This window comes from Oncorhynchus mykiss, chromosome 1, assembly GCF_057628025.1.
Source record: "Oncorhynchus mykiss isolate SJ-2025 chromosome 1, ASM5762802v1, whole genome shotgun sequence".
NCBI lineage: Eukaryota > Metazoa > Chordata > Actinopteri > Salmoniformes > Salmonidae > Oncorhynchus > Oncorhynchus mykiss.
Window position 1 is genome coordinate 36,174,219 of NC_143022.1, and position 144,179 is coordinate 36,318,397.

The 144,179-nt window shown below is 42.4% G+C and overlaps 1 protein-coding gene and 1 long non-coding RNA gene across 2 annotated transcripts; both read left to right on the forward strand.

Annotated features, from left to right (window-relative positions):
- Positions 1 to 2,004: 2,004 nt before the first annotated feature.
- On the forward strand, positions 2,005 to 6,338 carry LOC149985483 (uncharacterized). Its single transcript, XR_016494805.1, has 3 exons — positions 2,005 to 3,022; positions 3,948 to 4,743; positions 5,020 to 6,338. It is a non-coding gene; the product is annotated as an uncharacterized LOC149985483 (long non-coding RNA).
- Positions 6,339 to 75,346: 69,008 nt separating this feature from the next.
- Positions 75,347 to 119,982, forward strand: LOC110521947 (C-Jun-amino-terminal kinase-interacting protein 2). Its single transcript, XM_021599925.3, has 13 exons — positions 75,347 to 76,040; positions 96,676 to 96,781; positions 104,858 to 105,164; positions 105,361 to 105,462; positions 105,902 to 108,209; positions 108,451 to 108,659; positions 109,333 to 109,408; positions 110,084 to 110,256; positions 110,444 to 110,553; positions 110,671 to 110,793; positions 111,260 to 111,330; positions 111,443 to 111,541; positions 113,320 to 119,982. The coding sequence occupies exons 1-13, from the start codon at positions 75,976 to 75,978 to the stop codon at positions 113,390 to 113,392; spliced, it is 3,822 nt and encodes a 1,273-aa protein (XP_021455600.3). The 5' UTR covers positions 75,347 to 75,975; the 3' UTR covers positions 113,393 to 119,982.
- The last annotated feature ends 24,197 nt before the right edge of the window (positions 119,983 to 144,179 follow it).

A 144,179-nucleotide genomic window follows, 5' to 3' on the forward strand; every position in this document is an offset into this window, starting at 1 on the left:
TTGAAAAATAAAACAATCATTCTGTACATCTATTCAACTCCCTGAGTCAATACATGTTAGAATCACCTTTGGCAGTGGTTACAGCTGTGATTTTTTCTTCTTCTGGGTAAGTCTCGAAGAGCTTTCCACACCTGGACTGTGCAATATTTGCCCATTATTCTTTTCAAAATTATTAAAGCTCCGTCAAATTGGTTGTTGATCTTGCCATAGATTGTTAAGCAGATTCAGGTCAAAACTGTAACTCAGCCTCTCAGGAACATTCACCGTCTTCTTGGTAAGCAACTCCAGTGTCGATTTGGCCTTGTGTTTTAGGTTATTGTCCTGCTGACATAGTTGTCTTACAGGGCGACCATGTCTGTCGGTGGGATGTTGTTATAATCCAATTACCCTGAATTTAAATTCCTTATCTTCTTTCAACTCAAGCCAAACTCAACCCAACTACCTCAACTCATGGCAGATTCCAAAGACAAACTTAAAACCTCTCAACAAACTAAGAGCGGTAAACCTTAATGTCCACTGAATTCTGAAAACGTTCAGGAATTTGGGGAATTAGCTTAACATGTAAAATATATAATATAATACAATAAGATGCTTTACAAATTAAAACATACAATCATAAAGATGTAAATATAACGCATTCAATTAGTGAAAATCATAGAAAAGTAAAATTGTGTTTATATGAACAGCATGAAATAAGGCTGAAATTGCTAAATACTCTATTCCACTTTCCCCCAATTGGTTTGGAACATTGTGGGGATCTTAGCTCCATGCTCTAAAAACAATCACCAAAACAACCTTTTTATGAGATTTGGAAACACCTAAAACACATTTGCTACTCTTTTTTAATATTCAAACAAAACCTTGTATGTAACATGCCCTTTATGTAAGTTACACAGAATTTTGTCAGTTGCTTAAGATTATAGGAATGAGTGGATCGTAAAGACAGATCGTCCAGAGCCGTGGTTATGGGGGCAACACTCCCACCAACAAGCAAATGTGTGCTTTCCCACTGAAGACCAGTGTTCAATTGCCATCTCCACCTTTAATGTCATGTGTCTGTCTAAATAAAGCAAAAAATACTAAAGGTAGAGTGAAATTCCACTCTCCATAAAAGAAATGCGACCTTTACTAATTCAGGATTTAAATTAACACCCAGCAATGTTTAAAAAACATTGGCCTTGATAGCCTGCGTGTGATCATGTAATTTGTCTATGTAGTAAAACATTGACACTCAAAACCACATATTTCCCAGCATGCTTTATTGCAGGTTGATATTTTTTTTCAATATCTGTGTTTTTACATACACATTGATTGATTAATTGATCTTAGGCTATACAAAGATAAATAGCATACATTTTTCTAAACTAATCCAATCTGTTAGTAGTTGGATTTATTGCACCCATTAATGAGATGGTTGTTCTCGTTTAAATGGTTTAGGTTGTCTCCTTTAACCAGCTTTTCCTTATATGGTAGTCATTGTAAATGCATTTTGCGGGTGATTAAAAGGGCCAATTGCTGGATATCTTGACTTTGGCTTAAATATCACTTTTCAAGCCAACATAACGTGGCATGCAAACCAGGAGTTTCAGACCACAGTCTTATGGTAATACTAGGCTTTTGAGGTATTGCTTTAAGGATGACATTGTAAGCACTCACTTGGTGAAGGATTAATACATATTGAATGCAACAATCATGTCTCTGTCACAAGGAAACACAGCTATGGATGGTCAATTCCAACATTTATAACAGGCACTCTGAGATATATGCATATATTTGCTGACATTTGCCTATATCACAGTGTGCCTTTAGAGTCAATGTTGGAATTACCACCCATGACTGTGTTTGTTAGTGACACAGAGTTAGTCATTGTATTCACCTGCATGTTAAGTGCTGATCAAGGGCTGCAGTAAAATATATGTTGTTATGGGTGTGGTCAAATACCAGAAGGTACACCTTTTTCAGTTTTTTTTTTCTGTTTACTATAGCGTTGCACCTTCAACCTTTAACCTTTAACTTTCTCCAGGACCCTCCACTTCCATGCCACAAGGTAAGATTAAAAACAACATGAATTATACTTAACCAGAGCCAAGTTGTTTCCCAAAAGTATAATTTAAATAGCAACTGCTAACTTGTGGCTATCAAAAGTTGCTGCTTAGCTTATCTGCCTGGCAAGCTAGCATGGTAATGGTACAGTAAACTTACAGTAGCTCTAGCATTCATTTTCATAGGTAAGAACACTGTCAAAGTTGATGAGACCTCAAATACAATGCAATCTGCTAACGTTACCAAGGTTAAGTTATTGCCCATTTTAGTAAACACTGTTTAGCTATTTCAGCTAGCTAAGTTTGTTAGTTATCTAAACAGCTTACAGTACAGTCACACATGTCATTTGGTAAAGTGACAGTAGCATTCACTTTCAATGGGGGGAGCTGTCAGAGTTCGTGTAACCAGATTTTCTTTTGACTTTTTTTGCTAGGTAGCTATATTATTATGCCAGCTAATTTAGATAATGCTTTGATATCCATGGGATAAAATGTGAAACTAGGTGTATGTCATCAGTCACGACATCACAGGAGAGCCGTTTGAACGTAAAAAATATATTTTGGGCAGAAATGCCTCCTCGAACATGTGAACTTCATGTGCCTTAATATCAAACTTGTATGCCATCTGTAAATATGAATACAATTGTTAAACTATGAGCCTAGTTGGTTTAGCCACAGAAAAAGTAGCAGCCTTCTCTTTGGCCATGATTGGCTGAGATAATGAGTGGGCTGGACATGCCAAGAGATGAGTTTGGATTGGTCTGCCATATAGCACACATCTGTCTATTGGAGGAGGTCAGTATGTTTAGGTAATTGTGTCGAACACGCTTTTTTAGAAATGTATCGCTTTGTAAAACTGCATAAACCTAATGTCAAGTTAAAGTGTACTGTTAGCTAGCTAACGTTAGCTGGTTACATCTTCAAAATAAGGGCAACCATGCATGGCATCAGACAGGAGACGTGTCCAACCATGATAACAGGTAAGATAGTCAAGCTAGCTACATTTTCATATATTACACGTTTCTAATTTTGACAGAAAGTGGTTTCATTTCAAGTGTACTGTTAGTTAGCTAACATTAGCTGGCTGGGTCGCTAGCTAACGTTATGTGTATGATCTTGTTCTTCGCATCTCACACATTTGCTTGACTAGTTGTAGCCATAGAACCTGGTTGGTTAGCTACCTGCAGATACATGCAGGGTAGTAATGTCATGAGTTGTGATTATGGTCCATTGTTTTGCTAGTTAGCTAGCTACATGTCTTAACAAAAGACTCCACTATGCAAGTATCCATTTCAATAGAATGTCTAACTATTGATAGACGCACAAGCTGGTAAATTTGCTCTGGCTATCTACTCCGATTTCAGACCACATGTAAGATATTCTCTAGCTAGCTACATTTTCCGATTCTAATTTTGACAAAGTATTTTAATTGAAAGACGGTTTTCTCAAAAGTGAGTTTACAAGTTGATCAACTTTCAAAGCAGAATTACTTTCCCATTGTTCCTCAAATGCAGTGTATGATATACCGTTTGGTAGCTCTGAGTCTCTACATTTATGCAATGTAAAAAACAGAAATTCAAATGTTGCTACATGAGACAGAATCCAGGTGGTGAGTCACAAATGTGTTATAAACATCTAGCCATAGCGAACATGACCTATATACCTATTTATTTGTTAATGAATTAAAATCAGTCAGTCCATGATATAGCCTATATAGCTGATATAGCCTAAATTGATATATTTGCCATTATGCTTGATTAGCATACTTGCTTGAATACTGACACATTTCCCAATAACATCATGTATTCTTGTAGCCTGACTCTATTAGCCAAGTTTACATTAGGTTTTCTATGCATTTCTAAATGTTATTGTGGTCGTGTGATACATTCATCTTGTTTGTTTCAGATGTCTAAAAAGCCCCATAAGCCCCATAAGGGAGTGCGTACATTTGCCACCACAGTGGTTTGGCCTGCCGATGCGGGCAACAGGCCAGCTCCGAGGTGGTATGTCCTTTCATATTATGACAAGAGATAATGGCAAAACATGCATAGGCCTATGACATTTGAACTTTGTGTTCCTCTAGAAAACATACTGTACTACTAGAAATACCTGTCAGTAAATGTAGGCCTTTACTACTAATGAACAGCAACTTTATTATAATAATTGGCCATCAAATTGTCATTGCAACAAAAAGACAGTGTCAAAGTCCCAAGCTGTGGTCTTGTCAACCAATCACAACAGGTTAAGGGAAGTTCCAGAGCGAGCTAGACTTCATCAACCTTTGACACTGTGGGGGATGGATAGTGGGGTTAGCTGCTTGAAAGAGCTGTGAGATGGTGAACTCACCAGCAGGGGACTTCCTAACACAGGCTTCCTTATTTATTGTTACAGATAGAGAATTGTCAAATGCAGGTCCGTGGACAACTCTCCTCGGGGGGCTTCAGAGATGATGTGTTTGTGGATTTCACCCCCAGAAGTTAGGAGTTAAAATTAATAAAGTTAACAGGCTAAAACAACATGTATACTCTTTTCTGATTTACTGAAATTAGATACCGTGCTGTAGTGTTGTCTCTGTATTTTCCCCCTATATTTTAAGCAGGTCTCTACCAGTGGACCTACTGGACCAGTACCTACAGCTCCCCCAGCGCCTGTGTCTGCTGTTCAGGCTCCTTCATTGAGGACTGCATTGAATTTATCAATGGTAAATATGTTTGTTTTTTTGTCACATTATGAACTACTATGGCTCTGCTGCCATGATAGAACACTGACTCAATTGATCCTTTTGACTTGGTTTCCTCCTCGGTTCATCGGGACTTAGGTTTTACTCTCTCTTTTGCGGTTCAATAAGCAAATGTTTTGGGGGTTCATATGTCTGCAGCAACAGGCTAATCTGTCAAAAGATTGGTTTGTATTGATCATCTGTTTCTATAACAGTATAACTTTAAATAATCTTAACGCAACTACATATTTGTTACAGACACAACATGTCCGTAGCCCGGCCAAGTTGTCTACAGCCTTAGTGAGTGCTCCCACCCTTCCACCGGCCTCTGTGAGGGCCTCAACCCTTTTCTGGCCTCTGGGAGGGCCCCCATCCCCACTCAGCATCTGCGAGTGCCCCAATCCCCGCAATGCTGTCAAGAAGTGACATTTTACCTACTACATCATTCACCGTTGTCATTTTAGAACTACAGTGCCTTCCGAAAGTATTCACACCCCTAGACTTTTTCCACATTTTGCTGTGTTACAGCCTGAATTTAAAATTGATAAAATGTAGATTTTGTGTCACTAATCTACACACAATACCCCGACACAACAGTGGTAGGCCTGATCACCGACAACGACGAGACAGCCTATAGGGAGGAGGTCAGAGACCTGGCCGGGTGGTGCCAGAATAACAACCTATCCCTCAACGTAACCAAGACTAAGGAGATGATTGTGGACTACAGGAAAAGGAGGACAGAGCACGCCCCCATTCTCATCGACGGGGCTGTAGTGGAGCAGCTTGAGAGCTTCAAGTTCCTTGGTGTCCACATCAACAACAAACTAGAATGGTCCAAACACACCAAGACAGTCGTGATAAGGGCACGACAAAGCCTATTCCCCCTCAGGAAACTAAAAAGATTTGGCATGGGTCCTGAGATCCTCAAAAGGTTCTACAGCTGCAACATCGACAGCCTGGTTGCATCACTGCCTGGTACGGCAATTGCCCGGCCTCTGACCACAAGGCATTACAGAGGGTAGTGCGTACGGCCCAGTACATCACTGGGGCTAAGCTGTCTGTCATCCAGGACCTCTACACCAGGCGGTGTCAGAGGAAGGCCCTAAAAATTGTCAAAGACCCCAGCCACCCCAGCCATAGACTGTTTTCTCTACTACCACATGGCAAGCGGTATCAGAGTGCCAAATCTAGGACAAAAAGGCTTCTTAACAGTTTTTACCCCCAAGCCATAAGACTCCTGAACAGGTATTCAAATGGCTACCCGGACTATTTGCATTGTGTGCCTCCCCAACCCCTATTTTTACGCTGCTGCTACTCTCTGTTTATCATTTATGCATAGTCACTTTAACTATACATTCATGTACATACTACCTCAATCAGCCTGACTAACCGGTGTCTGTATGTAGCCTCGCTACTGTATATAGCCTGTCTTTTTACTGTTGTTTTATTTCTTTACTTACCTATTGTTCACCTAATACATTTTTTGCACTATTGGTTAGAGCCTGTAAGTAAGCATTTCACTGTAAGGTGTTGTATTTGGCACACATGACAAATAAACTTTGATTTGAATGTCAAAAGGGAATTGCTGTATGTTTTTAGACATTTTTTTAAATTAACAAAACATTAAAAGCTGAAACGCCTTGAGTCAATAAGTATACAACCCTTTTGTAATGCAAGCCCAAATAACTTTGAGTAAAAATTAGCTTAACAAGTCAGATAATACGTTTATTGGACTAACTCTTTGTGCATTTAATGGTGTTTAACATAATTTTTTTATGACTACCCCATCTCTGTACCCCACACATGCAATGATCTGTAAGGTCCCTCAGTCGAGCAGTGGATTTCAAGCACAGATTCAACAGATTCAACGAAGGGAAGTTGTCCAATAACTCGCAAAGAAGGGCACCTATTGATAGATGGGTAAAAAAAAGCAGAAATATAATATCCCTTTGAGGATGGTGAAGTTAATAATTATACTCTGGATGGTGTGTCAATGCACCCAGTCATTACAAAGACACAGGAGTCCTTCCTAACTCAGTTGACAGAGAGGAAGGAAACCACTCAGGGATTTCACCATTATTTAACTAGGCAAGTCAATTAAGAACAAATTCTTATTTTCAATGATAACCCACTGTTCCTAGGCTAACTGCCTTGTTCAGTGGCAGAATGACAGATTTTTACCTTGTCAGCTTGGGGATTCAATCTTGCAACTTTTTGTCCAGAATGCAAAGCGTTATGTTTGGGGCAAATCCAACACAACACATCACTGAGTACCATTCTTCATATTTTTAAGCATGGTGGTGACTGCATCATGTTATGGGTATGTTTGTCATCGGAAAGGACTAGGGAGTTTTTCAGCATAAAAAGAAAAGGAATAGAGCTAAGTACAGACACCTGGTGCAGTCTCCTTTCCAAAAGTGGAATGCAAATCCACCAGCAGGACAATAAACTAAAATGCCAAATATACAATGGAGTTACTAACCAAGACGACACTGAATATTCCTGTTACAGTTTTGACTTAAGTTGGCTTGTAAATCTTTAAAATCTATGGCAAGACTTGAAAATGGTTGTCTGCCAATGATCAACAACCATCTCGACAGGGCTTGAATAATTATTTGATTCAATATGCACAGCATGTCATGTACTGTCATGTTGTGTCTTGTCTCTGTCCTTTCCCTTCACCCTGTCTCCCTCTGCTGGTCGTTGTTAGGTTACCTTTTCTCCCCCTCTTTCCCCCAGCTGTGCCTTGTCTCCTCCTAACCACCTCGTCACCCCTTTTCCCACCTGTTCCCTTTTTCCCTCTGATTAGTCCCCTATATCTCTCTCTGTTTTTGTTCCTGTCCTTGTCGGATTCTTGTTTGTTGTGTTTCATGCCTGAACCAGACTGTCGTCATGTTTGCTGTAACCGTGTCTTGTCCTGTCGGAATCTGCCGGTCCGTCTGAGCCTACCTATGTTTGGTAATTAAAGAAGCTCTGTTTAAGTTAATTCGCTTTTGGGTCCTCATTCACGCACCGTAACAGAAGAATCCGACCAAGAATGGACCCAGCGACTTCGGATCCTCTCCACTCAGCCGTCGGGATCCAGGGAGCGATGCTAGGCAGACACGAGCAGGAAGTGTCTGCTGCTCGACATGCCGTTGAGACCCTGGCCACCCAAGTCTCCAACCTCACAGAACAGGTTCACCATCTCCGCCTCGATCCACCGGCCACTTCCAGGGCTTTCGAATCTCCGGAGCCCAGAATCAATAACCCGCCGTGTTACTCTGGGGAGCCCACTGAATGCCGCTCGTTCCTCACCCAGTGTGATATTGTGTTTTCTCTCCAGCCCAACACTTACTCCAGGAGCACTGCTCGTGTCGCCTACGTCATATCTCTCCTTATTGGACGGGCTCGTGAGTGGGGCACGGCAATCTGGGAGGCAAGGGCTGAGTGTACTAACCAGTATCAGGACTTTAAGGAGGAGATGATACGGGTTTTTGATCGATCTGTTTTTGGGGAGGAGGCTTCCAGGGCCCTGTCTTCCCTATGTCAAGGCAATCGATCCATAACAGACTACTCTATTGAGTTTCGCACTCTTGCTGTCTCCAGTGGCTGGAACGAGCCGGCCTTGCTCGCTCGTCTTCTGGAGGGTCTCCGCGCAGAGGTAAAGGATGAGATTCTCTCCCGGGAGGTTCCTTCCAGCGTGGATTCCTTGATTGAACTCGCTATTCGCATTGAGCGACGGGTTGATCTTCGTCACCGAGCTCGTGGAAAGGAGCTCGCGCTCTCCGTCGCCCCCTTCTCCGCATCACTACCATCTTCCTCTGCCGGCTCGGGTGCTGAGCCCATGCAGCTGGGAGGTATCCGCATCTCGACTAAGGAGAGGGAACGGAGAATCACCAACCGCCTCTGTCTCTATTGCGGTTCCGCTGGTCATTTTGTCACTTCATGTCCAGTAAAAGGCCAGAGCTCGTCAGTAAGCGGAGGGCTACTGGTGAGCGCTACTACTCCTGTCTCTCCTTCAAGATCCTGCACTACCTTGTCGGTCCATCTACGCTGGACCGGTTCGTCAGCTTCCTGCAGTGCCTTAATAGACTCTGGGGCGGAGGGCTGTTTTATGGACGAGACCTGGGCTCGGGAACATGACATTCCTCTCAGACAGTTAAAGGAGCCCACGGCCTTGTTCGCCCTGGATGGTAGTCCTCTCCCCAGGATTCAGCGTGAGACGCTACCTTTAACCCTCACTGTTTCTGGTAATCATAGTGAAACCATTTCTTTTTTAATTTTTCGTTCACCTTTTACACCTGTTGTTTTGGGCCATCCCTGGCTAGTTTGTCATAATCCTTCCATTAATTGGTCTAGTAATTCTATCCTCTCCTGGAACGTCTCTTGTCATGTGAAATGTTTAATGTCTGCTATCCCTCCTGTTTCCTCTGTCTCTTCTTCACAGGAGGAGCCTGGTGATTTGACAGGGGTGCCGGAGGAATATCACGATCTGCGCACGGTGTTCAGTCGGTCCAGGGCCACCTCTCTTCCTCCACACCGGTCGTATGATTGTAGTATTGATCTCCTTCCGGGAACCACCCCCCCCCCCGGGGTAGACTATACTCTCTGTCGGCTCCCGAACGTAAGGCTCTCGAAGATTATTTGTCTGTAGCTCTTGACGCCGGTACCATAGTCCCCTCCTCCTCTCCCGCCGGAGCGGGGTTTTTTTTTGTCAAGAAGAAGGACGGGTCTCTGCGCCCCTGCATAGATTATCGAGGGCTGAATGACATAACAGTGAAGAATCGTTATCCGCTTCCTCTTATGTCTTCAGCCTTCGAGATCCTGCAGGGAGCCAGGTTTTTCACTAAGTTGGACCTTCGTAACGCTTACCATCTCGTGCGCATCAGGGAGGGGGACGAGTGGAAGACGGCGTTTAACACTCCGTTAGGGCACTTTGAATACCGGGTTCTTCCTTTCGGCCTCGCTAACGCTCCAGCTGTCTTTCAGGCATTAGTCAATGATGTCCTGAGAGACATGCTGAACATCTTTGTTTTCGTTTACCTTGACGATATCCTGATTTTTTCACCGTCACTCCAGATTCATGTTCAGCACGTTCGACGTGTTCTCCAGCGCCTTTTAGAGAATTGTCTTTTTGTGAAGGCTGAGAAGTGCACTTCTCATGCCTCCTCCGTCACATTTCTCGGTTCTGTTATTTCCGCTGAAGGCATTAAGATGGATCCCGCTAAGGTCCAAGCTGTCATTGATTGGCCCGCCCCTAAGTCACGCGTCGAGCTGCAGCGCTTTCTCGGCTTCGCGAACTTCTATCGTCGTTTCATCCGTAATTTCGGTCAGGTGGCAGCTCCTCTCACAGCCCTTACTTCTGTCAAGACGTGCTTTAAGTGGTCCGTTTCCGCCCAGGGAGCTTTTGATCTCCTCAAGAATCGTTTTACATCCGCTCCTATCCTTGTTACACCTGACGTCTCTAGACAGTTCGTTGTCGAGGTTAACGCGTCAGAGGTGGGCGTGGGAGCCATTCTTTCTCAGCGCTCCCTCTCTGACGACAAGGTCCACCCATGCGCGTATTTTTCTCATCGCCTGTCGCCGTCGGAACGTAACTATGATGTGGGTAACCGCGAACTGCTCGCCATCCGGTTAGCCCTAGGCGAATGGCGACAGTGGTTGGAGGGGGCGACCGTTCCTTTTGTTGTTTGGACTGACCATAGGAACCTTGAGTACATCCGTTCTGCCAAACAACTTAATGCGCGTCAGGCGCGTTGGGCGCTGTTTTTCGCTCGTTTCGAGTTCGTGATTTCTTATCGTCCGGGCTCTAAGAACACCAAGCCTGATGCTTTGTCTCGTCTCTTCAGTTCTTCAGTAGCCTCCACTGACCCCGAGGGGATTCTCCCTGAGGGGCGTGTTGTCGGGTTGACTGTCTGGGGAATTGAGAGGCAGGTAAAACAAGCGCTCACTCACACTCCGTCGCCGCGCGCTTGTCCTAGGAACCTTCTTTTCGTTCCCGTTCCTACTCGTCTGGCCGTTCTTCAGTGGGCTCACTCTGCCAAGTTAGCCGGCCACCCTGGCGTTCGGGGTACGCTTGCTTCCATTCGCCAGCGTTTTTGGTGGCCCACCCGGGAGCATGACACGCGTCGTTTCGTGGCTGCTTGTTCGGTCTGCGCGCAGACTAAGTCCGGTAACTCTCCTCCTGCCGGCCGTCTCAGGCCGCTTCCTATTCCCTCTCGACCGTGGTCTCACATCGCCTTAGATTTTGTCACCGGACTGCCTTCGTCAGCGGGGAAGACTGTTATTCTTACGGTTGTCGATAGGTTCTCTAAGGCGGCTCATTTCATTCCCCTTGCTAAGCTTCCTTCTGCTAAAGAGACGGCACAAATCATCATCGAGAATGTTTTCAGAATTCATGGCCTTCCGTCAGACGTCGTTTCGGACAGAGGTCCGCAATTCACGTCTCAATTTTGGAGGGAGTTTTGCCATTTGATTGGGGCTTCCGTCAGTCTCTCTTCCGGCTTTCACCCCCAGTCTAACGGTCAAGCAGAACGGGCCAATCAGACTATTGGTCGCATCTTACGCAGTCTTTCTTTTCGCAACCCTGCGTCTTGGTCAGAACAGCTCCCCTGGGCAGAATACGCCCACAACTCGCTTCCTTCGTCTGCGACCGGGCTATCTCCTTTTCAGAGTAGCCTCGGGTACCAGCCTCCGCTGTTCTCATCTCAGTTCGCCGAGTCCAGCGTCCCCTCCGCTCAGGCTTTTGTCCAACGTTGCGAGCGCACCTGGAAGAGGGTCAGGTCTGCACTTTGCCGTTATAGGACGCAGACTGTGAGGGCTGCTAATAAGCGTAGAACTAAGAGTCCTAGATATTGTCGCGGTCAGAGAGTTTGGCTCTCCACTCAGAACCTTCCCCTTAAGACGGCTTCTCGCAAGTTGACCCCGCGGTTCATTGGTCCGTTCCGTATTTCTCGGGTCATTAATCCTGTCGCAGTTCGACTTCTTCTTCCGCGATACCTTCGTCGCGTCCACCCGGTCTTCCATGTCTCCTGCATCAAGCCCGTCCTTCGCGCCCCCGCTCGTCTTCCCCCCCCCCCCCCCCATCCTTGTCGAGGGCGCACCAATCTACAGGGTCCGTAGAATTTTGGACATGCGTCCTCGGGGCCGTGGTCACCAGTACCTCGTAGATTGGGAGGGGTACGGTCCTGAGGAGAGGAGTTGGGTTCCCTCTCGGGACGTGCTGGACCGTGCGCTGATCGAGGATTTCCTCCGTTGCCGCCAGGTTTCCTCCTCGAGTGCGCCAGGAGGCGCTCGGTGAGTGGGGGGGTACTGTCATGTACTGTCATGTTGTGTCTTGTCTCTGTCCTTTCCCTTCACCCTGTCTCCCTCTGCAGGTCGTTATGAGGTTACCTTTTCTCCCCCTCTTTCCCCCAGCTGTGCCTTGTCTCCTCCTAACCACCTCGTCACCCCTTTTCCCACCTGTTCCCTTTTTCCCTCTGATTAGTCCCCTATATCTCTCTCTGTTTTTGTTCCTGTCCTTGTCGGATTCTTGTTTGTTGTGTTTCATGCCTGAACCAGACTGTCGTCATGTTTGCTGTAACCGTGTCTTGTCCTGTCGGAATCTGCCGGTCCGTCTGAGCCTACCTATGTTTGGTAATTAAAGAAGCTCTGTTTAAGTTAATTCGCTTTTGGGTCCTCATTCACGCACCGTAACACAGCACTTCATAATTTTCTGAAATTGAATAAACTGTGCCTGATACTGATTCCAATGAATTGCCCGAAATCTCAACAGAGGGCATGAAATTATATTGATTTAGATGTTTCAGGAACCAATTTACACGGGGCATGACATGAAAAATGCGTGTGTCTACATGTGCTGGACCATCAAGCACATCATAAGACAACAACTGTGTTACTATGCCTGGTGTTAGCTTTACTTCTTTGAATGTGTTACGGATACAAGTATCCTGTGGTTATCCTGTGTGTGTGTTTCTTTTCTCTCCTTCTCCCCTCACAGGTGAAAATCATCACTCCCCAATCAGTCACCAATCATCAATCAGAAGACACACTTCCTCCTGTGTCCTACCCAATCACCGTTCCTTTCCCTTTGTTTAAAAACCCTGTCAGTAGTTTGCTGTAGAGCTTAATCTCTCTGTAAATGCCATTTCTGTAGATCTCTCTGTTTCACTCTCTATGTATTGAGCTATATTTTATTTGAGCACCTCCATATCACTTTGTCCTCACCTGTGAGTATTGTTTTTGGTTATGGTGTTTGTTTGCTGGTGGGAAAAGGGGGAACCAAGACAAGTCGCCCATGGGCATACACTACCCGTAAGTAAACTTTGTTAAATACCCTAGTTAGAACTGGGCGGACCACCCACTGTATTTTTGGTTAGTTAGTTAGCTATTGTTGAAATAGGCTAGTCTAGCTTAGGGGTGTTTTTGAATAATTATTATTTCTTTCCTTGGGTCCAGCTCAGCCCCTTTTCCTGCTCCCCCCATTACCGTGTGTTTTCCAATAAACCCCGAGTTTGACGGTAGATTTCAGTAGTCGTGGTTATTTCGTTCTCACTTTTACTTTGTCACTATTATAAATTGCATGAGTTATGTTACGGGTCTCATTACCATCCCCTCTAGACTGTCGGACCAAAAGGGATTCGTAACAGAATGTGTGGTAGACCCCTCTGTCTGTCAGTGGCAAACCACTTTGCAAGTACACATGAGCAAAAACTTCTACTTTGATCAGTGGTTATAACCTCTCCCTGCATGTCTACCTTACCATGTTGTTCTGTCAGGAACCAGAGTATGAAAAGGAGATAAATACAATTCTGGCATTTGATTGCAAAATGCGGTGGGAGACGAAAAGAGAAGACAGAAGGCTGTTGTATAAAACACCTGTCTCCGGATTACATCTTCAAATTAAGGCCAACCATGGCATCCGTGACAGAGAGGGAGAAAGATATGATGATTCTTACAGCATTGCACACAGTCAGTTTGAATCAGAGTGACTTAACACAACAATCCAAGCAAACTGTACAAACAAAACGGACACGACACAGGAGGTCTTATTTAATGAAAGGGGTTGCAGTCTGCCGTAAAGCATTTGGGTAAGAGTCAAGCTACATTTTCAAATATTATACGTTACAAATTTTGTCAAAGTTGTTTTCATTGCAAGTTAAAGTGACTGTTAGATAGCTTGCTCACCTGTTAATGTATGATCTGTATGGTAATATTATTTGTATCTCAGAAATTAATTTGCATTGCTAGTTTTAGCCTAATGTTAGTTAGCTAACTAACATTGAACCTAGTTGGTTAGCTTTAGCTAGCTAGCTATGCCAATCAATTTGTTTTGCTATTACTCTATGGGTTGGGATTATAGTTCATTGTTTAGCTAACATGTCTAAATAAAAGACTCCACTTCGCAAGATGATTACATGACCCATCAAGTTAACCAGTTGTGTCTGGCGGTGATCTATTGTATAATAATAATGTTAATATATTTGTATCTGGAATTAGTCTTTCAGCATTAGTAGAAAACGTCTGACTCCTCCACCAGTCATACAAGGAGAATGGTCTAATGCCTCCCATTAAAAAGAGAGCAGGCACAAGCAATCACAGGTTACACCTGAAGCATAAGGACTTGCAGCGAATTGTGAACTTCATGAACAACTATACAGAGGATAATGCAATAGTATTACCAGGACACCACCCAGGACACAAACACATGTGGAAAGCTGCTGCCATCCCATGTGACAAAAGCAGCAGTGTGGTGTCTCTATAAGGACTCGATGACAACACTTGAGTAAAACGGAAACACCACATCTTTTGATTATTTCATTTTCCTCCAACATGATTGGCACTACTTTTACTGATCTCACAATGTTTGTGTATTTTTCATAGTTACGTGTAGTCGGCTGTCTTCCTTCAGGAACCTGTAGAGAAAATTGCTGCCCTAAATCCCAAGCACTAAGCCAGAGGAACAACTATCAAATCAAATAAATTGTATTTGCCACATGCGCAGAATACAACAGGTGTAGACCCTCCCGTGAAATTCTTACTTACAATCCGGTAACCAACAATGTCGTTTTAAGAAAATAAGGTTAAGAAAATATTGAGTATTTTTTTTTTTTTAAAGATCACAATATCTGGTCTTCAGATTTGCCAATCTGCCAGAAGCTGTTAATTCTTGATGCACCCATCCCATTAGAGGGATCATTTTCATCAACATCCGCTGAATTGCAGCGCGCCAAATTTAAATTAAATTACTAAAAATATTTAATTTTCATGAAATCACAAATGCAATAAAGCAAAACACAGCATAGCTTGTTGTTAATCTGCCTGGCGTGTCAGATTTCAATAATGCTTTTCGCCGAAAGCATACCAAGTGTTTATGTAAGCACATCTCTCTCAGTAGACAAAAAATTACAAACAGCTAGCAGCCAAGTAGATTGGTCACGAAAGTCAGAAAAGCAATAAATTAAATTGCTTACCTTTGATGATCTTCGGATGTTTGCACTCACGAGACTCCCAGTTACACAATAAATGTTCCTTTTGTTCCATAACGATTATTTTTATATCCAAAATACCTCCATTTGTTTGGCACGTTATGTTCAGAAATCCACAGACTCGAGAGGTCACGACATCGCAGACGAAAATTCCAAATAGTATCCGTAAAGTGCGTAGAATGATGTCAATGTTTTTTATAATCAATCCTCAGGTTGTTTTTACAATATATAATCGATAATATATCAACCGGGACTGTAGCTTATTCAATAGGAGAGAGAGAGAAATGGCTGTTACAAGCTGTTGCGCATATAAAACGCTGCTGGCACCCTGCCATCCACTGACGCAATGGGTTCTTTCTTGCTCATTTTTCAAAATAAAAGCCTGAAACTATGTCTAAAGACTGTTCACACCTTGAGGAAGCCATAGGAAAAGGAATCTGGTTGATATCCCTTTAAATGGAGGCAATGCATGCAACGGAATAGAGCTTTCAGGAAAAACAGCACTTCCTTATTGGATTTTCCTCAGGTTTTTGCCTGCAATATCAGTTATGTTATACTCACAGACAATATTTTGACAGTTTTGGAAACTTTAGAGTTTTCTATCCTAATCTGACAATTATATGCATATTCTAGTTTCTGGGCCTGTGAAATAGGCCGTTTCAAATGGGTATGTTTTTCAGCCAAAAACGAAAATACTGCCCCCTACACTCAACAAGTTAAGTCAGCCAAGCTGAAGAAGCAAGAGCAGCATATCCTGCTTGTTCAAAGTGAGCAGTCTGTCTACCCGAAGATGGTTGCTGACTGCAAGATCATTTGTAAATACCTGCAGTTGTCTTTGGGGGGCCCTATTGAACCAACTAGCAAAGACATCAGGATGCATTACAGCTTTGATTTTGCTGAACAAGTAAGCAACATTTCCTCCTTTATACTGATTGAGGACTTTATTACTGATGAATGTGTTTGTTTTTTATGACCATGTTTTCTTTCTGCTTGTATTTTGTACTTATTAATGTGTGTGTCTTCTGTAATTTATGTAATTCATGGCTCAACTGTAAAAGAGAACAGGGTCTCAGTATGACTCCCTGATAAAAAAAATATTGATCAATTAAAACGATTTAATCAATTTCAGAATAAGGCTGTAACATAACAAAATGTGGAAAAAGTAAAGGGGTCTGAATACTTTCCGAATGCACTGTAAGTGTGAGCCAGACTAGTAATTAACTAGTAATTAGCACAAGTATTCTAAAATCGAATGATTTCTCTAACAGGTTGGGACCAACATGGTTGAGTACCTGCACCAGGCGGAGGTGACCAGACCCTACCCATTTGTGTTGGCTCTTGGGGACTGCTCATAGGTGTTTACAGTTATTAGTGGACCGGCATTGGAGCAACGTACACTGCTTGGGGAACAGGATGTGTGCTTCAAGGCCTATTATGTGTTTATCAACTTTCCCACTGTGCCTCAGCTTGGGAATTCCTACAGACCACGGTGTATGGAAGAGAGTCCCCCGCAGTAAGACTGTTGCGAGCATGTCTTTTTTTTACACTGAACAATTGTGGATAGGTATCTCCTCTTGTATGTAGTATGAAAGGTGTCAGAAGGAAGCACGGCTGATGTGTTCCTGTGAATTACAGTTTTTTTCCTGAATGCTTAATTATGGCTGGGGGCAGTATTGAGTAGCTTGGATGAATAAGGTCCCCAGAGTAAACTGCCTGCTACTCAGGCCCAGTTGCAATATATGCATATTATTAGTAGATTTGGATATAAATCACTCTGAAGTTTCTAAAACTGTTTGAATGATGTCTGGGAGTATAACAGAACTCATATGTCAGGAAAAAACCTGAGAAAAAATCCAACCAGGAAGGGGGAAATCTGAGATTTGTAGTTTTTCAACTCTTTGCCTATCTAATATACAGTGTCTATGGGGTCAAATTGCACTTCCTAAGGCTTCCACTAAATGTCAACCGTCTTTAGAACCTTGGGGGCGAATGAGAGGGTATTGAGTCAGAGGTCTGCCAGAGAGGCATGAGCTGGTCATGCGCGTTCATATGAGAGTTAGCTTGAGTTTCATTGCATTTCTGAAGACAAAGGATTTCTCCGGTTGGAACATTATTGAAGATTTCTGATAAAAAAAATCCTAAAGATTGATTCTATACATTGTTTGACATGTTTCTACGAACTTTAATAGAACTTTTTGGACTTTTCGTCTGAACTAAGCGATCGCGCATTGAGCATTTGGATTACTGAGCTAAACACGCAAACAAAAAGGAGGTATTTGGACATAAATTATGGACTTTATCGAACAAATCAAACATTTATTGTGGAACTGGGATTCCTGGGAGTGCATTCTGATGAAGATAATCAAAGGAAAGTGAATATTTATAATGTTATTTCTGACTTCTGTTGACTCCACAACATGGCGGATATCTGTATGGCTTGATTTATTGTCTGAGTGCTGTACTCAGATTATTGCATGGTGTGCGTTTTTTATGTAGTGGTTGCATTAAGGAGAAGTGTAACTATAATTCCATGCATAATAGTTGTATCTTTTAGCAATGTTTATGACTATTTCTGTAAATTGATGTGGCTCTCTGCAAAAAAAACGGATGTTTTGGAACTACTGAACGTAACGCGCCAATGTAAACTGAGATTTTTGTATATAAATATGAACTTTATCGAACAAAACACATGTATTGTGTAACATGAAGTTCTATGAGTGTCATCCGATGAAGATCAAAGGTTAATGATTCATTTTATCTCTATTTCTTGACTCCTCTTTTTGTCTGGAAAAATGGCTGTGTTTTTCTGTGACTAGGTACAGACCTAACATATTCATTTGGTGTGCTTTCATCTTAAAGCCTTTTTGAAATCGGACACTGTGATGGGATTAACAACAATTTTATCTTTAAAATGGTGTAAAATACTTCTGTTTGAGGAATTTTAATTATGAGATTTCTGTTTAGAATTTGGTGCCCTGCACTTTCACTGGCTGTTGTCATATCAACCCGTTAGCGGGATTCAAGCCATAAGAAGTTTTTAAACACTAACAGTGATTCTTGAAGCATTATCTCTGAAACCATAAACATGTCTAGCCAATGCATTTATCCAAGTGTGACAAACTGAATGCACGTTCTCTCCTTTACACTGAGTTTGTAATTTTATAACAAACTTTTTGCTAAACTGTAAACACAACTCACTGCTTTACACTCAGTTTGCAATTTTAACAACACACTTCTAGCAAAACTGTAAACATTGGTTGCTACATTGCAACACTATTTTGCCTTTTCTTGTTTGAGGAGTGTTAGAACATTTTGAGAATGAAACAAACAACTTTTTCCCTTATTTGTATTGATAGTGTGTGATGTTTGGAATACACATCCATACTTTACACATTTGGAAATGTGTGTGTGTTTACTACATGTATGACACAACTTTATTGCTAACTGCTATGCCCTGCACACAGAAAGAAAAAGCCACAAGTGTTTTTCATTTATACTGTCAGTGTGTAGTTGGTGCTTCGTGTGCTTATTCAAATGATGGTTTATGTGTACTGTATTGACGCAAAAACACAGTTTTTAAAAAAAGAGTTTCAAGAGTTTTGCAAGAGTTGTTTGCTTTTGTAAGAGGTGTATAATGTTTTGCTGGTTTGGTGTAAGGTTGTGGTTAGTGTGTCGAGTTTTGCAAAAATAGCCTATAGTGTCAGGACCCGGTTACGAACTCGGGTCTCCGGTGTGAGAAACAGTCACTTAGTAAACTGAGCCACTAATAGTCAACAGAACCCAGAAGATGAGGCAGACACAGCAGTACTAGAGATGGCGATTTAATAAAGAAAAAATGTATATCCAAGATACAAGGAAAATCCACAAAGTGGTAAGAACAGCAGGGAAAAAAACAAACCTCAAAAGAATAATCAAAAATAAACAAGAACAAAACCAGAGTACCTCAATGTAACAGATGTGAAACGGCTAGCTTAGTTAGCGTGGGCGCTAAATAGCGTTTCAATCAGTGACGTCACTTGCTCTGAGACCTTGAAGTAGTAGTTCTCCTTGCTCTGCAAGAGCCGCGGCTTTTGTGGAGCGATGGGTAACGATGCTTCGAGGGTGACTGTTGATGTGTGCAGAAGGTCCCTAGTTCGCGCCCGGGTATGGGCGAGGGGACGGTCTAAATTTGTACTGTTACATTGGTGCCGTGACCCAGATTACTGGTTGCTGCGGAAAAAGAGGAGGAAGGTCAAAAGGGGGTGTGTGTAACGGATGTGAAACGGCTAGCTTAGTTAGCGTGGGCGCTAAATAGCGTTTCAATCGGTGACGTCACTTGCTCTGAGACCTTGAAGTAGTAGTTCCCCTTGCTCTGCAAGGGCCGCGGCTTTTGTGGCGCGATGGGTAACGATGCTTCGTGGGTGACTGTTGATGTGTGCAGAAGGTCCCTAGTTCGCGCCCGGGTATGGGCGAGGGGACGGTCTAAATTTGTACTGTTACATTGATGCTGTTGACCCGGATTACTGGTTGCTGCGGAAAAAAGGAGGAAGGTCAAAAGGGGGGTGAGTGTAACAGATGTGAAACGGCTAGCTTAGTTAGCGTGGGCGCTAAATAGCGTTTCAATCAGTGACGTCACTTGCTCTGAGACCTTGAAGTAGTAGTTCCCCTTGCTCTGCAAGAGCCGCGGCTTTTGTGGAGCGATGGGTAACGATGCTTCGAGGGTGACTGTTGATGTGTGCAGAAGGTCCCTAGTTCGCGCCCGGGTATGGGCGAGGGGACGGTCTAAATTTGTACTGTTACATCAAGAAAATCCAACTAGAGAAACAAGAGTTCACAACATGGCTGGGGCTGGGTGCTAACATACAAACACAGAACAAAGAACTGAGGAAAACTAACAATCAAGGGAAAAGAGGCACAGGTGCAAATAATAACTGGGAACAAGGGAAAACAAAAGGGTCAAAAAGCACAATGGGGGCATCTAGTGACCAAAACCGGAACAACCCTGGCCAAATCCTGACAGAATCCCCCCCTAGGAACGGCTTCTGACGTTCCTACCTGCTTTCTCGGGGTGGATGGCCCTGAACTGTCGAATGAGGTCAGGGTCAAGTATGTCTTTGGCAGGAACCCAGGAGTGCTCCACGGGACCGTAGCCTTCCCAGTCCATCAGATACTGCCAGGACCGCTGCACCCGGCGGGAATCCAGTATCCGATGGATGGTATAAGCCGGCTGGCCTCTTATGACACGGGGCGGAGGGGGAGGTCTGTCTGCCGGGACAAGGGGAGAAAAAACAACAGGTTTTAACCTCTTGGATTTAGGGGGCACTATTTTAATTTTGGATGAAAAACGTTCTCGTTTTAAACAATATATTTTGTCAGGAAAAAATGCTCGACTATGCATATAATTGACAGCTTTGGAAAGAAGACCCCCTGACGTTTCCAAAACAGCAAAGACATTGTCTGTGAGTGCCACAGAACTGATGTTACAGGCGAAACCCAGATGAAAATCCAACCAGGAAGTGCCGCATTTTTTTAAACTGCCTCATGCCAATGACTCCTTATATGGCTGTGAATGAGCTAGAAATGAGCTTACGTTTTCCACGTATTCCCCAAGGTGTCTACAGCATTGTCTTTTTAGGCATTTCCATTGAAGAATGGCTGTAAGGGACCATATATAGCGTGTGGTCACATGGTGTCTCCAGCAGAAAATCTTGCGTAAAATAGTGAGGTAGCCATTTTTCCAATCGCTTCTTATGAGAAACCAATTGCCTCAACGGATATATTATCGAATATATATGTTAAAAACAACTTGAGGATGGATCCTAAACAACGTTTGCCGTGTTTCTGTCGATATTATGGAGTTAATTTTGAAAAAAGTTTGGCGTTGTAATGGTAGGATTTTCCGGTCGATTTCTCAGCCAAGCATGATGAACAAACGGGAGCAATTTCACCTACAAAAATTATATTTTTGGAAAAAAGGAACATTTGCTATCTAACTGGGAGTCTCCTGAGTGAAAGCATCTGAAGTTCTTCAAAGGTAAATTATTTAATTTGGTTGCTTTTCTTATTTTCGTGAAAATGTTGCCTGCTGCCAGCAGAGCCTAGCATAGCATTATGCCATGATAAACTTACACAAATGCTTGTCTAGTGTTGGCTGTAATGCATATTTTGAAAATCTGAGATGACAGTGTTGTTAACAAAAGGCTAAGCTTATGTTTGAATATATTTATTTCATTTCATTCGCGATTTTCATGAATAGGAAAAGTTTCTAGGGGTATTTATGTCCGTTGCGTTATGCTAATGCGTTTGAGGCTATGATTACGCTCCCGGATACGGGTTTGCTCGTCGCAAGAGGTTAATAAGGAAATGTGAAACGTGGGATTAATCTTAAGGGATCTGGGTAAGTGTAGGCGATACGTAACGGGGTTCACTCTCCTGGCAACCTTAAAGGGACCGATGTATTTCTGGGACAGCTTGCGAGACTCCACCCGTAGCGGTAATTCTTTTGTGGAGAGCCAGACTCTCTGGCCAGGGCGGGGCGCAGGGTAGGCCCGGGACTGCGACGTCTGTTGGCTTGTTGTTGGTATCGCTGTGGGGAATGCAGAAGATTAAGACGGGTCTTCCTCCATGTAAGCCGACAGCGTCTGACGAACTTCAAGGCTGAAGGCACTCCAACTTCTGCCTCCTGGTCCGGGAACAATGGAGGGGCATAGCCAAACTGACTCTCGTGCGGGGACATACCAGTGGAGGAGGAGCGCAAGCTGTTGTGCGCATATTCAGCCCAAACAATGAAGGACGACCATACCTCCTGAGGGCGGTTTCCAGCTCTTGATTCATCCTCTCTGTTTGGCCATTGGACTCCGGGTGGTACCCTGAAGATAGACTGGCAGTGGCCCCTATGAGTTGGCAGAAGGCCTTCCAAAACCTTGAGGCAAACTGGGGACCTATGTCGGAAACCATATCTTGAGGAATGCCGAAGTCCAACGAGATATGGGACCAGGGTCGGTTGGGAACAGGTAAAGGGTGAAGGAGTCCTTGAGGGCGGAGGTGAGAAGATTTGCCGTGGCAGCACACGGGGCAGGCTTTGACGAAAGTGGCAACGTCTTCTTTTATGGTGGGCCACCAGAACTTTCGCTGGATGAACTCCAAGGTGCAACCTACGCACGGGTGACAGGTGAGGCAAGAGGAGTGCCCCCACAGAAGGACCTGGGTCCTCGCTGCCTTGGGGACAAACAACCGATTGGCAGGACCTCCTTTCGGACCCGGTTCGATAGCTTGAGCTCGTCTCACGGTATCCTCAACTTGCCAAGAGATCGGGGCCACGATCTTAGCAGCAGGAAGGACAGGCATGTCAGTGTCGTCTCGAATGGCAGGAGCATAGACTCGGGACAAGGCGTCCGGTTTGAGATTCTTCGACCCGGGCCGATAGGTGAGGATAAACTGGAATCGATTGAAGAAAAGAGACCATTGAGCTTGTCTGGAGTTCAACCGCTTCGCCTGCTGGATAAACTCCAGATTTTTTGTGGTCCGTAAGCACTTGAAACGGGTGAGAAGCCCCCTCGAGCCAGTGTCTCCATTCCTTCAATGCCATCTTAACCGCTAGGAGTTCACGATCCCCCACATCGTAGTTCCTCTCGGCCGGGGTAAGCCGGTGTGAGAAGAAAGTGCAAGGGTGGAGCTTCTTGTCTTCACCCCTCTGAGACAGGACAGCTCCAACACCAACCTCTGATGCGTCTACCTCCACCACAAAAGGTTCATCCGCAGTCGGTAGTGTCAGGATGGGAGCAGAGAGGATGCGCTGCTTGAGTCCTTGGAAGGCCGTCTCAGCTTCTTTTCCCCACAAAAACCTTGTGTTTCCACCTTTGGTTAAAGCTGAGAGAGGGGCTGCCACCAAGCTGAAGTTCTTGATGAACTTGCGGTAAAAGTTTGTGAAGCCCAGGAAACGCTGAACTTCCTTAACGGACTTGGGGGTGGGCCAATTCGCTACCGCCCCTACCTTCCTGGAGTCCATTTGGACTCGACCGGGTTCCACTACAAATCCCAGGAATTGTACTCGGGAGGAATGGAATTCACACATTTCCGGCTTAACGTACAAATGGCTGTCTAGGAGGCGTTTGAGTACTTGTCTGACATGCTTTGTGTGTTCTTGAAGGGAGCTCAAAAAGATGAGGATGTCATCCAAGTAAACGAACACGAAGATGTTAAGCATATCCCTAAGCACATCGTTTATGAGCGCTTGGAACACAGGCCGAAGGGCATCACCAAGTATTCGTAGTGACCTGTAGGCGTGTTGAAAGCGGTCTTCCACTCGTCACCGGGTCTGATCCGCACAAGATGGTATGCGTTCTGCAGGTCAAGCTTTTTTTATTTTTTAACTTTTAACTTTACCTTTATTTAACTAGGCAAGTCAGTTAAGAACAAATTCTTATTTTCAATGACGGCCTAGGAACAGTGGGTTAACTGCCTGTTCAGGGGCAGAACGACAGATTTGTACCTTGTCAGCTCGGGGGTTTGAACTTGCAACCTTCCGGTTACTAGTCAAACACTAAAACCACTAGATTACCCTGCCGCCCCAGCTTAGTGAAGACAACTGCTTCCTGGAGCAGCTCAAAGGCTGTGGCCATAAGGGGTAGCGGGTAGCGGTTACAGACGGTTATGGCATTGAGTCCCCGGTAGTCGATGCAAGGACGTAATCCACTGTTTTTTTGACCAGAAAGAAAAACCCTGCTCCCGCCGGTGAGGTGGATGGACGCATGAGGCCTGCTGCCAGAGCGTCCTTGATGTAGGTATCCATAGCGGCTCGTTCGGGAGGAGATAGGGAAAATATCCAACCCGTGGGGGGGGGGGGGGGGGGGGCAGGTGCCCGGAAACAGGTTGATGGGGCAATCGTAAGGTCTATGGGGTGGTAGCATGGTGGCCCTCTGTTTGCTAAATACTCGGGAACTCGGGACAGGTCGATGGATTCTAGAGACTCGAGATGAGAACTCGGGGAACTCGGGAAGATACAATGTATGTATGTAGGCATGTAGGACCCCACTGCTTGATAGTGCCCACAGACCAGTCGATGTGAGGGTTATGGCTGTGAAGCCAGGGGTATCCAAGGACGAGAGGGAACTTGGAACAGGAGATCAGATGAAAGTTCATCACTTCCTGGTGTTGGGAAACTGAAAGTCGCATGGGGGTAGTGACACGAGTGACAAGTCCAGATCCCAAAGAGCTTCCATCCAACGTAGTAACCCTCATGGGGTCACTGGCGTTCCCTCTGAACCTCTAATTCTCCTTTGCCCCGACACCATCCATGAAGTTACCTGCGGCTCCAGAGTCTACCAAGGCTTGAAGGGGAAGCTCGTGGTTGTCCCAGGAAAGGGTGACTGGAATGAGCAGGCGGGAGTTGGATGGATGGGAGGAGGTTATGTTTCCCGTTACAGTCCTCCCAGGACTGCACGGGACAGTGCGTTTCCCTGGAGCCCGGGACACGTGGAGCGGAAATGGCCCGGTTTGCCGCAATATAGACAGCATCGCTCCCTCATCCGGCGGTCGCTTACAGCCTGGGAGATATGTCCAACCTGCATGGGTTCCGGTGGAGCCAGCGAGGATAAAGGTGGAGACTCGGAGCTGGGACCGATAGGAGCTAGGGTGAGAGGCCTACGGTTGAGTTCTCTCTCTCTCAGACGCTGGTCTATGTGCGAGGCCAACTTAATCAGGGACTCGAGGTTGTCCGGTGGTTCCCGAGTGGCCAGTTCATCTTGGATGGTGTCGGAAAGACCCTTCAAAAAGCACACTGTGAGCGCCTCGTCGTTCCAGCTACTCGCTGCTGCCACCGTGCGGAACTGGATGGCATAGCCCGTCACGCTGCGCCGACCTTGGCGGAGAGTCAGGAGCTGTTTGGCTTAGTCAGGGCCGCTGGTAGGACCTTGAAACACTCGCTTGAATTCTTCAGCAAAGGTAGAGTAGCTGGCACAGCAGGTACTTTGGGCATCCCACACAGCAGTAGGCCAGGCTAGGGCTTTTTCCGACAGCAGGGTGATGATATATGCGATTTTGGACCGGTCGGTGGGAAACGACGAGGGTTGCAGCTCGAAGGAGAGAGAACATTGGGTAAAAAAAACCTTACAAGCACTTGGATCACCTGAGAACCGTTGGGGAGGCGGCAGACGAGGTTCAGCCAGGGGGTTAACTGCCACGGGTACTTGAATCTGATGTATCAGATTCTGAGCTGTTGCCGGGAAAAGTCTATCAGATATCTGCTTTATGGAAGTCAGCATCTCCGACAGAAGTTGAGAATGTCTAGCCATTAAGGCCTCTTGCTGAACCAGAGCAGCTTCGTGGCGTTGGACAGTCCCCTCGTGGTGGGACAGCATGCAAAAAAGGTCCTGGGTACTGGCTGCCTCTGGGTTCATTTTGTTGGCTCTGTGTTTCTGTCAGGACCCAGCATGGCTGGGGCTGGGTGCTAACATACAAACACAGAGCAAAGAACTGAAGAAAACTAAGGGTTTAAATACAATCAAGGGAAACGAGGCACAAGTGCAAATAATAACTGGGAACAAGGGAAAACAAAAGGGTCAAAAAACACAATGGGGGCATCTAGTGACCAAAACCGCAACAACCCTGGCCAAATCCTGACATATAGTTTCAAAGATAGTGCCTCAGCAGTCAGAACAAACTGTAATAGATCAATGACCCATGAGTGTCTCATTCAAATGCTAATATGCTCTAAAGGCACTATTTATAACTCTGTAAAACTTACTTTTTTATGCATTAGGGCCTGCTTTTTGCCTACAGTATGGTATGTGACTTGTTTGCCTTTAGTTCAACTACTGAAGCGCATTCTGGTACGCTTTCATTCTCTCACAACACTTTATTTTAAAAACAAATGTTACATTTTAGGGATGGTGAAAAGTTTTTCATGAATGAAATCCAGTTATTGTGTAATGAGTCATTAGTCCATGTTCTTAGTAGAGTGACCTTCAAATGTAATATTTTATACTTGTTCCGTGTAACAATGTTTTAACTTGACGATTATATGTGGCAAAACAGAACGGTGTCTCTGTGTGTGTGTGCACGCTGTAACCTAAGAAATGCCAAGATGGCGATGACAAAGATGTTCACCTCGCTTCTAGTCCTTAGGAAACTATGCAGTATTTAGTTTTATTTCTGACACTGTTAGGCCAGACAATTTTAAGCGTTATTACATACAGCCGGGAACAACTACTCGATATCAGAGCGATGTCAACTTACCAACATTACGACCAGGAATACGACTTTCCCAAAGAGGATCCGTTGTTCGCACCACCACCCACGACATTGGATCTAATCCCAGAGGCCGACCCAAAACAACGTCGCCAGTGAAAAGGTAGATGGAGCGGCCTCCTGGTCAGATTTCGAAGGCGTGCACACCAATCACCGCTTCCGAGTATATTACTCACCAATGTCCAGTCTCTAGACAACAACGTAGACGAAATTAGGGCACGGTTGCTTTCCAGAGAGACATCAGAGATTGTCTTTCACAGAAACAGGGACCTCTCAGGATATGTTGTCAGAAATAAACACTTCTCTGGGAAGAAGAAGGGTGGGGGTGTATGCTTCATGATTAACAACTCATGGTGTAATCATAACAACATACAATAACTCAAGTCCTTTTGTTCATAACCCTCCTCCTTCGTCATTTTAGATCATTTGGCAATACGTCCAACTGGCCTCACAACTACGTGTAACCACGCCAGCCCAGAAATTCCACATCCGGCTTCTTCACCTGCAGGATCGTCTGACACCAGCCACCCGGAGAGCTGATGAAACTGCGCCCCTGCCAAGTCATGTGAAATCCATAGATTAGGACCAAATGAATTTATTTCAATTGACTTGTTTCCTTATATGAACTGTAACTCAGTAAAATCTTTGAAATGGTTGCGTGTTGCGTTTATATTTTTGTTCAGTATGTTTTATTCCTCTGCCATTTTTAAAATAATTCCCCCCTCTGTCCTTTACTTGTACTAAATACATCTATATAACACATTGATGTTGTCAGAATCCAAAATATCACAAACAGAACTACAGTTATAAGCAGTTTTATGAGGGTGTGTAATTCTTTTTAATGGTTTTCACTTTTGCCCCTCCTCCCAACAGTAGGGCCTGCTACACTAATTCTCCTGACATTGGAATGTGAATCTCATAATCACCTGATAATTGCCTCAAACCAGAACTGAAACTATTCCCGAAACTAATTTCACACATAACAGCCTCAATAAATTAAGTAAAGTATGATAGGGGAGAATGGGTGAGTTGATGAGCAAGGGGAAGCAAACAATGCATAATTATGTAATCACCAATAGTGATAGAAGAACAGGACATTCCATTCTATTGCATTGGTATATTCTAATTATACTCTCTAAATGGAATGTACCCTTATCAGTCCACCAAGTCTTATCAGTCTACTCTGGCCTACTTGGAGTACACAGTGAGAGCGTGCGTAATTTACAATGGCAAGAAGACCAATACGAATGGAGTTAGCGCTGCTACAAGATCTAAATGAAAAGGACTCAGATGATGGGGAAGAAATAAATCATGACTTCGCCAATGATTATTCTTCTGATTCTGAGCCTCAGTCTGAACCTACACCTACGAGGCCTAAGCGCAAATAAGCCAGAGCGTACATGCTGAGCAGGTGCTGACACCATTCACCACCAAATGAAACCGTGAGACAAGAGAGAGGAAGAGATGGTGTTGTGCTTGCTAGTTGAGATTTCTGATCACCTTAGGCTGCGTTTCATTTCATTTTATGTCTGCAGTTTTCGGTTTGGCTATTTGTTTCAAGTGTATTAGTCTATAGGTAAATCTCTTTGCCAAAATGTTATTGCTTGCCTACATTTTACTCCCTCCTCTGTTTAATATAACACACATACATGAATTATTCATTTCGGTTGCCTATCCTGAAGTGAAGTTTGTTCTATAGAAAGTATTTGACTCTGATGTGTGCCACAGAAAGTATTTGATCTAGACACAAAATTAAGGAAATTAGAAGATTTCAGGCAAAGCTATTTTCTTGCCTGCCAAAATACCCCCAATCCTTCAATATTGGGACTGCAAGGCCTGGCACACTTCAGAATAATTTTGGTAGCTCATGTTGACCAGTAGTGTGTGCCACAGAAAGTATTTGACTCTATCCACAAAGTAAGTAAGTTAGAAGGGGGGAGGATTTCGGCAAGGCCATTTCCTTGCCTGGCTAAATTCACCCCCCTTCTATCTTGGGACTGCAAGGCCTGGCAAACTTCAGAATAATATTTGGTGACCTATCATGCCCTCCGATGTGTGCCAAAGAAGTATTAGACTCTAGTCACAAAAGGAAGTGGTTATCTCAGCAATAATAGTTTTCAGAGCTGCTTTTCCCTCATGGCTTTTCCTACATTTTTTACACTTTTTCTGTTTTAGTTTTTAAGAATGTAGGTACCGTAGTAATAATAATAATAATAACACAAATCTAAAATGTGTACTCTGGGGGCAAAAAGAAAGTTCAAATGTATATACCCCAAGATATATATACACATACACACACATGTACAGTACACATACATAAACATATTCAAAGGACACTCAACTTCTCTTATCTCTTTCCCTACATCAGATATGCAGGTGACATTTCCACCTGGATGACAGCACAGAGATGCTCTTCATCCGAGGGAATGCCTGCCCATTCTCAGATGTTAGATAATCCGAGAAGATCACATGTCATTTACATTCCAGTCCTTGTCAGCTCCAGATTTGACTTCAACTCACACCCTGCTGGAATCCCTGCATTCTCAGATTCCACTCTGTTATCTCTATATTGTAATCAATAAAGTGTTTCAAAATGCTGTACTTTTATTAACATATATGTTCAGATCATTCCTGAGAGAGAAGGGGTGTAATATTTCCAGATGGGTGTGTGATACCCTTCCTCACCCATGCCAACAAGATGTTACTTCTTGTGGGGTCTTTGCCTTGAAAGTATGAGAGTATAAGTAATGTACAATTAACCTACTGAAAGTATACTCAATAAAAGGCAAAACAGAACTGTCAAATTATATTATAGCTGTGTCGTTGTAAACTTGCGAATTAGAATCTTAAGTGTAACATAATTTTGTTGGGGAAGACTGAAATGCCCCTCAAATGTTTCCCCAGTTTGCTGAATGTGTTCTGAAGGAGGAGTCGATTGTCTTTTCAAATACTGACAAAGATGTTTAACATCATGAGAGAAGAAATAGCAGTCACTCTCCTCTAAAACACTGGTATGTTCAATGTCTAATTTAATATAATTGTAGATTAAAAAAACAAACATTTATATGGATATTTCAGGTAAGAAAATGGCCTTGCTACCAAAATGGTCAATATTACATAATACGCATAACCATATAAAAAAAATCAAATCAAATCAAATTTTATTTGTCACATACACATGGTTAGCAGATGTTAATGCGAGTGTAGCGAAATGCTTGTGCTTCTAGTTCCGACAATGCAGTAATAACAAGTAATCTAACTAACAATTCCAAAACTACTGTCTTGTACACAGTGTAAGGGGATAAAGAATATGTACATAAGGATATATGAATGAGTGATGGTACAGAGCAGCATAGGCAAGATACAGTAGATGGTATTGAGTACAGTATATACATATGAGATGAGTATGTAAACAAAGTGGCATAGTTAAAGTGGCTAGTGATACATGTATTACATAAGGATACAGTCGATGATATAGAGTACAGTATATACGTATGCATATGAGATGAATAATGTAGAGTAAGTAACATTATATAAGGTAGCATTGTTTAAAGTGGCTAGTGATATATTTTCATCATTTCCCATCAGTTCCCATTATTAAAGTGGCTGGAGTTGAGTCAGTGTCAGTGTGTTGGCAGCAGACACTCAATGTTAGTGGTGGCTGTTTAACAGTCTGATGGCCTTGAGATAGAAGCTGTTTTTCAGTCTCTCGGTCCCAGCTTTGATGCACCTGTACTGACCTCGCCTTCTGGATGATAGCGGGGTGAACAGGCAGTGGCTCGGGTGGTTGATGTCCTTGATGATCTTTATGGCCTTCCTGTGACATCGGGTGGTGTAGGTGTCCTGGAGGGCAGGTAGTTTGCCCCCGGTGATGCGTTGTGCAGACCTCACTTCCCTCTGGAGAGCCTTACGGTTGAGGGCAGAGCAGTTGCCGTACCAGGCGGTGATACAGCCCGCCAGGACGCTCTCGATTGTGCATCTGTAGAAGTTTGTGAGTGCTTTTGGTGACAAGCCGAATTTCTTCAGCCTCCTGAGGTTGAAGAGGCGCTGCTGCGCCTTCTTCACAATGCTGTCTGTGTGAGTGGACCAATTCAGTTTGTCTGTGATGTGTATGCCGAGGAACTTAAAACTTGCTACCCTCTCCACTACTGTTCCATCGATGTGGATAGGGGGGTGTTCCCTCTGTTGTTTCCTGAAGTCCACAATCATCTCCTTAGTTTTGTTGACGTTGAGTGTGAGGTTATTTTCCTGACACCACACTCCAAGGGCCCTCACCTCCTCCCTGTAGGCCGTCTCGTCGTTGTTGGTAATCAAGCCTACCACTGTTGTGTCGTCCGCAAACTTGATGATTGAGTTGGAGGCGTGCGTGGCCACGCAGTCGTGGGTGAACAGGGAGTACAGGAGAGGGCTCAGAACGCACCCTTGTGGGGCCCCAGTGTTGAGGATCAGCGGGGAGGAGATGTTGTTCCCTACCCTCACCACCTGGGGGCGGCCCGTCAGGAAGTCCAGTACCCAGTTGCACAGGGCGGGGTCGAGACCCAGGGTCTCGAGCTTGATGACGAGCTTGGAGGGTACTATGGTGTTGAATGCCGAGCTGTAGTCAATGAACAGCATTCTCACATAGGTATTCCTCTCGTCCAGATGGGTTAGGGCAGTGTGCATTGTGGTTGAGATTGCATCGTCTGTGGACCTATTTGGGCGGTAAGCAAATTGGAGTGGGTCTAGGGTGTCAGGTAGGGTGGAGGTGATATGGTCCTTGACTAGTCTCTCAAAGCACTTCATGATGACGGAAGTGAGTGCTACGGGGCGGTAGTCGTTTAGCTCAGTTACCTTAGCTTTCTTGGGAACAGGAACAATGGTGGCCCTCTTGAAGCATGTGGGAACAGCAGACTGGTATAGGGATTGATTGAATACGTCCGTAAACACACCGGCCAGCTGGTCTGCGCATGCTCTAAAGGGCGCGACTGGGGATGCCGTCTGGGCCTGCAGCCTTGCAAGGGTTAACACGTTTAAATGTCTTACTCACCTCGGCTGCAGTGAAGGAGAGACCGCATGTTTTCGTTGCAGGCCGTGTCAGTGGCACTGTATTGTCCTCAAAGCGGGCAAAAAAAGTGATTTAGTCTGCCTGGGAGCAGGACATCCTGGTCCGTGACTGGGCTGGATTTCTTCCTGTAGTCCGTGATTGACTGCAGACCCTGCCACATGCCTCTTGTGTCTGAGCCGTTGAATTGAGATTCTACTTTGTCTCTGTACTGACGCTTAGCTTGTTTGATAGCCTTGCGGAGGGAATAGCTGCACTGTTTGTATTCGGTCATGTTACCAGACACCTTGCCCTGATTAAAAGCAGTGGTTCGCGCTTTCAGTTTCACGCGAATGCTGCCATCAATCCACGGTTTCTGGTTAGGGAATGTTTTAATCGTTGCTATGGGAACGACATCTTCAACGCACGTTCTAATGAACTCGCACACCGAATCAGCGTATTCGTCAATGTTGTTGTCTGACGCAATACGAAACATGTCCCAGTCCACGTGATGGAAGCCTCAGCGTGGGAGCCTCTTGTTTTAGTTTCTGTCTGTAGGCAGGGATCAACAAAATGGAGTCGTGGTCAGCTTTTCCGAAAGGGGGGCGTGGCAGGGCCTTAGATGCGTAGCGGAAGTTAGAGTAACAATGATCCAAGGTCTTTCCACCCTTGGTTGCGCAATCGATATGCTGATAAAATTTAGGGAGTCTTGTTTTCAGATTAGCCTTGTTAAAATCCCCAGCTACAATGAATGCAGCCTCCGGATAAGTGGTTTCCAGTTTGCAAAGAGTCAAATAAAGTTCATTCAGAGCCATCGATGTGTCTTCTTGGGGGGGGGGGGGGGGGGGGGGTATATATGGCTGTGATTATAATCGAAGAGAATTCTCTTGGTAGATAATGCGGTCTACATTTGATTGTGAGGAATTCTAAATCAGGTGAACAGAAGGATTTGAGTTCCTGTATGTTTCTTTCATCACACCATGTCACGTTAGCCATAAGGCATACGCCCCCGCCCCTCTTCTTACCAGAAAGATGTTTGTTTCTGTCTTTCCGTCCGTGAAGTTACAGTCTCTGATGTCCCTCTGGAATGCTACCCTTGCTCGGATTTCATCAACCTTGTTGTCAAGAGACTGGACATTGGCAAGAAGAATGCTAGGGAGTGGTGCACGGTGTGTCCGTCTCCGGAGTCTGACCAGAAGACTGCCTTGTTTCCCTCTTTTTCGGAGTCGTTTTTTTGGGTCGCTGCATGGGATCCGCTCCGTTGTCCTGTTTGTAAGGCAGAACACAGGATCCGCGTCGCGAAAAACATATTCTTGGTCGTACTGATGGTGAGTTGATGCTGATCTTATATTCAATAGTTATTCTCGACTGTATGTAATGAAACCTAAGATGACCTGGGGTACTAATGTAAGAAATAACACGTAAAAAACAAAAAACTGCATAGTTTCCTACGCGAAGCGAAGCGGCCATCTCTGTCGGCGCCGGAAGATATATAGATAAAGCAATACAATGCATTATGCTCTTCTGTATAACGTAATTTTTTTACTATGGGAAAATAATCCTAATGTTTTCTACTCTATTTTGCGCCATAGGTTGGGGTGGATGTTTTGAATCCGATGGCACGGGCTGTACTCTTTGAAAGGAGGCACCCATCGCTGGCCTGTTGCTATGTTATGCAAAATGCTTGACTTGGCTGCTATCAAAGCACACGTGTTGTTCAGCAGTGCATGAACAACACCATGCCCACGAGAGACTTCATCATGAGTCTGGCATACGGGCTACGTGAGAGACATACGAGGGCCAAGGCAGCAGCAAAGACTCCACGCAAGCCTTTGCGCGAGCCAAATTGCGCACAGCTCCCGGGGAGGAGACAGTGTCAGGTGGACAGATGAACAAAGACCAGAACCCAAGACACCTGTGTCGCCTGTAAGCAACGTTTTTGTGTGAAGTGTGTCATGCAAGTGAAAGTGGCAAAGGTTTGTGTGGACTGTTAGGACAAGGGATAACCGCTAAATTAAATCCAACTGATGCCATTGCGTGAAAACGCACACCATGTAAGCGCGAGCTGACAACTGACTATTTTTGACGGCTGTCATATTGACACTTATTCATTATAATGCCATTATTGCTTTTGTGCCAATTTTCACTATTTATCAAGCACACTTGGCGCCTAAAATTATGTTTATTCTACAGTTTTCATCATTTGACCACGCGTAGTGCTGACCGTGCGTCTGTATATTAAAATAAGCTGTTACCTTGTTCCAACACATATGGTTTCTGTTTCATAGTTCTAACAAAGGCATGCCATGAATACAATTGAACAGTTGAATTTTGGTGTTCGTGGTTTTTTGTTTTTACATATAGCCTACAGTAACATCAACTAATAAATGCAATTTTGCAATTTAACATTTAAAAATGATTATTCCAATGTTACCTAACACATTCATGAACACAAACAAATGTTATTTTTTTGAGATAGTATATATGAAATTTATTAATTATTCTGTTAGAATGTTGCAGTCAGAATGACTGCTCCTTAGCTTGAAGGGGGACCCTCGAGGCCCAGCGGTTCTAGTGTTAAACTTCCATTGGTTAATCTATTGCTCAGTTATCACTTGGCACATGTAGTAAATCATTCTGTAGTTGTACCTTTAAACATGTTAAGGTAAACATCCCCATAGTGTTCACATTTCCCTCATGTAAATGTGGCACCTACATTAAATATTAAACAATTGATTTGGGAAATATCCAGTACTTTCTACTTTCGTCATTAACATATTTCAAGTTGTATTGGATTATTATTATTTTTTTTATCTATTAAAGAAATTGAATACATGTTGTTTAAAATATTTACTGCATTTAGTTATGATTATTTTTTTCTCCCCTGAAGTAAGTTAATTTAAAGTTATGTGATTTGGTTTATGATAAACTAAATTGTTGTGATTTGCATATTCATACTGAGTTTGCATACTGAGTTTGCAGCAACCAGAATGTTCGTCACATGTTTCCCAGACTTGTTTGCCAGAAGTTCACAAGTTGCTGCAAATTTACAGCAAAACTAATTTGCATGTGAAAATAAAATAAATGTCCTCTCACTGTCAACTGAGTTTATTTTCAGCTAACTTAACATGTCAATATTTGTAAGAACATAACAAGATTCAACAACTGAGACATAAACTGAACAAGTTCCACAGACATGTGACTAACAGAAATGGAATAATGTGTCCCTGAACAAGGGGGGTCAAAATCAAAGTAACAGTCAGTATCTGGTGTGGCCACCAGCTGCATTAAGTACTGCAGTGCATGGCAACAACATACGGCCTACAGTAACATCAACTAATAAATGCTATTTTGCTATTTAAAAAAAAAAAAAAAACATTATTCTAATGTTACCTAACACCTTCATGAACACAACCAAATTATTATTTTTGAGATTTCATATACGCTATGTATTAATTACACTGTTAGAATGTTCCTCCTCCTCCTCATGGACTGCACCAGATTTGCTAGTTCTTGCTGTGAGATGTTACCCCACTCTTCCACCAAGGCACCTGAAAGTTCACAGACATTTCTGGAGGGAATGGCCCTAGCCCTCACCCTCCGATCCAACAGGTCCCAGACGTGCTCAATGGGATTGAGATCCGGGCTCTTCGCTGGCCATGGCAGAACACTGACATCCCTGTCTTGCAGGAAATCAATGCACAGAACGAGCAGTATGGCTGGTGGCATTGTCATGCTGGAGGGTCATGTCAGGATGAGCATGCAGGAAGGGTTCCACATGAGGGAGGAGGATGTCTTCCCTGTAAAGCACAGCGTTGAGATTGCCTCTAATGACAATAAGCTCAGTCCGATGATGCTGTGACACACCACCCCAGACCATGACAGACCCTCCACCTCTAAATCAATCCCGTTCCAGAGTACAGGCTTCAGTGTAACGCTCATTCCTTACACGATAAACACAAATCCGACCATCACCACTGATGAGACAAAACCGCGACTCGTCAGTGAAAAGCACTTTTTGCCAGTCCTGTCTGGTCCAGCGACGGTGAGTTTGTGTCCATAGGTGACGTTGTTGCCGGTGATGTCTGGTGAGGACCTGCCTTGCAACAGGCCTACAAGCCCTCAGTCCAGCCTCTCTCAGCCTATTGCGGACAGTGAGCACTGATGGAGGGCTTGTGCGTTCCTGGTGTAACTCGGGCAGTTGTTGTTGCCATCCTGTACCTGTCACCCCAGGTGTGATGTTCGGATGTACCGATCCTGTGCAGGTGTTTTTACACGTGGTCTGCCACTGCGAGGATGATCAGCTGTCCATCCTGTCTCCCTGTAGCGCCAACTTAGGTGTCTCACAGTACGGATATTGCAATTTATTGTCCTGGCCACATCTGCAGTCCTCATGCCTCCTTGCAGCATGCCTAAGGAACATTCACGCAGATGAGCAGAGACCCTGGGCCTCTTTAGTGTCCTAAGTTTTCATTACTGTGACCTTAATTGCCTACCGTCTGTAAGCTGTTGCGTGTTCATTAATTGTTTATGGTTCATTGGACAAGCATGGGAAACTGTGTTTAAACCCTTTACAATGAAGATCTGTGAAGTTATTTGGATTTTTACGAATTATCTTTGAAAGACAAGGTCCCAAAAAAGGGACGTTTCTTTTTTTTCTGAGTTTATGAGTTTGCCGCCAATTTGTGTCAAATTGGTTAAAGGTTTGCTACAACTGTTTGCCTGTTTTTTTGGAAATGGAAAACATATTACATTTTTAGGATGCTTAGTAAGTGACAACAAACAAATATATAAGGATAACTTTATCCCATTACTCAACATCATGAAAGCAGATCTAATTAAATGGAACAATATTGGAAGAATCTTCCCATAAATATTGCAGGTAGAATATACCTTTTTAGAATGGCATGGCTCCCAAAGTTATATTTATTTTGGGTAATACCAATTACTCCACCGATGACATTCTTCATAAAAAGTGAATTAAAAGAAGTGTACTCGGTCATAAGACTTTATATGGGCAAATAAAACTGCCCCGCCCCCCTTTCGGAAAAGCTGACCACGACTCCATTTTGTTGATCCCTGCCTACAGACAGAAACTAAAACAAGAGGCTCCCACGCTGAGGTCTGTCCAACGCTGGTCCGACCAAGCTGACTCCACACTCCAAGACTGCTTCCACCACGTGGACTGGGACATGTTTCGTATTGCGTCAGACAACAACATTGACGAATACGCTGATTCGGTGTGTGAGTTCATTAGAACGTGCGTTGAAGATGTCGTTCCCATAGCAACGATTAAAACATTCCCTAACCAGAAACCGTGGATTGATGGCAGCATTCGCGTGAAACTGAAAGCGCGAACCACTGCTTTTAATCAGGGGAAGGTGTCTGGTAACATGACCGAATACAAACAGTGCAGCTATTCCCTCCGCAAGGCTATCAAACAAGCTAAGCGTCAGTACAGAGACAAAGTAGAATCTCAATTCAACGGCTCAGACACAAGAGGCATGTGGCAGGGTCTACAGTCAATCACGGACTACAGGAAGAAATCCAGCCCAGTCACGGACCAGGATGTCCTGCTCCCAGGCAGACTAAACAACTTTTTTGCCCGCTTTGAGGACAATACAGTGCCACTGACACGGCCGGCAACGAAAACATGCGGTCTCTCCTTCACTGCAGCCGAGGTGAGTAAGACATTTAAACGTGTTAACCCTCGCAAGGCTGCAGGCCCAGACGGCATCCCCAGCCGCGCCCTCAGAGCATGCGCAGACCAGCTGGCCGGTGTGTTTACGGACATATTCAATCAATCCCTATACCAGTCTGCTGTTCCCACATGCTTCAAGAGGGCCACCATTGTTCCTGTTCCCAAGAAAGCTAAGGTAACTGAGCTAAACGACTACCGCCCCGTAGCACTCACTTCCGTCATCATGAAGTGCTTTGAGAGACTAGTCAAGGACCATATCACCTCCACCCTACCTGACACCCTAGACCCACTCCAATTTGCTTACCGCCCAAATAGGTCCACAGACGATGCAATCTCAACCACACTGCACACTGCCCTAACCCATCTGGACAAGAGGAATACCTATGTGAGAATGCTGTTCATTGACTACAGCTCGGCATTCAACACCATAGTACCCTCCAAGCTCGTCATCAAGCTCGAGACCCTGGGTCTCGACCCCGCCCTGTGCAACTGGGTACTGGACTTCCTGACGGGCCGCCCCCAGGTGGTGAGGGTAGGCAACAACATCTCCTCCCCGCTGATCCTCAACACTGGGGCCCCACAAGGGTGCGTTCTGAGCCCTCTCCTGTACTCCCTGTTCACCCACGACTGCGTGGCCACGCACGCCTCCAACTCAATCATCAAGTTTGCGGACGACACAACAGTGGTAGGCTTGATTACCAATAACGACGAGACGGCCTACAGGGAGGAGGTGAGGGCCCTCGGAGTGTGGTGTCAGGAAAATAACCTCACACTCAACGTCAACAAAACTAAGGAGATGATTGTGGACTTCAGGAAACAGCAGAGGGAACACCCCCCTATCCACATCGATGGAACAGTAGTGGAGAGGGTAGCAAGTTTTAAGTTCCTCGGCATACACATCACAGACAAACTGAATTGGTCCACTCACACAGACAGCATTGTGAAGAAGGCGCAGCAGCGCCTCTTCAACCTCAGGAGGCTGAAGAAATTTGGCTTGTCACCAAAAGCACTCACAAACTTCTACAGATGCACAATCGAGAGCATCCTGGCGGGCTGTATCACCGCCTGGTACGGCAACTGCTCCGCCCTCAACCGTAAGGCTCTCCAGAGGGTGGTGAGGTCTGCACAACGCATCACCGGGGTCAAACTACCTGCCCTCCAGGACACCTACACCACCCGATGTCACAGGAAGGCCATAAAGATCATCAAGGACATCAACCACCCGAGCCACTGCCTGTTCACCCCGCTATCATCCAGAAGGCGAGGTCAGTACAGGTGCATCAAAGCTGGGACCGAGAGACTGAAAAACAGCTTCTATCTCAAGGCCATCAGACTGTTAAACAGCCACCACTAACATTGAGTGGCTGCTGCCAACACACTGACACTGACACTGACACTGACTCAACTCCAGCCACTTTAATAATGGGAATTGATGGGAAATGATGTAAATATATCACTAGCCACTTTAAACAATGCTACCTTATATAATGTTACTTACCCTACATTATTCATCTCATATGCATACGTATATACTGTACTCTATATCATCGACTGTATCCTTATGTAATACATGTATCACTAGCCACTTTAAACTATGCCACTTTGTTTACATACTCATCTCATTTGTACATACTGTACTCGATACCATCTACTGTATCTTGCCTATGCTGCTCTGTACCATCACTCATCATATATCCTTATGTACATATTCTTTATCCCCTTACACTGTGTACAAGACAGTAGTTTTGGAATTGTTAGTTAGATTACTTGTTGGTTATTACTGCATTGTCGGAACTAGAAGCACAAGCATTTCGCTACACTCGCATTAACATCTGCTAACCATGTGTATGTGACAAATAAAATTTGATTTGACATTTCTCTAAGTCTGAGGGTGATTTTAAATGTATCAACTCGCCACCCAAGGATTTTGTCTGCAACAGTGTTAAATGCACTAAAGAGGAACAATAGGTACATATTGATGATGTGCATGCTGTTGCGTTCCCTGGCAAGAAAACCAAAAACTGTCGCTCAACCAGAATTGGGAACTAACAACGAGTCACTCACAACAACCAAAACGAAACAGGCAGGGTTTTAGGAGGCATTCAAAAGACACTCATGGGAGTGTCCATTGAAAGTTGACTAGCAACAACAATTGGAACCTAAAAGACACCCACCATGAGCGCCCACTAAATTTACCTAAGAAGAGGCAAACAAAAGTAAAAACCCACAGCAAACTTAAGGACAGCAACTCTTAAATAGCACCTTGGCCAGCACAGGCGAAATGCCTTCCCACTAACGAGATGGCAACCAGTACAGGTGTAACACATACTAACAAGGTGACACCAATCACCTACGTGCACGTGCTAAGGCTTTTATTTGTGACATAGTGTCACATCCACTAAAGAGAAACAATAGGACATTTGAAGTCAGAAGTTTACATCCACTTAGGTTGGAGTCATTAAAACTTGTTTTTCAACTATTCCACACATTTCTTGTTAACAAACTATAGTTTTGGCACGTTGGTTAGGATATCTACTTTGTGCATAACAAAAGTAATGTTTCCAACAATTGTTGGAAACGAACAGAAAACCTGACCCTTTTTTTCAATTTTTCAATCCCAAACTCTGCCTATACCTCAGGACCTGAAGCAAGGATATACACAATATTGATACCATTTGAAATTAAACACTTTAAAGTTTGTGGAAATATGAAATTAATGTAGGAGAATATAACACATTAGATCTGGTAAAAGATAATAAAAAAAACATGCATTTTCTAATTTGTTTTTGGTTACATCATCTTTGAAATGCAAGAGAAAGGCTATAAGATGATATTGTAGTTTAGGCACAATTTAAATTTTGGCCACTAGATGGCAGCAGTGTATGTGCAAAGTTTCAGACTCATCCAGCGAAGCATTGCAATACTAAACAAAATGTTGTATCAAGTCTGCCCAAATGTGCCAAACTGGTCAATTGAAACTTTTTCAAGTACATCACTACAGAAAACATACAAAAATGATGTGGTTAGTTAGGAATAGTTTCCGAAAGCACTATAGGCTACATTCCCTACATGCTAACAACCTGCCATTGGATACAAATTATTACAAAAATTGGTTTGCAAAAATAATTGTCATTATTTTCCAGTCAAATACTGTATGGGAAATTATATTTCACATCTTATATTCAACACTTATAAAATAACCATTTTGAATTGTTTTAGTTTCTCCTATTGGATGAAATGTTAGTTAAAATTACTAAACAGTGAGCCTATCATCTGATGTATTGGTGACTATGCATGAATGACTTATGGATGAAAGATGTGTTCAACTCCAGTGAGTACACAATCAACAGTCCTGAACATAAGATTGAGAGTTTTACAAATGTTATCAGTTGAGAGTTTTTGAAAATATACCAATGACATCTGAAAAATTTGCCAAAGCTATTGAAAAAACAAAGTGTTAGAATGAGGTAATTGTCTTCTTTAGACCTGAATACATGTTTGTTCTCAGGTGGGTAGATAGTGAAAATTAGGCAGACACAGTAAATGTATCTGTACACAGCGTGTACTTGCAGAAATAACATTTGCTAACATCCATTATTTTGGTCATGGCCTTGAGAAAGGTCTTTGTGACCGACACATGTCATGTCATTGGAGGTTTAGCCAGAATTCCAGTTCTGTCAGTATCTTAGTGTGTGGCACTTCATCCACCTAAAAATGATAAGCAGATGCAATTCAAAAGCAGTAGCGCAAGGTGCCCCTTTAGATGTTTAATATTTGTTTTGCCTACATCTTGAATACCTTCCCTTACAAAAACAATGTAGTGAAACATTTTCACATAGGAAAAAGAAGTGGTTTTAGGAAACATACTTTTCACATGTAAATGTTTTTACATTTTGCACATGAAAAAAACATTTAGGTGTAAAATGTGGGAGAAACATCACATTTTCAGAAGTCAGAAACGTGGTTTCCGACATACAGTACCAGTCAAACGTTGACACACTTACTCATTCCAGGGTTTTGCTTCTTTTTTTTATTTTTTACATGTGACAAATACAATTTGATTTGATATAGCAGTCTTTGGCTAAAATGCTACTAGCGGGACGTGGTACCCCAAAGCTCCCTGCGACAAACTGAGCATTCATTTTCCAGAATCAATGTTCATTGATACTCCCATTTTAGTAGTGTCTGCTCTGCACACAACATGTGCAGTTGAGACATAAAAAGGGTATCATTAGATAGGTTAACTTCTCCTCTATTACAGTAAAATAATGTCTCAATGTGTTTTCAAATCAAATCAATTTTATTTACCACATACACATGGATAGCAGATGTTAATGCGAGTGTAGCGAAATGCTTGTGCTTCTAGTTTCGATAATGCAGTAATAACCAACGAGTAATCTAACCAACAATTCCAAAACTACTACCTTATACACACAAGTGTAAAGGGATAAAGAATAAAGAATATGTACATAAAGATATATGAATGAGTGATGGTATAGAGCGGCATAGGCAAGATGCAGTAGATGGTATCGAGTACAGTATATACATATGAGATGAGTAATGTAGGGTATGTAAACAAAGTGGCATAGTTTAAAGTGGCTAGTGATACATGTATTACATAAAGATGCAGTAGATGATATAGAGTCCAGTATATACGTATACATGTGAGATGAATAATGTAGGTTATGTAAACATTATATTAAGTAGCATTGTTTAAAGTGGCTAGTGATATATTTTACATCAATTCCCATCAATTCCCATTATTAAAGTGGCTGGAGTTGAGTCAGTGTGTTGGCAGCAGCCACTCAATGTTAGTGGTGGCTGTTTAACAGTCTGATGGCCTTGAGATAGAAGCTGTTTTTCAGTCTCTCGGTCCCAGCTTTGATGCACCTGTACTGACCTCGCCTTCTGGATGATAGCGGGGTGAACAGGCAGTGGCTCGGGTGGTTGTTGTCCTTGCTGATCTTTATGGCCTTCCTGTGACATCGGGTGGTGTAGGTGTCCTGGAGGGCAGGTAGTTTGCCCCGGTGATGCGTTGTTGTCACGACTTCTGCCGAAGTCGTTGCCTCTCCTTGTTCGGGCGGTGCTCTGCGTTCGACGTCACCGGTCTTCTAGCCATCATTGATCCATTTTTCATTTTCCATTGGTTTTGTCTTGTCTTCCCACACACCTGTTTTCAATCCCATTAATTACCTGTTGTGTATTTAACCCTCTGTTTCCCCTCATGTCTTTGTCAGAGATTGTTTATTGTCAGTATAGTGTTTTTTGTATAGGTGCGCGACGGGTCTTCGAACCCATATTTGTTTATATTCATTTTTCATTTTAGTGTTATGGAGCATGTTACTTGGACATATATTAAAAGACTCCATTTTACACTCTGTTTGACTCTCCTGCGCCTGACTTCCCTGCCACCTATACACATATCTCTGACAGAATCTCTGACCCTATATATATGAAGTCAGCAGGAGAGGACACTACGCTCATGGAGGTGGAGGAACGCGTTCGGGAACAAGCGGAGGAGATTGACTGTTTAAGCTCCGTCATTTTTCCCTCCGGAACCGAAAATCAATTTTCCCTACCCACAGGATACAACGGAGATACTGCCGGCTGCCAGGGTTTCCTCCTTAAGCTGAACTTGTATCTGGCCACGGTCTCCCCAGTACCATCTGACCGTGAGAATCCGGGAAAGCCCTGGAATGGGCCAGCGCTGTGTGTAGAAGGGAGGATGCGGCGTTGGACTATTTTGAGGAGTTCACCCGCCAATTCCGGATAGTATTTGACCATCCACCCGAAGGCAAAGCAGCGGGTGAGCTCCTCTATCATCTGAGGCAGGAGAGGAGGAGTGCACAGGAGTTTGCTTTGGAGTTTAGGACCTTGGCTGCCGGTGCTGGATGGAGCGACATGTCCATCAGGCTGGACAACATGCTGGCTACTCGTGGACGTCTAGATCGGGGTCTGGTTGTTCCATCCTCCCGCACCCTCTCTCCCGAACCTATGGAATTGGGAGGGATGGTGCGCAGGGAGACCGGAGGGGGTTCCTGCTTGAGCACCATTCATGGTCGCATTTTACACTCCGTTTGACTCTCCTGCGCCTGACTTCCCTGCCACCTATACCCATATCTCTGACAGTTGTGCAGACCTCACTACCCTCTGGAGAGCCTTACGGTTGTGGGCGGAGCAGTTGCCGTACCAGGCGGTGATACAGCCCGACAGGATGCTCTCGATTGTGCATCTGTAGAAGTTTGTGAGTGCTTTTGGTGACAAGCCGAATTTCTTCAGCCTCCTGGCGTTGAAGAGGCGCTGCTGCGCCTTCTTCATGATGCTGTCTGTGTGGGTGGACCAATTCAGTTTGTATGTGATGTGTACGCCGAGGAACTTAAAACTTACTACCCTCTCCACTACTGTCCCATTGATGTGGATAGGGGGGTGTCCTTAGTTTTGTTGAGCACACACCCTTGAGGGGCCCCTGTGTTGATTATACTAGCCATCTAGTCTCTTTTATAAATGTGCAATAAGCATAAAACATACATGTAAATGGAATTGGCAAATCTTTCTCATTCTGAGAAATAATGTAGGCCACTTGATTGCAACATCTGAACAAAGTGGACAGGCTAACATGCTGTTCAAACAGGTGAATATGGACAGAAGGTGGTGTTCACAACAATGCAACTGTTCTGCCTTGTTAGCTAGCAAACAGATCCAAGTTGGCTAAACTTGACATATAAAGATTCCTATAAAGATTAGCTGGCTGCTCACTAGCAGGTGGGCTTGTGCTTGAGAGATTGTTTAAGAGACCTGTGTTCATTTTCTATAATGCCTGCTACAAGAAGTGAATGTGCATTATGCATGGTTCTGGTTACATTTGTAACAAAAAGTGCATATTCATAGACAAACTTGAAAGCCAGGTCGGTGATTGTTGCAAAAAAACAGGTTTAACTATTTTGATAAAATAATTAGTGGGTCTTATGATTGTGGAAGGCTTATATTTAGCCTAGGTATAATTTCACAAGTCCCGAATTGATTAGATTGTTGCTGACTGTTTGAAATGCAGTGTATTTGACCTGCACAACAAATCTTAGAGAAATAATTTGTAAAAAATCTAGTTACTGTATGTTACGTTTTGTGTGGTATGTATTAGTTTGTGGATGTCAATCATCCATTTCATATGATATGTTACTAATTACAATTTGTATTATGTTCCAAATTTGCCAATGTACAATATTTGACGAATTTGCTAAACGTATGATATGTTACAAATTGCAATATGTTGTGGCTAATGTTAGCTGGGCTAGGGGTTAAGGTTAGGAGTTAGGTTAAACGGTTAAACGGTTAGGGGAAGGGTTAGCTAACATGCTAAGTAGTTGCGAAGTAGCTAAAATGTTCGGTAATTGAGGTAATACATACATGTAGGTACAGTTATTAAAGTGACTATGCATAGATAATAACAGAGAGCAGCAGCAGTGTAAAAGAGGGGGGGGCAATGCAAATAGTCTGGGTAGCCATTTGATTAGATGTTCAGGAATCTTATGGCTTGGGGTATAGAAGCTGTTTAGAAGTCTCTTGGACCTAGAATTGATGCTCTGGTATCGCTTACCGTGCGGTAGCAGAGAGAACAGTCTATGACTAGGGTGGCTGGAGTCTTTGACCATTTTTAAGGCCTTCCTCTTCCTCTGGCCTTCCTCTTAGCCCCGGTAATGTTCTGGGCCATACGCACTACCCTCTGTGGTGCAGCTGTAGAACCTTTTGAGGATCTGAGGACCCATGCCAAATCTTTTCAGTCTCCTGAGGGGGAATAGATTTAGTCATGCCCTCTTCACAAGCATGAAGGTGTAGGTTGTAAGGGTGTCTAATAGTAAAATATATATATATATATATATATATATATATATATATATATATATATATATATTTGGGTGACTCTTAAAAGAGCCTGTTTTGTATTGTATGTGCAGGCATCCCCCTTACTTGAACAACACCCTCACCTGAGAAGTAGAAATCAAAGGGAGAGAATCTGGGAATTTAATAACTGCAGTTAACATACTGTAGCTAAGTAAATGGAAGAATACTCTAATTGCAATGCGGGTGGCTCTTAAAATAGCCTTTGGTTGTGCATAGTGTGTAGTCTGTTGCACCAGGTGTTGCCAGGGAACAGCACCTCATCGAAGAAGTAGGAGTTGAAGGTGTCCCTCAAACAGATTGCCTCCCGTGCTGCGTTGTTGGCCCCCATCCGTGCACCATCGTGCAGAGCAGCAGACCTCTCCTCTGGCACACGCCGGCAAGCTGCAGGTCCCCTTCTGGTCCTCGTGTCCATCTAATGAAGTTATGCAGGACACAGGAAGCCTTCACACACCCCTGAATTCCCTCAGGAGGATGTCCCAGATGGCCCTGGTCACACTCGCGACAATGCACCCAACCATGTAGTGCTCTACACGGGATTTGTAGGAATCTCCAGATGCAAGGTATCTGTAGGAATATGGAAAATAATGTCATTATTAGACTTTTACATCACCAGGTCATTGTGGATTACTAAAGTATAATGTCTCTTATTACAAATCATGACAACATTGGATAGATAGATACATGTTGTCGCAGCTGGCAGGGAGATTGAGGGGGGATATCTGGCAGTCCGTTGGCTCCACCCCCAGGTCTTATATGGACTTCCTGCCCCGATGAAGCAAGACTAACTCGTTAAGCAAGGGAGTGTTTGGGGATAAAAGGGGGAAGCAGCCTGCAACATTGTGTGAAAGTATCGTGAAGTAAAACATACATACATACATACATACATACATACATACATACATACATACATACATACATACATACATACATACATACATACATACATACATACAGTGAATTATACAGTTGAAGTCGGAAGTTTACATACACTTAGGTAGGAGTCATTAAAACTTGTTTTTCAACCACTTCACAAATTTCTTGTTAACAAACTATAGCTTTGGCAAGTTGGTTAGGATATCTACTTTGTGCATGAAGTCATTTTTCCAACAATTGCTTACAGACAGATTATTTCACTTATAATTCACTATATTACAATTCTAGTGGGACAGAAGTTTACATTGTTGACTGTGCCTTTCAACAGCTCGGAAAATTCCAGAAAATTATGTCATGGCTTTAGAAGCTTCTGATAGGCTAATTGACATGATTTGAGTCAATTGGATGTATTGACTCAAAGGCCTCCCTGTATTTCAAGGCCTACCTTCAAACTCAGTGCCTCTTTGCTTGACATCATGGGAAAATTAAAAGAAATCAGCCAAGACCTCCACATGTCTGGGTCATCCTTGGGAGCAATTTCCAAACTCCTGAAGGTACCACGTTCATCTTTACAAACAGTAGTATGCAAGTATTAACACCATGGGACCACGCAGCCATCATACCGTTCAGAAAGGAGAAGTGTTCTGTCTCCTAGAGATGAACGTACTTTGGTGCGAAAAGTGCAAATCAATCCCAGAACAACAGCAAAGGACCTTGTGAAGATGCTGGAGGAAACAGGTACAAAACTATCTATATGTACAGTAAAACGATATCGACATACCCTGAAAGGCCGCTCAGCAAGGAAGAAGCCACTGTTCCAAAACCGCCATAAAAAAGCCAGACCACCGTTTGCAACTGTGCATGGGGACAAAGATCGTACTTTTTGGGGAAATGTCCTCTGGTCTGACGAAACAAAAATAGAACTGCCTGGTCATAATGACCAACGATATGTTTGGAGGAAAAAGGGGGATGCTTGCAAGCCGAAGAACACCATTCCAACCGTGAAGCATGGGGGTAACCACATCATGTTGTGGGGGTGTTATGCTGCAGGAGGGACAGGTGCACTTCACAAAATAGATGGCATCCTGAGGAGGGAAAATTATGTGGATATATTGAAGCACCATCTAAAGACATCAGTCAGGAAGTTAAAGCTTGGTCGCAAATGGGTCTTCCAAATGGACAATGACCCCAAGCAAACTTCCAAAGTTGTGGCAAAATGGCTTAAGGACAGCAAAGTCAAGGTATTGGAGTGACCATCACAAAGCACTGACCTCAATCCTATAGAAAATGTGTGGGCAGAACTGAAAAAGTGTGTGCGAGCAAGGCCTACAAACCTGACTGAGTTACACCAGCTCTGTTAGGAGGAATGGGCCAAAATTCACTGAACTTATTGTGGGAAGCTTGTGGAAGGCTACCTGAAACTTTTGACCCAAGTTAAACAATTTAAAGGCAATGCTACCAAATATTAATAGAGTTTATGTAAACTTCTGACCCACTGGGAAAGTGATGAAAGAAATAAAAGCTGAAATAAATAATTCTCTCTACTGTTATTCTGACATTTCACATTCTTAAAATTAAGTGGTGATCCTAGCTGACCTAAAACAGGCGATTGGATTAAATATCAGGAATTGTGCAAAACCGAGTTTAAATGTATTTGGCTAAGGTGTATGTGAACTATTTATACAGGTTTTTCTCATTGAGATAACATCTCTTTTCCAAGAGAGACCTGGTCCAATGTGTGTGTGTGTGTGTGTGTGTGTGTGTGTGTACATATACAGTGCCTTGCGAAAGTATTCGGCCCCCTTGAACTTTGCAACCTTTTGCCGCATTTCAGGCTTCAAACATAAAGATATAAAACTGTATTTTTTTTGTGAAGAATCAACAACAAGTGGGACACAATCATGAAGTGGAACGACATTTATTGGATATTTCAAACTTTAACAAATCAAAAACTGAAAAATTTGGCGTGCAAAATTATTCAGCCCCCTTATGTTAATACTTTGTAGCGCCACCTTTTGCTGCGATTACAGCTGTAAGTCGCTTGGGGTATGTCTCTATCAGTTTTGCACATCGAGAGACTGAATTTTTTTCCCCTTCCTCCTTGCAAAACAGCTCGAGCTCAGTGAGGTTGGATGGAGAGCATTTGTGAACAGCAGTTTTCAGTTCTTTCCACAGATTCTCGATTGGATTCAGGTCTGGACTTTGACTTGGCCATTCTAACACCTGGATATGTTTATTTTTGAACCATTCCATTGTAGATTTTGCTTTATGTTTTGGATCATTGTCTTGTTGGAAGACAAATCTCCGTCCCAGTCTCAGGTCTTTTGCAGACTCCATCAGGTTTTCTTCCCGAATGGTCCTGTATTTGGCTCCATCCATCTTCCCATAAATTTTAACCATCTTCCCTGTCCCTGCTGAAGAAAAGCAGGCCCAAACCATGATGCTGCCACCACCATGTTTGACAGTGGGCATGGTGTGTTCAGGGTGATGAGCTATGTTGCTTTTACGCCAAACATAACGTTTTGCATTGTTGCCAAAAAGTTCAATTTTGGTTTCATCTGAGCAGAGCACCTTCTTCCACATGTTTGGTGTGTCTCCCAGGTGGCTTGTGGCAAACTTTAAACAACACTTTTTATGGATATCTTTAAGAAATGGCTTTCTTCTTGCCACTCTTCAATAAAGGCCAGATTTGTGCAATATACGACTGATTGTTGTCCTATGGACAGAGTCTCCCACCTCAGCTGTAGATCTCTGCAGTTCATCCAGAGTGATCATGGGCCTCTTGGCTGCATCTCTGATCAGTCTTCTCCTTGTATGAGCTGAAAGTTTAGAGGGACGGCCAGGTCTTGGTAGATTTGCAATGGTCTGATACTCCTTCCATTTCAATATTATCGCTTGCACAGTGCTCCTTGGGATGTTTAAAGCTTGGGAAATCTTTTTGTATCCAAATAAACTTCTTCACAACAGTATCTCGGACCTGCCTGGTGTGTTCCTTGTTCTTCATGATGCTCTCTGCGCTTTCACAGTGCAGGTGCATTTATACGGAGACTTGATTACACACAGGTGGATTGTATTTATCATCATTAGTCATTTAGGTCAACATTGGATCATTCAGAGATCCTCACTGAACTTCTGGAGAGAGTTTGCTGCACTGAAAGTAAAGGGGCTGAATAATTTTGCACGCCCAATTTTTCAGTTTTTGGTTTGTTAAAAAGTTTGAAATATCCAATAAATGTCGTTCCACTTCATGATTGTGTCCCACTTGTTGTTGATTCTTCACAAAAACATACAGTTTTATATCTTTGTTTGAAGCCTGAAATGTGGCAAAAGGTCGCAAAGTTCAAGGGGGCCGAATACTTTCGCAAGGCACTGTATACAGCATATATACACTGCTCAAAAGAGTAAAGGGAACACTTAAACAACACAATGTAACTTCAAGTCAATCACACTTCTGTGAAATCAAACTGTCCACTTAGGAAGCAACACTGATTGACAATAAATTTCACATGCTGTTGTGCAAATGGAATAGACAACAGGTGGAAATTATAGGCAAATAGCAAGACACCCCTAATAAAGGAGTGGTTCTGCAGGTGGTGACCAGGCCACTTCTAAGTTCCTATGCTTCCTGGCTGATGTTTTGGTCACTTTTGAATGCTGGCGGTGCTTTCACTCTAGTGGTAGCATGAGACGGAGTCTACAACCCACACAAGTGGCTCAGGTAGTGCAGCTCATCCAGGATGGCACATCAAGGCGAAGTGTGGCAAGAAGGTTTGCTGTGTCTGTCAGCGTAGTGTCCAGAGCATGGAGGCGCTACCAGGAGACAGGCCAGTACATCAGGAGACGTGGAGGAGGCCGTAGGAGGGCAACAACCCAGCAGCAGGACCGCTACCTCTGCCTTTGTGCAAGGAGGAGCAGGAGGAGCACTGCCAGAGCCCTGCAAAATCACCTCCAGCAGGCCACAAATGTGCATGTGTCTGGTCAAACGGTCAGAAACAGACTCCATGAGGGTGGTATGAGGGCCCGACATCCACAGGTGGGGGTTGTGCTTACAGCCCAACACCGTGCAGGACGTTTGGCATTTGCCAGAGAACACCAGATTGGCAAATTCGCCACAGCTTTGCACACTTTTGGTATCTTCTCAACCAGCTTCATGAGATAGTCACCTGGAATGCATTTCAATTTACAGGTATGCCTTGTTAAAAGTTAATTTGTCAAATTTCTTTCCTTCCTAATGCGTTTGAGCCAATCAGTTGTATTGTGACAAGGTAGGGGTGGTATACAGAATATAGCCCTATTTGGTAAAAGACAAAGTCCATATTATGGCATGAACAGCTCAAACAAGCAATGAGAAACGACAGTCCATCATTACTTTAAGACATGAAGGTCAGTCAATCCGGAACATTTCAAGAACTTGGAAAGTTTTTTCAAGTGCAGTCGCAAAAACCATCAATCGCGATGATGAAACTGGCTCTCTTGAGGACCGCCACAGCAAAGGAAGACCCAGAGTTACCTCTGCTGCAGAGTTCATTAGAGTTATCAGCCTCAGCAATTGCAGCCCAAACAAATGCTTCAAAGAGTTCAAGTAACAGACAGATCTCAACATCAATTGTTCAGAGGAGACTGTGTGAATCAGGCCTTCATGGTCGAATTGCTGCAATTGAACCACTACTAAAGGACACCAATAATAAGAAGACTTGATTGGGCCAAGAAACATGAAAAATGGACATTAGACCAGTGGAAATCTGTCCTTTGGTCTGATGAGTTCAAATTTGAGATTTTTTATTCCAATTGCTGTATCTTTGTGAAACGCAGAGTACTGTAGGTGAACGGGTCATCTCCGCATGTGTGGTTCCCACCGCGAAGCATGGACGAGGTGTGATTGCGTGGGCTGCTTTGCTGGTGACACTGTCTGCGATTTATTTAGAATTCAAGGCATACTTAACCAGCATGGCTACCACAGTATTCTGCAGCGATACTCCATCCCATCTGGTTTGTGCTTAGTGGGACGATCATTTGTTTTTCAAAAGGACAATGACCCAAAACACACCTCTAGGCTATGTAAGGGCTATTTAACCAAGGAGAGTGATGGAGTGCTGCATCAGATGACCTGGCCTCCACAATCACCCATAATTACAATACTGTACATAAATACAAATCTTCACCAGTGAGGACGGACAGGTCATTGCCCATTTTCATTTGTATACTTATCACTTCATTGATCACATTTTAATCAAAGCCATTCATAACATGTTCATTTATACAATTCGCTAGGAACCAAACAGAAGCAAACTAAAGGAAAAAGGGGAGGGGCCTACTGTTTGTACTGATTACATCCCTGGTGTGTTAGTATTGGGCTGGAACAGAAGCCTGCACACCCAGCAGGATTGGCCTAATAAGTAATAGGGTTATACATGATGTGAGAATTTTAAACTGTATTTTTGTTTGCTACATTTGCAAATATTTGCTAACATAGGTACACGTTTTCTCTTCCCTCTCTATCCCCTCTTCCTCTCTACAACACAAGTCTCACCTGGGCTCTGGAGTCATTAACCTTTTTTGGGATAGGGGGCAGCATTTTCACTTTTGAATGAATAGCGTGCCCAGAGCGAACTGCCTCCTACTCTGTCCCAGATGCTAGTATATGCATATTATTATTAGTATTGGATAGAAAACAGTTTGAATGATGTCTGTGAGTATAACAGAACTCATATGGCAGGCAAAAACCTGAGAAAAATCCAACCAGGAAGTGGGACATCTGAGGTTTGTAGTTTTTCAAAGCTTGGCCTACCGAATACACATTGAGATATGGATAAAGTTTTGCACTTCCAACGGCTTCCACTAGATGTCAACCGTCTTAAGAAACTTGAATGACGATTCTACTATAAAGGAGGGGCTCATGAGACCTCTTTGAGTCAGTGGTCTGGCAGAGTGCCTTGGTCTCATGACATGCGCTCCCGACAGAGTTACCTCTCGTTCCAGTGCTTTTCTGAAGACAAAGGAATTCTCCGGTTGGAACATTATTGATGTTTTATGTTAAAAACATCCTAAAGATTGAATCCATACATCGTTTGACATGTTTCTAAAGGACTGTAACGGAACCTTTCAAGTTTTTGTCTGGATGAAGTGCCTGCGCATCATGAAGATGGATTACTGGGCTGAACACGCTAACAAGTGGCTATTTGGACATAAATGATGGACTTTATGGAACAAATCAGTCATTTATTGTCGAACTGAGATTCCTGGGAGTGCCTTCTGATGAAGATCATCAAAGGTAAGTGAATATTTATGGTGTTGTTTCTAACTTTGTTGACTCCAAAATGGCGGATATTCCTCTGGCTGTTTTGGGTTCTGAGCGCCGTTCTCAGATTATGCTTTTTCCGTAATCAGTTTTTTTTTAAAAATCTGACACAGCGGTTGCATTAAGGAGAAGTCTCTCTTTAATTATGTGAATAACACTTGTATCTTTTATCAATGTTTATTATGAGTATTTCTGCAAAATCACCAGATGTTTTGGAATCAAAACATTACTGCACGTAAGGCGCCAATGTAAACTGAGATTTTTTTATATAAATATGCACATTATCGAACAAAACATACATGTATTGTGTAACATGATGTCCTATGAGTGTCATCTGATGAAGATCATCAAAGGTTAGTGATTAATTTCATCTATATTTCTGCTTTTTGTGACTCCTATCTTTGGCTGGAAAAATGGCTGTTTGTTTTTTCGACTTGGCTATGACCTAACATAATCATATGTTGTGCTTTCCCTGTAAAGCATTTTTGAAATCGGACATGATGGGTAGATTAACAAGATGTTTATTGTTCATTTGCTGTATTAGACTTGTTAATGTGTGAAAGTATTTTTGAATTTTGCGCGCTGCCTTTTCAGCGGAATGTTGTCGAGGGCCTGCGCTAGAAAGGTTAACTCCTCAGCCGAGCCTTCAACCCGGTCCTCCAGAGTTTCATCACTAGATGACCACTCCCAGTGCTCTGACCGACACCTACACGGTCACCACTGAGTCATGCCTGGATCTGGAACTGGAAAACGACCTAGACAGGACCAGCCGATGCTTGTCCTCCACTGCTCTCATTGTGGGGAATGACGGAGCTGACACCCCTCTGTCAGGTGAGGAGCTGGAGAAAGATGTTTACGTAGAGTTCATGTGTAAAGAGACCTATGACATGGTGTGTAAGGAGAACCAGAGCTCAGTAAACATTGAGTTCCCCTCCATCAATCCCTGTGAGCTGGCTTTTCTCACCAACTACATGTCATCAAGCTGCTCCGATGTTCTCGACCAATTCCGAAGCACTGCTCAGCGTCCAGATGCAGTCAGTGAGATAGCCAGCGACTCCACCTCTCTGTCCTCAGACCTGGGCATTGCTGACATGAACGCAAAAATGTACTATCGCACCTCAGACCAAGTGCATGACCTGAGCACTCTCAGCTCAGAATCAGATATTGAGTGGGAGCTGGAGGCAGCGTTCGCCTGCAAAGGACCCCTGGTCTCCAACATGATCTCCTCCAGCTCCCCCTCGATGCTGACTCCCCCATCCTGTCCCCAGGATGGGGGAGTCAGCATAGCCTGGTGGTTAGAGCATTGGACTAGTAACCGGAAGGTTGCAAGTTCAAACCCCTGAGCTGACAAGGTACAAATCTGTCGTTCTGCCCCTGAACAGGCAGTTAACCCACTGTTCCTAGGACGTCATTGAAAATAAGAATTTGTTCTTAACTGACTTGCCTAGTTAAATAAAGGTAAAATAAAAATAAATAAAATAGCCCTACAGAGTGTAGATGATTATGATGAATTGCCCTATGAGCACCAGGCTGGCCCATATGAGGCTCTGCCCCATCCCGCACACTGTGAGGACAGCATCTCCAGACAGATGGTACTTCAGATAGAACCCGACCACAGCCTGGAGACCTTCAAACGAGGATTCAGACTCACCCTGGTTGCTTAGCAACCCGGTAACCAAGATGAACTTGGAGGTATCTTATCCAATCATCTGTCCAGAGGACTGTTTCAAGAGGTCAGTGTCCATCTCGGACACCATCTCACCCTCCTCGGACATCAAGCGAGACGCATTCACCGATGCTGCGGGCGAAAAAGTGCAGAAATCTGGGACGAAGGGATTGGAGGATAATGAATGGAAGGGTCTGAGAAATGAGGGGAAGGCGAGGGAGAAGAGTGCAGAGCCACCCACATTGATTACAGGGAAAGCTAACGATAGAGTCAGCCCCTGTCTGTTCAAGAACAATCCCACAGCTGACACCATCAGACCGGTGATTGTGGAGCACTATAGCAACAGGGTAACCACAGACAACAATCACACTCAGGATTGAGAAAGAAATCACCAGTCCTAAATCAGTCAAAAACACCAAGAGGCAGGATGAAGAAGAGGAAGACGAAGATACTGTAGAGCCCGATAACAACCTGATGATGCTGGAGGGGCGGAAGGAGCTGGGCTCTCCCAGTCTGAGTTATAGAGTGTGGTGAGCGACAAGGAGGAGGGCCGCGAGACAAAGGCCAAGCCCACAGGACGCTCTACGCATCACCACAGTCAAACACAGCATGACCCTGGACATCCGCACGACCCAGACCAACCGATGCTTCAGCCTCACCTACTCCACTGACAACGACGAGGAAAAGGGGGAATTTTCCCTGTTCCTGAGCTGCCTGAGGAAACAGTTGCTCTATGGTGGCAAAAAAAAATCAAAAGGCACATACGATCTATCTTTTTTGCAGGTGCATGGTAACAGTTGAATAAGGTGTGAAAAAAAGAGGAAACCTGCACACTGCTTTTACTAGTATCACTGATCTTTATTAAGCTTCATACATCGGCCTTAAGGCCTTCATCAGAATTAAGGCCTTCGTCAGAACACAGTGTTTATCATTTGCATCCTTATGTAGACTTTGCTTCACCCAAATTCATTCAATGCATCAAATAGGGTTGGAGTCGACTCAGATGTTCCCCACAGACAGCGACTCCAGCTATCATCACACAGACTGCTTTTTTCCACCAAAGAAAATAAACAATGTAGGAGAGGCAAGTGGTCAAAGAGGGGACCAGGAACACAGTCTGTAGACACGGAGCTACAGCAGGACGCAGTAATTAACCTCTCCAAAAATGAGCTCACTGACACACAAGTCTCAGTCTTATCTAAGGGCCTCTCTTTTGTACCTACATGTACAGATAAACCATTTGATACGAAAGTACATCTGTTTAAATTATTTCTCAAGATTAAACTTAAACACGTTTTCCCAAAACACTGTTTTTGGCCTAGAAACCCAACAAAGAACTGTTACCCATTTTAAGGCCAAAAGGAAATTCTGTCCTATGGCTAACAACTCCTCGATTAATACCGGTTGTAGGTTAGTCGAACAAGAAGGCATGTCTGTGTATACGAGAAAAACAAAACATATTCAGAAGAACCTCAGGACAGAGAACAGGCATTTATTTCACTAATGAACCTGCAGACAAGGGGGTGCTGTGGTCTCTAAGAGATTTCCACAACTGGATTGTGCAACATTTTCCCATTATTATTTAAAAATGTCTTCAAGCTCTGTCAAATTTGTTGTTGATCATTGCTAGACAACTGTTTTCAGATCTTGCGATAGATTTTCTAGTAGATTTAAGTCAAAACTGTAACTCGGCCACACAGGAACATTCACTCTCTTCTTGGTAAGCAACTCCAGTGTAGATTTGGCCTTGTGTTTTAAGTTTTGTCCTGGTGAAAGGTGAATTAATCTCCCAGTCTCTGGTGGAAAACAGACTGACCCAGGTTTTCCTTTAGGATTTTGCCTGTGCTTAGTTCCATTGCGTTTATTTTAAATCCTGAAAAACTCCCCAGTCCTTAACGATTACAAGCATACCCATGACATGATGCAGCCATGACTATGCTTGAAAATATGTAGTGGTACTCAGTAATGTGTTGTATTGGATTTGCCCCAAACATGACACTTTGTATTAAGGACAAGAAGTTAATTGCTTTGCCACGTTTTTTGCAGTATTACTTTAGTGCCTTGTTGCAAACAGGATGCATGTTTTGGGAATATTTTTTATTTTGTACAGGCATCCTTTTTACTCTGTCCATTAGGTTAGTATTGTGGAGTAACTAAAATGTTGTTGGTCCATGCAACCTGTGTGAATGGTTAAGCACACTTTTTCTCCTGAACGTATTTAAGCTTGCCATAACAAAGGGGTTGAATACCTATTGACTCAAGAATATGAATTTCTAAAACATTTGAAAAACATAATTCCACTTTAACATTATGGGGTATTGTGTTTAGGCCAGTGACATTTTTTAAAAATTGTTCAGGCTGTAACACAATCTCCAGAATTCAGACTTCAACGCAACAAAATTTGGAATAATTCAAGGGGTGTGAATGCTTTCTGAAGGCACTGTAAGTCTATTAAAAGTGTGCGAATTTGAGCATGTGTCATTAGGCTTAGTGAAGAGTGGGAAAAGTTGAGCCGAAGGTGTGAATTGAGCAACCCTTATTACTAGGAAACCATAAACAAAAAAGGTATATTTTCACCAAATACATAAGGAAGGAGGAAGAAATCACATGGAAAAAGTGGTAAGCAAGTTGTTAAAAAACTGGATTTTCACCAATTTATTGTGTTGAGGTTTCATGATGCTTGTATCTTAGCAATCAACTTGAAGCAGATTGTTTGCGAATTATAAATTCACCCCATGTCATCAGTTCCATTACATTATGGTTTCACAAATGGTGTTTATCCAACCGTTTGGCTATTGTAACAGCAAGGTTATAGAAGAAATCCAGCCTGTACAATTCTATGGGATGCCACAAAAGGTTTGATTAAATTATGCAACTGCATTTCCATCTGGTTTGAATCAATCTCAATAACTTCATTCATTGATAAGACAGAGGAGAATTTGCCTTCCATTGTAATCGTCCCAGTCGTTTACCGGCCAACAAGCTACGCAGTAATGATCAATTAGCTGATACAGCAACTATTGTATCTGAAACTGGGGAATTACTATCAGAACCCAAATTAATCAAACATTCTCGCTTTTATAAAGAACTGTACACTTCTGATTGTAAATCCACACCAAGCCAGACTAAGTCCTTTCTAAAATAATTAAGAACCCAAATCCATCTCAATGAACTCAAAAGAGCTTTGAATGAACAAAGGCAAATCACCTGGATGGGATGGTATTGCCCCTGAGGCGTATTCAAAATGTTTTAATCAATTACGTCCACTATTGCTCAAAATTATTAACACAGCTGTTCGCAAAGGTTCATTTGGGAGAGATGTGACTACAGCACAAATTTTGTGTCTTCCCCTATTTTTGATAAACATAGATATGGAACTGTTTTCCAGTTTTCCTGTCTCGAGACTTACTTAACCAAATTGGTCCACACGGAACAAAGCAGGATTGTTAAAAAAATGTTTATCCTTGGATAACCTACCAAAATGCATCTATAAGGACACAAGGCAAGACCCAAATGCAGACACAGGAGGCAGATGGTTGAGCTCCGATATTTATTATAGTGAAAGGGGTAGGCAAAAGGCAGGTCGGGTACAGGCGACAGTTCATAAACCAAGTCAGAGTCCAAACAGTACCAAGCGATAGGCAGGCTCGAGGTTTGGGCAGGCAGAGTGGTCAGACAGGCGGGCTCCGAGTCAGGACAGGCAAGGGTCAGAACCAGGAGGGCAAGGAAAGAGAGACTGGGAAAAGCAGGAGCTGAAACACAAAAACGCTGGTTGACTTGACAAACAAGACGAACTGGCATAGAGAGACAGGAAACACAGGGATAAATACACCGGGGATAATAAGCGACACCTGAAGGGGTTTGAGACAAGCACAAGGACAGGTGAAACAGATCAGGTTGTGACATAATCAGAAACAGCTCCTGGGGCTGTTTTAATATCTCAATGCAGAAAAAAAAAGCACTAGAGGCAGTAGACAAGGCGATCCGTTTTCTCCTTTGCAATATTTATTATCCATGGATCTCTGGCCCAGGAATTTAATAAATCGAAGGAAATAACACCAAATTACCTCAAATGTACTGACCATTTAATCTCATTAGACAGACAATATATCTCAATTGCTCCCGAATGCATTGAAGATCATAGGTGCTTACTTTTGTTTGTTTTCCTTTACATACTACATGTATTATAAAAAATATATAACTCTATAATATGATCATAAGAATCAATACTTAGTATTCATATACCTTTATTAATGCTTTTTTTGTGAGATACATCATTTTGGGACTATATAATTATTTCTACATTACACCTGTAACTTCCCTAGTATTACAATATATAATGTACAATAATATTAATGAAATATTTAACATTGCAGTGTACAAACTTAACATAATGCAAAGGTATGAAATTTAGTCTTACGGGTGGCCAAAAATAACTATCTAAAAGCTATGCCCCTAATAAACCAGGCCTCCTGAAAATAACTTATTACAATAAAAATAAAAAACAGCTGCTTGGTCAACCTGGAAAGAAAGTGAATAAAAAGCCAACTGATTGTTAAATTAACCCATGTTTGGGTAACCCGAACAACCCAACATTTTAGGTTATAAACAAAACCGGTCACATTATGCTGGCTTGCTTAGTTATGTTACATTTCTATTGGAATCCAGCCAGAGTAGGGGTATTCAAACTTCTGAGTTTAAAAAAAAAACAACATTTATTTTATCGCCTGCAACTAGCATTAAGAATGACAGCCAGGCTTGGGAAGACTGAAATATGAGACTACCTAATGCATTTATACTGGAACAACCATTTCAGTAATGTGTGCAATAAATCCAAGTAACATCTTGGATTATTTTAGAAAATGTACAGACTCATTTATATATTTGAGAAGCATAACATTAATGAATAAATCAATGTACATGCAAAAACATAGTAAGTGAACAATTCTTAAAATCAATCTGCAATAGAACATGTGGGAGATATAATAATGATGGGTGTAGTTTTGGTTCAGCTCTGATTATTAACACCAACATTAGTGTTATTTTAAACTATGTGAGTGTAGGCCCTCAAAATAAAGCTTCATGAAATATGTATTGTATATAATACAATGTTAAAGGTCATTCTGAACAGTCATTCTGATTCCCATGTAAAATAGCCTTTTGAGTGACTAAAACATGGGTTCCCAATTTCTTTTGGCCCAAGAGCCCATTTTGATATCTGATATTTGTTATTAATTAAAATACACATATACATTTTTGAAGAGCCATCCACAACAACCACAATCCATACAGTGCAAATAGCTAAATGAGAGAGCAGTAATTCACATCAATGTGCTTTGTAGATCAGTGGCGTGTATTCGTGGATGCCAAGGGAAGCCAGGCTTCCCCAAATATTTGACCAATAAATCAATTTAAATGATATAATAATAATCTCTGTTTTCATAATTTCCCGTCAATTCGCAAGTGGCTGAATCTCAACGGAGAAATCATACGAGCAAGCAAAACAGAGTCCCTTGGTCTCAGTAGGCTATGTGTAGCCCATGTATCTGATGCACAAGCAGACCAGAAGCTGTTAACATGTTGCCACCATAGCGTTTGATTGAGTGATGCCTGCAAGCATTTGGCCTCCCTTGATACAAACATTATAAAATAAGCTGAGCTCAACTGTGGGTGATCCTGTAGCAGCAAAACAACCCCCAAGGGAGGCCAGTTTGGATTTGGCTTCAGACCAATGAAATCACTTCCACTTTCAGAAAAATGTGTCTCTTTCCTAAGCCATGGATGGAGATGGGGATTTTAATTATTTCTCTGTACTATAAATTAATGTTGTGCCACTGGCATAAGACGATTGAACTTCAATGTCTAGCCTAGATGTAGCTTAGTAGGCTCACATTAACTTGTTAGCTAGCCAACTTAGCTGGTTCATTGCTACCCATGCGAGGAAGTTCTGCTATCAAGTATTTTAGTTGGTAGCCTATGACAACAAAAACTCAAAGTGTATGACAGACCCTTTGACCATTTTGCCAACATGAAAGAGAGGAGGATGTCATTGCCATTCAACAAGTCTACAAGTACCATGTCTACAAATAGGTTGAGTCAACATTTTTTATTTTACTTGCGAGCGTACACACAGACAGAAATCAGTACCATGGACAATGTTTAAGGTGGTGATGGAATAGCAGAGGCAGTGCTCCTGTTGTCTTTGTGCTGACTTGCGGTAACTCAGTGGTTCTAAATTAGTAGTTTAGTAAACTGCCAACACTAACTTGCTTGACTGTTATATAACTATTTGTATGCTAAATTTGCTTTGTGGACTTCACTGGACAAATATTGCTTTCCATTTTTGTGATAATACAAACATATGTGTAGTTAATTTTTTTCCACCACTGTGTGACTAATTTTGTTGTCATGGTCTTGTATATCACGGTAGAGTTATAAATGGGTTATAAAGCAAACGCAATTATCACAACATAGGTTGTAATATGGCTTCTTTTACTGGCTTGGCTTCCTCAGTAATATTACCCACGCACCGCTATTGATGTAGATATCAATAATAAGTGATCTCCATATAATTCTAAGTAGACACTCTTGTCCAGAGGAATTTGGGTTACGTGTCTTGCACAATGGCACCTCAGTTTTTTTTGCCTAGTGGGCTCGGGGATTCAAAACAGTGACCTTTTGATTACTGGTCCAACGCTCTTAACCGCTAGGCTACACCACTGCTGTAGTCCTTACTTCCAAGCATTTATTCAAATTGGATGTATAATCTTTGGATGCCAACACCAGTCTTACCATTGGAAGACATAGCTTGGACTGGCCTACAAAAGCCTATTCCTGCGATCCATCAAACACATAGTGTATCAGAGTGGAACAACTTTCACCTTTTTTCAATGCTGATTTTAATGTCCTTGAGAAAACAATTTTTTCCACAAACATGCTTTCAGAATTTAAACGTAATCCTTGAAGTAAACATCTTGTTTTTCAAAAACATTAAAGAGGGGTTCCTGCACTGCAGAGAAGCCCACCTGCAGGACAGACCCGAATTACGGGCCACTGAATTACTGGCCATTCACAAACACTATGTCTGCTGTCTATCCCGTCAAGCCTTCCTATGGGGGGTGATATGTGCCAGAATTAAGCCAAGGCAATCGTACCACCTTGTGGCTGTCGCCTACCATTGAACATCTGACTGACATGACATGATACAAATGCCTTACTAATGTGTACGTGACATCTGTGTGTAACTAACATATCATACCAATGCCTTACCAACGTCTGCATGACGCCTGCGGGCTAATGAAAGTCATAAGGTGCAAAGTATACATTTATATTAATTACTTTTCAACCATAAATTTTAAAACATACCATTTTTCCTGTGCCGAAAGTCGAAATACAAATGTCGGCTTGTGTATTTCCTGTTATCACTAATTGCCTGGAAAAGAATATGTCTAATCTATAGGTAGTCTTTCCCTCAACATGGTATGTTATCTTATCTCACTGTATACAGATCTAAACGCTGTATGCAGATCTAATTAATCTTAATGGTTGTACAGTCGTCTCAATTAACTGTGAAAGACCTCGGCGTTACTCTGGACCCTGATATCTCTTTTGACGAACATATCAAGACTGTTTCAAGGGCAGCTTTTTTACATCTTCGTAACATTGCAAAAATCAGAAACTGTCTGCCCAAAAATGATGCAGAAACATTAATCCACGCTTTTGTAACTTCTATGCTAGACTACTGCAATGCTCTACTTAACGGCTACCCGGATAAAGCAATAAATAAACTTCAGTTAGTGCTAAATACGGCTGCTAGAATCCAGCTGCTAGAATCCTGACTAGAACCAAAAATTATATCATATTACTCCAGTGCTAGCCTCCCTCCACTGGCTTCCTGTCAAGGCAAGGGCTGATTTCAAGGTTTTACTGCTAACCTACAAAGCATTACATGGGCTTGCTCCTACCCATCTCTCTGATTTGGTCCTGCCGTACATACCTACACGTGCGCTACGGTCACAAGACGCAGGCCTCGTAATTGTCCCTAGATATTCTAAGCAAACAGCTGGAGGAAGGGCTTTCTCCTATAGAGCTACATTTTTATGGAATGGTCTGCCTACCCATGTGAGAGACGCAGACTCAGTCTCAACCTTTAAGTCTTTACTGAAGACTCATCTCTTCAGTGGGTCATATGATTGAGTGTAGTCTGGTCCAGGAGTGTGAAGGTGAACGGAAAGGCTCTGGAGCAACGAACTGCCCTTGCTGTCTGCCTGGCCGGTTCCCCTCTTTTCACTGGGATTCTCTGCCTCTAACCCTATTACAGGGGCTGAGTCACTGGCTTACTGGTGCTCTTTCATGCCGTCCCTAGGAGGGGTGCCTCACTTGAGTGGGTTGAGTCACTGACGTGATCTTCCTGTCTAGGTTGGCGCCCCCTCTTGCGTTGTGCCGTGGCGGAGATCATTGTGGGCTATACTCGGCCTTGTCTCTGGATGGTAAGTTGGTGGTTGAAGATATCCCCCTAGTGGTGTGGGGGCTGTGCTTTGGCAAAGTGGGTGGGGTTATATCCTGCCTGTTTGGCCCTGATTAAGATACTCTTAATGATCGGCTATGAAAAGCCAACTGACATTTACTCCTGAGGTGCTGACTTGCTGCACCCTCGACAACTACTGTGATTATTATTTGACCATGCTGGTCATTTATGAACATTTGAACATCTTGGCCATGTTCTGTTATAGTCGCCACCCGGCACAGCCAGAAGAGGACTGGCCAACCCTCATAACCTGGTTCCTCTAGATTTCTTCCTAGGTTTTGGCCTTTCTAGGGAGTTTCCTAGCCACCGTGCTTCTACACCTGCATTGCTTGCTGTTTGGAGTTTTAGGCTGGGTTTCTGTACAGCACTTTGAGCTGATGTTAGAAGGGCTATATAAATAATTTTGATTTGTTGGCCAATCACACTGTTGTTAACAGTTCCCTGTAGCTTACATCACAAACCCAATAAGAGATGCGCCCATGGCTTTCAGTCGAATAGAGGAGTTTAATGCTTACCCAGAGGGTCTGTGCTATATACCTGGGATGTCCCTACCTCAATCAAGTATAAATATAAAAATAAGTTTAGTGTTAGTTAAGTGTTATAGTTTAGGGTTCAGAGTAGGAACATTTTTTATTTATTTTACCTTTATTTAACCAGGTAGGCAAGTTGAAAACAAGTTCTCATTTACAATTGCGACCTGGCCAAGATAAAGCAAAGCAGTTCGACAGATACAACAACAGAGTTACACATGGAGTAAAACAAACATACAGTCAATAATAAAGTATAAACAAGTCTATATACAATGTGAGCAAATGAGGTGAGAAGGGAGGTAAAGGCAAAAAAGGCCTTGGTGGCAAGGTAAATACAATATAGCAAGTAAAACACTGGAATGGTAGTTTTGCAATGGAAGAATGTGCAAAGTAGAAATAAAAATAATGGGGTGCAAAGGAGCAAAATAAATTAAATACAGTTGGGAAAGAGGTAGTTGATAGGGCTAAATTATAGGTGGGCTATGTACAGGTGCAGTAATCTGTGAGCTGCTCTGACAGTTGGTGCTTAAAGCTAGTGAGGGAGATAAGTGTTTCCAGTTTCAGAGATTTTTGTAGTTCGTTCCAGTCATTGGCAGCAGAGAACTGGAAAGAGAGGCGGCCAAAGAAAGAATTGGTTTTGGGGTGACTAGAGAGATATACCTGCTGGAGCGTGTGCTACAGGTGGGAGATGCTATGGTGACCAGCGAGCTGAGATAAGGGGGGACTGTACCTAGCAGGGTCTTGTAGATGACATGGAGCCAGTGGGTTTGGCGACGAGTATGAAGCGAGGGCCAGCCAACGAGAGCGTACAGGTCGCAATGGTGGGTAGTATATGGGGCTTTGGTGACAAAACGGATTGTACTGTGATAGACTGCATCCAATTTGTTGAGTAGGGTATTGGAGGCTATTTTGTAAATGACATCGCCAAAGTCGAGGATTGGTAGGATGGTCAGTTTTACAAGGGTATGTTTGGCAGCATGAGTGAAGGATGCTTTGTTGCGAAATAGGAAGCCAATTCTAGATTTTACTTTGGATTGGAGATGTTTGATATGGGTCTTGAAGGAGAGTTTACAGTCTAACCAGACACCTCAGTATTTGTAGTTGTCAAGGAACATCAAGGAATCTGGATAGCAGTTAACTTTCAGAGTGAGAGATAGGCATGGTATTTGAGAGCTCGGCGGTCACAGACGCGTTTGAGTGTCTGCCCCAGATAGTTTCCTTAGAATTACCAAGATGTCCTTGATCCAATTGAGTAGTAAATAGACTATATTTACTAGTAGAAAGAGAAGGGAGGGAAGCGCTACTAAGGTACACAATAGTACATTTTGGTAGATAGGTGCTCTTTGGTAAAAGGGGTAAATTGGTCATCAAAAAGGAGGACCAAGGCACTCTTCATATAATTGATTAAAATGCCTTTATTAGTATGGCATGTTCAATAGAAACAACGTTTTTTTTAAACCGACGCGGTTGGCTGCATGGCCTTCGTCAGGGAGTACAAAAAAAGGAATACAAGGTCCTCTATTTAACAGCTTTTCAATTAGCCCTAATTGGAAGAAGGAATGGTTACACAATTGATTGGACACACCTAGTAAGCAATACTATACATATTAAAAGATGAATACTGTAGCAATGTTATCATAATACAACTCCAAACTAGAAGTATCAGAACACTAAAAGGTAGTTCTAACCTTAAATATGACTGGGAGAGGTGTCAAGAATAAGGGGGGGGGAGCTAACCGCTAACCAAAATACAGTGGGTAGTCCGCCCAGTTCTAACTAGTGTTAACAAAGTTTACCTACGGGTGGTGTATGCCCATGGGCGACTTGTCTTGGTTCCCCCTTTTCCCACCAGCAAACCAACACCATAACCAAAAACAATACTCACAGGTGAGGACAAAGTGATATGGAGGTGCTCAAACAAAAGATGGCTCAATACATAAAGAGCGACATCGTAGGAGAGGGTGAACCAGAGCGATCTACAGACATATGGCATTTACAGAGAGATTGAGCTCTAGAGCAAACAACTGACAGGGTTTTTAAACCAAGGGAAAGGAACTGTGATTGGGTAGGAAACAGGAGGAGGTGTGTCTTCTGATTGATGATTGATTGGTGACTGATTGGGGAGTGATGATTTTCACCTGTGAGGGGAGAAGGAGAGAAAAGAACAAGGATACATACACACACACAGGATACCTGTATCCGTAACAATACCCATAGCTTGTAGGGAGGCAGGGTTGCCATGGGAAACCAAAGGGAAAGTTTTGGGATTTACAAACTACAGGCCACTAAATACCCTGGTTTAAATGAAGAAATTAATTTCAAGTCAAGCAATTCCACAGATTTTCAATTGGATTGAGGTCTGGGCTTTGGCTAGGCCATTCCATTGAAATGTTTCCCCATTAAACCACTTGAGTGTCCCCAATCACTGCCCTGGGGCATTAGGATATTTTTTTAGACCAGAGGAAAGAGTGCCTCCTATTGGCCTTCCAACACCACTTCCAGCAGCATCTGGTCTCCCATCCAGGGACTGACCAGGACCAACCATGCTTTGCTTCAGAAGCAAGCCAGCAGTGGTATGCTGCTGGCAAATATATATACTGAGATCATGTGACATATTATGTGACACTTAGAATGCACACAGGTGCACTTTATTTAGCTTATTATGTGACTTCTGAAGCTAATTGGTTACACCAGATCTTATTTAGGAGCTTCATAGCAAAGGGGGTGTTTTTATTTTTTTGAAACATGTTATTTTTGTCATTTCACTTCACCAATTTTGACTATTTTGTGTATGTCCATTACATGAAATCCAATTAAAAATCAATTTAAATTACAGGTTGTAATGCAACCAAATAGGATAGACGCCAAGGGGGATGAATGCTTTTGCAAGGCACTGTAATTGTGCACGACTTCAGTATTACTTACTAAAACAGTTCTTACACTAAGGTTTTTATTCTAAGAGAAACGTAGACTACAATTAGGTTGTGGAAATGTTAGGATTATTTTGCTCTTACGGTAGTACTGTAACATTGTACAGTGCCTGAGTGGCGCAGCAGTCTAAGACACTGCATTGCAGTGCAAACTCCGTTGCTACAGATACTGGTTCAATAACCGTGCCAACTCTGGAGACCCATGAGATGATGGTAGGCTTTTGGTTTCTCTCCCTCTAAAAACAGAAATAAGTAATTCTAAATAACAAGCTGGCTTTACTTACAAATTAGTAACAATGTCTCACCCCATGTTCAAGAATGCCCTTTTTCTCGCTCACTCTTTGTTATTTGTCCTCTTCAAAATATTGTTATTTTTTAAACAAAGCAATTATTATTATTATTAATTAATTTAGAATGATTTAAAAGCCCCTTAGATATTCTCACAGATATATTATCAACCCTGTTTTTCAAGCGTAGCAGGCTGTGAATTTTTGAATCAACGTTTCTCGGATGGGCTATTTGCAGGACAATATATATTGGTCATATTGGTCAGGGCTCCCAAGTGGCGCAGAATGGGATTGCCTTGCAGTTCTCCAGCTTTATCTGCTGAGATATCTGTGGGCGCATGAGGTTCAAGGTGTGGGGGCATGGGACAGGCCCCATTGCACAGAAGACGGACCTAGCCCATTGGGAAGGGAGGAGGAGGACCCACACGGTAGCACAGAGCAACACTTTAAAAGGCATTGCATTAATAATGGCGCTGACTAGGGAAACGTTCCAGCTGTTCTTAGTGCCTGTCTGCACGTTCAAACTAAAACAATGTAACTAATAATGGCATGAAAAATTCCCCTTAGATATGAATTCGGAGGGCAGAAATGATTAATTATTAAAGCATTAGACCGCTCACTAAAGGCGTCAGTCAGAAGTTACATTTAAAACCGAACTGGATTTAACAAAAAATGACAGGAAAAGAGCACATTTGTAAATCCCAAACTCTAAAAGTAATTGGGAAGGTATATACAAATGATTTGTGACATTGTGGTTACAATAAAGAACTTAAACAAGATGCTGTGTTTTTATTTACAGTAGTGATGAACAGCTGGAGGCATTTTGAAAACAGGTTTTCAAATACTTGTTTTTCACAAGTGTACTGTAGTACTGTAGCAGGTGTAGCCCTATTAGCAGGACAATAGACTCTTTATAGCCCGGATAGTGTAGGTGTGAACATCCCCCAATTTGCAATGTATTCAATGCTTAAGTATTCTAAAGTGTTACATTTCTAACTCAAAACAGCAGTACATTATTTCTTCATCAACAACTTTATACTTTCGTTCATAAAATAGAGAAAAAAATACAAAAAATGCAGACGTCTACCTCCAAAACCTTTATGAGATGATCAATGTATTTGATCCAGTTTATTCCCTCATTTGCAATGCAAACCGGGACGGGGGTGTGTTTTGTGTCAGTCTGCAAAAAACTCAATTTAGCCAAACAGTAGAATACCAGAAATATACATGTAAATAGGCCTAAACATAACAACATTTTGCTATAATCCTACTTTGAAGGAAACTATGTGGTCCCAGAAACACCTCTGACACAGGGTCCAGCATATATCTTGATCAAATCAAATCAAATGTATTTATATAGCTGATATCTCAAAGTGCTGTACAGAAACCCAGCCTAAAACCCCAAACAGCAAGCAATGCAGGTGTAGAAGCACGGTGGCTAGGAAAAACTCCATAGAAAGGCCAAAACCTAGGAAGAAACCTAGAGAGGAACCAGGCTATGAGGGTTGGCCAGTCCTCTTCTGGCTGTGCCGGGTGGAGATTATAACAGAACATGGCCAAGATGTTCAAATGTTCATAAATGACCAGCATGGTCAAATAATAATCACAGTAGTTGTTGAGGGTGCAGCAAGTCAGCACCTCAGGAGTAAATGCCAGTTGGCTTTTCATAGCCGATCATTAAGAGTATCTCTGCCGCTCCTGCTGTCTCTAGAGAGTTGAAAACAGCAGGCCTGGGACAGGTAGCACTTCCGGTGAACAGGTCAGGGTTTCATAGCCGCAGGCAGAACAGTTGAAACTGGAGAAGCAACACGGCCAGGTGGACTGGGGACCGCAAGGAGTCCTCATGCCAGGTAGTCCTGAGGCATGGTCCTAGGGCTCAGGTCCTCCAAGAGAAAGAGAGAAAGAGAGAATTAGAGAGAGCATACTTCAATTCACACAGGACACCGGATAAGACAGGAGAAGTACTCCAGATACAACAGACTGACCCTAACCCCCCGACACATAAACTACTGCAGCATAAATACTGGAGGCTGAGACAGGAGGGGTAAGGAGACACTGTGGCCCCATCCGATGATACCGATGATACTGAGGTGCAGCAAGTCAGCACCTCAGGAGTAAATGTCAGTTGGCTTTTCATAGCCGATCATTAAGAGTATCTTAATCAGGGCCAAACAGGCAGGATATAACCCCACCCACTTTGCCAAAGCACAGCCCCCACACCACTAGAGGGATATCTTCAACCACCAACTTACCATCCTTAGACAAGGTTGAGTATAGCCCACAAAGATCTCCGCCACGGCACAACCCAAGGGGGGGTGCCAACCCGGACAGGAAGATCACATCATTGACTCAACCCACTCAAGTGACGCACCCCTCCTAGGGACGGCATGGAAGAGCACCAGTAAGCCAGTGACTTAGCCCCTGAAATAGGGTTAGAGGCAGAGAATCCCAGTGGCAACAGGGGAACCGGCTAGGCAGAGACAGCAAGGGCGGTTCGTTGCTCCAGAGCCTTTCCGTTCACCTTCACACTCCTGGGCCAGACTACACTCAATTATATGACCCACTGAAGAGATGAGTCTTCAGTAAAGATGATGATTTCTTCCTCAAAGAAATCTCGAGCCATGATCCCTGAAAAAGGAGGCAACAGTAAATTTTTGTGGAACAAATAGCAGTCCCTGAAGTGTAGGCTACAATATTTTATGTACCTTTTGCTTTGTATAGCCGAACTTACTGTCAACAATTAAACTTCGGCCTGTTCCCTGGCGAGAAATTGCCCCCCATACATGGAGTTTGAGCAGATGCTTGAGACTCGGCTTGCTTGAACTTCTTCCTTTTTTTCTGTAGCAATTTTGAGCAAATTGCTCAGGGGCCACGGTTGATTAGTCTGGGAAGATGACGTCAAGACGTTTCGCCAGCTTTGATCCATGCCTGGGCCTGCAGACACACATTTCTTTGTTTGTCAGATGAATCATTGGGTCGAAACTACAGAACAGTACAAAACAAGAAAACACACATGCATGGTTATTGTTCTCAGAATTTATATATTTATATGTATAATATCTCTTACTGAGACTTCCCATTAGTCCATGCAAATTTCTTCAACCGTCTTGACTGTGATTAGATCAATGTTGATGTGCCATGATGCCAGCAGATTACAGATGGTCTTTGCCGATCGCTCATCATCTTCATTCATCAGTGAGTCGATGGCTTGAATTGTCCTGCTGGAAATGGAATACAACGTAAAAATGAGCAGCATACAGTAAAGACCAGCAATCAATTTATTTAAGCATTATTTTTAGCATTATTAGGCCTACTTTACAGTATTGTCACCTACTGTAACTGTTAATTTTCCTGAGCTTTCGCGTTCGACGTAACACAGGCATCTGATGGTGTTTGCGAATAGCACTGTCCATGACCAAAATCCCCAAGTCTACGAGTATTTAAAAAATAAAATTTTCCAGTAGATTTTCCGTTCCTCCTGAAAGCCCTAGTCTGCTCACTTAAATGAATAGAAATCATGGTCATGGTGATACAGTATGTTGTTACAGCATAATCAAATTGAGGACAATCGGTGATCTGCTGTATAGTTATAGCCTATTTTAACCTGAAAGTCACACCTATCCAGGACTCGTCACCTCGCCCCAATCCTCTAAATTGTATTATTGATGGAGAGCCATATAGATTGCAAAATAGTTGGGAAGAGATTCCATGGCACATGGTTTATGAATTGACACTCAATTCTCCATTCCTCCTGAAAGCCCTAACAGTCAAATGCATTCTCTGCATTGCTACAGATGCTGGTTTGAAACCTGTGCCAGCCGCGACCGGGAGACCCATGAGGCAACGCACAGTTAGCCCAGTGTCAACCGGATTAGGGGACGGTTTGGCCAGCCGGGATGTCCTTGTCCAAAACCCAACAGATGGAGAAAACCTACACCAGTCGAGCAATTCATTTCAGCGATAATCTTCATTTTAATTTGACATTACAAAACAACAAGAGGGCTTAATTGGAGTCTATTTCTTCAGAGCCTAGACCTATATAAAATAACTTAAATGGCTGAGGCTATGAGGCTTAACAACCTTAACAGCCTCTTAGAAGTAGGATATTTACTTCTTAGGCCTACTTACAATTGCAACTGGTCAAAAATGTAGCATCCTACATAAAACAATTATTTAAAGGAAAAAAGTCTGTCTGTGTCAGGATAGCCTGCTCTTGTAACGACAGAACAAACAGAACATATCAATATCCCTGGATAACCTCTCACAATAATATTAGAATTGACTAAATACAGTCATAAAGGCCACTAAGTTACTTATTCAATGAGAAAATGTGGATTTCCCTTCACAATCTTGGGGATGTTGGGTTTGATGGATAGATGTGATTTTGATTTGCAGGCAGTCCTCAATTGACTTATGTGAAAGCCGCTTTCTGTCGTGAGTCTACATTGCATTCATATAGGAAAATGAGGACTCACATTGTAAGCACATAAAATGCAAGTTTCTTTGCTGTGCTGTAGTCCTCTGAGCATGCCACCCGTAATGAACACAGGGACTCAACACTCCTGAGCGCATCCCTGATTTGGCTCGATGTCTGGAATTCAATCAGCAGTTTGAATTGTGGCCACATCCAGCGAGGGTATAGTTTTCTTAGCAAGGGAGGAGTATTCTCCACCTGGGCGGACTGTGAGAGGATCAGGTACAAACGCAATGATATCCTTGGGCATGCTGCAGTCTTCAAATCTGAAGGATAAATTGTCCCTCAGCTGCTTGATGGAATCTTCCATCACCTCACCATGTTGTTGTTATGTTGTGTTGCTACCATGCTTTGTTGTCATGTGTTGCTGCCTTGATATGTTTGTCATGGCTCTCGTCAGAATGAGGATCAGACCAAAGCACAGCGTGGTAAGTGTTCATGATATTTTATTACTCAGAAACATTCGAACAAAATAAAAGTGAAAAAAACGAAACAGTTCTGTCAGGTGCTGACACTAAACAGAAACTAACTACCCACAAAACTCAGGTGGGAAAAAGGCTGCCTAAGTATGATTCCCAATCAGAGACAAAGATAGACAGCTGCCTCTGATTGGAACCACACTCGGCCAAAAACAAAGAAATAGAAAACAAAGAAATAAAGAACCTAGAATGCCCACCCTAGTCACACCCTGGCCTAACCAAAATAGAGAATAAAAGCCTCTCTATGGCCAGGGCGTGAGGGTCCGGGTGGACATCCCTTCACGGCGGCGGCTCCGGTGCGGGACATAGACCCCCTCCGCCCGCAGATCCCTCCGCTTTGGTGGCGGTCCTGGTGCATGGACCTTCGCTGGAGGAACCGGGCCGCAGATCATCACCAGAGGAACCGGACCGCCGATCGTCGCCGGAGGCTCCGGACCGGGGACCGTCGCCAGCGGCTCCGGATCGGGGACCATCGCCAGCGGCTCCGGACTCACCAGGCTGGGGAGACACACTGCAGGACTGGTGCGTGGAGCAGGCACAGGACTCACCAGACTGGGGAGACACACAGGAGGCCTGGTCCGTGGAGCAGGCACAGGACTCACCGGGCTGGAGAGACACACTGGAGCCCTGGTTCGTGGAGCAAGCATAACCCGTCCTGGCTGGATACCCACTTCAATCCAGCAAGTGCGGGGCACCAGCACAGGACGCACTGGGCTGTGAAAGCACACTGGAGGTCTGGAGCTTAGAGCTAGCACAACCCCTCCTGGCTGAATCACCACTTTAGCCCGGCACATACGAGGCGCAGGTCGCACTGGACTGTGCAGGCGCACTGGAGACACCTTGCGCAGAGCTGGCGCACTACTTGAAAGCAGCTCTAGTCTTTAGCCCGGTGCGGTTGTTGCCTGTAATCCATAGCTTCTGGTTGGGATATGTACGTACGTTCACTGGCCGTGCAGTCATTAGTAAACAGGGAGTACAGGAGGGGACAGAGCACGCACCCATGAGGGCGTGGTGAGGATCAGCGTGGCAGATGTGTTGTTACCTACCCCTACCACCTGGGGGCGGCCCGTCAGGAAGTCTAGGATCCAGTTGCTGAGTGAGGTGTTTAGTCCCAGGATCCTTAGCTTAGTGATGAGCTTTGAGGGCATTATGGTGTTGAATGCTGAGCTGTAGTCAATGAATCGCATTCTCAAATATGTGTTCCTTTTGTCCAGGTGGGAAAGGGCAGTGTGGAGTGCAAAAGAGATCGCACCATCTATTGGTGAGGAATGCAAATTGGAGTGGATCTAGAGTTTCTGGGATAATGGTGTTGATGTGAGCCATGACCAGCCTTTCAAAGCATTTCATGGCTACAAACGTGAGTGCTACGGGTCGGTAGTAATTTAGGTAGGTTACCTTAGTGTTCTTGGGCACAGGGACTATGGTGGTCTGCATGAAACATGTTGGTATTACAGACTCAGACAGGGAGTGTGGGCTTATATCTGAGTGTAGGCCTACATTGCAGTGGTGGTTCCGTGGTTTTCTGTAAAAATGTTTTACATGTAAGAGAAGGGATTAAGACCGCGTAAAAACTTTCTGTACCTTTTTTCAACACTGTTTTAGATTCAATTGGTTTTATTGTCAATGATAAAGGCTCAGTTTACTTTAGGTAATATATTTAAATAAGTGATGTCATGATAAAATGTGTTAGTGTTAATATTTGTTAGAAAATAGTGTTTAACAGTTTGCTTTCTTGATGCTAACCAAATTTTGCTGAACCAACTAGCCTAGTTAGCTCTAGGCTAGTTGGTTCAGTCAATGTTAGCATACATATTAGTGGTTAAAAATGTAATGGTTATAGCATAATTTCGCATAGGCCTCCAGTAATTTATAGTTAAAAATGTTTTGACACTCATAGTACAGTGAGTTTATATATAATGTGAATGTGTAGATGTCTGGTGAGTTTAGGTTTGGATGAACGAGCAAACGAGACTGCCATGGGCAAGTCTCTGGACGGGTACCAGGAATGGTGGGAGGACAATCTGAAGGTAATTATCTTTGCACACAACAGCAGCGTCCAGGCCTCCAGAGTACTTACCCTATCGCCTGCTGTACGGATGGGAGCCGCAGCTGTTCACTGAGGTAAACAATGCAATTGTATAAAAACATATGGCATATACTATTGCATAAAAAAGTTGTAATATACTTAGTCTTTGTCTATTGCTATTTTTATTTAATGTACTTTGAGATCACTGAAACTCCATCTGTTGTGGTGGAAGTTGTCGAACCAGATCAGAATGCCTTCAAGGACCACCTTCAGGCAAGGGCTGAGAAGGATGTGGAGAGTTTTGACCTGGTAAAAATGATTGTCTGCTGTTAATTTATTATCTGGTCCTCTAGAGATATGTAAGAGATGTATTTGTAATAATATGAAATATAATTGCATTTATTTCTATTATCAATCAAGGTGAGACATGGACAAGGCGCAAGAGAAACAGAAGGAGAGCCACCGGAGGAGAATCAAGTGGAACAAGTGCTTCGACAACCGGGCGAATGACTTGGCTTGGAAGAAGGACGAAAGGAAGGCGAGACCTGGGAAACTGCTCTTTCGCTCCTAGCTGGGGTCACCATCCGTTTAGGTGAATATAAAATACTCAGATGATAACTATTTGCATTTGCCTCCTCATGGTGGGTGGCATTGCCATGCTGTCAGCAGTATCATTACTGGCCCACGGGTTTCTCCAAGTAATCAATCTCAACCAATGGGTCAAGTTAAAACCTCTTTGGGATAGGTGGGGCGCTACATCCGGTGAAATTGTTTTAGGTCAGGTAGTATCACCACTTTATTTTAAGAATGTGAAGAATGATTTATTTCAGCTTTTATTTCTTTCATCACATTCCCAGTGGGTCAAAAGTTAACATACACTCAATTAGTATTTGGTAGCATTAAATTGTTTAATTTGGGTCAAATGTTTCAGGTAGCTTTCCACAAGCTTCCCACAATAAGTTGGGTGACTTTTGGACCATTCCTCCTGACAGAGCTGGTGTAACTGAGTCAGGTTTGTAGGCCTCATTACTCGCACAAGCTTTTTCAGTTCTGCCCACACATTTTCTATAGGATTGAGGTCAGTGCTTTATGATGGCCACTCCAATACCTTGCCTTTGTTATCCTTAATTAAGCCATTTTGCCACAACTTTGGAAGCATGCTTGGGGTCATTGTCCATTTGGAAGACCCAAGCTTTAACTTCATGACTGATGTCTTGAGATGAAATAGCCTGATTCAATGCGATTCTCCTGAATAAAAAGTTGTTATCTGTTAAACTGTTTGGTTTATGCATTGACCCATACCGATTCTAGATTTCTGGTCTTTTGCGGTGAGCATAACCTACCACTAATATTCTACATTGCGGAGCATTTAATAAACCTTTTCCTGTGATGTTGAGGCTGAGCAAGACCTTTGATAGGCTTGTAGACTATGCGGAAATAATTGTGGAGTTAATAATTGTGGTAGCCTAGATCGCTTTATATATTCTGGTCCATTATTTTTTCTGAGGATAAGCAAACAAGAGGTAGCATATGCTTTTTGCCTGACTCCATAACAGGGGTTAGGCCTATATCCTCAATTAGCCCCTCGATTTGAGTCCTTCTTTTAACCATAAGACATCTCCACAGAAATGTATAGCCTAAGGATTGCATGGTGACTGATTGTGTCTGTTAAACTGGTAAACTGGGAACTCTGGGTAAAAAACAAGGTAAAATCACGTCATCAGCGATTTTCAGGGCAAAGAAAGAATGCCAGAGTTTCTGAATTGGAATTCTGAGTTGGATGACCTTTCAAAAAAAAATCATCCCAGTCTGAGCCCGTTTTTTTTTTAGTTTCCAGTTGTCTTGAACGCACTGAAGTCGGAAGTCGGAGTTGAATTCCCCACTAGAGACCTAGGCTACCTCTTATTTTTTAATTGGGCTACCTCCAACAAAGAAGCCCTTGTCTATATTGATGTGAGAAATAGGCATCATCTACACAGTAATGGTGGCTGGCTGCGATATCAACTAGCCTAATAATTTTTGTAATAATGTGATATGCCTACTTTAGCTAAATCAACAAATAAAATTGATTAATCTGGCAATTAAAATATTTTTTACAAAATCATGTACATGCGTTCATGGTGAGATCATTAATAATAAACTAAACAGACACTTAAACTAACACTAACCCTTAACACATCTAGACGTTTTTAAGCAGTTCAACTGGCACAGGATGTGAACACTATGTCATGGGTCTGTGTCGTTAACGCGTTGGCAGTTTGATGCTGTAGAAAAAAATTGGCTCCATGGACATCCATGTTAATTCATGGTGGTATTTTATGGCGCTAGGAAGACATTAGGTGACTTGGTAAGACTTATCAGTAGCTTCACGAGGCTTAATTCTGGCACTTATCACCCCCCAAACCTCCCCTCTCTGCACCGCTGCTTTGTTTCACAGGCAACATCACAACAGCAGATATTTGACAAGGCAGTCTGCGTGTGTGTGACAGGCTGGCTGGCCGCATCGGGGGCAGATACGATTTGTTTTTGTGATTACCGCATTGTTATTTTTCTCTGTTCGCTGCCATTTCCGGGCCGTAGAGTGGATAGCAGCTCAAGTCAGATTTCATGGTGATGTTGAGTACGTGTATCTGATTTGGCTAGGTCGCGGCCAGGAGCATCTTTAACAGCGTGGGAGTAGGATAGAGGGAGGGAAAGAGAGAGAAATCGGTTGTCCGTATTGCGTCCGTCTGTCGCGCTCCGCGGTTGTGAATGGACTGCGCTCCCTCAGTGTTTATCTGCAGTCACTTCGAGTCGTTTCTGGAGGAAGATGGCGGACAGGGATGAGATGTTCTCACTCTCCACCTTCCACTCCCTCTCTCCTCCAGGCTGCAGGTAAGACATCAAACCCGCAGACGGAGCAATGAAGGGTGGCTGGGCATAGCTGGTAGGCTATCCTCGAGCGCTCAATACTGAAGGGAGGAGGTGATACAGGCGGATGTGCTGAGGATGGGGTGAACCGTTAGTATGTTTGCCAGTTTTGTTGATATTACCGCATTGTATTATTATCAACATGAGACATATAGGACTATTGAATGCTGATGATGCTGCTCTACGTCGTTATATAGGTGCATTTTCTAAACGAACTCACATCAAGCGAGAGACAAAAACATAAGCAACCAACACAGCATCAGCTACGCGCTGCACGTAGCTTGATTTGAGTTCGTTTTGAAAATACCCTTGAACTATACACAACACAACTGCCTTTAAGAGCAAAGGGGAGAGAGTAGGAATGTTCACAGAGAGGACAAGATATAGATTTTTGGCGGTCATGTCGTTTGCCCGCCTGGCTGGCGCATTCTCTAGCTCAGATTCAATTACCTCAGAGGCGGAGAGAATGAGGCCCACGCCCTGTTGAGACAAACATAGCCCGAAATGGGTGCTGTGAGCTCAGTTACAATAGGCTATAAGATTACACTTTTCCTTTAACATCAATAGCCACAAAACGTGTATCCACCTATTGTTGATTGGATAGTTTAACACTTCAGGTCTGTGTTTGGGGTGGTGGGGTGCTGCTTGAAAACACGTGAACCCTACAGGGCTGGTCATTATTTTGCTATAACATATTAAAATAAGCATATACAATCCTTATCTAAACCCCAACCCCAAAACATTCCAAGTAAATGACAGAAACCAAAAATATATATTTTCATTGTTTATTCAACAAAAGTGGTTTATTTAACAGAATTTCAGATTTGATGTGTGCAAAAATATGTGAACCCCTTCAGTCAATAGCTTGTGGCACCTCCATTAGCAGTGATAACTTGGAGTAAAGTCTCCTATAGCCAGTAATCAGTCCCTGACATCTGTTTTGAGGAATTTTTGCCCAGTCCTTACAGAGCTCAGCCAAGTGAGTGAGGTTTGAGGGGTGTCTGGCATGAACTGCACGCTTCAGGTCCTGCCACAGCATCTCGATTGGATTTAGGTCAGGACTTTGACTTGGCCAATCCAAAACACAAATAGTCTTTCTCCTGAGCCATTCTTTAGTAGATTTCCTTGAATGCTTTGACTCATTGCCTTGTAGGAAGACCCATTTTCGTCCCAGCTGATGGCTTGATGTTCTGTTCAAGAATCTCCTGGTACACCTCAGAATTCATGGTTCCCTTAATGATGTGGATCATCCAAGTCCAGAGGAGGAAAAGCAGCCCCAGATCTTGACATTCCCACCACAATGCTTGACTGTTGGGATAAGGTTATTTTGGTGATAGGCAGTGTTTTCGCCACCAAAAAGGTCAATTGGACTCTGGCAGTTAAGACGACCAGTTTGTTTCTTTTTTGACAGCAGAGGCTTCTTCCTAACAACCCTCCCATTTTGATTCAGTGTTTTTCTTGTTGAAGAATGCACAGTTACCTGAGATGCAGCAAGGGAGGTCTGCAAATCTGTAAATTATATGTTTGGGTTGGCTTTTACCTGATTTATTATTGTTCTTGTGACTCTTGGGGATATTTTGGAAGGGAGTCCACTTCTAGACTGAGTTGCTGTCATGTTAAATGCTCTCCATTTGTAAATTATTAGCCTCACAGTGGACTGAGCTCAAACCTTTTTTGAGATGATTTTATAGCCTTCCCCAGACCGATGTGCTCTCATTTCCCTCGTCCTGATGTCCTCTGGGATCTCCTTTCCTCTCAGCATGGTGTGCTTTGCATTCACCTGAATGGGTAACACCAAACTGACCAGAGCTGTGTTCGAATACTCATACTAACCATACTATTTGTGACGTAAATGTTGTATATAGTATGCTTATTGGTCATAGTCTGGATATAGTTCGTATACCAAAAGTTCCCGGATGACATACTAAATTAGCCAAAATACAAAGTATACATGTAGTGGACACTATTTCTATGCTTTCAGGGACCATAATGCAATTCTTCAGAAAATGGGCGTGGCATAACTTTTCAGATTTGAAGAAAATGGCGGAAAATATGCACGTGAAGTCCGTCGAGAGCGGATACAAATTCTTGCTTTAACTAATTATGACAAATGTTAAGAAAATGTTGAAACATTTAATCAAGTAATGCCTTTTCAAATAAGTCATGTTACACAATATGTTGGCTGAATATTTGTTAGCTACGCTAGCTATCCTTATGAACCGCATAGCATTACAGCAGTATGTACCGGTATGTTAGCTAGTTACCTAACGTTAGTTGGCTACTAATACATTAAACTTGCCAGGCAGTACATTAACTACAGTTGAAGTCGCATGTTTACATACACCTTAGACAAATACATTTAAACTCAGTTTTTCACAGTTCCTGACTAGTAAGAATTCCCCATCTTAGGTCAGTTAGGATCACCACTTTATTTTAAGAATGTGAAATGTCAGAATAATAGTAGAGAGAATTATTTTTATTTCTTTCATCACTTTCCCAGTGGGTCAGAAGTTTACATACACTCAATTAGTATTTGGTAGCATTGCCTTAAAATTGTTTAACTTGTGTCAAACGTTTCAGGTAGGCTTCCACAATTTTCCCACAATAACTTGGGTGAATTTTGGCCCATTCCTCCTGACAGCGCTGGTGTAACTGTCAGGTTTGTAGGCCTCCTTGCTCGCACACGTTTTTTCAGTTCTGCCCACAAATTTTCTATGGTATTGAGGGTGTTGTGATGGCCACTCCAATACCTTGACTTTGTTGTCCTTAAGTCATTTTGCCACAACTTTTGAAGTATGCTTGGCATCATTGTCCATTTAACTTCATGACTGATTTCTTGAGATGTTGCTTCAATATATCCACATAATTTTCCTCCCTCGTGATGCCATCTATTTTGTGAAGGGCACCAGTCCCTCCTGCAGCCAAGCACCCCCACAACATGATGCTGCCACCCCCGTGCTTCACGGTTGGAATGGTGTTCTTCAGCTTGCAAGCATCCCCCTTTTCCTCCAAACATAATGATGGACATTATGGCCAAACAGTTCTATTTGTTTAAAGGTCGACCGATTAATTGGAATGGACGATTAATTAGGGCCGATTTAAAGTTTTCATAACAATCGGAAATCGGTATTTGAGCGCCGCTTTGTATTTTTTATTTAATTTTTTAATTAGACATTTTTTACACCTTTTATTAGGCAAGTCAGTTAAGAACACATTCTTATTTTCAATGACGGCCTAGGAACGCCGAGGTTAACTGCCTCGTTCAGGGGCAGAAAGACAGATTTTCACCTTGTCAGCTCGGGGAATCTAATCTTGCAGCCTTACAGTTAACTAGTCCAACGCAATAACGACCTGCCTCTCTCTCGTTGCACTCCATAAGGAGACTGACTACCTGTTATGCAAATGCAGTAAGCCAAGGTAAGTTGCTAGCTAGCATTAAACTTATCTTATAAAAACAATCAATCATAATCACTAGTTAACTACACATGGTTGATGATATTACTAGATATTATCTATTATTTATCCTGTGTTGCATATAATCTGACTGAGCGGTGGTAGGCAGAAGCAGGCGCGTAAACATTCATTCAAACAGCACTTTCGTGTGTTTTGCCAGCAGCTCTTCGTTGTGCGTCAAGCATTGCGCTGTTTATGACTTCAAACCTATCAACTCCCGAGATGAGGCTGGTGTAACCGAAGTGAAATGGCTGGCTAGTTAGCGCGCGCTAATAGCGTTTCAAACTTCACTCGCTCTGAGGCTTGGAGTGGTTGTTTCCCTTGCTCTGCATGAGTAACGCTGCTTCGATGTGGTGGCTGTGATCGTTGTGTTGCTGGTTCGAGCCCAGGGAGGAGCGAGGAGAGGGACGGAAGCTATACTGTTACACTGGCAATACTAAAGTGCCTATAAGAACATCAAATAGTCAAAGGTTAATGAAATACAAATGGTATACAGGGAAATAGTCCTATAATAACTACAACCTAAAACTTCTTACCTGGGAATATTGAAGACTCATGTTAAAAGGAACTACCAGCTTTCATATGTTCTCATGTTCTGAGCAAGGAACTGAAACGTTAGCTTTCTTACATAGCACATATTGCACTTTTACGTTCTTCTCCAACACTTTGTTTTTGCATTATTTAAACCAAATTGAACATGTTTCATTATCTACTTGAGGCTAAATTGATTTTATTGATATATTATAATAAGTTAAAATAAGTGTTAATTCAGTATTGTTGTAATTGTCATTATTACAAATACATTTTTATTTAATTTTTTAAATCGGCCGATTAATCGGTATCGGCTTTTTTGGTCCTCCAATAATCGGTATCGGCGTTGAAAAATCATACATCGGTAGACCTCTAATTTGTTTATATCAGACGAGGACATTTCTCCAAAAAGTACGATCTTTGTAGCATACAGTATGTAGCATACCGTATGTTAGTATGGGTATTTGAACACAGCTCAGGTTTCTTAGTCCCGCTCAAACACTTTCCTAACTATCTCTCCTTTGATTGGTTCATTTGGTACCAAATTATTTCCCCACTGGATTCTACTTACCTACTTGATTTAATCAATGCAACCCGGGGTTCACTTATTTTTGCACCTGCACTAATTCCTTTTTAATGTTGTTTTTCTACTACACACATGATTTCCTGTACACCAACATATGGTATTGGTAAATATAAACCTGTTATGTCAGATCAAAAAGACTGGTTCTGATTAAATTAAGATTTCATGGTAGAAACTAAAATAAATCTGTAATTGCACAAGTGGTTCACATACTTTGAAGCAGCACAGTATAAGCTTAGTTTAACGCAGTATAGATCTACATGTGCATTCTCTGTCAGGCATTTCTAAATTTGATGCATTCTTAAAGATGCAGCCTTCACCTCTATAATCCACTGCTAGGCTGTTACATTTCTCTTAAATTGGAAAAACATTATAAAATAAAATATGACTGTAGGTGATAATATGAACAGAAATGTTACAGATTATGATACTATTCTGTTTCAAAACCCATGAAGGAGCAGATTCAGTTATGGATCTAATATTAGACACATGTAGGTATTATTTTCATGGATTCAGTTTGAGCATAACTTCTGCTGAAACATATGGTTCCTCTATAACATCCATAAAGCCTTACTTTTGTTAATGTTGCTCATGTCACTTCATGTATTCCAACATTAACTTTTATTTTTATTCTTAAATGAAGGGTGTGTGTGAGGTCCTATCCCACTGGGCACACCATTTCAATGTGGATAATTGGGTAATATTTGGTTGAGATGTTGATCAATGAGATACATTGCTTTCAGAAAGTATTCATACCCCTTGACTTACTCCACATTGTGTTGTGTTACAGCCTGAATTCAAAATTGTTGAAAAAGTGCCTCACCCATCTACACACAATACCCAAAGTAATGACAAAGTGAAAACATATTTTTAGAAATGTTTGCTAATTTATAAAAAAATAAATAATGAAATATCTAATTTACATAAGTATTCACACCCTTGAGTTAATACTTTGTAGATACACCTTTGGCAGTGATTACAGCTGTGAGTCTTTCTGGGCAAGTCTCTAAAAGATTTCCACACCTGGATTTTGCAACATTTGCCCATTTATTCTTTTCAAATTCTTCAAGCTCGGTCAAATTGGTTGTTGATCATTGCTAAACAACCATTTTCGGATCTTGCGATAGAGTTTCAAGTAGATTTAAGTCAAAGCTGAAACTCGGCCACACAGGAACATTCATTGTCTTCTTGGTAAGCCACTCCAGTGTAGATTTGGCTTTGTGTTTTAGGTTATTGTCCTGCTGAAAGGTGAATTCATCTCCCAGTGTCTGGTGTAAAGCAGACTGAACCAGGTTTTCCTCTAGGATTGTGCCTGTGCTTAGCTCGATTCTGTTTTTTTTTTATCCTAAAAGACTTTATGATTACAAGCATACCCATAACATGATGCAGCCACCACTATGCTTGTAAATATGGAGAGTGGTACTCAGTCATGTGTTGTATTGGATTTGCCCCAAACATAACACTTTGTATTCAGGACAAAAAATGTATTTTTTGCAGTAATACTTTGAGGTCGACTGATTAATCGGCATGGCCGATTTCAGGTTTTTATAACAATTGATAATCGGCATTTTTGTACGCCGATTACGTTGCACGTCATGAGACTATGTGGCAGACTGACCACCTGTTACGCGAGTGCCGCAAGGAGCCAAGGTACATTTCTAGCTAGCATTAAACTTATCTTATATAAAAAAAATCAATCGTAACATGATCACTAGTTAACTACACATGATTGATGATATTACTAGTTTAACTAGTTTGTCATGTGTTGCAAATGATCAATGCGGTGCCTGTTAATTTATCACAGTCTACTTCGTCAAACGAGTGATGATTTAACAAGCGCATTCGCAAAAAAACTGTCGTTGCATCAATGTACCTAACCATAAACATCAATGCCTTTCTTAAAATCAATACACAACTATATATTTTTAAACCTGCATATTTACTTTAATTCATGTTAGCAGGCAATATATTAACTAGGGAATTTGTGTCACTTCTCTTGCATTCTGTTCAAGCGGAGTCAGGGTACGTGCAGCAGTTCGGGCCACCTGGCTCGTTGCGAACTGTGTGAAGACCATTTCTTCCTACCCACAAAGACCGTAATTAATTTGCCAGAATTGTACATAATTATGACATAACATTGAAGGTTGTGCAATGTAACAGCAATATTTAGACTTATTGATGCCACCCGTTTGATTAAATACAGAATGGTTCCGTATTTCACTGAAAGAATAAATGTTTAGTTTTTTTCGAAATGATAGTTTCTGGATTTGACCATTTTAATGACCTAAGGCTCATATTTCTGTGTGTTTATTATATTATAATTAAGTCTATAATTTGATAGAGCAGTCTGACTGAGCGGTGGTAGGCAGCAGCAGGCTCGTAAGCATTAATTCAAACAGCACTTTCCTGCATTTTCCAGCAGCTTGAGGCACAGCGCTGTTTATGACTTCAAGCCTATTCACTCCCGAGATTAGGCTGGCAATACTAAAGTGCCTATAAGAACATCCAATAGTCAAATGTATATGAAATACAAATGGTATAGAGAGAAATAGTCATATAATTCCTATAATAACTACAACCAAAAACTTCTTAACTGTGAATATTGAAGACTCATGTTAAAAGGAACCACCAGCTTTCATATGTTCTCATGTTCTGAGCAAGGAACTTAAACGTTAGCTTTTTTACATGGCATATATTGCACTTTTACTTTCTCCTCCAACACTGTGATTTTGCATTATTTAAACCAAATTGAACATGTTTCATTATTTATTTGAGAATAAATCAATTTAATGTATATATTAGATTAAGTTAAAATAAGTGTTCATTCAGTATTGTTGTAATTGTCATTATATATATAAATAAACTAAAAAAAAATGTCAGATTTAATTGGTATCTGCTTCTTTTGGTCCTCCAATATCGGTATTGAAAAATCATAGTCGGTCGACCTCTAATTACTTTAGTGCCTTGTTGCAAACAGGATGCATGTTTGGAATATTTTTATTCTGTACAGGCTTCCTTCTTTTTACAATTAGGTTATTATTGTGAAGTATCTACAATGTTGTTGATCCATCCTCTGTTTTCTCTTATCACAGCAATTAAACTCTGTTACTGTTTTGAAGTCAACATTTTCTTCATTGTAAAATCCTTGGGTGGTTTCCTTCCTCTCCGGCAACCGAGTTAGGAAGGACGCTTGTATCAGGGTGTATTAATACACCATCCAAAGTGTGTAATAAATAACTTCACCATGCTCAAAGGGATATTCAGAGTCTTCTTTTTTTATTTCATCCACCAATATGTTCTGTTCTTTGCGAGGCATTGGAAAACCTCCCTGGTCTTTGTGGTTGAATCTGTGTTTGAAATTCACTGCTCGACTGAGAGACCTTACAATTATCTGTATGTGTGGGGTACAGAGATGAGGTAGTCATTCAAAAATCATGTTAAACACTTATTGCACACAGTTAGTCCATGAAACTTATGTGATTTGTTATGCAATTTTTTTACTCCTGAATTTATTTAGGCTTTTCATAACAAAAGGGTTGAATACTTATTGACTCAAGACATTTTAGCTTTAGATATTGTATTAATTTCAATTTTTTTCACACAACATAATTACACTTTGACATTATGGGGTAATGTGTGTAGGTCAGTGTCAAAAAAATCATTATTTAATCGGTTTTAAAATTCAGCCTGTGATACAAGAAAATGTGGAAAAGGTGAAGGGGTGTGAATACTTTCTGAAGGCACTCACCCACTCAAAAAGTCAGCCAAACATGAATTGAATTTCCAATGTGTTATCACTATTCTTTCAACCATTTAAAAGCACAAACAAATTCCATTTGAAAAGCAATGTCGGATTTTTGTTGTCACCAAAATGTCTATCAATGCGCATTCAACCATGTAAAAGCACGGTAAAGTTCAAATGAATACAATATCAGATATTTTGTTCATTCAAACAACAGATTAATGTGTTATCGCTATGCTTCATCTAATAGCAGAACCAAATGACCTGGATTGCAGTTGAGATTATATTAAAAGTACATGATTCAAGTGATCAATTCCGTTCGTGGTTCTGCACAGATTATTACAGCAATTGCGAAGCGCTCCACAGACCTGTGACGACCTAAGCATGCTACCTTGAACCTGCACACTTTTTTTTATATAGTCCAATATTTACTTGTGTATTGAGGGATGGGGACAGTGTATAAACTGAGCAATATAATAAGATTCTGGTAGCAGCAGTTGTGATGTGTGTGGGTGTATGCATATGAGTGAGTGCATGTGTGCTAAGGTGCAGAGAATCCTAGCAGGTGGTCAGTCCAGTTCAAGTGTACAGCAGTCTGATGGCTTGTAGATAGAAATGGTCTCCGAGTCTCTTGGTATCAGTATTTCTTCCTATATGTTTACATAAGAAGAAAAGTATACAGTAACCGCAAAATGTGGCCATGGATGTGTTACTCATTTTAAGGATGAATGTTACATTAATTTGTAAGAGCCTTAACTTGAGGCTTTTTGCTGTATTATGCAAGTAACATTGTGTTTGGTTGACAATACAACCAAATATCAACATTTTAAAGTAGATATACCTACTGCTTGGATAGTTCAATCTGAGCCACTGGCTTAATCCTATTCTTAAACTTGTTGGGAGACGTGAATCCAACATATAATTTGTTAACTTGTCGACAAGTTAGTCTATTTATTATTTTGTACTCCCTGACGAAGGCCATGCAGCCAAAACATGTCAATTTTAAAACTTTGTTTCCATTGAACATGCCATACAAATTAAGGCATTTTGATTAATTGAGGAGTGCCTTGTTCCTTTCTTTTTGATGACCGATTTACACCTTTTATCAAAGTGTACCTTCTGTCTGTCACGGTTTTCTTCTGTCGAAGAAGAGGAGGACCAAAATGCAGCGTGGTTATTTGTATACATCTTTAATAAAGATGAAAACACGAACAATACAAAACAACAAACGTAACGTGAAAACCTAAACAGCATATCTGGTGCAAACAAACAGACAGGAACAATCACCCACAAAACACTCAAAGAATATGGCTGCCTAAATATGGTTCCCAATCAGAGACAATGATAAACACCTGCCTCTGATTGAGAACCACTTCAGGCAACCATAGACTTTTCTAGATAACCCTACTAACCACAATCCCAATACCTACAAAAACCCCAAGACAAAACACACCACATAATAAACCCATGTCACACTCTGGCCTAACCAAAATAATAAAGAAAACACAAAATACTAAGACCAGGGCGTGACACTGTCTACCAACACCTACTATTGTGTACCTTAGCAGCGCGTCCCTTCTTTTTTTTCAACACTTTTTCCCCCTGCAGGCTATTTATTATATTTCAAAAGTGATATTGATTTGTGTTTCAATGCAACCAAATATCAACATTTGAAGGATATTTATCTTCTACTTGGATAGTTCCATCTGTGCCACTTACTGGCTGGCTTTAATTCCAGTCTGTCTACAAATGTAATAAATTATATGTTGGATTCATCATATGTTGGTCTCCATCTCAACCAAAAATCTATGTTAAAGAATAGGACTAAATAAAATCATACTTGAAATGCACTTTAAATAAAGTTTGATTTGATTTATACCTATTCCTTAATTCAAATGTTTGGTTGAGATGGAGATTTGAATCCAACATATCAATTATTAATTTGTAGACAAACTGCAATTAAAGCCAGACTAAGTCAGTGGTACAGATGTATCTTCTGCTTGGATAGTTCCATCTCCTTCAAATGTTGATATTTGGTTGCGTTGACAACCAAACACAATTCAATATCATGACATTTTAAATCAACCAGAGCTTGAAACCTTAGGCCTATTGTATTGTCTATTTTATGTTGAATTGAAACAATAGCTGTTGATGACTTTGCAAATGCTATTTAGGCTGAAATAGCATCGTTGATAATGAGTGATAAAGTATTTTTCACATTTCATTTGATCTGTTAAACCTACCCTTTGGAATGACTTCAATAGCAACAGTGAATCTACTTAGTTTAAGTGGAGATCTCTCAACAATCATTCTCATGATAGCTCATTGGTAATAGTCTGTCAAATTTCATAGCTATGCAGGACTGGGATTGGTTAAAACCCTGGATGGAAGGCCAAATGGTAGCTGTAAATCCATTCTCCAGTAGGGGGTGCTGTCTAGCCTAATGTTTTTTTTCTGATTGTGGATATGACATAGAAGATCTGTTTTTATAGGTAAAAATTCAAACATATTTTGTTGAAATGTGGTTACCATGATGACAGAATCCTGTGGTTGAAATTTCACCCATAAAACAACAGTTGATGATTTTTATAATTACTTTTTCAAATCCAATGTATTTTTTTAAAGATTCCACGTCACATAAGGTTGACAAATCACACTGACATATATTGATTCAACCAGTTTTTGCCCAGTGGGATGAGTCATTAGTCATCTACATCACCAGGAATCTCTTACAGAAAGATAAAGTGGGAGTGGAGCTGAAAGGAGCCACCCCCCCTTTTGATGATTAGAATTTAGAAGAATACACAGGACTAATTCTATTGTTCATTCTATTCTAGGGCTGCTCCTCGTGAGTGGAGTTCTGGAATCATGAGTGGAGTTGGACTCCTCAGAGACCTGGCAGCGCTAGATTCACCTCCCAGAATTGAGAGCTAGCTACACACTTAGAAAAAAGGGTTACGAAAGGGTTCTTTAGTTGTCCCCATAGGATAACCCTTTTTGGTTCCAGCATTCTACCTGGAACCTAAAGGGGTTTTGCCTGAAACCCGAAAGGGTTCTTCAAAGGGTTCTCCTATGGGGACAGCCAAAGAACCATTTTAGGTTCTAGATAGAAAAAAAGGAGCTAAGTGTGTAGACTGCAATCCCATTAGCAACACACATGCCACGCCTTGGGCTGTTACAATTACGGCCACATCTGCATTGATGAGTCATGACCGCAGTCAAATTCCATGTGATTGTTTAGTCATGGTAACTAGGCTTCTCCAAAACTGTGCTCAGATGCCGCTGATGGACTATAGTAGGCTACCAAATGGCCTGGTAGTCACTAATGGCATCACTACTGGCCTGGTAGTCTGCGCTCCTGTAATCCTGTAATCACTCTGACATCAATACAAATGCAGTCAAATCAAATCGAACACTTCATGAGCTCATGTTGCGCAAAATTTATTATAGGCTATGCAATTGCGTGAGAACAGAGTTTTGATGGCCTCTCTTATTAAAAAGAGGATACAATCAGCTTTCTATACGCTAAATGTATTTCTCAACAATCCTAATACTAAGCACATTGCTTTGCTTTACAATCGGAGTAGCCTGCCTACCTGGCTGGCATGAAAATGAACCGTGGGAATGGCGTCCGCCATTAGCTATTTAGTGCATACATGACTTATTTCCCCTGCCCCTCTTCCAACAGGAGCATAATAATGGCCCATTCTAAATCAAAACTAATTTCACACATTATTTAGTATATGTAAAGACAATGTTAAATTTAGATTAGTCTGATGGGTGACAATATCAGGGGCCGTAATTGTAACAGCCCAAGGCGTGGCATGTGTGTTGCTAATGGGATTGCAGTATACACTCTTAGCTCCTTTTTTTCTATCTAGAACCTAAAATGGTTCTTTGGCTGTCCCCTAGTGGTTAGAGCGTTGGACTAGTAGCCGGAAGGTTGTGAGTTCAAACCCCCGAGCTGACAAGGTACAAATCGGTCGTTCTGCCCCTGAACAGGCCACTGTTCCCAGGCCGTCATTGAAAATAAGAATTTGTTCTTAATTGACTTAAAAATCACCTGTGAATGATGCTCAGTGTGTGTAGTCTAACATGCTGACTAGACCGGGAGCGAGAGTGCGTGTGTCCGAGTGCGCCATCGCCGGATGTTGATTTTGTCAAAACCAACTCTGAAACTATATTAATTTGGGACAGGTCGAAAGCGTTAAACATGTATGGCAATTTAGCTAGCTATCTTGCTGTTGCTTGCTAAGTTGTCCTGTGATATAAACATTGGGTCGTTATTTTACCTGAAATGCACAAGGTCCTCTGACAATTATTCCACAGATAAAAGGATCAACTGAGTTAATTTCTAGTAATTTCTCCTCCTTCAGGCTTCTTCTTTGGACTTTATATGGTGGTTGGCAACCAACTTTATGGTATTTTACCACAACCAACTGGACTGGAGTGTGGACCTCAGTTCATCTTTCAAACACCTACGTGGGTGTATGCTCCTAAAAACCAATGAGGAGATGGGAGAGACGGGACTTGCATTGCGTCAAGTGTCACAAATAGAACCAAGTTCTATTTTAGCACCTGGCTATGCCTCACGAGCAATGTCAATGCAACAATTCAATTACCTGTATGTGTACATTCATTTTGCAATGCTCATGCACGCAACATAGGCGTTGTGGTCAACCTGTTTGGTTACTTTGCTGTCGTCACTAGTTACCACAGCTACAAAGTAAAAATCGATATATCGTTAAAACGCAACATGCTGACCACACTGCCCGCGTCGCTTTGAGAATCACAACATAGGGTACAAAATCTGTTCTAGCTTTTAAAGGGGCAGTAGCCAACCTTGGGTGTACTATTTTCAAGGCTCTCCAAAGGGTGGTGCGGTCTGCCCAACACATTACCGGGGGCAAACTGCCCGCCCTTCAGGGCACCTACAGCACCCGGTGTGACAGGAAGGCCAAAAGGATCAACAAGGACATCAACCACCTGAGCCACTGCCTGTTCACCCTGCTGTCAGTACAGCTGCATCAAAGCTGGGACTGAGAGACTGAAAAACGGCTTCTATCTTCACTAACACAATATAGGCATAGACTAGAAATCACTGGCCACTTTAAGGAATTGAACACTAGTCGCTATAATAATGTTTACAGATCTGGCATTACTCATCTCATATGTATATACTGTATTCTATACTATTCTACGGTATCAGTCTGTTCCGCTCTGACATCGCTCGTCCATACAGTTGAAGTCGGAAGTTTACGTACACCTTAGCCAAATACATTTAAACTCAGTTTTTCACAATTTCTGGACATTTAATCCTGGTAAAAATTCCCTGTCCTAGATCAGGTAGTATCACCACTTTTTATTTTAAGAATGTGAAATGTTAGAATAATAGTAGAGAGAAGAATTAATTTCAGCTTTTATTTCTTATTTCACATTCCCAGTGGGTCAGAAGTTTATATACACTCAATTAGTATTTGGTAGCATTGCCTTTAAATTGTTTAACTTGGGTCAAAAGTTTCGGGTAGCCTTCCACAAGCTTCCCACAATAAGTTGGGTGAATTTTGGCCCATTCCTCCTGACAGAACTTGCGTAACTTAGGTTTGTAGGCCTTGCTCGCACACGCTTTTTCAGTTCTGCCCACACATTTTCTATGGTATTGAGGTCAGGGTTTGTGATGGCCACTCCAATACCTTGACTTTGCTGCCCTTAAGCCATTTTGCCACAACTTTGGAAGTATGCTTGGGATCATTGTCCATTTGGAAGACCCAAGTTTTAACTTCCTGACTGATGTCTTGAGATGTTGCTTCAATATATTCACAATTTTCCATCCCCATGACGCCATCTATTTTGTGAAGTGAACCAATCCCTCCTGCAGCAAAGCACCCCCACAACATGATGCTGCCACACCGTGCTTCACGGTTGGGATGGTGTTCTTCAGCTTTGCATTATTTAAACCAAATTGAACATGTATCATTATTTATCTATTATATTAAGTTAAAATGGAATGGTTCATTGTTCATTCAGTATTGTTGTAATTGTCATTATTACAAATATATATTTGTAATTTATATAAATTGGCCTATTTAATCGGTATTTGCTTTTTTTGGTCCTCCAATAATCAGTATCGGCGTTGAAAAAAATCATAATCTGTCAACCTCTAGTACGGTCACTGTGGGGACAACGTCGTCAATGCACTTATTAATGAAGCCAGTGACCAGAGATCAAATCAAACTTTATTGAACATATACACATGATTAGTAGATATTATTTCAGGTGGAGTGAAATGCTTGTTTTTCTAGCTCCGCCACCCTTTTTCCTCCAAACATAACAATGGTCATTTTGGCCGAACAGTTCTATTTTTATTTCATCAGACAAGAGGACATTTCTCCAAATAGTACAATCTTTGTCCACATGTGCAGTTGCAAACTGTAGTCTGACTTTTGTTTATGGCGGTTTTGGAGCAGTGACTTCTTCCTTGCTGAGCGGCCTTTCAGGTTATGTTGATTTATAGGACTCGTTTTACTGTGGATATAGATGGTTTTGTACCTGTTTCCTCCAGCATCTTCACAAGGTCCTTTGCTGTTGTTCTGGTATTGATTTGCATTTTTTGCACCAAAGTACGTTCATCTCTAGGAGACAGAACGTGTCTCCTTCCTGAGCGCTATGATGGCTGCGTGGTCCCATGGTGTTCATACGTGCGTACTATTGTTTGTACAGATGAACGTGGTACCTTCAGGCATTTGGAAATTGCTCCCAAGGATGAACCAGACCTGTGGAGGTCTACAATTTTCTTTCTGAGGTCGATTGATTTCTTGGTTGATTTATTTAGATTTTCCCATGATGACAAGCAAATAGGCACTGAGTTTGAAGGTAGGCTTTGAAATACATCCACAGGTACACCTCCAATTGACTCAAATTATGTCAATTAGCTCATCAGAAGCTTCTACAGCCATGACATAATTTTCTGGAATTTTCCAAGCTGTTTAAAGACACAGTCAACTTAGTGTATGTAAACTTCTGACCCACTTGGAAGAATTACTTTTGTCATGCACAAAGTAGATGTCCTAACCGACTTACCAAAACTATAGTTTGTTAACAAGAAATTTGTGAAGGGGTTTGAAATACAAGTTTTAATGACTTTTTAGTCAAGTTTTAATGACTCCAACCTAAGTGTATGTAAACTTGTAGCTGTATTTATTTGAGAGGGGTAAAGATAAAGATTTTGTTCGGGCACCAGGCAGGTATTAACCATGCTGAAAGGAAAAGAGTAGAATAGAGAGAGTACCAGACCCATACACATCAGCAGAAGAGACTGCCTAGAGTGTAGCCTGTTTACCAGATAGCCAGTGTAGAGAAAAGAGAATACACACCCTATAAAACCCACATCACAGCACAGGGGTAACCCCACCAAGAATACCTCATACAATAATAATAATAATAAATGGCAGAGCAATTGAACAGCAACTTCATACAAGAAAGTACCCAGTCATCAACAGAGGATTTGCAATAATATGTATTATCTTCCAGTGGAGGAGTGCAGTTGTTCTTAGACACAAAGGCCTTAAAAATGTCCACAATCTTCTCGGCCACATGTTATTAGTACACCCCACCTCAATACAGTTCAAATAACAATACACCCAAATACTTCTGGCAGGGCAATAATAGTCCAGCTCTAATTAACTTCAATGGGAAGTGCATTTGAAAAATAGAAAGTCTGGTTGCAGGGTAAAGCACTGGAACAATAGCGGGAAGAGAGGGAGAAAGAGGACAAGAGAGATCTTAGCTGTGGTCTTCAGGCTTGCCGGTGTACTGTCTTGACCGTTAGATGGTTTGTTCGTCAAAGCTTCGCAATAATGTTGCTACTAATCCATGCGATCCATAACCGGCACGGTCTCAAACGATAACAACCACGACCTAGAACTGGCACACCGATGATTGAGTTAAATACTTTATAAACTACACACGCTGAAAATAAACCAAACTTCTGCAGCATAGCACACACAATCAAACTGTCGCGCCAACCAAGTGCTCCTCCCCACGAGCTGTCTTTATTTCCTCCTTCCTTACTGCTGATGTGCTCTCAACGTGGCAGCGCCCGGTGAAGACTCCGTGCAGGATTTCGCCACAAACTTCCAACTTCAACTTTATGTATATAGTCTTAATTTATTTCTGCATAGATGTGAGTGTTGGGTATATGTTGTGTAATTTGTTAGATATTACTCGTTAGATATAACTGCACTGGCAGAGCTAGAAGCACAAGCATTTCGCTACATCTGAAATAACATCTACTAATCATGTATATGTGTCCAATAAAGTTTGATTTGATTTGACCTCTGTCACTGGCTTCATTAATAAGTGCATTGACGACGTTGTCCCCACAGTGACCGTACTAGAGGTTGACCGATTATGATTTTTTTCAACGCCGATACTGATTATTGGAGGACCAAAAAAAGCAGATACCGATTAATCGGCCAATTATGTACATTTTTATATATATATTTGTAATAATGACAATTACAACAATACTAAATGAACATTGAACCCTTCTATTTTAACTTAATATAATACATACATAAAATCTATTTAGTCTCAAATAAATAATGAAACATGTTCAATTTGGTGTAAATAATGCAAAATCACAGTGTTGGAGAAGAAAGTAAAAATGCAGTATGTGCCATGTAAAAAAAAAAAAGCTAATGTTTAAGTTCCTTGCTCAGAACATATGAATGCTGATGGTTCAATATTCCCAGTTAAGAAGTTTTAGGTTGTAGTTGTTATATGAATTATGACGCGTCGACTATTTCTCTCTATACCATTTGTATTTCATATACCTTTGACTATTGGATGTTCTTATAGGCACTTTAGTATTGCCAGCCTAATCCCGGGAGTTGATAGGCTTGAAGTCATAAACAGCGCTGTGCCTCAAGCATTGCTAAGAGCTGCTGGAAAAACGCAGGAAAGTGCTGTTTGCATGAATGCATACGAGACTGCTGCTGCCTACCACCACTCAGTCAGACTGCTCTATCAAATCATAGACTTAATGAACACACAGAAATACAAGCCTTTGGTCATTAATATGGTCAAATCCAGAAACTATCATTTCGAAAGCAAAATGTTTATTCTTTCAGTGAAATACAGAACCATTCCGTATTTTATCTAAAGGGTGGCAACCCTAAGTCTAAATATTGCTGTTACATTGCACAACCTTCAATGTTATGTAAAAGTTCAGCAAATTAATTACAGTCTGTTAGGAAGAAACACAGTTTGCAATGAGCCAGGCGGCCCAAACTGTTGCATATACCCTGACTCTGCTTGCATTGAACGCAAGAGGAGTGACACAATTTTCCTAGTTAATATTGCCTGCTAACATGCATTTATCTTAATTAAATATTCAGGTTTAAAAATATACTGCTGTGTATTGATTTTAATAAAGCCATTGATGTTTATGGTTAGGTACATTTGTGCAACGAATGTGCTTTCTCGTGAATGTGTTTTTGTTAATTAAATCATCAACCGTTTGGCAAAGTTGAAGTAGGCTGTGATTCGATACATTTAACAGGCACCGCATTGATTATATGCAACTCAGGACAAGCTAGTTAAACTAGTAATATCAACCATGTGTACTGTAGTTATGTGAAGATTGATTTGTTTTTTTTACAAGATAAGTTGAATGCTAGCTAGCAACTTATCTTGGCTCATTGCCGCCACAAGGTCCTTTTGACGCTGCAATCGTGTAACAGGTGGTCAGCCTGCCATGCAGTTTCCTCATGGATTGCAATGTAATCGGGCATAATCGGCGTCCAAAAAAGACAGATTACCGGTTGTTATGAAATTGGACCTAATTAATCGGCCATGCCGATTAATCGGTCTACCTCTGGACCGTATGTACATATCCCAACCAGAAGCTATGGGTTACAGGCAACAACCACACCGAGCTAAAGACTAGAGCTGCTTTCAAGGAGCGGAACACTAATCCGGACGCTTAAGAAATCCCGCTATGCATTGACACCAACCATCAAATAGGCAAAGCTTCAATACAGGACTAAGGTTGAATTCTACTACACTGGCTCTGACGTTCGTCGGATGTGGCAGGGCTTGAAAACTATGACTCCAACACCATCATTAAGTTTGCTGACGACACAACAGTGGCAGGCGTCATCACCTACAACGATGAGACACCCTATAGGGAGGAGGTCAGACAACAACCTCTCCCTCAATGTGTGCAAGACAAAGGAGCTGATCATGGACTACAGGAAAAGGTGGGCCAAACAGGCACCCATTAACATCGACGGGACTGAAGTGGAGCGGGTCGAGAGTTTCAGGTTCATTGGTGTACACATCACCATCTAACTAACATGGTCCAAACACACCAAGACAGTTGTGAAGAGGGCACAACAACACATTTTTGCCTTCAGGAGACTGAAAAGATTTGGCATGGGTCACCAGATCCTCGAAGTTATACAACTGCACCATCGAGAATCCTGACTGATTGCATCACCGCCTGGTATGAAAACTGCTCGGAATTTGAGCGTAAGGCGCTACAGAGGGTAGTGCGTACGTCCCAGTACATCACTGGGGCCAATCTTCCTGACATCCAGGACCTACACTATTGTTAAAAAGTTTGGGGTCACTTAGAAATGTCCTTGCTTTTGAAAGAAAAACACTTTTTCATCCATTAAAATAATATCAAATTGATCAGAAATACAGTGTAGACATTGTTAATGATGTAAATTACTATTGTAGCTGGAAATGGCAGATTTTTTTTATTTTTATGGAATATCACATAGGTGTACAGAGGCCCATTATCAGCAACCATCACTCCTGTGTTCCAATGGCACGTTGTGTTAGCTAATCCAAGTTTATCATTTTAAAAGGCTAATTGATCATTAGAAAACCCTTTTTCAATTATGTTAGCACAGCTGAAAACTGTTGTTCTGATTAAAGAAGCAATAAAACTGTCCTTCTTTAGACTAGTTGAGTGTCGGAAGCATCAGCATTTGTGGGTTCGATTACAGGCTCAAAATGGCCAGAAACAAAGAACTTTCTTCTGAAACTCATCAGTCTATTCTTGTTCTGAGAAATGAAGGCTATTCCATGTGAGAATTTTCCAAGAAACTGAAGATCTCGTACAACGATGTGTACTACTCCCTTCACAGAACAGGGCAAACTGGCTTTAACCAGAATAGAAAGAGGATTGGGAGGCCCCAGTGCACAACTGAGCAAGAGGACAAGTACATTAGGGTGTCTAGTTTGAGAAACAGACATCTCACAAGTCCTCAACTGGCAGCTTCATTAAATAGTACGCGCAAAACACAAGTTTCAATGTCAACAATAAAGAGGCGACTCCGGGATGCTCAGTTCCTCTGTCCAGTGTCTGTGTTCTTTTGCCCATCTTAATCTTTTCTTTTTATTGGCCAGTCTGAGATATGGCTTTTTCATTGCAACTCAGCCTAGATGTCTAATGTTAACATAATTGGAGATAGTGATACACAGTGATATCAGCGACAACAGTCCTGTAGTTGCTTTTTTTTATTACAGTAAGGAGAGTTCACAAAGGCCTAAATAGTTTATTTTTTTAGACAGCAATTCATAATGGATGACATCCCAAATAATTTCCCTGTATCACATTGTAGGCTGCTGCTGGTCAGGAGTTCTGTGTGTGTGTTTATGATCTAGCCATGATTTCTGATTTAGCACTATTATGGTATGCAATTTTGCCCAGTTAGACAATGATCTAGTTTTACGTTTCCACCTTTTGATGTTTTTTCTGACACTGCTTCACAGTAGGTCTGTATACATCTGTACTAAGCCCTGTCTGGAATGTCCTGTCCTCACTAGAAAACCTGCATTGCAGCATTCTGAGCCTTACAAAAGTATCTTACTAATGGAGTAGATAGCTGAGCTTCTGTTGTAACTAATGGACCACAGTTATACAGATGGTTTATAGAAAACAAGATAATGAGCTCATGAACTGTTGTCTGCAAACTGTGGGGGGGGGATAATGGCTGAACTCCTCTGTCTGCTTACAGAGCAAAGCAAAATATGGAGGATGTGTGGGTTCTTGTGTCTGGTGAGTGAGGCACAGAACTAAATAGTGATGGGCCATATCTCAGAGCAGTCGTCCCCAGGGTCGGAGCACTCTGTGTGGGCATCACTCAGAGAGATGCTCACCTCCTGAAGGGTGGTGGGTAGGTACATGAGGACTGGAGGTGAAATCACAAAAGGTTTGTGTGTAGGTGTGTGTGTACTATGTGTAAATATTAACGCTCTCCCTCCCGTTCTTCCAGGCCTGCCCATGACATCAGTCTGGAGGAGTTTGATGATGAGGATCTGTCTGAAATCACAGATGACTGTGGAATAGGACTCAACTACGACTCTGATCCATACGAGAAGGTGGAACACACATACGCATGCAAGCATACACATGCACACACATACACAAACACACAGGCACATACATACACCAATATAATGTAGTGAAACAGCATGTCTGTAATTAATAACTTTTCTGGGGGCTATTCTGCTCTCATCAATAAATAGATTAGCTTGCAGACGGCTTCAAACTACTGTTGTGTAAACTAAAAGCTCCTCCTATAGTACAGATAGAAAACAAAGGTCTTCCTACAAATTTGAAGCAAAGCACCTTGGCTGTCAATCTGTTTGGGTTTCTTTGTGTGGCTGTGTGTGAATCTGCCAACACATGGTGCTCAGGGCTTTGATTGACAATTGCTGTGGGTGACAGAGAGATTGAATATGAGAGAGAGAGAGAGAGTGATCGACTCCCCGGTATAGCCATTGGATGTGATAACTGCCAATTTGTGTGTACTCGGCTCATCTCTTATATAAGTGGCAGTGTAACTTGCTGTTAATACCTGTGTTACCAGAGCTCATTACATTAGTGACCTTATACTAAGCTCAGTCCTGCCCTATCATTTCCATCCTATCAACATCAGTTCCAGCATCAGAGTAGAATATGAATGGTACTGTACTGTACAACTCAAATCCCCTCTTAGTGTACGAGCTCTGGAAATAATCTACAGACCTGTACTACTGGAGAAGCACTGGGTCTGCTCCTTCTCTCTCTATCTCTCTGTTTCCCTCTTTAATTATTTATCTGTCACCCCTTTCTCTCATTCCCTCTCTCTCATTCCCTCTCTATCTCTCTCCCCATTTCACTCTCCCTCCCACTCTCTCTCTCCTGAGGGATGTGAATGTTTTATGTGGCTTTGAGCCATAGCTGCAGAAAAGGGTGAATAACCCAGTGCAGTTTGCTGCTATGCAGAGACAGTCCTCCCGCATCATTCCTTTCCACCTTCTCTACTCCCTCCCTCTCTCTCTCCCCTCTCCCCTGACTGCTCATTCCTTCATTAGCTGCTTTCTAGAGCTCTGTTCAGAGAGATCCTACCTTAAACCCCTTCTTTTTACCTCAATTCCTCCTCTTCCCCATAAGAGACATGTTTTTGTTTCTGCCTCATTAATCGCACAACAACAAAAAAAACTGGGCAATTGAGTTATATTTTTTCAGTCACATGCAAAGTTCTTTCTACAAAGCAATTTGTCAGTGTGTAGAGACGACCCGGGCCTACAACCTCAGAAAGCAAGTTAAGGGAAACACTTTTATCCTTGCAATCAAACGCAGATCACCCAATGGAACAAACAGGCCCTGACTGCTCAGTCCACAGATGTGTGGGTGTATGCCAGAGACAGTGTCACTCTTTGTTATGTTACATCATCAAACCCACCCCCACCAAGTCGCCCAGCCCCAAAGGAACTAATCCTGCTGACTTTGGACTGACACTCTGGATTAAGAACAGAGCTGGAGAGTGGTGTGTGTGTGTGTGTGCATGTGTGTTTGTTTTATGTATTTGATTGGGTGTTTGTCATCAGCCCATTAAGCCTCTATCACACAGTTAAATGGTTTCTGTTTGTTTATACATGTGCCTGTATTTGTATGTGTGCTGTATGTGTGTGTGATAAAGCACTGAAATAATTTTGTAGAGGTAATCTTTTAGCACTTTCTTTGATCTTCAAGGCTGACAACCAATCAGAAAAGTAGGATTATCCCTCTGCCCAATCCCCATCTCTGATTAATAACCATTCATTGTTCACTTCCTAATCTGCATACCCCTTTCAAGGTTAGGCTTGGCTCCCTTTGAGTTACACGCACACACACCCTTACCATCTTAAACTGACCTAAACTGATTATGTCCCGGAGCAGAGATATTAGTCTTCAATCATTGGATTTTTTTAATATACCAGAAAGGGCATTTCTTGGAGAGAAGATTTAAATGTTTCAAATGTGATAATGTTTTTACAACCTAAGCCCACGCCTCCCTCCATACTATTGGTGTAAATTGCTGCAGTTACTAATGTATTTTTGAAGATGACCCAGAATGCTTTGAGAAGGAGGAAAACAGATGTTTTCATGCGTGTAATTAATTTTTTTGACTTGGTTGAACTGTAGTAAGCTGCGACACACACACACACACACACACAGTACCAGTCAATAGTTTGGACACACCTACTCATTTCAGGGTTTTTATAAATGTGTACTTTATTTTGACTATTCTCTACATTGTAGAATAGTAGTGAAGACATAAAAACTATGAAGTAACACATATGGAATCATGTAGTAAGCAAAAAAGTGTTGAAGAATCTGAAATATATTTTGATTCAAAGTAGCCACCCTTTGCCTTGTTGAAAGCTTTGCACTATTGGCATTCTCTCCATCAGGATCATGAGGTAGTCACCTGGAATGCCTTGTTAGAAGTTAATTTGTGGAATTTCTTTCCTTAATGCGTTTGAGCCAATCAGGTGTTGTGACAAGGTAGGGGGGTATACAGAAGATAGCCCTTTTTTGTAAAAGACCAAGTCCACAATATGGCAAGAACAGCTCAAATAAGCAAAGAGAAACAACAGTCCATCATTAATTTAAGACATGAGGTTCAGTCAATCTGGAAAACTTAAAGGACTTTGAAAGTTTCTTCAAGTGCAGTCGCAAAAACCGTCAAGCGCTACGATGAAACTGGCTCTCATGAGGACCGCCACAGGAAAGGAAAACCTAGAGTTACCTCTGCTGCAGAGGATAAGTTCATTAGCTTCAGAAATTGCAGCCCAAATAAATGCTTCACAGAGTTCAAGTAACAGACACATCTCAACATCAATTGTTCAGAGGAGACTCCGTGAATCAGGCCTTCATGGTCAAATTGCTGCAAAGAAACCATTAATAAAGGACACAAATAAGCAGAAGAGTTGCTTGGGCCAAGAAACATGAGTCCAAATTTGAGATTTTTGGTTCCAACCGCTGTGTCTATGTGAGACGCAGAGTCGGTGAACAGATGGATGATCTTTGCATTGTGTGGTTCTCACCATTAAGCATGGAGGAGGTGTGGGGGTGCATTGCCGGTGACACTGTCAGTGATTTATTTAGAATTCAAGGCACACTTAACCAGAATGGCTACCACAGCATTCTGCAGCGATACGCCATCCCATCTGGTTTGTGCTTAGTCCCACTATCATTTGTTTTTCAACAAGGCAATGACCCAACACACCTCCAGGCTGTGTAAGGGCTATTTGACCATGAAGGAGAGTGATGGAGGGCTGCATCATATGGCCTCCACAATCACCCAACCTCAACCCAATTGCGTTGGACTGCAGAGTGAAGGAAAAGCAGCCAACAAGTGCACAGCATTTGTGGGAATTCCTTCAAGACTGTTGGAAAAGCATTCCAGGTGAAGCTGGTTGAGAGAATACCAAGAGTGTGCAAAGCTGTCATCAAGGCAAAGGGTGGCTATATTTTGATTTGTTTAACACTTTTTTTGGTTACTACATGATTCCATGTGTTATTTCATAGTGTTGATGTATTCACTATTATTCTACAGTGTAGAAAATTTTAAAAATAAAGAAAAACCTTGTAATGAGTACATGTAGAGGTAAACATTTGACTGTTACTGTACACACATAAATAATCAACCTAGGAATTGTTCATTTCCCCATTACGCACAGAGAAGCAATTCCAATTCTGTTATTCCTAATGTTGACATTCTGAATATCATCATGATGATTTTTACTGACTTTGGTCCTCCCACATGTCCTCACTGTCATTCCCATGCAGATAGAGAGGAGAGAACACATATTTCCCATAATGCTTCAGTGAAGAGAAAAGGGAGGTTAACTCCTGACTCGGACAGTTTCTGCATTTTCCCCTTCAGTCTCGTGACTTGTCTGTGTCTGGGAGTTAGATATGAGCTACAGACGAGCTCAAGAGATGAGCTATAAATGAGCATGAGTTGTCTTCCGTTCTCTGTTTGCCGTGTATAATGAATCTCAGTGAAAGCCTGGTTGGGTGGAAGCAAATGGCTTATTTCCCTGTTGGTATCTATCAATCTTTGGGAGTAGAACCAGAGAGAAATTATAAGAGAAATACAAAATGAATGAATGAAAGAGGGAGTGAGAGGAAGAATGAGAGAGGGCTGTCAGTATTTTGGGAGCAGACAGGATACTCAGTCCCTTGAGTCAGACTCGGGCATAAATCACTGAGCTATCAGGTGAAGTGAGTCTCCCTCTCTACCTCCATCCTTTCTTTCATTCTCTCTTTCTCTCTCTTGCTCTCTCTCTAACAGTGATTAATGCCCCTGCACATATATATTATTCATAATATGCCATAGCAAAGGGGTAGTAGACAAATGGGGCCTGTGGGTCTGTGTGTCTCAGATACTCTTGTAGCTTTCTCCTTTACCGGCACTGTAATAAATTGCTGTAAATTTACAGAAAAACTAAGTTAGCTACTGTAATTCTATATTACAGTACTAAAGAGCAATACATTATGGGGGCTCAATGTCATTCTGCTACACTTCTGTAATTTTACAATACAATTTTAAAGTAAATAACTTACCTGTTTTGCGTATATTTACAGAAGCATACTATGAATTATGCTGCATTGTAGAAAAAATGTTGTGGGCGGCAAAATGTCTCATTACCATATTTTGAGGCGTGCTTTGTAAGAGGCTATTTTTGGTGCACCCATTAGTGACAATGCTGTTCCCCACAGAATACAGTACCATACCATATTTTGTCCTGTAAATCTACAGTAATTAACTGGCTACTGTGCTGCCAGTAATTTTCTGTAATTCAGTATCATACTGTAACGAACAGGTTTAATTTTTTTTGCGAAGTTATAAAAAATAAAAACTGAAATATTACATTTACATAAGGGTTCAGTATCAAGGCACAAGGCGAAACCCAAATGCAGACACAGGTGGCAGATGGTTGGAGTCTTACAATATTTATTAATCCAAAGGGGTAGGCAAGAGAATGGTCGTGGACAGGCAAAAAGGTCAAAACCAGATCAGAGTCCAGGAGGTACAGAGTGGCAGACAGGCTCATGGTCAAGGCAGGCAGAATGGTCAGGCAGGTGGGTACAAAGTCCGGAAACAGGGAGGACTAGAAAAAGGAGAATGCAAAAAGCCAGAGATCGGGAAAACCGCTAGTTGACTCGGAAACATACAAGACGAACTGGCACAAAGAGACAGGAAACACAGGAATAAATGCACTGGGGAAAACTAGCGACACCTGAAGGGGATGGAGACAATAACGAGTACAGGTGAAATTGATCATGGTGTGAAATTCAGATAATTTACTCAGTACTCTGTTGAAGCACCTTTGGCAATGATTACAGCCTCAAGCTACAAGTTTGGCACAACTGTATTTGGGGAGTTTCCCCATTCTTCTCTGCAGATCCTCTCAAGCTCTGTCAGGTTGGATGAGGAGCATCACTGGACAGCTATTTTCAGGTCTCTCCAGAAATGTTCGATCGGGTTCAAGTCCGGACTCTGGCTGGGCCACTCAAGGACATTCAGAGACTTGTCCCCAAGCCACTCCTGCATTGTCTTGGCTGTGTGCTTAGGGTCGTTGTCTTGTTGGAAGGTGAACCTTCACCCCAGGCTGAGGTCCTGAGTGATCTGGACAGGTTTATCAAGGATCTCTCTGTACTTTGCGCCGTTCATCTTTCCCTCGATCTTGAATAGTCTCCCAGTCCATGCTCAGTTTGGCCAGGCGGCCAGCTCTAGGAAGAGTGTTGGTGGTTCCTAACTTCTTCCATTTAAGAATGATGGAGGCCACTGTGTTCTTGGGGACCTTTAATGCTGCAGAAATGTTTTTTTGTATCCTTCCCCAGATCTGTGCCTCGACACAATCCTGTCTCAGAGCCCTACAGACAATTCCTTCAACCTCATGGCTTGGTTTTTGCTCTGACATGCACTGTCAACTATGGGACCTTATGTGTGCCTTTCCAGATCATGTCCAATCAATTGAATTTACCACATGTTTTAAAAACATCAAGGATGATATGGAAACAAGATGCACCTGAGCTCAATTTCGAGTCTCATAGCAAAGGGTGTGAATAGTTATGTAAATAAGCTATTTCCATTTTTTCCCATCCATTTTAGAATAAGGCTGTAGCGTAGCAAAATGTGGAAAAAGTCAAGGGGTCTGAACACTTTCCGACTGCATTGTATAATTAGGGCATGGAGAGGAGCCATTAGTGTTATTAATCAATCACTAAATGGTATTGATAAACCAGGACCAATCATTATTAATCTATCTGTTTTTGGATTAACATAGATGTATTAGGAGTATGTGAGTTTGGTCTCCTGTTGTTGGATGTATATACAAGTAGAATGTAATGAACCGATAATGTGACACAAACACAGACAAATGTCACATTAACAAACAGTACAGCAACATTTTCTCCCTCCTATCAATGTAATTCCTCTGGATATAATGGAGCTGGCTCCTATCGTTGAGACAGGGAGAGAGGGGAAACTCATTCAGTCAGCAGAAGGTTTGTGCTTCCGCCAGGCTGGCTGCCTGGCCTGTAGAAGGGAGGGAATGTCAGCTCTGTCTGGACCAACATGGTGGGATGTCCTTGGGTACCTGAGAACTGGGGATTGATCCACATTCACATTTATAGCTGTCCACTGTCACCACTGCCACCAAGGAGCAGAATGTAGTCATTCCATTCCTATTGATTTGGTGATGTTTAACTGTAGATAAATGATGTTGATGTTTAAATGTCCACTATGGAGTAATATTGTTATGAGTACATTACAATATTAATACATTACCAATACACAACACTATCAGTATGACTTTTTAAGATTAATAGATCTACCATTGTGATCACACGCAACATTTCTTTCAATACTAATAAAAAGCAATCGATCCATGTTTCTTGTACAGTAGGCTTTGTCATTTGACTTTCTCTGAGAAACTGTGCTGTACGTGTATCTTCTAGATTTCCCCTGGGTTCTAGATTGACGGTTGATTTTAGTTTCTCTGGTGTTAAGGTTTAGCAGGCGTTAGCAGTCCTGTGTGAAGAGGACAAGAAGGTGGGCTTTGATGCTGAGAGAGAGTAGGGAAAGAGAGACCGATGAGGAAAGTGCTGTGCTGTTCAAATGCAAAGTGGATAGCTAGAATATATTCAATCCAGTGTTCTCCCTGTCAAAAGCAATATAGTGTTGTGTTGATTGTAGTGAGTGATGTAACAACGTGTCTATTCACATTGTAGCGACTAAGACAATAAATAAAGATATCATCTATAATTATTGCCACCAACTTTTCACTTGGAGACTGTGATTAGGGCTCCCGGGTGGCGCAGCGGTCTAAGCCACTGCATCTCAGAGCTTGAGGTGTCACTACAGACACCCTGGTTCGATTCCAGGCTGTGATTGGGAGTCCAATAGGGCGGCACACAATAGGCCCAGTGTTGTCTGGGTTTTGCCAGACCTGACTTGCCTAGTTAAATAAAAGGTTAAAAAAAAGACTTAATGGTACAGTGACTATTTCCCCATACAGTTTGCATGTACAAATATATACAGTACAAAGATGTACTGAGTGCTTTTAGCCTGGACAAAAGCATGCATACACACACACACACACACACATACATACATACATACATACATACATACATGCATACACACACACACACACACACACACACACACACACATCTGAATCTAATTTAAATTGAATTTTACTGTAAAACAGCTGAAACCTGAGGCATCATCAATCTACCCCTCTCTCTCCTTTTCTCTCTGTCTCTTTCTCTCCCCCCTTCTAGACTTTGGAACAGAGTGGACAAGTCACCTGAGCCCCAGCCTACCACAGTGCTTTGATGTGTGTTTGTGTGCTGATGGGATACTGCAGTGTTATATTCTTCTTGTAGGCTGCTCTGGGTTTAACTGTCCCACAGCTCTCTGAAAACTATTGTATATGAGCCCAGGAAGGTGACTCTGGGGTTGTTGCTTTTGTTCATACTAGCATTTGAGAATTTGCTGACAGCATTGCATTTCAGCCTCTCACAGTGTTAAAATATTGTTAAAGCAATCTCTGCCATACCACTAGTCACTCATTCTCTCCCTCCCTTCATATCCTCCCTCTCTCTCTCTCTCTCTCTCTCTTTGTCAGGACTGTCTGATTCTGGAGAAGAGCGATATTCACCACCAGGTCTGCTCCTTCCAGGACGACTTCCAGGAGTTTGAGATGATCGATGACGAGGATGAGGAGGATGAAGAGGAGGTGGACCCTGATGCTCCACCCTCCCCCTCCGCTTCCCTTCCTCCTTCCCCTACCCTGGGCACTCTGAAGAGCCGGCCCACCACCCTTAACCTCACCACCACTCTCTCTCTCTCTCAGGACTCATTGAACAACAACAGCAGTCTTTCTCCAAAGAAGGGCAGCTGGCAGCACTCTCTACGCAAGCCCACCTCACAAGGTGAATACTGTGCTGTCTTATTACTTACCAATAATAAACCACTACCAACAACTAGCAGCTTATTTCCTCTCAAATACCCTAGCTTTCTAAGGAAAAGGTTTTCTACAAATGTTTGTATGATAATATATCTACCTAGTATTGTCTATTTATGCTGTGTCTTTAAATGTTACTGTAAGCTGTTGTCCTTTGCGTGCAGGCCGTCTGTCTCCAACCCACTCATGTCTGGAAGATGGGAGCCACGTGACATGCCAGTGCCCTTCCCAAACAGCCCCCCAGGCCCCAGCGTCCCAGAGCAAAGGTACCCCCCCCAAAACAAAATGACCGCCCTCCAGAAGTCATCCCCCATAAACATGTAGTCGTGTAGTCGTCCTGTCCTCACTGGCCAGAGCTATAGATATAGACTTTGGCAAACATAGTTTGGGATTCTAAAGAATGGGCTCCATTTTGACACCAAACGTTCCAAGTCCAATTGGTGAGAATTAATTTGTTATTGTGTGTTTGGGCCCAACACAGAGCATAGTTTAGATAGGTCTGTTTATCTACTGCTCCCATCACTGCCATCCCTACTCTGGTGACTTCTGGTTTAAAGTGGCTATTGCAATAATGTTCTCATGATCAATTCTAATCTCTCTTTTCTTCTCTGCATTCTCATCTCCTTCAACCTCTATCATCTCTCTTCATTTTATCTCTACTTGTTCTGTTCTCTCTCTATCCCCTCTCCTCTCCCTCTCCAACAGGCTCCTTTGGTCAACACAAGTCTCACCTGGGCTCTAACGAGGTCATTAACTCCTCAGCCGACCCTTCAACTCTGACCTCCAGAGTTTCATCCCTGGATGACCACTCCCAGTGCTCTGACACCGAGGTCGACCACGACCTCAACAACACTGACCACAACCACAAACGTTCACGGTCCTGCATGTCCACCCAGCGACGTCCCACCGACACCTACACGGTCACTACTGAGTCAGGCCTGGACCGGGAACTGGAAAACGATCCAGACGGGACCAGCCGATGCCTGTCCTCCACTGCTCCCATTGGGGGGAATGACGGAGCTGACACCCCTCTGTCGGGTGAGGAGCTGGAGAAAGATTTTGACGTAGAGTTCATGTGTAAGGAGACCTATGACATGGCGTGTAAGGAGAACCAGAGCTCAGTCTACGTTGAGTTCCCCTCCATCGAGCCCTGTGAGCTGGCTTTTTTCTCCAGCTATATGCCATCAAGCCGCTCTGATGTTCTCGACCAATCCGGAAACACTGACCAGAGCGAGCTTCCAGCTACAGCCAATGAGGCGGCCAATGACTCCACCTCTCCGTCCTCGGACCCTGGCATCGCTGACATGAATGCCAAGCGGTGCTACGCCACCTCAGACCAAGAGCATGACCTGAGCTCTCCCGGGTCAGAATCAGACATTGAGGGGGAGCTGGAGGCAGCGTTTGCCTGCGGCGGACCCCTGGTCTCCAATATGATCTCCTCCATCTCAGAGACAGAGCTGGACATGACCAGTGATGACAGTAGTAGTGGACGCTCCTCCCACCTCACCAACTCCATCGAGGAGGCCAGTTCACCCACCTCCGACCAGGAACTGGGCCCTGACAACGAGTTAGAACAGGACAGCAGCATTGTGGGAATGAAGGTATCACTCCTCCTTGGCCACCCAGACCCCATCAAAGTGGGCTCACCCTTACCCTCACCTTCACCACTACCCTCCCCCAGCCTAGCCACCCCCCCCCCTGCTGACTCCCCCATCCTGCCCCCAGAGCCCTATGATGACGGCCAGGCTCTGATGGGCCTACAGAGTGTAGATGATTATGATGAATTGCCCTATGAGCACCAGGCTGACCCAGATGAGGCCCTGCCCCCACCCCCACGCTGTGAGGAGGACAGAAGGTCCAAACAGATGGTACTCCAGATAGAACCCGACCACAGCCTGGAGAGCTTCAAACACTCCTTCTACCTGCCAGTGGGACCCAGACTCATACCCACTCATGCTGACGACTACGACGGTAACAGTGAGGGAGAGTCAGAGTCGGAGAGCGAGGACGAGCTGAGCGAGAATTCAGACTCACCCTGGTTGCTCAACAACCTGGTGAACAAGATGATCTTGGAGGGGTCTTATCCAATTAGCTGTCCCGAGGACTGTTTCAAGAGGTCAGTGTCCGTCTCAGACACCATATCACCCTCCTCAGACATCGAGCCAGTCACGTTCACCGACGCTGCGGGTGAAAGAATGCTGAAATCTGGGACGAAGGAATTGAAGGATAAAAAAGGGAAGGGTCTGAGGAAGGAGTGGAAGGAGAGAGAGAAGATGGAGAAGAGTGCAGAGCTGCCCAAATGGAATACAGGGAAAGCCAACGATAGATTTGGCCCCTGTCTGTACAAGAGCAATCCCACAGCTGACACCATCAGACCGGTGATTGTGGAGCGTTATGGCAACAGGGTATCCACAAACAACAATCACACTCAGGACTCTGAGAAAGAAATCACCATCCCTAAATCAGGCAAAAACACCAAGAGGCAGGATGAAGAAGATGACGATACTGTGGAGCCCGATAACGACCTGATGATGCTGGAGGGTACGGAGGAGCTGGACTCTCCCATTCTGAGTGAGAGCGTGGCGATTGACAAGGACGAGGGCCGCGAGACAGATGCCAAGCCCAACGTACACTCTACGGCCTCCCTGGAACGCATCAACACTGTCAAACACAGCATGACCCTGGATATCCCCACGGCCCAGACCAACCGATGCTTCAGCCTCACCTACTCCACTGACAATGATGAGGAAGAGGAAGAGGGAGACTCCTCCCCATTCCTGAGCTGCCTGAGGAAGCAGTCATCCTACGGTGGCAGCCACCAGTACCTGGATAGCTCTCCGCCCATCGACGAGAGTGTCCGGGACCTCACCCTATTGGAGCAGGAACGCACCCTGTGTGAGAGAGACCTCCCTCTGCGGTCCCAGCCGGATGACGACGGTCTGGCATACGACTCCATGAAATACACTCTGGTGGTGGATGAGAACACTACACTGGAGCTGGTCAGCCTCAGGAGGTACTTACATGGAGAAAGGGCCCATCTTTGTTGTGGAAGGGTTTAGTTGAATTTTATTCTATTGGCAATTTAAAAGTAATTTACATCAAGTTGTTTAATTACTCCTGTTTAGTCAGTGCTGTCACAACAGTCCCAAGCTGATTTATCAGGAGTCAACTTTATAGTGCATTATGGATGCTTTTATATTGTCTTCTTCTATTAAGCTATTATGACTAACCTGTGTGAACCGTGCCCTTCCCAGATGCACCTCTGTGCTGAGTGATGACAGTGAGCTGTCTACACTGTGTGATGAGGACCCTCTGGGGACAGGGGAGGTGGGGTACTTCCGGGGGAACGGAGGGGTGCGGCCAGAACTCCTCAGCTCGTCAGAAGACTCCTCCCCTGAGGCTGACATGCACTTCTCCAAGAAGTTCCTCAACGTATTTGTCAACAGCACTTCACGATCCTCTAGTACGTATCCTACACTTAAAGATACAGGTTCCAGTTGGAACCAAATAAGGTTATTCAGAGTGATGCTATAGGGGAACCATTTTAGTTTCTTTGAACAAACTTTAAATGGGATGGTTCTTTGAAGACCCATAGAAAAATCAAGAGCGCCAAAAAACTATTTTTGATTCCAAAAGGAACTATCATAAATGGTTCTACAAAAATACGTTTATGGCTCTTTGTGGAACTGCGTTGATAGAGGTTTTATTTTGGGTGGGTTTTTTTACGCTGTGTTTAGGCTTATTTGCATATTTCACGTATGCCTTTTGAGTACATTTTTGAGTTATCAGTACCACCCATGACTGTGCTTACTAGTGACTGAGACGTGGTTGTTGTATTCATTCATGTTCAGGCCTGTACCAAGTTAGATCCCAACTGAATATGTCTCATTTACTGAGTCCAGAGTGTTCATGTTAGCTCTCCCAAGATGTAGCATGATAAAAGATCACTGAAGGATCGTCTACATAATTAAGGATCTATTACAAATGGAAAGAAGAAGAATTTCATTATAATGAGTTATTTTGACCGATGCAGTTATAATTCATTTAGATGTTATTCAGAGAGGTCCTATGGGTTATATTAATGTCCCTCCCAACGTGTGTATCAGTGATCTCACTGTTTGTGTTTACCTGTGCAGGTACAGAGTCATTTGGGCTGTTCTCCTGTGCCATCAACGGAGAGGAGAGGGACCAGACACACAGGGCTGTATACAGGTGAGTCATAGCATTCAGAACATAATTTACAGACATACCGTGTTATATAAACAGAGAGCAACACAACAAGCAATCTGAAATCATGATCAGAGAAAAAAATGTAATTATTGTAACGTTATCATTTCAAGGGAGTATGTTATAATCTCTTATCTGTTTGACTCTTTGTTCTTAGTCCCACACATGCACTATGGATTGTAGGTGATATGGGATAAAGGATGGTTGTGTGCAGTAGGTGACTCTGGTGAATCACTAGTGGTCTGGAGAGATGGAGGGAAGAAGAGATGGAGGGAGGAAGAGAGGAAAGGAGAGAGTGAGACAGGGCAGGTGTCATGGCCCTAGTGAAATTGCAGGGGGAACAGCTATACACACACCAGCCTGCCACCACCTGGGCCTCACTGTGTGTGTGCTCACTGTTTCCCCTTTCCTCAGTAACTGAATCATTCCTCTCTCCCTAACCTTTATAAACCTAAATCATTCAGCACTTCCCCTCCCCCTTCCTACCACTCTCCCTCTTCTCTCCCCTCCTCCCTCCATCCCTAAATGTGTCTCTGCTGTTTCTTCAGCTAACAGCCTCTCCTCGGGGAGTCACCTGATACCCAGACAGATGCTGCTTCCTCCTCACTAAAACCAAGTAATGTGTGTGTATCTATACCCTCTGTCTCCTGCCTCCTACAGGTTTATCCCTAGACATGTTGATGAGTTGGAGCTGGATGTGGACGACCCTCTGTATGTCGAGGAGGAGGAGGATGACTACTGGTACAGAGGCTACAACATGCGGACGGGAGAGATGGGGATATTCCCTGCCTTCTATGCCCATGAGGTCATAGGGCAGTTCAAGGAGATAATGGGTGAGTGATAGAGAGACATAAACGTTACGTTCATGTCTGGTAGGAGCACAGTTTTACTGGAAAGTTCCCTTTCTATACAGAGTATGTCATCACTGGAGACACATAACCTGGATGTCAATAAGATAAAATAGACGGTACGTAAATGCCTCCAGTCTGATGTCACCTCCTGTGTGTGTACTTCCGGTAGGAGTGAAGAGGAACCCAGCCTGGATGGACAGTTTCAGCGTTCAGTTCCTGGGTTCTGTGGAGGTGCCCTATCACCAAGGCAATGGTATCCTCTGTGCCGCCATGCAGAAGGTAAACAGGAAATGCACCACTCTGGGTTGGGTAAACTAACAGGTCATAGAGTGCTCAATAGTCTGAAACAGTGTTCAATTAACAAAGTTGATCTGTATCGAACTCTCTCTTTGTCAGATTGCGATAGCGCGGAAGCGGACGGTCCATGTGAGACCCCCCTCTCTGTGTGAGCTGGAGATTAGTTTACAAGGGGTTAAACTGGTGATGAGCCTGGAGGACGAATATGACACTTTGGATGAGGTGAGAGATATGGGGAGGTGTAAGTGAGGGTAAGAGAGGAGTGTAAACTGGGACTGTTACGCACGCCTCTATGAAGAGGGAACGCAACTCCCTGCTACAGCTCAACTCCCTGTGAAGTGAAGGAGGTATGGGACTGTAGGTGCGAGTAAGGATGACAAAAGGCAGAGATTTTACCGTTTAATAAGAATTTATTCCTTCACACGGTAATATGGGGAAAAGGGTCTGGACGGAACCAAAGCAAAGAAAGTAAATTAGCCATGGAGTCGACCAATCAGCTGCTTGGGGGATTTCAGGAAGCCACCCTGAAACACACACATAACAAACCACAACACAGAAACTGGGGACGTAACAGGGACATATATGTTTTTGGCAGAGACTCTTAAGCGACTGTAGTGCAATCAAAAGGATGCTGAAACTACCACATAATATGAGTATCTCTCTCTCCCCCCTCCCTTTCTCTCTCCAGTTTGACAGATGTAGTCACTTCTTCCAGATGAAGAACATCTCTTTCTGTGGATGCCACCCCAAAAACAATTGGTATGAAAGTTAATGTTGAGGATAGATTTCATTAGACAATAAAACACCAAAGAATAAAGGTAGAACTTTCAACTTTATTTGTTTATACTTAACCCCCTCTCTCACTCCTCAGCTACTTTGGCTTCATCACTAAACACCCCATGCTGAACAGGTTCGCCTGCCACGTCTTTGTCTCCCAGGAGTCAATGCGGCGTGTGGCCGAGAGTGTTGGGTGAGTCACATACAGTACTTCAGAGTCTCCCTTTCACACACCCATCTCTGCTATAGGACACACTTTGGAGTATGATTCTCAATCCCCTTTAAGCTGTGCTTGTAAACCTAGGCATGTAGAGCCTCTCCACAGCACTGTTTGTTTTATTGAAGTTGCCGTAAGGCATTGGCTGTGCCCCCGTAGTGATGACCAAAAAATATGCATAATCATGTTTGTCTATACTGAACAAAAATATAAACGCAACATGTTAACTGTGTGTCCCATGTTTCATGAGCTGAAATAAAAGATCACATACGCACAAAAGCGTATTTTTCTCATATTCTGTGTTTATATCCCTGTTTATGAGCATTTCTCCTTTCCCAAGATAATCCATCCACCTGATAGGTGTGGCATATTACGAAGCTGATTAAACAGCATGGTCATTACACAGGTGCACTTTGTGCTGGGGACAATAAAAAGCCACTCTAAAACGTGCAGTTTTGTCACGTGCAATTGGCATGCTGACTGCAGGAATGTCCACGAGCTGTTGTCAGGGAATTGAATGTTCATTTCTCTACCATAAGCCACCTCCAACATTGTTTTCGAGAATTTGGCAGTACTCCCAACCGGCTTCACAACCGCAGACCATGTGTAACCACCCCAGCCCAGGACCTGCACTTCCGGCTTCTTCACCTGCGGGTTCATCTGAGACTATCAGCTGATGAAACTGAGTATTTCTGTCTGTGATAAAGCCCTTTGTGGGGAAAAACTCATTCTGATTGGCTGGGCCAGTCATGTAAAGTCCATAGATTAGGGTTTAATGAATTTATTTAAATGGACTGATTTCCTTAAATGAACTGTAACTCAGTAAAATCATTGAAATTGTTGCATGTTGCATTGTATGTTTGTGTTCAGTATACATTAACGAACACATTCCTCTGAACTGTACATTTTTTGCGTAATTTGTTTTTTAAAGTTAGGATTACTTACATGTGTTTCCATCCTAGTATTTTTGCCAGCCATCTTCTTGAAGCAACTTTAGACCTTTGGGTTGCAGTTTTGGGAGTTTTGACAACCACACGAAAGGAAGTCTGCATGTCAATTTACTTAGTGTGGAGGGCCAACTAGAATACTGAAATGGCACTACCCTTCATTCAGAGTTGAATTGGAAGACCCCTCTGACTCGATGTGGCTTGCGGGATAGTGCAAAACAGAGAGGCAGGGCTGGGGGGGGGGGGGGGGGGGGGGTGTATTAGGGTTGAGCCTAACAATGCTTTAGCACTGCTTTATCTCCCAATCTCGGTCATTACTGCTTATATGACAAACTGTTATACTGTGGTCTGAATAAGAATGTTGGAAACCATAGACTATCAAGCCCTTTAGTTCAGCTGGCATGCTGGAGAGGAGAAGAAAAGTCATTACAAAGTATTGAGTAATGAGACAGAGACAGAGAAAGACAGAGGGAGGGAGTGTGTGTGTGAGCTGGGGTTTATAATGTCTGTAGTTCCTGTCTTGTCTGAATCAGGCAAATTGGGTTTGAATTATTAAAGATGGCCATGGTTCAAGGTCGACACAGCAAAGCAGAGGGCAGAGCAGGACGGTATGGGCTGGGGAGTCAGGGTTAGTGGACAGAAAGGCTTCAGACATTAATTCATGGTATGGGTAAATGTTTACTAAGCTGATGCTCATCTTGGGCTAGAACCATGATGTGAGTCTGGCTGAGACATTATTGCAGGGTGATTTGATTGTAGACATCTGTTTGTTAAGCTAAGGCCTCTGTTCTCTGTCTTGCTCTCTAGACGGGCTTTCCAGGAGTATTACCAGGAGCACCTGGAATACGCTTGCCCCACCGAAGACATCTACCTGGAGTAAAGCAGGCAGGAAGTAGGAAGTGTTGCCATGACAACCATCTCCGCTTCTTCCTGCTGCTGCTTGTGTAGGTTCATCAATCTCACCACCAGGGGGTACTGGTGGCTTTTCTTTCCATTGTAAAATACCCCATATATACAGTATCCCTCTAAAACTGGAATGTTAATTTCCGTTCTACAGTATGCGACGTGTTTTATTAATTTATTGACTTATTTAATGATTCATTTGTTTATACATTTATTTTCCATCTTCTAGATGGATTGCCTGTTTCTTTTTCTATGATACGGTTCTAGGAATAAGTCTTGGTACCGTATTTTAGATATTATGTATCCTCCTCGGTTTAAAAAACAATAACAACAATGAAATTCCTACTACTGCTATTTCACATGTTCCAATGCATGGCTAGGAGGGTAATGCACACACAATCACACACAGAAAATTAGGACACACAAATGGCGCAAAAATCAAGAGGACATGAAGCATATTATTTGGTCAGGTGAGGTTTGGTGTAAATATGTTTTTGTTCAAAGATCGAAGAAGAGAGAGAGTACATTGATGTGATTGGTCCGAGCTCACACCTGTATCGTGTACAAGAAAGTGTGATCTGTAAATATACACATTAGGAACACCTATGTATAGGCAGTAGACAAATACAGATGACTCATACAAACTATGAAAGTAGCATCCACAACCAATATCAAACAAGAGGAAGTGAAGAAAGGAAAAATAAAGAAATAGAAAGGAAGAGAGGGATGATGTTTTAGACCAGTATTTACCAAATGGTGGGTCAGGAACAATTGGTGGGACTTGGACCTATTTCAGAGAGCTTATCCTTTCACTGGTTGTGTTATGTGGCTTATGCCTGGTTCCAGTTCTCTTCTCTAGTTCCTTCCCCAGCTTTGAAGTCCACCATTTTTTTATTCATAGTTTGAAAATGTACTGGCGTCAGATCTCAAAGGACCGAGCAGGTGTAAGCGACGTGGTGATGGCCACAGTTAGCCCTTCAATTAAGCTAAATGGAGTTGCCATCATATTTATTACACCTATCCAGATCCTTTCAGATCTGTGGGTGTGAACACTGAGCAGGAGCTAGGGGAAGGGACTAGGGGCTAAAATGGAATGAAGCCTCAGTTTTGCAATGGAGGCTCTTCATCATATTGGTCATTTTGACATTGAAAGGGTTCTGACTTATGTTGATGATGTTGACCTGATAGTAAGCCCCGTCCACCATGGTCCATAACTGTCTCAGTAGTCATCTGTCATTGGACAACAGCTCCTCTGATCAAATCTCCAAACACAGCAGTGGCAGGAAGAGGTTGCTATGGAAACAGCGATAACTGTCAGTGCTTTGTGAACAGAGAGAAAGATTTAAAAAAAAAGATAAAAAAAGAGAGAGAATCATTCAGCTTCTGGACTTCTAATGATGCAAATACAGTATTACAGAAACAATCCAATGTTATATTCCTTTCCATCTGGTCCAACTGTGAAGTGTCCTAATGTACATGTACAGAGATAATCAGTCTGAATATCAGGTTGAGGACAGTTGAAGGTCCTCTTCAGGAGAAGCCATAATCCCACGGTTCTGACTGTTCAACACTACTCCCTCACAGGAAGCACTGTTGTACAGGTGGGTGTCCGTCCCTGTTTGAGTTGAGTCCACTGAGAATAAGGCCAGATTGGCCTTGGTTGACTGTCCATAAGGCGACAAGGAAAGTAAAGTCATGACATCGATAATGCTGACTAAGAAAGTAGTGGTGCCTTCTGTGTCCTTCTACCTTCTCTTTTAAGGTGGATCAAGTCAAAATGAGGATAGACAGTTTAAGCATTTAAGTTTTCAAGATATTAGACTTTCAAGATGTCACCGGCCACCATGATGATGATGCAAAATGCTAATCATTTATGGAAAAATACAAAAAGATCGTTTTTGAGAGGAGTTCCCCTTTAAGTTAGAAAAAGATTTGATATTGAAGTGCCACCATTGAAAGACTGGTAGTTTCTTGGATATAATAGGCTTGCTTTGGTCCGTCCAACAGTTTTAGAAGTTGACTTTACAATGTCTAATGGCTCATATTCTGCCTGATACATGTACTGAGAAGTTGACCTTTCCACATATACTCCTTGATTTCACTCTTATCATAGGTAATATACAGTACATCGTTTGCGTACTTATGATAGGACATTTTACTTTCTACAGTTGTCTTTTCCAGTTCACATAGCATACTGTAGCCTACAGTATAACATCTAAACAGATGAAGGGAGTAGAGAGGTGGCCAACACAGAATGAATTGAAATAACAGGTGTCATACTGCAATCCCCAATATCAGGTTGAGTGTAGAAGGCGAGGGATGCTTGTCTACTTCTTCTACTGCTTTTATTCTTCAACAAGTATCAAACAGCAAGAAGAAGATCTTGTAGAGGAGAGCATTGTTGATCCGCTGGTGATGAGGAGTCATGGGACCTCCATGGTGACCAGTTTATTATTTGTGAGAGTGGTGTCAGTAGGAGGGGAGAGAGGGTATAATCTAAATGTGTATTGCTGTCGGTTAGATCCTGTAAATACTATAGAGAGTCAACAAGATAGTGCTGTGTCCTTTACGTTAAGGATGTTATTGAAATGGAATATGTCAAATAAAAGGAGACCTATTCAAAAAAGAACCATGAAAACCACAATGGAAAGAGAGAAAACATTGTACATTTCCTTTTATCATTTGTTTTAATTTGATCGTGTTGCGTTTCCATACACGTCACTGTCTCTACATCAAACCACTATGTTTTGTGAACCACTAAGTTCTTGCTAACTCAGACATTCACCCCACAGACAGGCTTCAGCAGCACCGCTTTTAGGCAAATCTGTGACATTGTCATTAGGGGACACACGTAAAGTGTCACCTTGCTGATATCCAATGCCACACCCACTCAAGTGCTGGCCAATCCGCTGATAGAGCAGAGTAGTAAAGATTAACCAATTAAAATAGCTTTCAGACTCTGCTTTCACACGGGAACTAGAGGTGGGACCAAGTCACTATTATTCGAGTCACTGCAAATCTCAAGTCACAAGGTTCAAATCGAGTCCCAAGTAGAACGGGTTGAGTCTTGAGTCAAGTCCTAGTCTTGCATTCTAAGAGCGAGTCGAGTCGCAAGTTTTTTTTGTGTCTCAAATCAAGTAAAAAAATAAAAAATATACAGGCAAAGGCTTGTTTAAAAAAAATGTAGGCTACCAGACAGCCCTTTTCATTATTTTGTCAACATCACATTTTGATTATGTAATAATTTATTTTACCAAATTCCAAATGCAAGCCTTATAAGTAAATTATACATTTCAAGCAATTTTGACATACCAAAACACCAGTAGGCCTATGCTAGAAATTGTTGCTTGATGCCCCATTGCTGATGAGCTTGCAAAGTAAACGGTTCATATTCTTGATCATCAGCAAAAAAAAATGAGATGTATATTAATTTATGACAATCCTCTGTCCCTACAATTTGACGTTTGCGCTGCACACGATCCTATAGCTTGTTCAGCAAATCAGCAATCTGTTTGCCAGCTCAGTGGTTTTCTAACTGTTTGACCCGCAACCCCCAAAAAGGAATGGTTCAAAGTTCGAGACCCCCCCCCCCCCCCCCCACGCAAAGGTGCGCAGAATCGCTGCTCAAATTTAGCCTATCATTACGGCCAAAAAACGGTGATGCATTTTCAAAACGAAAGATACACAAATAAACATAAGTCAGAACCCTTTTACACCTGCATTTTGAGCTGAAAGTCATTCATGTTAGCTGTCGATATCAACTAGGGATATCATGTCACAGTGACCACGTTTACATGCACACCAATATCCCGTTATTATTCAGGATACTCAAGTATTCTGTTTTTGAGATGGTGCATATAAACATCATATCCCAATTACAATAACCCAAAAAAGCTTTTGTCCCGGTTATGAGAAACCCAGATAAAATGTCTGGGATATGCTGATTTTAGACGGGATGTAAACAACTTATACCCTTAACTGTTATTTTTCGCTGTCTGCGCAGGCTCAGTTGCGCATATGTTGTGTTGTGCAGACCATGGGGTTCTACGATGACGTTTTCGTCAGATTGTCAAATCACTTCAAAGGGTGGGCTACCTGTCAAATTCAATCCACCATAATTCCATAATAATGTATTTTGCCGCTACTCCATACTGGACCGTATAGCCGACTAGCTACATTCACCACTAATTTAGACAACTTTCTGCTTATAACTTCTGACATTTGGTAGGCCATATAATTTACTACATTTGGTAGGCCAATTGTTTGTCAACTATGGTTAGATAGGCCTACATGCAGCTTCTCTTCTGTCATAAATTGTTGCCCCAGAAGACTAAATAAAGTAGTGCTCACCAGAATAATGTCTTACATTGATAGAATGAATGCATTAGTAATCTAGTAAATACCGGTAAAGTTGTCTGTTTTGTTTAGGTACCTGAAAGAAAATGCAACAACTCCAAAACAGTGGAAAGATTGGTCCTGTGCAAAATGTAATCAGTTTGACTGGTTTTAAGGAAAAGAAAAGCTGAGAACAATTAAACACATTTCTGATAAGACTTCAGTTTGGCTTGGGTGCATATGTCTGCTTGCATTACAGTGTCAAAGATAACACATTACCCTGGCATTTGTATTTTCTCGAGATGCTAAAATAAATAAATAATATTTCTCCATTCCTGTTCCCATGACGAAATTAACATTTGTTGTATAATTTTACTGCAATAAATGCATAATTCTGAAGGAGTTAATATTTTATTATGCTATATGTTGTGGGTATAATTTGTGGAACGTTCCACTTCCAACATGAATCTGTTCCAAAAACTTCGTGAAGTACAAGGATGCCAACAAACAACGCATACAAAGTTGCACGATCAATTCACCTAGCTATCTAGCTGCTAAATAGGCATCAACTCACCACATAGATTATTCTTAATGTTTGTCCATAGGATACCAGATCAAGGATATACATTCTTCTGAATAAATGTGGTGAGTGAAAAATTTAACCAAACTGCCAACAACCTACCCGGTATCTTATTCTGCCACTATAGAACTTTGAATGCGTTGTTTGTTGGCAACCTTGTTATTTACAAAGTTGGAACGTTCCACAAATTATACTCACTCCGCTACGTGTGAGAGGTAATAGGCCTACAGTCAGTGTCCATATTTCAGTTACTATCCCATTTAGCCCATATTAATTTAAATTGGGAATATTCTGTTTATTCACGGTTACTCGTGAGCGGGATATCAGAGGTGCATGTAAACAATTTAGCCGAATAAGATTTTAAGCGGGATATGAGCTCCTATCCGGACTACTGTGCGCATGTAAACGTGGTCATTGTCACTTCGCTGGAGTCCAGAGCTAGCAGGATCAAATGGCATACCTGTATGCAGCAGAGGCTGCCGGATCGGATGGAAAGCATGATCTGTCTAGCCTTTTTCTTCCTCACAAATAAGTAATTAATTCGCCAGAATATGTTACATCTTCATCCCATAAGTATTGAAGGTAGTGTGATGTTACCACTGAGCTGTATAATTATAACCCACCCAAACTAAGCCATATCTGAAATTTGAAAATGATAAATGAAATCACCATTGCTAAACGGTACTTTATATGGATCATATTAATGTAGGCAGGCTACTCTGTTGTTACCAGGCAAAATCGGAGAAAATTAAACAAGTGCTTTTTTGGTCACTATTTGGATGTGTGCGACCGCCTTTGCGCACCAATGCTGATGACTGGACATTGGTCAACAGTCAAGACCCGCAGCTTTTTGGTTCTGAAGCACAGATGATATGTTTTACAAATAATTGTTCAATGCCGTAGGCCTATGTTAATGACCAGATCGAATAAGCAATTGTATAAATATACAATACAAATGGTAGGCTATAGATAGCCTATTAAAATATGTATAAAAAATATATATATATATTTTGCCCATTCAGTTTCAACTCCCTAAAACCTTCTCACTACGCTAACTCACCCAGTGTTGGGTGACTTTGCTGGTCCAATCATAGGTCCATGTGTGCGTTTCACTAGCCAATATGTTGTTGTTTTTTGCAAGTGCGATACTGTCTCTGGCTCTCCACGGAGTCAAATCGTTCCAAAACCTGGCCAGATAATCAAGGTATTTTATTTTCTATCAGGCTGAGTCTCAAGTCATCAAATTTGTGAATTGAGTCAAAGTCATGTGACTCAAGTCCACACCTCTGGCTTTGAGCTCCAGATGTGTGCCATCTCTTAACTGTACCAGTTTGTTTCATGTATTTTCACTGTCTTATAACAGCTTAATTGAAGCCCTTTGAACTTCCCTGATAGCTAAAGTACACCAACCAACCACCAAGTATCCCCTAGTCATGTATAGCAGCTCAGACATCCAGTTAACAGTTAATCTCCTTTTTTTTAAATCCATAAACAATATTATTCACTGTATAACTAGAGCATCAGTATGTGACAAAAACACATTCATCTATCTTGTATCATTAGGGGGACTTGTCAAAATGTAAAATAAAAACACATAAAAACTGCCTTGTCATGGGTTTGATCTTATGAATAAACTATATGCTTGATGTCGGGATGCGTCTGACTGTCTCTTTCTTGTGGTTGTGTGACTGTGCTGCTGGATCACAATTTCTATGAATCATCTGTCTAAAGTGCATTTATAGAGTAAAATCCCAACCCCAGTAATAAACTGGTTAGTTCGAGCTCTGAATGCTGATTGTCTTACAGCTGTGGTATATCAGACCATATACCACAGGTATGACAAAACATTTATTTTTACTGCTCTAATTACATTGGTAACCAGTTTATAATAGCAATACGGCACCTCTGGGTTTTGTGGTGGCCAAAATACAACGGCTAAGGGCTGTATCTAGGCACTAATAACAGCCCTTCACTGTCCCTAAGAACAGCCCTTAGCTGTGGTATATTGGCCATACTACAGTGCCTTGCGAAAGTATTCGGCCCCCTTGAACTTTGCGACCTTTTGCCACATTTCAGGCTTCAAACATGAAGATATAAAACTGTATTTTTTTGTGAAGAATCAACAACAAGTGGGACACAATCATGAAGTGGAACGACATTTATTGGATATTTCAAACTTTTTTAACAAATCAAAAACTGAAAAATTGGGCGTGCAAAATTATTCAGCCCCCTTAATTTAATACTTTGTAGCGCCACCTTTTGCTGCGATTACAGCTGTAAGTCGCTTGGGGTATGTCTATCAGTTTTACACATCGAGAGACTGAATTTTTTCCCCATTCCTCCTTGCAAAACAGCTCGAGCTCAGTGAGGTTGGATGGAGAGCATTTGTGAACAGCAGTTTTCAGTTCTTTCCACAGATTCTCGATTGGATTCAGGTCTGGACTTTGACTTGGCCATTCTAACACCTGGATATGTTTATTATTGAACCATTCCATTGTAGATTTTGCTTTATGTTTTGGATCATTGTCTTGTTGGAAGACAAAGCTCCGTCCCAGTCTCAGGTCTTTTGCAGACTACATCAGGTTTTCTTCCAGAATGGTCCTGTATTTGGCTCCATCCATCTTCCCATCAATTTTAACCATCTTCCCTGTCCCTGCTGAAGAAAAGCAGGCCCAAACCATGATGCTGCCACCACCATGTTTGACAGTGGGGATGGTGTGTTCAGGGTGATGAGCTGTGTTGCTTTTACGCCAAACATAACGTTTTGCATTGTTGCCAAAAAGTTCAATTTTGGTTTCATCTGAGCAGAGCACCTTCTTCCACGTTTGGTGTGTCTCCCAGGTGGCTTGTGGCAAACTTTAAACAACACTTTTTATGGATATCTTTAAAAAATGGCTTTCTTCTTGCCACTCTTCCATAAAGGCCAGATTTGTGCAATATACGACTGATTGTTGTCCTATGGACAGAGTCTCCCACCTCAGCTGTAGATCTCTGCAGTTCATCCAGAGTGATCATGGGCCTCTCTGCTGCATCTCTGATCAGTCTTCTCCTTGTATGAGCTGAAAGTTTAGAGGGACGGCTAGGTCTTGGTAGATTTGCAGTGGTCTCATACTCCTTCCATTTCAATATTATCGCTTGCACAGTGCTCCTTGGGATGTTTAAAGCTTGGGAAATCTTTTTGTATCCAAATCCGGCTTTAAACTTCTTCACAACAGTATCTCGGACCTGCCTGGTGTGTTCCTTGTTCTTCATGATGCTCTCTGCGCTTTCACAGTGCAGGTGCATTTATACGGAGACTTGATTACACACAGGTGGATTGTATTTATCATCATTAGTCATTTAGGTCAACATTGGATCATTCAGAGATCCTCACTGAACTTCTGGAGAGAGTTTGCTGCACTGAAAGTAAAGGGGCTGAATAATTTTGCACGCCCAATTTTTCAGTTTTTGTTTTGTTAAAAAAGTTTGAAATATCCAATAAATGTCGTTCCACTTCATGATTGTGTCCCACTTGTTGTTGATTCTTCACAAAAAAATACAGTTTTATATCTTTATGTTTGAAGCCTGAAATGTGGCAAAAGGTCGCAAAGTTCAAGGGGGCCGAATACTTTCGCAAGGCACTGTATATACCACACACCCTCGGGTCTTATTGCTTAAATATGCCACTGTAATTCAAATGTCAACATTAATGCATGATTTAGGTCCAAGTTACAATCTTTTTTCTGTTTGTGTGTGTGCATTCGTGCAAGTAGAAACATGAGCTGACAAGAAAACCCCATCGTACAGCACACGTGACTGCTTTCCTGAAAAACGTCACACATCCGCGTTGTCGTTCTGCTGTGCTGTTTGTCGTTGTTGTACTTTTAATAACCATTGAATCAAAACTCTGCATTTAACACAATTACCAACTTCTTTGTTTTTTCCTCGCTCAACTTTTTTCATTCAACTTTTTACCCCTGGAAACTTTAGTACCTGGATACCAACAACTGAGCCAGGCTACCAAGAGCTCAACTCCTACAACGCTCTCTATAGAACTACTAAAGGAAAGTCCTTATTTCCAGTGTGTGAGTGTGACTCCAATTTTTGGCCAGTACATGCTGTAATTGTATGTTTTGTATCCCACTCGACTACAGACACTGGGGACATGCCCAACACAGCTCTGAGAGGCTACACCAAACATTAACACGCAGCCGGGCCGGAACGAGCTGCCACTGACAACCGACCCAGTCATCACCCATCTCCCTGCGCTTCTCTCTCGCTCTTCACATTCAACGAGAGACAGATTACAACACAGTTGTGTGGGGCGCTGGTTGGGGCATCCATGGCCATGGAGGGAGTATCTAAGTTCCCGGCGGCACCAGGAAATGTTTGTTCCCTTGGAGTGTCAACGTTCAGCAGTGAAAACTCCTTTGGATCTGCTGGGAACTGCCATGTTAGTAAGTGTTTGATCTACAAGATGTTCGGAGTTGTCACGGGGAAAGGTCCAATGGATACCTTCATTTGGGAAAAATGTTTTGAACTTGATGCAGCTAAAGAAAGGATTATTACTCTTCATGAAGAAATGCCAAATTTGACCAAGCACCTTGAACTGAATAAGGATTCCATGAGACTATCAAATGCTTCCTATCAAAACATTTGAGAGGATGATAATGGGACCTTCCTGGACTCTGATCAATTTCTGCCACTGCACCCCTCTACTAGCTTGAACCAGAAAATGTCTGCTCGTTGTTCGACTCCAGGTGAGCGTAAATGGATGCGTGTTGGAACCAGAAAGAAGGAGAAGATTCGTTCTCGGCACGCCTGCCTTCTTCCCGCGTCTGGACTTAATACTTTCAAATAGATTTGAGCCTCTGTACCAGCTGTTTTCTGATGGGGACTTGGGTGTTCCCTCCATGGCTGTGGATGTCCCTCCAGCTACCTCTCCCTGTCCTAGTCAATCAACTGCCTGGGCACAGCCTGGACCACCACGGCCCCCCTCCATTGGGCTGTGCTCTCTGGATCAGAGCTCTGTCCGTTTGGCTGTTGTGGCCTACAGGCAGCCGGCGTCTCAGGAGTCCTCTTCTCATGTGAGTTCTGGCCTCGCAATCAGCTTCAAGACAAGGCAGAGTCTGGATCATTCCGGCTGTTGTGATAAGGAGTTCGATGGTGAGGCATATATCTGTACCGGGGGCAAAGACTGTGTTTTCCTGGGGTAGTCAGTCACCAGGGGCTGATACTGTCATGGTTCATGTGGGGTCGAATTACATTATAAAGGGCAGCTCAGAACAGCTAAAGATTGATTTTAAAGAACTGATTGGGTCACTACTTGATTTTAAAGAACTGATTGGGTCATTACTTGACACCAACAAGCACCCCATAATATCTGTCCCTCTGCCCTCCATATATCGTGGCTTTGGACGGTTCAGCAGACTTTTATCCCTCCATAACTGTCTACGAGACTTGCAGCTCTGTGGGTGTAACATTTATTGACAGTTATTTGGGTTCCTGGATCCTTTCACAACATTATAAGGCTGCGTTGAGACAATGACTTATCAATGACCCAATCCCAGCTCATTTAATCCCTACCATTGTGTCGCTGAGTTGTCATAATACTTCAGCAAATGTACATTATCCCAGGGGCGCTGGAAGACACAATGTAAGTAACCTAATTTATGTCCCTCTTACTGCCCTGAATGCCTCTGCTGATCCCACAGCTATTGTGTGCAGTAATCATATGACTATGAACCAGAGTTATGCTGTTAGCACTGAGGTGGTGTGCCCAAGAAAGAAGTCCACTGCAGCTCATCCTGCACTAACATAAACAACCTGAGCATGTCTACCTCTGCTAAGCTTCCCAGTAAAGCAATAAAAACATACAAACATCCCAGAAAAGTGTTAAAAATAGCCCACATTAACATATGTAGCTTAAGAAACAAGGTTCATTAAATCAATAATTTGCTAGTAACAGATGACATTCATATTCTGACAATCTCTGAAACTCACTTAGATAGTACCTTTGATGGTACAGTGGTAGCAATCCATGTTTATAATATCTACAGAAAAGACAGGAATGCCAAAGGTGGAGGTGTGGCTGGAACCTAGGAAGAAACCTAGAGGGGATCCAGTCTATGAGGGGTGGCCAGCCCTCTACTGGCTGTGCCGGGTGGAGATTATAACAGAACATGGCCAAGATGTCCAAATGTTCATAAATGACCAGCAGGGTCAAATAATAATAATCACAAGGATTGTAGAGGGTGCAACAGGTCAGCACCTCAGGAGTAAATGTCAGTTGGCTTTTCATTCAGAGTATCTCTACCGCTCTTGCTGTCTCAGGAGAGTTGAAAACAGCAGGCCTGGGACAAGGTAGCACTTCAGGTGAACGGGTCAGGGTTCCATAGCTGCAGGCAGAACAGTTGAAACAGGAGCAGCAGCACGACCAGATGGACTGGGGACAGCAAGGAGTCATCAGGCCAGGTAGTCTTGAGGCATGGTCTTATGGCTCAGGTCCTCCGAGAGAAAGAAAGAAAGAAAGAAAGAGAGAGAGAGAGAGAGAGAGAGAGAAAGAAAAAGAGAGAGAATTAGAGAGAGCACACTTAAATTCACACAGGACATAAGACAGGAGAAATACTCCAGATATAACAGACTGACCCTAGCACCGAGCTGTCTGTTTGAACTACTGGCACACAGCCCGGACACCCATGCATACCCCACAAGACATGCCACCAGAGGTCTCTTCACCGTCCCCAAGTCCAGAACAGACTAAGGGAGGCGCACAGTACTACATAGAGCCATAACTACATGGAACTCTATTCCACATCAAGTAACTCATGCAAGCAGTAAAGTTTGATTTATAAAACAGATATAAATACAGTGGGGACTGTGAAGCAACACAGACATAGGCACAGACACATGCATACAAACACACAATAACATACAGTGGTTCTTTCTGTAAAATTAGCTTCATACTGCAGCACACCTTACGAGCTGCTGCGGAATTCTGTAAAATCAATTTCCTTAGATTTTCCATTCACTCTCTGACTTTGTACAATTTGTTTACATGAAGTTGTTCCTCATGAAAAAGTATTATAGTATACTTAAATAGCATTAATACTAGTATTCACTGTAGTGTTTTCGCAGACTTTACTGTAGTATTCACTGCAGTGTTTTGTGGACTTTAGTGAATACTGTAGTATTTCCTTTAGTATATTGTAGTATTGACAGTTAACTTCAGTATTAAATACTGTAGTAAGAGAACTGTAGTATATACTATAGTAATTCATGTAGTGTTTTTGCGGACTGTACTTTACTGTATTATTTACTGTACTGTTTTTGCAGACTACTATACTGTAGTGTTTACTATAGTGTTTTTGTGAATTGTACTATACTATAGTATTTACTGTAGTGTTTTTGCAGACATTAGTGTAGTACTTATAATAGTGTTTTTGTTTTATCATCTTTGAGATATAAGTGGAGGTTGTGCTCTCTTATATAACCTGTAGGGAACACAATATATATTGTCTTTACTTGGCATGTAGGTTTCTCACTTATGGGGGAGGGGAATGTAAATACTGCAGTATTTACTATAATATTCTACAACATTCTATAGTAAGTACTACACAAGATTGAGAGATACTATAGTGTGCAGTATAGTATCCTACAGTATACTATGGTTTACTATAGGTCAGTGATGATTGTGTAATGTACTGCAGTATTCTATAGTAAACTTTAGTATTTTTCATGTGGGTCTAGTTAATAGAGAGAGGTTTAAATTTGGCTACCACTCCTCTCTGGGTGTAAGAGATTACATTCGCCCTCACTATAAAAGTATATTAATACAATCCTGTATTTAAAAAGAATACACACAATGTATTTTTGGTCTGTATTTCCTGAAACTAGCCAATACAGTAGTCTTTAGGTGTTGTTGTCACTGAATTGCAGGGTTTGTCCACATGATGGTGCCATCATCCATAGAATTAGAATGTGTAGATAAGACACTCGTGGAACTGGATGTACCATTTCTAAGTGCTCCTTCCCACATACAGTAGTTTCTCAAATGGCTTAAAGAACAGTCTGTCCACAATTTCAGAGATTCCTTTTGGGGCTACTTCATCCACAGTAGTAGAGGTACTAGAACTAGACTTACAAAAGGTATAGTACAAGTAGCACTGTAGGTTTGAGGGTGCATCAGCCACACTGTCAGCAGAAAGGTTTGGGGATGCAGTGCAGGGAGCGGCAGGGCTCTAGATTTTCCCGATCTGGCTCTCCCCAAGCTCTGTGGAGGCTTCGAACTGGTCCTTGACCATCCCTATCCTCTGCAGCAGGGCCTGCAAGTCAGGGCGTCCCAGGAGGGACAGGGGGTAGTTCTCACTGGGGTCAGACCAGGTCAAACAGCAAGGGAGGATCATGGGGCTTCAGGAAGGAGTTGTGACAGTCCTGGTCTGGGGTGGTCTCACTGTGGCCTGCACATGGGAGACAGATAACCAGGGAAGGTGGGTCAGAAACAGAGATTTTAGATTTAGGCCAGGTTCCATTTCAGCATCTACCTGGTCCCTTTGCCTTACTGTTTAGACATTGCCTGTTTTTAAAAGGCTAATTACAAAAGAGCACAGGAATCACATCAGGAACACAAACAGGAACTTTGGAGTACCCTATTCTGAAGTGTGACTCTCTCACACACAGACGTGCATGCACAAACACACATACATACACATCAACTCAGGCCTGGATGAGGAAAGCGAGGTTCACCAAAGGTAAAATGTGAAAGGCTCTTAGTCCTTTCACATTTGTTTTAAAACCAGTAGTAAACCCAGCAACACACATGGTATGACACTAAACTATTACATAATATCCATACACGCTACTAGTAAACTACACTGACACACCATCTCACACACAGCGACATAGCTCCTACCCGTTATCAGCAGTGAACAGTATGAGTGTTGTTGAGGACTCCAGTCTGTTCCAGAGCTGACAGCAGGTTCCCTAATGTAGAGTCAAACTCCAGTAGAGCATCACCAAAAGGACCCCTATGAGACCACCCTGCCGCTGCTAGGCCTGCATAATGGGGGTAGTGGGTGTGCTGGAGGGATGACAGGAAAGAGGGGGAAAGACAGAGTCTGTTCACCTGGAAAATTGTTGGAGGTACACACAGTACCTTTTAACTTTAAGTGATTGTTAGCTTCTCACATGGGAGAGGTAGTGGAGAAAGAAGAGATGCTTACATGGGAGGGGTAGTAGAGGAAGAAGAGATGCTTACATGGGAGGGGTAGTAGAGGAAGAAGAGATGCTTACATGGGAGGGGTAGTAGAGGAAGAAGAGATGCTTACATGGGAGGGGTAGTAGAGGAAGAAGCGTCGTTTCTTCCTGGCAGACTGGGTGATGAAGTCTGTGGCGAAGTTGCTGTAAGCCCTCTCGAGATCTAAGAAGTCCTCAGGCTACTGCTTGATGACATCGTTGTGCATCAGTGGGATGGTAACGCCCTGTCAGCAAAGACGCCCTAATGAGAAAAGTCAACCATAATTGTTTTTATTTAAAACATTGATGGGTAAAAACATTTTATTTCGATCACCCTTTGACAGCATTCCTTTTGATTTAAACAAAGTTATATATTTGTAATAAAACATTTTTTTATAAAGAAATTATTAAATAGTTTGACAACCCTGTTTATAAGCTTTTAAATCAAACTCAATTGTTTATCTTTTCCATTGATGAAGATTGATGTCTCATGGTATAGTGGGGTATGCAAAATAGGTTAACTTTGAGCACCTTTATCTCTTAAATGTCTTGATATTCAGGTCCAAAAAGTCACTTTCTGAGCACTTCTACAATGGGAAAATATGTACAGTATGGGAGGTTTTGTTCAAATCAAAAGAGGTTCTGTCAAAAAGAGATTGAATTCCAATAGATTTACCCTGATACAAATGGATGATGAACACAAAACAGATGTTGTGCACTGTGTCTATGATTTTACACTCAATTCAGAAAACTGTGTGAGGATCTAGTTGGAGTGACTGAGTAAGAATACCACCACCACGGATCTAGCCACTGGCAGCTATGCGACCAATGGGCTATGATAATGACTAATTGTCCGTGGGCCAGCAGTCAAACTTGACATATTTGTCCATTTTGGGGTAGCAAAGTATAATTATGATTTTCCATTAAGGTCCATGTCTGTGGGTTATATTTTGGTATGATACCTACATATTGGAGGAGCTAATTGTGTGTATCACTGCATTATATCAATATACATTTGCATATCATTGCTTTGTGGATGACACTCAACTATTTTTCTCCTTCCCTCTTCTGACACACAGGTGGCTTCATGTGGACTTCTGTTTCGCTCCTGAGTGAAAAGGCATGAGAGAAAAGGCAGTAGATATCTTCAACTGGATGCTGTCTCTCGATAGAAGTGGTGCAGGACAGGGCCCGAAGAAAAATATATTGGGAAAAATGTTACCAAAAAAATATGTTCAAGTTATTTAAATCTTAATAGGCAGGAAAACATTTACTGAGGTCACTGATGTGAAATCTCTAGTTGTTTTATATTTATAGGCCTACCTTTTTACTTTAGTAACGGTGTGCGTGCATTGCACTGTCTACCTGGCCTCTGCCCGCCCGCCTGTCCAAAGTGATTTTCTATCTGAGCACTCACACCCCCTTGTGGCTGTGTTCGAGGACACAGACTGGAGAGCCCGCCTTGCCTTTCTTGCTGTGTTCAGAAAACTGAACAACCTGAATCTAACTCTGTAAAGACACACACATTCTAAACAGTTAAGATCAAACTGGGAGAGGAAATGTGAAGATGGGGTATAAATTGTTTCCAGCAGCGTGACACCTACCATTCTACAGGTGATGTTGACAGAGCTCCTATGGTGCAAATAGTAAGCTCACATTTATCCAAACTCTACAGTGAATTCAACTCCTACTTAAATATATCTTAATATGTTTGGAAAAATAACGATCCCAAAGTAAACAGCCTATTTCTCAGGACCAGATGCTAGAATATGCATATAATTGACAGATTAGGATAGAAAACACTCTAAAGTTTCCAAAACTGTCAGAATATTGTCTGTGAGTATAACATAACTGATATTGCAGGCGAAACCCTGAGGAAAATCCAATCAGGAAGTGCCTCTTATTTTGAAACCTCTCTGTTCCTATGCATGCCTATCCTCCATTTAAAGGGATATCAACCAGATATCCATTTAGAGCCATAACTACTGAAGTATTATGACAACTCAGCGACACAATGGTAGGGATTAAATGAGCTGGGATTGGGTCATTGATAAGTCATTGTCTCAACGCAGCCTTATAATGTTGTGAAAGGATCCAGGAACCCAAATAACTGTCAATAAATGTTACACCCACAGAGCTGCAAGTCTCGTAGACAGTTATGGAGGGATAAAGTCTGCTGAACCGTCCAAAGCCACTATATATGGAGGGCAGAGGGCCAGATATTATGGGGTGCTTGTTGGTGTCAAGTAATGACCCAATCAGTTCTTTAAAATCAAGTAGTGACCCAATCAGTTCTTTAAAATCAATCTTCAGCTGTTCTGAGATGCCCTTTATGTCATTCGACCCCACATGAACCATGACAGTATCAGCCCCTGGTGACTGACTACCCCAGGAAAACACAGTCTTTGCCCCCGGTACAGATATATGCCTCACCATCGAACTCCAGTTGTTTTTTTTGGTAGCCAAACATGACGCAGAAAACGGACCGATTTCTCCTACACAAATAATCTTTCAGGAAAAACTGAACATTTGCTATCTAACTGAGAGTCTCCTCATTGAAAACATCCAAAGTTCTTCAAAGGTAAATGATTTTATTTGAATGGTTTTCTGGTTTTTGTGAAAATGTTGCCTGCTGAATGCTAACGCTAAATGCTAACGCTAGCTATCAATAGCTATCAATACTGTTACACAAATGCTTGTTTTGCTATGGTTGAGAAGCATATTTTTGAAAATCTGAGATGACAGTGTTGTTAACAAAAGGCTAAGCTTGAGAGCTAGCATATTGATTTCATTTCATTTGCGATTTTCATGAATAGTTAATGTTGTGTTATGCTAATGAGCTTGTGGATAGATTTACACAATCCTGGATACAGGTTTTTTTCTTAGCTAAACGTGACGCACAAAATGGAGCGATTTCTCCTAAACAATGCTAACGCTAAATGCTATGCTAACTATCAATGCTGTTACACAAATGCTTGTTTTGCTATGGTTGAGAAGCATATTTTTGAAAATCTGAGATGACAGTGTTGTTAACAAAAGGCTAAGCTTAAGAGCTAGCATATTTATTTCATTTCATTTACGATTTTCATGAATAGTTAAAGTTGCGTTATGGTAATGGGCTTGAGGCTGTAGTCACGATCCCGGATCCGGGATGGCTCGACGCAAGAAGTTAAAAACTACCTGAGGAATGATTATAAAAAACGCTTGACATGTTTCTGTGGACATCATGAAGACTATTTGGAATTTCCGTCTGCATTGTCGTGACCGCTCTTTCCTGTGGATTTCTGAACATAACTCAACAAACGTCGGTATTTTGGGTATAAAAATGATTTTTATGGAACAAAAGGAACATTTGTTGTGTAACTGGTCATCTCGTGAGTGAAAACATCCAAAGATCATCGAAGGTAAACAGTTCATTTGATTGCTTTTCTGATTTTTGTGACCAAGCTTCCTGATGCTAAGTGTACATAATGCTATGCTAGGCTATCGATAAACTTACACAAACGCTTGGATTGCTTTCGCTGTAAAGCATAATTTCAAAATCTGAGACGACAGGTGGATTAACAAAATGCTAAACTATGTTTTGCAATATTGCACTTGTGATTTCATGAATATTAATATTTTTTTTGTAATATTATTTGACTGTTGCGCTATGCTATTCAGCGGTTGCTAATTAAAATGATCCCGCGACAGGGATGGGTAGCGTCAAGATTAAGATATGTTTTTTTGGTGTGACAGAATGAGAAGACACTAGGGAATATTTCTTAAACTTCTGCAGAATTAAAATATAACTAAAACTAAATATGAATGAAGTTCTCTGCTTCACCATTATTGTGGTTTGATGTACACTCAGTCGTCAGTTTATTAGGTATACCACCCTGTTGTCTCCTAGAATGGTGCAACAAACAGAAAACATCCAGTCAGCAGCAGTCCTGTGGGCTAAAACAACTCTTTGATGAGAGGCCGAAGGAAAATGGCAACAATTGTGCAAGCTAACAGGCAGGCAGCAACAGGCTGTTGTGACGTGACTTTTTACTGTTATTTATTTAATCCACTAACTATATTTAATTGTTTCCCAATTAAATGAATCATGTACCAATTAACTCATTAGTAATTTGGGGCACCAAGGAAGAAGTTGTTTAGCAAGTTGCCATCTCCTGAATGGAACTCTAGAAGATATAAGCTATATATCGACAAGTCACTTATTAATCATTACCTCATATCAGTCTCATTCTGAACAGTTGTAACCTTCTTGGATCCACAAGAACCGCAACCTTTTCTCATCATTCAGTACTTCACAAATGTATTGAATTATTTATTTACTAACTAACTAAATAATAACACATACACATACACACTTACATGAGACAAAAGTCCCTAGTGGACTGACAAGATATGACGGCTTATTACACAGAGATGGAGAAAGGTGTCGGGAAAATAGAGAGATTGACATTTATTGTAAATACATTCTAGGACTGTCTTCACACTAATCATATACCTTGTACACGAACCGCTGCCCGTTTTGGAAGCAATTAATGTATTTACATGTTTGAATGCCGTCATTTGTCATCTATCTCTGTTGAAACCAAACCTTCTTGAACCTCTTTTACACAGACAGCTGCAGCCTGTTCATGTTCAGGTATAGTCTGGTGAGTTTATCTTCTTCACCTCGTGTTGTTTCAACCATTTCCTACATGTAGCTAACGCTCCACATTTCCTGGTCTGGTCGGTGAAGTTATCTACCCATCTAGTGTTGAGGTTGAGAGTTTCAGAGTTTCTAACCATTTCAACGTGTGGACAATGATCTCACATCTCCTGGAATGACATGTTAATTCTTACCCAGTCCTTTTAAGCACTCTGGTTGAAAAGGGCGGTTCCATCACGCTGACAAGCTCTGACCTCATTTGGGGTGTCAGCGCTTCCGGCGCCGACAGAGATGGCCGCCTCGCTTCGCGTTCCTAGGAAACTATGCAGTTTTTTGTTTTTTTACGTGTTATTTCTTACATTAGTACCCCAGCTCATCTTAGGTTTCATTACATACAGTCGAGAAGAACTACTGAATATAAGATCAGCATCAACTCACCATCAGTACTACCAAGAATATGTTTTTCGCGACGCGGATCCTGTGTTCTGCCTTACAAACAGGACAACTGAGTGGATTCCATGCAGCGACCCAAAAAAAAAAACAACTCCGAAAAAGAGGGAAACGAGGCGGTCTTCTGGTCAGACTCCGGAGACGGGCACATCGTGCACCACTCCCTAGCATTCTTCTTGCCAATGTCCAGTCTCTTGACAACAAGGTTGATGAAATCCGAGCAAGGGTAGCATTCCAGAGGGACATCAGAGACTGTAACGTTCTTTGCTTCACGGAAACGTGGCTCACTGGAGAGACTCTATCCGAAGCGGTGCAGCCAACGGGTTTCTCCACACATCGCGCAGACAGAAACAAACAACTTTCTGGTAAGAAGAGGGGCGGCGGCGTATGCCTTATGACTAACGTGACATGGTGTGATGAAAGAAACATACAGGAACTCAAATCCTTCTGTTCACCTGATTTAGAATTCCTCACAATCAAATGTAGACCGCATTATCTACCAAGAGAATTCTCTTCGATTATAATCACAGCCGTATACATCCCCCCCCAAGCAGACACATCGATGGCTCTGAACGAACTTTATTTAACTCTTTGCAAACTGGAAAACATTCATCCGGAGGCTGCATTCATTGTAGCTGGGGATTTTAACAAGGCTAATCTGAAAACAAGACTCCCTAAATTTTATCAGCATATCGATTGCGCAACCAGGGGTGGAAAGACCTTGGATCATTGTTACTCTAACTTCCGCGACGCATATAAGGCCCTGCCCCGCCCCCCTTTCGGAAAAGCTGACCACGACTCCATTTTGTTAATCCCTGCCTACAGACAGAAACTAAAACAAGAGGCTCCCACGCTGAGGTCTGTCCAACGCTGGTCCGACCAAGCTGACTCCACACTCCAAGACTGCTTCCACCACGTGGACTGGGACATGTTTCGTATTGCGTCAGACAACAACATTGACGAATACGCTGATTCGGTGTGTGAGTTCATTAGAACGTGCGTTGAAGATGTCGTTCCCATAGCAACGATTAAAACATTCCCTAACCAGAAACCGTGGATTGATGGCAGCATTCGCGTGAAACTGAAAGCGCGAACCACTGCTTTTAATCAGGGGAAGGTGTCTGGTAACATGACCGAATACAAACAGTGCAGCTATTCCCTCCGCAAGGCTATCAAACAAGCTAAGCGTCAGTACAGAGACAAAGTAGAATCTCAATTCAACGGCTCAGACACAAGAGGCATGTGGCAGGGTCTACAGTCAATCACGGACTGCAGGAAGAAATCCAGCCCAGTCACGGACCAGGATGTCCTGCTCCCAGGCAGACTAAACAACTTTTTTGCCGCTTTGAGGACAATACAGTGCCACTGACACGGCCGGCAACGAAAACATGCGGTCTCTCCTTCACTGCAGCCGAGGTGAGTAAGACATTTAAACGTGTTAACCCTCGCAAGGCTGCAGGCCCAGACGGCATCCCCAGCCGCGCCCTCAGAGCATGCGCAGACCAGCTGGCCGGTGTGTTTACGGACATATTCAATCAATCCCTATACCAGTCTGCTGTTCCCACATGCTTCAAGAGGGCCACCATTGTTCCTGTTCCCAAGAAAGCTAAGGTAACTGAGCTAAACGACTACCGCCCCGTAGCACTCACTTCCGTCATCATGAAGTGCTTTGAGAGACTAGTCAAGGACCATATCACCTCCACCCTACCTGACACCCTAGACCCACTCCAATTTGCTTACCGCCCAAATAGGTCCACAGACGATGCAATCTCAACCACACTGCACACTGCCCTAACCCATCTGGACAAGAGGAATACCTATGTGAGAATGCTGTTCATTGACTACAGCTCGGCATTCAACACCATAGTACCCTCCAAGCTCGTCATCAAGCTCGAGACCCTGGGTCTCGACCCCGCCCTGTGCAACTGGGTACTGGACTTCCTGACGGGCCGCCCCCAGGTGGTGAGGGTAGGCAACAACATCTCCTCCCCGCTGATCCTCAACACTGGGGCCCCACAAGGGTGCGTTCTGAGCCCTCTCCTGTACTCCCTGTTCACCCACGACTGCGTGGCCACGCACGCCTCCAACTCAATCATCAAGTTTGCGGACGACACAACAGTGGTAGGCTTGATTACCAACAACGACGAGACGGCCTACAGGGAGGAGGTGAGGGCCCTCGGAGTGTGGTGTCAGGAAAATAACCTCACACTCAACGTCAACAAAACTAAGGAGATGATTGTGGACTTCAGGAAACAGCAGAGGGATCACCCCCCTATCCACATCGATGGAACAGTAGTGGAGAGGGTAGCAAGTTTTAAGTTCCTCGGCATACACATCACAGACAAACTGAATTGGTCCACTCACACAGACAGCATTGTGAAGAAGGCGCAGCAGCGCCTCTTCAACCTCAGGAGGCTGAAGAAATTTGGCTTGTCACCAAAAGCACTCACAAACTTCTACAGATGCACAATCGAGAGCATCCTGGCGGGCTGTATCACCGCCTGGTACGGCAACTGCTCCGCCCTCAACCGTAAGGCTCTCCAGAGGGTGGTGAGGTCTGCACAACGCATCACCGGGGTCAAACTACCTGCCCTCCAGGACACCTACACCACCCGATGTCACAGGAAGGCCATAAAGATCATCAAGGACATCAACCACCCGAGCCACTGCCTGTTCACCCCGCTATCATCCAGAAGGCGAGGTCAGTACAGGTGCATCAAAGCTGGGACCGAGAGACTGAAAAACAGCTTCTATCTCAAGGCCATCAGACTGTTAAACAGCCACCACTAACATTGAGTGGCTGCTGCCAACACACTGACACTGACTCAACTCCAGCCACTTTAATAATGGGAATTGATGGGAAATGATGTAAATATATCACTAGCCACTTTAAACAATGCTACCTTATATAATGTTACTTACCCTACATTATTCATCTCATATGCATACGTATATACTGTACTCTATATCATCGACTGTATCCTTATGTAATACATGTATCACTAGCCACTTTAAACTATGCCACTTTGTTTACATACTCATCTCATTTGTACATACTGTACTCGATACCATCTACTGTATCTTGCCTATGCTGCTCTGTACCATCACTCATTCATATATCCTTATGTACATATTCTTTATCCCCTTACACTGTGTACAAGACAGTAGTTTTGGAATTGTTAGTTAGATTACTTGTTGGTTATTACTGCATTGTCGGAACTAGAAGCACAAGCATTTCGCTACACTCGCATTAACATCTGCTAACCATGTGTATGTGACAAATAAAATTTGATTTGATTTGATTTGATTAGTTACTGTGCAAGCTATTCTCAGAAACAATTATCTTATTATAAAACTAAAATAACAATCCTATCTTAACAAAAATAGTTTCATAATTGTTAGTATCACATAGACAACGTTTTGGATGGAAACTTGACAAACAGTTTCAGTATTTTTGTTATACCATTTCTAAAGATATCACAATGAAGACATTCGTTTTCCACATCTCCCAACTGACAATTTCCCACATTCGGATGTTAGAAATATTGTTCCAAAGTTCACTTTTTCAACATTTGTGTTTTTGGACTGGCAATAGTCTCTCTAGACAAAATACATTCCAAACCAATACTAAAGGGTCGAGAGAGAACGCTCCCCCTCAAAAGAATTATAGCAGGGTGTGAAGGTACCCATCCAGCAGCTCCCCCTCTCCTCTCTGTGGGAGAGAGAGAGAGGCCTGGTTTTTGTCAACCCCCCATCAGTGATCTGCCCATTTTGATCCTCACAGGACAGTCATGACAAGACAAATAACAGCACAGTACAACAGTGGTGTGCAGAACGGCATCTCGGAGCGCACAACTCATCCGTCCTGGGCTATTGCAGCAGACGACCACACGGGTTCCATTCCTGGCAGCTAAAAACAAGAAGAAGCGGTTCTAGTGGGCACGTGGTCACCAACACTGGACAATTGAGGAGTGGAAAAACATAGCCTGGTCCAACGAGTCCCGGTTCCCGTTGCATCATGGATATGGTGTAAGCAGCATGAGTCCATGGCCCCATCCTGCCTGGTGTCAACGGTACAGGTTGGTGGGGGTGGAATAATGATGTGTGGAATGTTTTTCTGGCACATCTACAGTCCCTTGATACCAGTTGACCAACACCGTGTAGAATCCATGCCCTGATGAATTCAGGCTGTTCTGGAGGCCAAGGGGGTCCGACCCGATACTAGATGGGTGTATTTCTAATACCTTTTAAGACTTTTTCAGCCAGATGTTTTCTAAGTCCCCTTCCCATCTGTTTGACTTGAAATCAAAGCCTGTGCTTATTCCTACTTTTTATGGTGGAAAGGGGCTGAAAAAATGTCTATGAATATATATGCCTTAATTTAAAAAAAATATAGGCTCATCTTTCATTGGACACCAAATTTGATGTGCTCCTATGAAGTTTGCATTTTAATGCTCATTGGGTTTTTTACATGAAAATTCCCCTTGATAATGAGTGCACCAAACTTTACATAGGCCTAAAGTATAAACAAAGATTTAATCACATAGGTCTGCCAACCAGCTCCATTGGTTTTAATTGGATTGGTCTGACATTGCCACAACTCTTTCAATAATAGCATAACAAAAAAATATTATAGCTATGCAGATAAAGATAAAGTTAGAGGCATAAATATCGTATCCCCCCAAAAATGCTAACCTCCCCTGTATTGATAATGGTGGGAGATTAGCATGTTTTGGGGGTATGATCTTTGTGCATCTGTAACTTTCTCACTCATCATTATTCAAGATTCATTCATGATTATCTGTAATCATGGTAGCATCCACATTAATGTAGAAGTGTTAACAAACATATTTGACCAAAATGACACAATACATTATTTACCATTAATTTCTCAAAACCAAAATGCTGGAGTATGGAGCCATATTTAAAGTTTTAGCTTTACCCCAGCTAACAACAAATGTTACCACAACTTTAGAGAACGTTCCCTTAGGGGTCTCTTTAGGTCATTACCTAACGTGTTCATAGGAAGGTTCCAGTGATGAGTAAGGACTGTGAACTAGTCATAAACCTCCAGGGGACAATGACAGAATGTCCTATATTTTACTGTGTTCTTGGACACAGTAATGTTCTTGCAATGTCCCATGAAACATGTCTAAAATATTAATATCTTACATTCTGAGAACATGGTAACTAGAAGTTATGTTTGACATTAAGGGTGTTTTCTCTGGAGTAAAAAAGCTAAATAACTCATTGTATTCACATGGTCCTTGCCTTCGAATGACGACTCAACTCTTTTGCCAGTTCACTTCGCCTATTTTGTGGACTGAGTCCTCTTTGCATTCACATTGCTATGTTTAGAAAGGAACCAGGACCTTTTTCAAACATTCACTCAATGCATTTTGGGTTTAGTGTGCAGGACAAGCCATTCCATCAGAATGTGTTATCGGACAGCTAGATATACCTACAGTTGAAGTCGGAAGTTTACATACACCTTAGCCAAATACATTTAAACTCAGTTTCAATTTGTGGGCAGAACTGAAAAAGCATGTGTGAGCAAAGAGGCCTACAAACCTGACTCAGTTACACCAGCTCTGTCAGGAGGAATGGGACAAAATTCACCCAAGTTATTGTGGGAAGCTTGTGGAAGGCTACCCAAAACGTTTCACGCAAGTTCAACAATTTAAAGGCAGTGCTACCGAATACTAGTGTATGTATGTAAACTTCTGACTCTTCTGACTGACTGGGAATATGATGAAAGAAATAAAAGCTGAAATATATCATTCTCTCTACTATTATTCTGACATTTCACATTCTTAAAATACAGTGGTGATCCTAACTGACCTAAGACAGGGATTTTTTACTAGGATTAAATGTCAGGAATTGTGAAAAACTGAGTTCAAATGTATTTGGCTAAGGTGTATTTAAACTTCTGACTTCAACTGTACTTATATTTTGGAAGCTAATAGATAGCATTTAGTTAAACGATAAGATAATTGTAATCAGAAGATACCAATAATATTTACATCTTAATAGTAACAGAATAAATGGCAAAAGAATGACTGCAGATTTAATAATGCTATAATTGAATAGTGTACACCCAATGTAGGATACTGCCCCTTTGATTTTGTACCCTATGTTGTGATTCTCACAAAGTACACTATACAGTGTATTCGGAAAGTTCTCAGGCCCCTCGATTTTTCCACATTTTGTTACATTAGAGCCTTATTCTAAAATTCATTACATAATTTTATCTCCTCATCAATCTAGATATAATACCCCATAATGACAAAGCAAAAACAGTACTTTGTCGAAGCACCTTTGGCAGAGATTACAGCCTTGAGTCTTTTTGGGTATGATGCTACAAGATTGGCACACCCATATTTGGGAAGTTTCTCACATTCTTCTCTGCAGATCCTCTCAAGCTCTGTCAGGTTGGATGGGTAGCGTTGCTGCACAGCAATGTTCAAGTTCCTCCAGAGATGTTAGATCGGGTTCAAGTCCGGGCTCTGGCTGGGCTACCCGAAGCCACTCCTGCATTGTCTATGTGGTTAGGGTTGTTGTCCTGTTGGAAGGTGAACCTTCACCTTAGTCTGAGGTTCTGAGTGATCTGGAGCATGTTTTCATCAAGGATCTCACTGCACTTTGCTACGTTTATCTTTCCCTCTATCCTGACTAGTCTCCCAGTCCTTGCCGCTGAAAAACATCCCCACTGCATGATGCTGCCACCGCCATGCTTTTCACTGTAACGGTGGTGCCAGGTTTCCTCCAGACATGACGTTTGGCATTCAGGCCAAAGAGTTCCATCTTGGTTTCATCAGACCAGAGAATCTTGTTACTCATGGGCTGAGAGTCCTTTAGGTGCATTTTGGCAAACTCCAAGTGGGCTGACATGTGCCTTTTACTAAGGAGTGGCTTCTGTCTGGCCACTCTACCATAAAGGCCTGATTGGTAGAGTGCTGCAGAGATGGTTGTCCTTCTGGAAGGTTCTCCCATCTCCACAGAGGAACTCTGGAGCTCTGTCAGAGTGATCATCAGTTCTTGGTCACCTCCCTGATGAAAGCCCATCTCCCCTGATTGCTCAGTTTTGCCGGGCGGCCAGCTGTAGGAAGAGTCTTGGTTGTTCCAATCTTCTTCCATTTAAGAATGATGGTTGCCACTGTGTTCTTGGGGACCTTCAATGCTGCAGAATTATTTTGATACCCTTCCCCAGATCTGTGCCTTGACACAATCCTGTCTCGACCCTCTACGGACAATTCGTTCGACCTCATGGCTTGGTTTTTGCTCTGACATGCACTGTCAACTGTGGGACCTTATGTAGACAGGTGTGTGCCTTTCCAAATCATGTACAATCAATTGAATTTAACACAGGTGGACTCCAATCAAGTTATAGAAACACCTCAAGCATGATCAATGGAAACAGGATGCACCTGAGCTCAATTTCGAGTCTCAAACAAAGGGCTTATTCTAATAAATTTGCAAACATTTCTAAACACCTGTTTTCACTTTGTCATTATGGGGTATTGAGTTGATGAGGATTTATTTATTTATTGAATCCATTGTAGAATAAGGCTATCTGGCCACCAGAATCATAACAACATATGGCCTTCTGTACCAATTGAAGCTTGCGCATCGTTTTTGTGATTTCAGCTAACCTGTCTATAGTTCTCTAGGAGAAAAGTAGCCTTATAGTGTCGTTAGGTATAGCCAAACCCCTGTCCTCTGCAGCGCCCTTGCGCACACTCTGCGTTGATTCGACCTGACACCCAGTCAATGAACTAAACTGGAAGAGAAATAGATTGCTGATGCAGTGGCCTGCGAGTCACCGGCTGAGAGAAGAGAACGTCAGAGTTGATTTTCTAAAGTAAAGACTAGCCTGAGCCTCAGCACCCACCGGCTTGGTAGTTATTTATTTATCTATTATTTCAGGTCCACGCTTCACTGGTGTGGAGAGGGAGGGAGTGTACTACCTGCATTTGAAGCATGTTTGTGTGTGTGTTTGTGTGTGTGTGAGAGCGTACACCATCTGTCGCTCTGGATTACTTCCCTATAGTAACAGGTTGACTGAAGATCTTTTTTATTATTAAAAATAGTCAGAGACTAAGCAGAGAATAAAGGTATTATATTCTAATGTATCCTGGCTGTAATATATCCTGCAGGCACAGCTTCTACACTCAGCAGTCTCAGGACAGTGCTGGAAATGTAAGAAATATGCTAAATTGGAAGGATATTAAAGTGAAGTGGGCTGCTGCTGAAAAATTCAAAGAATGTCTTTCTTTAACTGGTCCTTTTCAATTATGCAGGAGTTCCACCTTTGTGTAGCCTACACCATGTCTTAATTAGAGAATATGTGTGTGCGTCGTTGTCAGTTAGCGTGCCTGCTGCCAAGCACTAGTGTTGTGACTTGGGGACTCGTTGCCGTGGCACCAGCTGATAGATTGTTTTGATTTACCATTCACTTTTACTTTTCTCTGCAGGACTGGCCTACATTCAGATCACTGTGTGTGCTTGCAATGCATGAGCTTACTCTGGCTCAGGAGGGAGGGCGACAGAGAGGCAGAGAATTGGGCTCCTCCATGCCACTCTGTGTCATTTTACCCACTGCTCTCTGGCCTCCTTTCTCTCTCTCTCCTGTCTTCTCTCGCTCTCTTTGTCCTCTGGTACTTCACTTCCACCTCTAGTCCACTAGCCAGTCCTGAAGGATTTTTATGATTTTAAGGGTATGGATGGACAGAGGTAAGTGGGAAGATTTTGCATGCCTGTAATGTTAAGTACTATAATGCTGTGGAATATATGGGCAGGGTCTGACAAAAGAAGAGGGGAAGGATTAAGACAGTGGAAAGGGAGATGAAAGGAAGACTACCTTTCACACTGCTGTGCTGGAGGATAGAGAAGCCTGTTGCATTATGGAGCACCTGTGTTGAGTTACCCCTTTCCTCTCACACTCCCCCCCCCCCCTCTCTCTCTCGCTTGCTCTTTCTTTGTGTCTGTGTAGTGAGGTTTAGAGACTCCTAGGGCTCAGGGGATGAAGCCAGACCAACCTGTTATCAGAACCTGCGCAGTGCCTACCTACACACATGCACACATACCTGAAAGGAGGGGGGCATGCTGCCGTCAGACAGCATCTTTTCTTATGGAATTGTAGGGAGAGAGGTAAGAAGGGGAGGGGGAGAGGGAGCTGCAGAGGTGTAGCACACACCATAACACCCCCAGAACCACTAGAAAATGAATCGCACCATCCAAACTCCCTCAGGACACAGCAGAGAGGAATGAGATGAGAGAGGGATGGAGAAAGATGATCTAGACTGCTGTTCATACCTGCAGGGGAACATTCTTCTACCCCCTTTTTCTCACTTTGTCTCTCCATCTCTCACTCTCACCTTCACTCTCACTCACTGGGACTGCAGTAGATGTTTTGTGGTTGTTACGGGAGTGATAATAACAGTGGCAGAGCCCCACCTGTTTTGAGCCCCACATTTTTGGGGGGCTTGCCTGTTTTGCATGTTATTTTGGCATTAATATATCAAACAATATACAAAATATATATATCATTGAGTTAATAATGCGTACAAACATGGTTTTTTTTTAGTTGTCTTGAGTAAGGCAGCTTCAAAACGCAGGTGTTTCAGCCTAGCTCAGTGCTTTCTGTGGTGGTGGGGCAAGCCAGCAGAAAATACGAAGCGTTGCGCCGTGATTGGCTCAGTGTTCTGTCACTCATAAGGACACTACCTCACCGCCAAGTTTTAGGGTAGACTTAAAAAATTCTAGCCCCTTGGGTGCTGCCATAGAGTTACATTATAAGTACCCATCCAAAAAGGCTCAAGGTCATTAGCCACAGATAAAATTACGTCAAATCACGCTATGTGTACTGTAGCTTTGATTGGACTGATCATGTCAACATCATACTTTCAAAATCTTAGCTAGCGGTCATCATCATGAATCAAGTCTGAAATCTACTTGGCAAATCCTTTTTAATCCTTGTCATATTAAGTTAAATATTGAAGAGACATTATAGATAAAACGTATTGGTGCTCATCGGCCATAAACATTACGCAACAAGTTGGAAATCGCAAATTCAACAATGAGTTGTTTGGAAGGAATCAGTGACAGTGGCTGTGTGGTCCCAAATCTGGGATTAAGGGGCTCTTTTCCAAGTTTAAAATTCTAAACATTCAACAGTGGCATGATGTCAATGAAGCATGATTTGTGCCGCCCTCAAATCAATTCTTAACTTGGAACTGCGAAAGCTTGACTTCAGTGAGTTCAAGACACCTGGGAAGTAGGGAATACCAATCTCCGACTGGGAAAATACGTTTTGAACGGTCATCCTCTGAATAGTAAATCCGGCCTCTTTCTAGAGCTACGACCTGAAGATCAATGACATCATCATGATTCAACCTTGTTTTTTTTCGAGTTCCCAGTTGTTTTGAAAGCACCATAAATCCAGAGAATGCCAGACTTTGATGACAAAATTTGCCCACAAAGGACTGCCGCGCCACCTTCCTGTTCAAGTGAGAACTGCACAACAAGGTGAGTCCAAAAATGTATTGCTGCATAAATTATGTAATATGCCTAGGAGATGTATACTGTAGCTAAGTGTATGTTGTGTAGTAAGATGTTAGTAGCCCATGTGCCCTAATAATTTGGTCTAATTACCACTCTTAATTTTGTCTACTGTTCTGACTTGATGGTGCACATGTGGCCAATAACCTGTTTTAGAGAAATGTAATCATTGACTATTGTAAGAGCTTTCATTGTCTGCTTATATGCCCCCTTTATTTATCGTATTGGTCTGACTTGGTGTACAGGGAGAACACTAAGAATGGCCCCTCTCCTGAATTATGTCGCTGTACATTTCAAAAGTGCTAAACAAATAGTTATATTGACTACGTCCATCCTAGCTCGCTCTTAATCGAATTTATGGGTGGCCTCTTATCCGCTTGAAATCCCCTTATGCCGTAGTTTGTACAACTCAATTGTCATTAAAAAACATTTGTTTAAGCAAGTCAGCAATATCAGCTATGTTTTTTTAAACAGAAGTAAATGAGTCTGAATTAACTGTTTCACTGCCAGACTGACAGCCAGGTGGAGCAGTGGTAAGATGTTGGGACTGTTGTTGGGACAGCTTTAAGTAGGCCCTAACAGTTTGTGGGAACTGTTTTTCACCGTTATAGGGAAATTGATGTATTGTTTAGTGTTATGTTGTGTAGTGGCTTTGCTGGCATGCATCCCAGTTTATATATTTTTTTCCCCACCAAGATTTACATGCTACATTCGCCACTAGATAATAAGCTATGATTCTCTGGATCCCCTCTAATCTATTCTATCCTGCACGGTGCTGTCCTACTCTGCCTAGTATATTATCATGTTGTCCAAGTATATCCTTTTTGGGATAGGGGGCAGCATTTTTACTTTTGGATGAATAGCGTGCTCAGACTGAACTGCCTCCTTCTCTGTCCCAGATGCTAATATATGCATATTATTAGTGTTGGATAGAAAACACTCAGAAGTTTCTAAAACTCTCTGAATGATGTCTGTGAGTAT

Coding starts and splice junctions, on each gene's coding strand:
- LOC110521947 (XM_021599925.3), top strand. CDS start 75,976: ATGGCGGACAGGGATGAGATGTTCTCACTCTCCACCTTCCACTCCCTC. Junction 110,257..110,443: donor GCAGTTCAAGGAGATAATGG/GTGAGTGATAGA, acceptor TACTTCCGGTAG/GAGTGAAGAGGAACCCAGCC. Junction 111,331..111,442: donor TGCCACCCCAAAAACAATTG/GTATGAAAGTTA, acceptor CTCACTCCTCAG/CTACTTTGGCTTCATCACTA.